The 144,179-nt window shown below is 39.3% G+C and overlaps 3 protein-coding genes and 1 long non-coding RNA gene across 15 annotated transcripts in view; 3 read left to right on the plus strand and 1 right to left on the minus strand.

The window, feature by feature from the left end:
• Window positions 1-15,939: 15,939 nt before the first annotated feature.
• Window positions 15,940-77,354, minus strand: IDE (insulin degrading enzyme). Of its 5 annotated transcripts, none has more exons than XM_017803824.1 (25): window positions 77,309-77,354; window positions 67,208-67,392; window positions 65,633-65,840; window positions 64,727-64,896; window positions 62,523-62,645; window positions 60,980-61,092; window positions 60,425-60,587; window positions 59,722-59,814; window positions 59,067-59,158; window positions 57,367-57,447; window positions 55,190-55,293; window positions 44,966-45,068; window positions 43,971-44,093; window positions 41,450-41,532; window positions 37,204-37,348; window positions 34,422-34,532; window positions 33,004-33,124; window positions 31,417-31,508; window positions 29,088-29,199; window positions 27,861-28,028; window positions 24,906-25,178; window positions 22,967-23,028; window positions 21,318-21,390; window positions 19,736-19,803; window positions 15,940-18,601 (listed from the first exon to the last, which is right to left on the minus strand). In XM_017803824.1, the coding sequence occupies exons 2-25, from the start codon at window positions 67,365-67,367 to the stop codon at window positions 18,506-18,508; spliced, it is 2,937 nt and encodes a 978-aa protein (XP_017659313.1). In that variant the 5' UTR covers window positions 67,368-67,392; window positions 77,309-77,354; the 3' UTR covers window positions 15,940-18,505. The 5 variants fall into 5 exon arrangements, with proteins under 5 accessions (XP_017659313.1, XP_017659312.1, XP_017659311.1 ...); XM_017803823.1 differs by having other exon boundaries at window positions 77,299-77,343; XM_017803822.1 differs by lacking the exon at window positions 77,309-77,354 and adding an exon at window positions 77,001-77,097.
• Window positions 77,355-77,819: 465 nt separating this feature from the next.
• KIF11 (kinesin family member 11) lies at window positions 77,820-103,373 on the plus strand. 8 transcript variants are annotated; one of them, XM_017803830.1, is made up of 25 exons: window positions 77,820-78,773; window positions 79,674-80,773; window positions 81,063-81,135; window positions 82,193-82,288; window positions 88,178-88,310; window positions 88,447-88,544; window positions 88,626-88,704; window positions 89,037-89,222; window positions 89,305-89,429; window positions 92,042-92,132; window positions 92,389-92,631; window positions 92,745-92,840; window positions 93,519-93,607; window positions 94,113-94,200; window positions 94,975-95,163; window positions 96,318-96,525; window positions 96,840-97,012; window positions 97,325-97,447; window positions 98,381-98,539; window positions 98,938-99,077; window positions 99,712-99,991; window positions 101,081-101,303; window positions 101,558-101,712; window positions 102,031-102,147; window positions 102,794-103,372. In XM_017803830.1, the coding sequence occupies exons 5-25, from the start codon at window positions 88,308-88,310 to the stop codon at window positions 102,914-102,916; spliced, it is 2,988 nt and encodes a 995-aa protein (XP_017659319.1). In that variant the 5' UTR covers window positions 77,820-78,773; window positions 79,674-80,773; window positions 81,063-81,135; window positions 82,193-82,288; window positions 88,178-88,307; the 3' UTR covers window positions 102,917-103,372. The 8 variants fall into 8 exon arrangements, with proteins under 8 accessions (XP_017659319.1, XP_017659320.1, XP_017659321.1 ...); XM_017803831.1 differs by having other exon boundaries at window positions 80,739-80,773; XM_017803832.1 differs by lacking the exon at window positions 79,674-80,773.
• A 20,888-nt stretch (window positions 103,374-124,261) lies between these two features.
• Window positions 124,262-129,747, plus strand: HHEX (hematopoietically expressed homeobox). Its single transcript, XM_017803946.1, has 4 exons — window positions 124,262-124,800; window positions 126,419-126,597; window positions 126,852-126,902; window positions 128,506-129,747. The coding sequence occupies exons 1-4, from the start codon at window positions 124,422-124,424 to the stop codon at window positions 128,737-128,739; spliced, it is 843 nt and encodes a 280-aa protein (XP_017659435.1). The 5' UTR covers window positions 124,262-124,421; the 3' UTR covers window positions 128,740-129,747.
• A 12,306-nt stretch (window positions 129,748-142,053) lies between these two features.
• The window catches only part of LOC108492070, a 3,025-nt gene continuing 899 nt past the window's right edge, over window positions 142,054-144,179 (plus strand). The window contains exons 1-2 of the long non-coding RNA XR_001873001.1: window positions 142,054-142,323; window positions 142,702-142,885. This is a non-coding gene — a long non-coding RNA (uncharacterized LOC108492070). The remainder of the gene's footprint in view (window positions 142,324-142,701; window positions 142,886-144,179) is intronic.

Raw genomic sequence — 144,179 nt, forward strand, 5'->3', positions numbered from 1 at the left:
CAGACATGACTTGAAACTGCCTCAACTAAACAGCTCAGCAGCACCTGTCAAAACATATCGTGCAGGCACCTCATTTAATGCTGGGTGACTAAGCCATGGAAAAGCAATTGCCTAAGCAGTGGTCCTCCATAGGAAGTACTATGCTTATTAAAAAAGTTAAAAAGAAAAAAAAGGCAACTTCTAGCTTTAGACCACTCTGTGATTGAGCACACACAGCTTGATGGTTTGGGTGGTTTGTGTTTTTCAGTTGCTCCTCTGCTCTTACTACAGCTCAGTAACACTGGGCTGCAGATAATGGGAGCTGACAAAGGATCACACTGCTCTGAGTATTCACTATATGTCTAAGGACTGTTTTGTCAGTAATTGTCATTTCTCTGCCATGAATCATTACAAGAAGCTAATACCCTTACTTGCTACCCCTAAAAGTGCTTCCCCCTACCAATTTTCTAGATACTTCTCATGCACAGAATATAGAATATGTAAGACAACATAGAATTAGAAAAACTTTTACTGTGATGAAAATGAAGAGTGGGTTTTTTTTCTGCAGCAAAATGGTGGCTGGTTCAGAACTGTCTGACTGACTTGATGGAATAAAGTACCACATGACCTCTTTGGCATAGTTATAGGTTAAGATCCCATGGGTAATTCAGAGTTTATTACTAGTCATAGTTTGCTGCATGTCTCTTGTGTTACTCTGTTTCGGTAGAAAAAAATGCCATTTTGACATACAGAATCTGAGATTTGGACCCAATTCCCTCAGTACCAAGCTATGAAGGGCTAGTGGGATTTCTCATAACCAAGACAATAGCAATTCTTTTGAATGCTGAGAGGAGCATAGAAAATTGTTACTAACCTATAAGAATATTTCACTGAATAAAGGTTTCAGTTTTTATAATGTTTTTTGTACCTTTTAAATGCAAAACAATTTTTCTGTGTTCTGTCTGTGGTTTCTTTTGAAAAAGCAAATGGCATCTTTTAACAGCAGGGTTCTCAACCCCAGCATGTTTTTAAATTTCAAGGTACTACAAAAATGAAAGTGCTTTCCGCTTAGCATAAATTATACACTGTGGAATGCAACTGACCTTCCTCCATTAACAAGCCCCATCTCCTGCTGCAGACACAGAATTGTGCTATGGATTTATGTTGCAAACCACCTTACTGGTAATTAGGCTTCTTTTCTCATCTCATTTCAAAGATAAATGAAAATGCAAACTAACATAAGGAGTAAAGTCACAAGTGATTTCAAAAGTATAGGTGCTTCCATTTCCTTATTCAGCTCTAGATCCTTTAGGAACAATTTTTCTATTTTACTTTCTAAAGGGGCTCAAAAATTGTGAGCCTTATTGCATCCATTGATTTTATTTTTTAAAATACACAGTTACAACATTTACATGTACCTAGTTATATGTCAAATGACAGAAAATATATGTGTATTTCCTGAGCCTTCAGGCCATAAGCTTTTTTGGATAGAGTTGGAGTAGGTGATCACAGACAGTCTGTAACATTCCTCAGCATTTCAGTTCTTGCTGAGCTAAATCACATACACTATGTGTTGAAATCCCTTTATATAACACTTAAGAGTAGAGTCATTAGCAGCCCACAGAAATATTTTGTCCTAATCTACAGATTAGGACCAAGAAGAACATAAACCAGCTTTGCTAGTGGCATCTGTGGAGACATTTCAGAGATGATTCCAGCAAAAGATGATAGAAGTTGCCCCAGATGTCGGATCATCTTGTTTCTTTCTCAGCAGCACAGAGCCTTTCTTGGCCAAGCATGAATCTTGAGTACATCCTCTGCAAAGGTCAAGGCCATGTGGCTTGTAGCACTGAGCTCTCTGTGCCTCATTCTTTTTAACCAGCTACCAAGATGGGGATAAAGCTCAGCATGGAAAACTGCAGTCGCAGATAATGTAATTACAGAGTGTTGTTACAATGGGAAACAATACTGCTGATGCCTCCCAAAACTGTGTGTGATGCATTTATTGACTAATATTACTGTCTTCTCACTGTCAAAATGGTGGCCAAAGTCCTTATTTATTGCAGCTGGCATTCATATGTTACATAAGTAACTATTTGCAAACCTGCAGTTGACCAGCAGAAGGTGTCTTTCATAGTTACCCTATTTTTCCTTGTTTACCACATGAATTAAATCACATAAACCTCCCATGCAGTGTCTCATTGAGGAATACAACAATTTATGGCATCCACATATGAAGAGCTTAAAGAAAGCAATAAAAAAAAAAATTGGTCTGTATAATAAGCTAGACACCTTCAAAAGCCTGTTAGACTGTCAAGGAGCCTCTTTACAGGGTAATTAGTTGCATCTTGATATTCCAAAGCGTTTTAAAAAAGCAGTGCGTAAGAGTGAATTTCTCCCTTTTGGCAGCTGCATAATCATCATCTGGGAAGCCACGCGATCCTTTACTTGCACCTAAACGGAACATGGAGGTGGCCGAGAGAAACTGAGTATCTCTGCATCGGCCATGATGTGCAGCCTGGATGGTGGTTTTTTTGTTTTGGATTGGTTCTAGTCTGGTTTTAAAAGAACAAGGCTTGTCATTGCACACCCCAGGAAAGGCACAAAAGGCACAAGCGAGCTGAACCGATCAGCATGTGGCAGTTCTGCGCCAGTCAGAAAGCAAATAAATACACTGAAGTGTAATTAGGATAAATCAAATATGCACCACAATTATATGGTACATGGTAAGCAGACTCCAAAAGTGAGTGGTGTACTTTTGTATTGTAACATTTCTTGTGTTCCCAAAGCAAATTTTTTCCTTATTTCATTTTTGAGATTTAATTAGATGGCTTCAAAAGATGTTTTTTTTTTTCCTCTAACAAACCTTTTTTGAAAGTTGTGTCTTTTTTTACTAATTTACTTATGGGGGAACTGAACAGGATTACCATCAAAATACAGTAAAAAAAGCTTCCCTGTCCAATAGATAAGGATGCAGAAGGATGGGGAGACTGTACAATGAAGTTAAATTCTAGTACTATTAACAGGTGAGCTTGGTGCTGTCTGGAGTAGTGCATATAGTGAATTTTGTCTTTTAAAATCTGCTGGCGTGAAAAAAAAGAAACATCTAATCAGTACTGGATAAACCAGCACATGCATGCACACACACAAAATCTGCCTTTATGTTCAACACTGATACCAAAACAAAAGTGAGATACCAGTGACAGCCAAGTGCATCGGCCACCCTGCCCCTCAAACACTGCTCTCGTCACCTTGTCGGGGTCTCACCTGGCTGGAGAAAGCAGCACATGCTGAAAAGCAAGAGCATGTGAAGAACCACTTGTGAGATCAAATCTTCAAGTGACTCAGTTGTAATGGGGTGCTTCAGGCAGTGACTGCAGGGTCACTGATCTGCACAGCCTGATTTTTCAGTCCCAGAAGTCCTACAGATTTCCATCTATGGAAACAAAGCAACCACTTGTCAACATAAGCTGTCAGCACAGTGGAGGATTGGGGTTCCTGGGGCACCTTTGACAAATCTGTCACAGCTGGATGCTGTTGCAGATTAAATTTCAGCTGGTTTAAGCTGCAGTTACACAGCTCAGGAATGGTCTCTGCTTGATGAGCAGATGCACCCAGAGTAATTTTGTGACTGAATGAGCCATGGATATGCCACCTGATACTGCAAATTGTACTGCCCCTTGCCCATTGCTACTTTCCACATGATTGCTGGATGCTACTGGGAGTCTTTAGGGTGAGCTGCCTCCCCAGGAGGAACTGCAGTCCACAGCAGTGCCCTGTCCTGGGGCCTGACAGACACCCGTTGCCAGTGGCTCCAGAGGCAGCAGGGGTAACCTGCTCCCAGCTCAAGCAGTAGGATAGGTATAAAGACTGCTGGGGGAAAGGTCAGGGCTGGGCTGAGATACTCTTATTTAATGATAGATACTAAAAAGGGATCTGCAGACCTGAGATGGTGCCAGTGCATTGCAAACCTGCACCAGGGGCCTGTTCTTGGGGTGCAGGGCAACTACAGAGCTTTGGGCTGACCCGAAAGTCATTATTTTTGTACTGGAGCCAGGCTGGCAGAATTGTACCTCTCTCTTCCTCTGGGAGGGAAGCCAAGTCCAGTTCTCCTAGGACACAGGGAAGGCACATGAGTCAAAGGCATAAAGGACACAGGGTGCCCTCTGCTATCACTACAGTGAGAGCACAGACTAAATGGAAACAGCTGAGTTGGCTCTTGCTTAAATAGGGATGGGGTTGAGACTAATCTGCTCTACTGAACAAGCTTCACGACCTTTTTTTTTTCCCAGCAGGTACAAAATTTAAAAAATCCTCTGGTTGGTGCATTGTAAGGCTCTGACACCAAAACGCAAAGAGACCACAGTACAAGTTTACAGAAGGCAGGTTGGCCTCAGAGTCTGCAGAATAACAAAAGATAGAAATGAGTGTTGTGGCAGGATTCTGGAACCATACCAACTGCTTGGCAGAGAAGAGATTCAGATTTCATATTATGTCTAGAACAAGATTATCCCTCCTTATCACAGCTGTGGATGCAATGTAAGCCTAGAGCAGATGCTGGAATTCTAAAATTCTGCACTATCTGAAAGCAGATCCAGGTCCCCAGCAGGTAAAATGCTGAACTTGCCAACACTTTGTTTTGTTTTTTCTGCTTCTGCTGCTCCTGCCAGTAGTTGCAGTTGTGCTGAAAAGTTACTTTTAAAGGTCAGAGATAAAGATAGTTGGTTATGGATTTGCAATCCTGAACACATGCCGTATCTGAGAAGATGATCTGATCTCATATTCTGGTTCAGTCCTTTTATAGTTAATCTCCCCATTTTCCAACTGTGTAGGAATTGTACATTTTGGCTAATCCTCGTATGCCTCTGGTGGTTGGAGCTTTTTCCATTGACAGCAGTTCATCAGTACAGCTAAACAAAATCACTGTAAGCTGTCAAACAGAAGACAAATGAGAGCTTACAAAATAGAATACTCGCTGAACTGAGACAAAACTTCCAGCGCCGACAATGATGATGGCAGGGGAGCAGAGACTATCTAGTTATAATTGCCAATTTAACAACAGCTGAGCCTGTACTTATCTGAATTAGTACTTCTGCTAAATTCATGATGTTTTTTCCTGTGCTAAGCCTTGACATTAGCAGACACAATGCAAATGCAGTGTTCCAGGGATAACTCCTCTCTCAAAAAGCAGCAGGTGGTGGTTAGTCTGAGGAATGAGTCCTAGGGCAAGATTTCTTTTTTCCCTTATGTGGGCACCTGCTGTTGAGCTGAGATTTTCTGAATCTGCCTGCAAGCCTCAAGGTGATGAGCATGAGCTGGCTTTTAATTTATTATTTATTTATTGTATATTATGTGTGTTGATGATGTTAGTACACAGCATGGCATACCTAAAGCAGAAAGAGAATACAGAATCCTGAAATTAAACTTAGGCTATTCGTTACAAAAATAGGGGATGGCAAGAAACTGGAGTAAGAAACAAGGTCTTTTCATCTTTCATGTATAGGCATACTACATCAATTTTGGGACAGGAACCTTCTAACAGCCTTCTAACCCATATTATGTACAAGAGGAACTGTGTCCCTTCTCCAATCTGACAGTTATTTTAGTCCTATAAACAGTTTTTAGTCACATAAATTATGCCAGAGAAAAATAAAATTGGAGGGATGACACAGAAATAGGCTATATGATACAGATAAGGAAGAAATTTGTCTTCTGCTGAAATTTCAAATGTTACAGACCAACATGCCACATCCTAAAAGGGTTTAACAGGCCTCTCATCAGCAAGAGTATAATTTCCTACCATATATTCTGTAAGTCACAGCTGCAGACTTTTCTTCTAGTAGCACATTTGGTTTGCAGTTTGGAGATGAGGCAGATCGTATACAATGGTCAGTGTGCTCTAACAATGCCTGTGGTCTGAAGCATCAATATTTGATCCAGCTTTGACCAAAAATGCTGCACTGGAGCTGAGATGGTGGGTTGTGCTGCAGGGGGCAGGGGCTGGCAGCACTTACTGTGCTTGGAGCACGTGTGTGTCATGGAGCAGGAGTGCAGCTCTGACTGACAAAGGCTTTACTCGAGCAGCCTTGTGGTCCAGCTTCAGAACTAGCTGTGTGTGTTTCTGTCTCACCTTTCTAAGTGATAGAAAGATGTGTCATAATCGTGTTCAGGACTGCAAATAGGGGTGCACATTCATAGCTAATACTTTTACTTATGTAGTTCTATTATTAAAATCTAAGGAGACTTTAGCTTCACAAGGTTGAATTTGAAAGTGAATGAAGAAAGATGCTGGAACAACACATTCATCTATTCTTTTCATACTGTGTGTAACATCATGTTAGACTTTCTCTAAATCTATGTAGGCAGGAGCATGGCTTTAACTGAGCCAGTGTAATGGCTCCTTCCTAGCAGGATTTGTTTCAGTTACCCATTCCCAACTCGTGACTCTGGCCCAACAGCATGTGAGGTGGGTGGCTGTGAAGGAGGATGGAGATACCCACCTGATCCTTTCGACACAGCCATGAGACTGGCTGCAGTCACCTCGTGAAACCAACCTTCACTCACCCCCATTTGCCTGTGTGAATTCACCTTTTTCTTTGCTGCCAGATTTAGATTACTTATTACAGCTGTGTGTGTGTGAATCTGACCTGTTCTCCATGACAGGCTGTAGCAGAGAACATCAGAAGAACAGAGCTGAACAAGGAACTTTAGCTTTCCCAGTCTTGCACTTTAATATGCAAGTAACATCGCTTCAGACTTGCATCACAGTGGTCAGTAGGGGTAAGTGTTGGTCTGAGGCCATTCAAGCTGACAAATCTCTGACTCATCTCTCCTCTCTGTTGGGGTGATACACTTTTCACATTAGTGAGACCTTTGAAATAAACTGACAAAGGAAAGACAAAAGGGAATTTAAAAAATGTCATAATTAATTCAACATTTTAAATCACCAACTGCAATGTTATTCAATTTTGGTGAATGGGAAATTAAATAATTCGATTTTTTTCAAATCTCAGAGAGCAATTATTCAATTGAAAGCTCAAAAGTTCAGATCAATCTTCAGAAAAGTATATTTCTAATGGACAGGATTTCTCTCAAGCCAAGAACATGCATTATGTCTGCAGCTTTCTTTTCAAGCTTACAGCTCTGGAGAGTGCAATTTATTAATCTGTCAGATTTTATGCACTTCTTGCCAGGGTATCATTTATATATTATTTCTCCAAACCAGAAAAAAATATTTTTAGACAGAGAGAGCAAGTGGAATAAAGCCTTTAAATACAAATCAGCTGATTCAGAGTTCCTTCTCCATTTTCTATCTCCTTCAGCCACATTGCCTTGTATTTACCCTTAAGTTAAACCAGTCAGATGAGCTTTTGCTCTCTTATGACAGAATTAGAGAAAACAGGATAAGCAGTTTATCCTTTCAGTGTACAAACCAGGCATCTCTTCCAAGCGGATGTATTAACGAGTCACCACAGCCAGGTGCAGCCCAGGGATGCTCACACCCAGCAGAAAGCCTGACTTGGGGGGGAAAGGTCCTGCTGCATGGAAAGCACAGAGAAAGGGGCCTGTACGGCTCCGTAATTCCGTTCTTCGTTCACTGTGCAAAGTATGCAGTTAATGAGATACCTACTGCTGCCAGTTTCTCTTCTGCGCTCTCTACTGAAGGCTCATACTGCTCCTCTTTGCTCAGCACTCACATGCCTGCACATACCTACACATACACACAGTTCCCCCACACTTTTTAAGTCTAGAGCCAAGAGGAGGCTGTTAGTACAAGCTTTTGGAAGGCTAATGTGCAGGATCCCTCCCATTCAAGGATACGTCAGCTTTAAGTTACAGAGCTCTACAAGGAAATGTTCCCTCCTCCTCCACTTCCACCTGACACACCAAGGCTGCTGCCACCACCAGGTCCCCTGGTACTTCCTTTAATAAGACCATATTTCCAGTTGCTAAGAATCTTACCAAACTTTAAACACAGTGCTACATGGCCCCAGTGGTAACTGTGGAAGGTTTCTTCTTCTGAAGGTTTGGACACTTAATGGGAAATGGTGGCAGGTCTCTGACAGTCTCAAAGTTTGAAGCAGGGAATTGAAAACTAGGTGGTAGAAGGAGTTCACATTGGTGGTTGAGGTGGTGGTTTTTGTGACTTGTATGAAGAAGCTTCCAAAACACCCTGAAAATCTGAACATTGAACCTGCTTGTGTGGGATTTGATGAAACTCAACTATAATTTTCCATAGGGGTTTTTTTGCATGTGTAAGGGCCACATAAAGAGAAGAACTGGATTTTAGCATCTTATCACTACCTGCAGGCTGGGCCTACCTGTATAGCTGGGCCTGAAAGCAGAAAGGGTGTCCTCTAGAGCTCCTGGTGACTTCCCTGCTTAGCCTGTCCTACTCCAAGGCAAAAGATAAAAATGTGGCCTCAGCAACAGGTGTAGTGAATGAAGGACAAAGAGGTCGGGGACTGAGAGTCACTGAGAAAAATGCATAGGAGATGGTTGGCATTAATCTGTGACAGAGCCCGGGAGCTGCAGGAGGGCTCAGGGTGTAGGGGGCTATTGATGACAGATTGGGTGAAGGAGGCAGTGACAAATGGGTGAGGAGATGAGGACTGAGTCTGAGCAGAGAAGGACATGGATCCAGAGACGATCAGGTAGGGGACAGTCAGGAAGACACATAGGTCTGTCACCACCAGAGGCTGGAAGAGAGGGTGCCTCAGCCCTTTGCTGCTCTCCAGCACCTGGGAATGCCAGTGCTGGAGCTTATCGCACAGACACACATGTCCCCGCTGCCGGCACATCCCGCACGTGATGGATCCCGTGACTGTCCCTCAGGAGATAACGCGTGTCCGTGTCACTGAGGTAACACGGAATGAAAACTGTGCCGCCCCCACCCCTTCAGGTTCCCTTTTCTCTCGCTTGAACACTTGGCTATTACAGCCCCAGGTCCGTGCTACGAGCACTGTACCATCAAGCACCCACGAACACTGGGACACACCAGAGCCCTTTCCTCTCTTCCACAGCCCCCGGGCGCCGCTCTCCCCCAAAACCCGCTCAGAAGGCAAAATCGCTGCTGTTTCCACGCGTGTCCCGGCTGTGCCTGCTGTCACAGTGCCAAGCAGCGCCCCAGCACAGCCTTCCCCGGGGCTGGGCGGGAAGCGGGCGAGTTTAGATCGTCGCCTTCCCGATGCCCAGCGCCCGACAGGGATCATTTCCCCCTCAGAGAACGGCGCGTTCCCCCGGCCCCGCGTCCAGCGCGGGCACCGCCGCGGCTCCGCTGCTGCCGCTCGGGAACCCTGTCCGTTCCCAAGAACCCCCTGCATTCCCAGGAACCCGTCCATTCCCAGGAATCCCGTCCATTCCCAGGAATCCCGTCCATCCCCGGACACGCCGCGCCCCTGAGGAGCTGCGGCCCCGCAGCGCCCCGAGCCGGCCCGGCCGCGCTCCCGCCCGGAGGGACCCGCGTCCGGGGAAGGAAAAGCGCTGGAGAGGAGAAGCGAGCCTGGAAATAAATCCCTTGGAAAGAAAGCACTGGGGTGTAGGGCACCGGCAGCGAACGAGATGCCGCACTGGTGAAGATAAGGACATCACGCAGTCTTGCTCCTCATAAAATACACATCTGGACTAGTTCTGCCATTTGAAAGTGATTTATTTCCTCTGATTAAGCATTTAAAGTTCTGTTTATATTTTTGCCTGTAGAATCGTACAAACACGTTTTTCCTCAGCGGAAATACTTTTCATGCATAAAGGTGAGATGCACAACTCTTCACATTGTTACAGGGAAGAACAGCAAACCTTGCATTATATAGCACCAAGAAGAATTTTAATTACAGTGTGAAGGAAAGATACCATGAAAGCTTCTTGTTTCATGGTGAATCGTTTAAGCTGACGTTTTTACTCTGAAGTATATGCTGTTTTCCAAGAAATGAAAATTAAACTTTGCATTAAAAAAAATATACCTGTTTAAAAAGTTAACAGTTTCCAAAAATTAAGATATTAAATGTTACTTATTTTCTTGCATAGCAAATTTTCTTTAAACTTTGAAACAGATAAGAAAACCTAACAAAAAAACCCAACACCCCCCCCCCAAAAACAACAAAACAACAAAAACAACAAAAACCAAAACACAACAAAACAAAACAGCTTCATTCAACCCTAATTAAAAGCAATTAAAATGACACCAAACTTCCCTCTCCCCTCCCCCCCCCCACCCCCCCCCCCAAACCACAAAACAAAAATCCAAAACAAATGAACAAAAAAAAACCACACCAAAAATTAACTCTTCCTTTCCTGATCTTCCTTTATTATAATCTGGTCAAATAGCAGGAAGTAATTATTGAATATGCATGACTACATCATGAAGTTGACCATTCCTCTGAAAATTAAGCATGCAATCCTGCTCTTTATCACTGTAAAAATGGCACTAGAGAGTTCAAAATTTATTGTCAAATAAGCCACTTCTATTTGACTTTCAAAAAGTTTTTGGTAAGTGCCAGCTCTAAAGACTCAACAAGTGACCCAAAAATTCATACTTCAAGTCTTTCATTCTCTTGCATCGCCATAAATAAAACACCCAGTCCTGTTGTTCATTTCAAAGATGAAGAACTAGATGTGACAGGCAATTTCAAACACTTATGCACAGCTGTTACCTGGAGACACAGGTTGGAAATAGCACTAATTAGTGCACTATAAATACTGCAAAAGAGGAGATATAATTAAACTTCCTTTTTGACAAGGAAAAGGTAGTAACATTTAATATTAAATCAAACCAAAGGAAAGACCTGTTGAGTAAGAAGATTTGATTTGATATAGTTGCTGCTCAAGAACAGAACTTTACGGTTTGCCCAAGGCATCCAAGAGTGCAAGGGATCAATAAAGACAGGATTGCTCTTCTCTCCCAACACCTTTAAGCCACTCATACTTCCAGGACCAGGAAGGAACATTACAAATATAAACAAATTGCTGTCAGTCTGTGGATACTGCAGTGCTGTCCATTCTCATTACATCTCTCCACCTTGTGCACTCTCTGTCCTGCAATAGCAGTCCACCAGTACATTTCTGATGCTACTTATGAGGGCACCTCAGCATGTTCAATGAAATTACCACCAGTATAAGTAAAATAGTTTAGGCTTACTGACTGTCAGTCTTACTTATCCTACACATAAATCTACAATCAGTTTTGATTTTGAGTTGCAGTCCATTTTCTGAACAATTACTTCTTTTGAGCTGCTCACAATCCTTCCATAATTTTGAGAAAGTGTATTATTTACTTCAGCTTAAGAAAAAGTGACATATTAATTACACTGCAAATGCATACTTCACAAACGTAGACATACATTATCTTTTTTCTTGCACGATGTATGGTGGCTCCTGGGGATTAGCAAGGCAGCTCCTGTGGCATCTTTGTGACCAATCTCAGTCACAGAAGGTGTCACAGATGGAGTCACAGTCTCTGTGACACCATCACCAAATTAAAGCTCAATCCAACAAACTATGAAACTATGGGACTCTGGTTATTTCTATCCAAGATTGAGACCCTGTCTGTGGATCTCAAATAAGCAAAAACATGGATGTTACAAGACTTCCAGGACTTATAGCTACTCCAACAATATTTACTTTAAATGACTAGCCAGAGTTAATGCCAAAACCATTGTTAAGACACACGTATTTTATAATCTAGGGCTATCAATATACTACAAGGCAACACATTTACTCCAGTTGTCGGGCCAACTTAAGTATTTAGTTATCAATTATCTCAACTGCCTTTTATTTTGGTATCTGTTTGGTAGAGAATGTAGATCTAATAAAGTCAATGAGAAATTCTGTTAATTTAATTCTGTTGCTTTCAAAGCTCAAAGAAACTTAGACTGTTCAGACACTACAAGCTGCCCTGGAATGAAGGTCTTGTCTTCACTCTAAATTACTCAATTCAACATCTGAAAAACCCTAACACATATTACTAGCTATACAGTGAGTTGGGCATTGGTAGTTGACACACATAACACAACCCCTTTTCACAGGAATTTATAATTTATACACAATGACGCGACAGACAGACATGATTATCAGACAAGAAGTGCAAAATGGCATGCAACTGGTTGCTTTCAATTTATATGCATTATCTTTCATTTCAACACTATTTTTATGAGGTGGCTCACAGTGTGGGCAGGCACCCCAGCTCACACTTACACTTTGTATACATTGAGCTTAATACAATCTTTTGCATTTTCACATTCATAACATCTTTAACGATTACTGACACTTAAATTCAAGTGGACAATCCAAACTATAAGCATTCTTTATATATGCATTCTTCAAATTACACAGAGCTTACAAGCTATTCCACTCAAGTATTCCACTCTTCCTGCTTCCAGGAAAAGGCTGCATAAGGTACATTTTTATTAGATTATTCACAGCAATAGAATCATGTTGTGCATACATCAGCAGATCAGTGTCCTGCTGCAGTTGAGTAGCACCTGTTTTCAAATTATTTCTGCAATAGTTTTACTTGCTTAAATCTCCCATTTTGCTGAACTCCAGCAGCAGCCCAGTGTGGGTCTCCAGGCTTGGACGTACTGCAGGTGCCATCTTTTATAATTTTATGGATTTACAATTAGAAGATAAGCTCTAAACATAGAGAAAAATATCCTAGAGCACACACATGTAGCCCACACAGGGTGTGTGGCAGAGCTAAAGGGACACCAATGACACTTTTGGCTGGTGTGGCAATGGGAGTATCTGGTCACTTCACCTTGGTCAGAGAGACACAACACAACGTGAGGTGAACAGTGGCATCTCTGAGGATGACACAAAAGAGTATCAGAACTAAACAATCAGCTTGTGGAGATGACAGATCCAGTTATACATACAGATTCCTGTGTTACTAAAAGACATTCAATGCTGCAGAATTGTCACAATTCTCTTCCTATGATTTTATCTGGAAATCAGTATTAATCAAATCTGTGAACTGAATTATTTGCATAGATTTTTTTTTCAGACTCCTGAAGCTTCACACATAACAGGTATGTGCCAGTGAATGATATTGATATCTCACAGTCAAAACAAGTCACTTCACTTGCAGTAAGTGGTTATAAGAAACTGGTCATAAGAAACACTTTTTCCCCTGGCACTGCAGAAGGCTTGGAATACACAAGTATCAGTAGGCTCAAAGTTACTGTAATGACAACAGGATAAAGTGAGATGTTGAACTGTTTTGACAGCTGATGGGCACTAATCTTGTGAACTTCCCTGGCTTTAACACACATGCACAAATAATCATTCGGGTAGAAACCTGTCCTGCTAAACTTACTTCATGCCAAAGCCAGTCAGAAAGTTTCAGAAAGACCATGTAAACCATTTTTTGAGCACTATGACTGAAATGTTTCCATATTTCGGGTGTTTTAAACTAGTTCCAACATTGCCTTATCAGGTGCATCACTTTAATGCTATTTAGGAAATTTTTAAGACTTCTGTCCACTAAAAGGCATCACATCCAAAATTTGCATCTTCCAAGTGCAGGCTCAGTTTTCACTGACATTTGTACACACCCACATTTCCTATGTTCAATATCACAGAACACAATTTTTGCACATGCTCTGAAATGACTCAGCCTTAACAATATAAAACGCATTAGTTATTGGTCTCCTACATCTCCCTGGAATTCACACGCAGCTCTTCTTCTATCCCTCCCATCACAGGATTCCATCCTTTACAGCAGACTTCATATAAAAACATGCTCTTCTAAGCCACAACACAGTGCTTAGTCAAGTTACCAGAACATCAACCTCATTTCCATCTTCTGTTAGAATTTTCCCTAGCCTACTTTTCCTGCTTCCCAGAAGGTTACTAACGTAGGCTGAGGACCTTCTCGTTCCCTTCTGTGGAATGTGTTCTAATTTTGTAAGCATTCACCACCAGGGTATATGTGTGTCTGAGCCCACACCTACCACGGGACACTCAGTTCTGTGTATGGGTGGAGGGAAGGGGGGGAAGGGGCTCCTGAGTTCCAGCTGCTGCTCCAGTAAAATTTTACATGTCTTTGGCAGTCACTAGGTAAATACCACAACTCCTTGCTTCCCTTCTTGAAAGGGAAGCTGAGCAGACAGTGTAAATCTGTAACAGAAATCTGAAGCAGAAGGAAGCACATCTAACACACAGTAAAGTGGTGGCAAAACCTCAGGAAGATGTAGGATTTAAACTTGGATGCCTCTCACTGGAGTTTCCCACTGGCTATGCCTAGTCACTTCCTTGCACTCGGAGCTGTGTTATCTTCCCTCATCCAATGCACAGTCAAGGAATTTAATTCAGGATTTTGCACTGTACCACTAAAGAGAGAGTCTTAGCAATGGCAAATGCTCAGCACTGTTGTGCCTACATCCTTTAATGCTGTGCTTTCAGTTAACAGCCTTGGGGGGGGCTTAGAAATATTAATTTAAGAAACCATAAATATTTTCAGTCTTAAATTCTGTTTAGATTCAAGTTCAAAGCTCAAGTTCAAAGAAGTTGATTCAATTGTGACATTCTGCTGTGCCTTTGGCCTTACACACTTTGTTCCTTTCAACTGCAATTCAGATTTCAACCCACAGCACATACTGTAACTTTATGAGTATATTCTTTGAACGGTAAATAGAAATGTTTCAAATAAAAGCCTTTTAGCAGAATCTACATAGGCCAGGCTTCCTCTGAAATTTCAAGAAAGGTATCAAAGGTGCCTCACTTTTCGATCTCTACTTTAAAATAGCCCAGAGGTGCCTTGCATTAGCAACAATATAAAAAAACAACTTGAAAACAAAGTATTTCAGAGCTGGATTTGAATATCACATTAGGTATCAGCTCAAGTGAACGTCCCAGGAGTCACTGTGGATGACCATATCAGTTCAGTGGTCACATACTAAAAAAATAGGGAAAAACCATACGAAGGTGTAGAAAATAATGATTTTTCACTTTACAGCAGACCTATAGCAAAAGCATACTAACCAGTTAAGTGGGAGAGAAAAGGTAAAATTCTGCTGATCTTATTTTAAAACAAGAGCTAGATAATAATAAACGAAGTTTAAGAGGTGTGTAATGCTTTCTCCAGCTGTTATGATGACACTGTGGAACACATTATCAATACGGGCTGCTCACATCCAAACGCTTAAATAATCTGAAAAAGCTCAAGCATTTTTTATGGTCAACAATAATAGTTAACATAGACTTGGAGAGTATGATTTTTTGTAAAAAACAGTAAAGTCAACGAGTCAAGATTTACACCAACCCCTGATGACTAGGAGCAGAGAGAGCCCTGATGTTGGGGACAAATAATTTTCCAGGTGGGCTGCTGGCATTTTATTTCTCCACTGAGAGTGACAACCACTCTTCCCAATGCCAAGGACAAAACCTGTCTCTTTTAATGTTGCTACCTGTCATATATTATTTCAAGGAGCCCCCTCAGAACACCAGAAGGGCCTGCTGACTTGTATCTTTGTGCTGTCAGAATTGACACTATTTACTACTCTAACAATCACACACTCCTAACCTTTTGAAACATAATCTTTTGGTGTGCATAGAACAAAGAAAATGACCAGGGAAAGCAGTTCCTCAAAAGCAACACTGTAAAGCTGCACTAGGCACGATTCAGTCTGGCCGCAGTAATTCCCTATATTTACAACTTCAGATTTGATAATTAAAATTCTGTCTTGTGCAAATATTTCTACCTTTATATTATTAAGTTTTCATACACTCAGAGAGCAACAGAGGTGGATCTACCTAAAAGGTGTGTGATGTCACATGGGGAAGTCCTCTGAAACTTCCCTAGAAGTGCCTGGAAGCACTTCTGCAGCAATGCTACTCAGCCTGACTAGTCCAACTGGATAGCGGAAAATCACAATTAACGTGTAAGAGAAAACATGCACAGACTGACAGATGTAACATTACCAGTATGCAAAAAATTAAAATAAAACAAATTAAGAACTCCAAACATTAAATTCAGATTGTTTATTGTAAACAGAATAACTCTAGCACTCTGTCATACTGGCTGTGTCACATGCACCCAATTCCACATCAACTGCTTAAAATAGCACTTGCAAAAATTACAGTTATGTAATAATAATTTATGGTTTCTTACATAAACTAATTAACAAGCACTAAAATTGAATTACAGTGTATTCTAGGTAGTTCTTTATTGCTTGTAGACACTGCAGCTCTGGATCCATTAAAATGAACCCATTAGTATGCCTGAGTTTATCAAAATTTACTGCTATATCAAACTCAGAAACTGTAAAATGCTGGAGAACACTTAAAAGCAATTAAGAGGTGTTGGAAAATTACATGGGTTTCCACATCCAGTCACAGAACTTTGAAGTTCTAAATTTTTTCTGCTGGAAAACATGATTTGTGTTAAATACACTACTATTCCAATTTATTTATATAATTTGTTAAAATTAAGAGTTGATAGTACTTCCATGAATATATATATCTATTTATTTTTACACACAATAGAAGCCATTTCATTTTATTCACTGTACGAGTGGTATGTTTAAATACTAAATCCCAAAATATATATTTTTATAATATGTTGTCAAAACTTTTAATATATATAATACAAATACTTTTACTAAAGGAAAACTATAAACAAAAGTGAAATGCAAGAAGGTAAAAAGCCCATTTTATGTGAAAGATCCATGAAAAATGGGGTGAACAGAGACATCTTCACTGGTTTTGCTTGGATTACGTTTAACTTTTTTTCTTCTCAGGTTAAAAAAATACTAGTGCCTTTCCTTGGCAACAGGTTACATCACAAATTACCATCAAATTTATTAAAAAGATGCTGAAACATGTGCTGTTAACCTTTAAAACAAATTTTAAGAGCACCATATTTGTTCAGCTAGAAGAGACTCTCAGATAAATGCAACTTAAGGCCCTTACCCTGTCATTTAATTTGGCTTCAGAGCCAGTGTAAGAATGAACATTGACTCAATTACAGGAACAGCCCTGTTGACTATACCAGGATTCTGATGTGTCACAGACGTGTGTCACATCAGGGCTTTAATTTCAGGTTCTTTTAATAAGAAGCAAATTCTCACTAAACCTCCTGCTGAGCAGATTTATATCTTCAGTGCTTTGCATACTCTCTCTGTCTCAATAATTACCATCTATTTTATGTATTACAGAGATAGAAGAACTTTATGTTCCTTATATTTTTCTATCTGGGGGCTGTCCCAAGCACAAGACCACTCTGCAGAAGTCAGGAGTCAGTAAAGATGGTGAAGACTAGACACCATATATTGTTTTACCATTTTACTAAATTATGTAATATATATATACACACACAAACAGTGTTTCAGCATAATTCTTGATCCTTCTGAGTTTTGTGCAGCCTTCTTACAAGAAGTAGGAACAAGTCTTTTGTGATGTAACCTGGAGCACATGCAGTACTGCTAACCCAGCACTGCACTGTCCCAAGTGCCTTCCTGAAGGACAGGAAGGACCCACACATGTATCAGGATAATGATGTATCTGATTCATTACAGGGCCCGTATTTGACATTCACCTGTTCTTGAAAGAAGAACCAGTGTGTGTTTGAAGTTATTTGCACCAGTGAGTGCTTTGCTGGGCTGAGACCTAACATAACAAATGAGGAAAACCAGACTGAGTTCTCCATCAGTACATGTGCAACTGAAAACAAAAAATGACAGCAAATAAAGGATTTGATATAGTAAATGGAAAAAATCCACAGTAACACTGAAAAACTGTACAAGATGTTGATAGTATGAAGAGACTGGGACAACATTTCTGATAACAAAAATAAGACGCACTATTAAAAGTGTTTCCAGCATTTTACTAGTTTTAATATAAAATCTCCCCAAATTTGTATAGAAAGATTAAAATCATGCCCTTATCTTCAGTTATTCTCATTAAGACAATTCTCTCACTTACTACTGTGTTGTCAAATTTCCTTTTTTCCCACCCCACTGGTCTTCATAAAACTTAAAATAGAAAATATGTTGGTTGCATTAAGGATCAATTAAAAAAGTATCATTCAACACGTCACTTAAAAAAAATGTGGAAGTCTCTATTTTTAAGAAAAATTGTTGACTCCATCCCAAAAAGGACTTACTTTTCTCACCCCCTCCAGCCCCCAATAAGATAATTATTGGGATACTAAACAGTATTCTTCAGAAGTAACAAGCACATTTCAAGCAATTTAGTTTGCTCTGGAGGGTTATTTCATCAAAATGAAAATTTGAAGGGATATGCTATTTTAAAAAATATACTGCATCTACAAGTTTTTTATTATTATTGTTTCAGTTGATTTTGTTTTTCAACAGGTTGTCTGTAATATAAATGACACATGACCACAACTGATTTTTATATACTCTCTACCCCTAACACGCAGCTAATGTCAAACGAACCAAGAAGGAATTTGGGACTTTCATAATGAACAGAACCATTTATCCTAACGATCTTTAATAATTTTGTTCATCACGAAGTCCCCTGAAACCATGTCAGTACTGATCATCGGCATTTCTTCATCCATTGGGGTTCTTCACAGTTTTGCAGCCATGAAATTGATATGTGGTTTCACCAGTGGAAAGAGCGGCAGACTGCGCTTGAATTCTGTCATATTTTCAATCACACTTGGCTGCAAAAAAGCGTATGGAAGAAAAAGTCTGCTCAATATCTTCAGTCAGACAACTGAGGAATTCCTTGCTTTTCATTTTCACTGTTGCTAAAACACCTTTCTTGCTCTTTTCTGTAGTATTAGTGATTCATACTTTGTTATTACAGGATCCCCCCCAAATATAGTGTTATTTCTTATGAAATAAATGGTTTCATATTTACATAATTTAAAACAATAGCTATGATGCAGTAACTGCATTACTAATAATGGCAGGATCTCCAATATATGCAGAGCTTGTCTCTTCATTTACAAGTTCTACTTCAGAACACCCCACTTGTCCCTTCAGTATCAGAGGTAAGATCACACCCACAAATAGCTACTCAATGCATTACTATTTTTCAGATGCAGTAACAAAATAACTTTTAAATATTTCAGTCATACCGGCTAATATATCCACATACAAATCATACAGAAATTTCCACTCACGGCAATTATTTCACCTGAAAAGTCTGATGAAAAACACAGATGTACTGCACTGCAAAAAGTTAATCATCTACTGGGACTAACACTGCCATCCTTCAGGAAAATTTACTGAAGGTCTGGGAAGGGTCCAGTCCTGTCATATCTAACCACAAAATGAAATCTGTAATACTTGTATGAATACAATTTATCAAACTGTTTCCTCCACAGGTTATATGTTGACAGGAATGTGCATTAATATTTTAGGCTTTAAGAAAATTACCAAATAGTTGGTTTTGTTGTTGCTTTGGGGTTGGGGGCTGGTTGTTTGGGTTTTTTAAACAAAGATGATAAAAATTTTTGATGCATATGCATCTTTCTCTTGACACTTGATACACCTGATCATATACAATCAGTATTTTCAGACAATAATCACCTGTAGTTACTCCACTGTGCAGACACTCAGTAGAGTTTACTACTGCTATTAGCTTTCACTTCAGTGGACTAAAAGGTAACTGGAGAGATTGCTAAAAAGAAAAATCAGGAAAAATTCCTGTTGATAGTGAGGATGAAACAGCCCCATGACAGCATGAATTTCAAGAAGTTTGTTTCTCCCTACAGACTTGTATTTAATGATACTAAACCTCTAGATTAGGAATGCAGCCTGGGATTGTATTGTGTGTTGTTTCTTTTTACCTGTGGTAGTGGTGGTGCTGGTGCCAGGTTCACATCATTTTGGCATGGAAATTCTCCAACAACAGGGCCTATTTAACATCATCAAAATTAATTCAAGACCATAATGTAATCAGTATCTTTTACATAATAACTGTTTTCTCTTAAAAGACAGGTATCTATATAAAGCATAGGGGTTTAATTTTTAAGTATTGCTAAATAACATTTTCTAAACATTTTGCTTTTGTACTCCATGACTGTCTTTAGAAATACAGAAATTAATCCATGATTTGACTTGAGAACATGATCTTTTATTCATTTTACTTACACATAAAAAGAATGTAGAAATAAAAATTGCTAATCTACTGATCAACGAATACTTAAAACTGTTTCTCAGTACAAATTATGAGAAAAGTAGCAAATGTCAGTGGTACATACAAGAGCAATGCAACAACAGCACATCTTTTTGATAAGGACATGGCTATGGAGGCATAGAGGTTACTCCAGGCACCGAAATTCTGGACAGCAACCAAAATCTTCCCTGCCTGTCTCCTTGCATGCCCTACTCCAATTCCCCCCCAAACTACTTACATTTCAATCTCAATTTCTTTCATGGCAGAAAAGAGGCCAAATGCCAGACTAAATGGGGAGTATGTAGAGAGAATAACTTACTACAATCCCTGTAGAAGTAACCACCACCAGTCCAAGCAAATAATAAACCATTCTGGCAATACAGTTACTACATTCTGAAAAGTTTGCTCTAGACAGGAAAAGCTCTAGACTGTTTCTATTCAGCAACTACTAGCCATGAAAACTGGAAAGACGCTTTGAAGCAAGTCTTCCTCACTCCGCTGCAGAGTTTCATGACATGCACACAGCTATCTGCTTCTCCATGTACTACAGACAAGCTTTAATATCCTTGATTTTGCAACCAGATGCATGTTGGAATTTAAGTCCAGTATAAACTGGTGAAAAATCTGCACAAAACAACTCAGAAGTTTTTCCTCTCAGTTTATTCATATCAACCAGAAACACTTTAACCTTTTCCTTCCTGAATTCTAAAATGGAACGATACAGTTTACAATGCACAGTTAATCTATATTATTTCAAAATAAAACCTAAATAAATATTGACCTTCTAAAGTTTAAATAAAATGTTTGATACTCCCAGAGGTTTTGGCTTTTGTTTCTGGGTTTACTTTCCCCTTTGAGGGTGTTAGAATAACATTGTGGACATTCATTGCTTGTCAGAAAAAAAACCCCACACTGGACTGATACTGCAAATTCTAATTTTGGGCTGGTTTTTTTGCCCCGTAGGAGTATTACAGAATTTCATGTCTGTTTTAAAATATCCTGTTGAAAACAGAAGCACTATTTTAGGATATATTGTTTTAATATCAATATACTTTAGAATGGCTGAAGAACTTGGTCACAAACATTAACCAGAAAATTTGAAGCACCCACATGAAGGAAATGTGTAAAAAGAAATACTTTTGCCTCTGAAAGGTATATAATCTCTAAAGCTGAGTTTTTCTTATAGTGCATTTGTATCATATAACGTGGCTATGTCCAACCATGACTTGCTGGATATTCAGCACAATACTTACAGGAATCCATTTCCCTTGCAAGGACATGCACTGATACCTTGTGTCTTCTGGGAGCATCTATTGCCAACAGCACCTACAGTAAAAAACATCAAGTTCTTCAGGTGTGGGAAGTATCCCTTAGACATTATAAAACAGTAAAAATAATGAGACTGTTTAAATTTTAATTTTAAGCTTTAAAATGAGGGATGAATTTTGGGATGTCCCTTCAAATATGAATAAAAATCATCCACACAGTATACGCTGAATCATTTTACAGTCAAGTTAATAAATTCATGTACCCTTTGGAACTCAGAAAAACTCTAAGTAATAGAAATTCACCCATTAACTATCATAGTATCAGGAATGCAACCTAAAATCTCTGCAGAATTATCAATTCCTAGCAGTCTTCTGGAAGCACATCACCCTGAACACAATTATTAAACTCAGCTGGACTAGCTCACCAATCCAGCCGGTTATTTCTGCTCTGGAATGCTGCATAATCATTTCTCCAGCATTGGTGTAAGCAAAATAATATAGATTCCTACAAAACCAGAAGGTGCATGCTCATTCAAGTTATTATTTATTAAACAACAGGTGCTGAAATTCCATTTACTAAGTTTGTATTTGCTGCATATCTTCACCCATGCTATCATACTATTAAAAAAAATAAAACCCAACAACCCACCCAAAGATGTCAGTGTTCACTGTGCCATGTAAATAACCAGTTTCAAGCATGAAGGACTAACTCTTATAAAAACAGACAGCAATGTAAAAATACCTTGGACAGTGAAAAGGATAATGCAGAGTACAAAAGACAAACCACTTTGAAAGACATTACCCCCCCTCTGCCCAAGAGAGGAAAAAAAGAATGCAGACACAGACATATCCATGCTTCTTCAGGGGCAGAAATTTTTCCACCCAATAATAAATCCTGAAGACATTAAGTTGAACTTATCTTCAGTAGTACTCCCTGAGCTCCATAAGTAATAAAACACTATGAACACTTGGCAATATAGTGAAATATCACTGACTATGACATATTACAGAACAGGAAGAATGACGCCCAATTTTTTTATATTTGGGGGGTGAATGACATGCACACGACAGGGACAGATGCCCTCCTAGTATTTCAAGTGCCTGTATTAAGTACCTATCTAGCAACTCCATGCTGAGTCGCAATGCACAATTACTGCAACATTATGCTGTTCCTTCACGATGCCCAACTATGAGAGGAAGAAAAACCCCACCCATTTACACTGAACAAAGCTTTCCAAATATCTGTTTCATTCACAATTCATGCCACAAAATAGGCTGAATCATTTATCGGTTGAAGAAAAAAATAAAAGAACAAATGTGCAATTTTGGCCAGGCTTGGCCATAGAGCAGCACATTTTATATCCGTGAAGGAAGGATAAATGAAACAAGAGAAAAAAGGAGTGGCAAGAAAAAAAATAAAAACCGCACCAAACCTCAATCCTTCTCCACAATTTTTACCATTGCCATTAAACTAAGTAATATTCAGGAAATAAAATTATTATTATGGAATCTGCATCAATTATATCATCTACCTAAAACAGGTGTCAGTATATCCTTTTGTAGCTTGCACAAATAAGATTCAGCTGTACCTACATCTCTTTCCAAGTAACATTTTAACTACATGACTACCTTACCTTGTAGAACTGTATAATATCATCCTTGGTCAGGGTCTTTAGATAAGCCACTTCAATGTTATCTGCACAACAACAGTAAAAATTAGAGTAAGTCTGCAGATCACAGCTGGTTATTAGCAAACTACTTATTCTAAGTGCATTTCTTTCAAATTCAGATGCTGTAATTGACTGTAAATAATATGCTTTTCATTGTTATCTTTCAAGTTAATACTTGCTTCACTAAAAGTGTCATTGGAACCTTGGTAGAAAGTTATACTTCAGTAAATCTGATTGGACTTATTAAAAAATGCATGTTTAAAGAATACTGACTGCACTGTAGGATATTCAGTAGCTAAAAGAGATATGCTTACTTTTGTATATTGTCTTCAAATCAATGTTACACATTTCTAATGCAGATGGTTTTTATTCACAGTTAGGAAACAGGATGGTAGGACATACTTTGGAAGGATGTACTTTTTAAAGGAATATAAGGAATGGTGCCTACATCATACCTGTTAAGGAGTAATCACCTTTAAGAGATCTGGGGACAATGTGTGTCAGTTGCTGCATTACTACATATAAATTAAATTATCATGAACTAATCATCTAATATCACTGCTGCATAAGCAGAAATGTTTTCTGTTGTAGGCATGCTTGCTTTTCTTAGGGTGAGCAGAAAGATCAAGGAATAAATGTGTGCAAGAGAACAAACAGGCAGCTAACAAGTCTGCAAGGCAGGCTGTAATTAATATGAAGTTCTATATACAGGAAATAAAAAAACCCAACAACACAGTTTAGAAAATTAGATAACATTTGGGTAACAACATTAAAAGTAGTAATAATTGTAAAAGTATGAAGAAAAAAAATCCACTTTATAAGGCTGGAATATGAATTTCTGATTTTGACAACTCTAGTCATATTATAATCATTAATGATATAAAATTACTAGTGGGCAGAGGGGAATTAAAGATATAAAAGTCAAGGGAAAGAGTGAGGTCGGTGGGATTTAGATATGAAATACATGGCTACAGTTAGAGGTAAGAATTCCAGAGAGATAAAATTGATCCAAAACCAGAAACACTTAAGGCCAAGGAAAATCAAACTATTTCATCATACACAAAAAAAAGTACTTGAGGGGATAAGTTTCCACACCACTCCTTATGCTCAGGCATGAAACCGTGTCAGTAGCTCTCATTTCCTCTAGACAAGCCAGATGACAAGTCAAAAACTCATCATTATTGTAACAGTTTAGTGAGTCATTATCAAGTAAAAAGACTTGTGGAAAGCCCATACAGTGCATGTAAAGCAGAAGAGAAGTCACAGAATACAGAGTGAGTTTTATGGAGGAAGCATATTATGCATGAAGACAGAAAATTACAGTTGTGAATAAGAGACGAGACACAAAAATGTGAGGAAACGCTGACTGTACCTAAACTGATTTTTTCTTTAATGTTAGAAACTGTATTACTAATGTATATCAGTATTTTGGTTTAAAATCTTCAAACAATGATGAAAAAGGAAAAACACAAATATTACATAGGATCACATTATAAATAACTGCCAGTCCATTTTCAGTAATAACACTGGAAGTTGCATCTCATTTGGTCTTCCACAAGCTTATAATCTTCAAAGTATCATGGATTAAAAAAAACAAACAAAAAAAAAATCAATGTTTTTTCAAATCTACACCAAGATGAGAGAGGTTGCATGTTAGTTAAAATACCTGCTGCTGCCCCTGCCATCACTCCCTCAAAAGAACTGCACAATGGGAAGAGGAACAGGGTTCATATGTACTATCAGGAATGTCAGAATGTATGTGAATGCATCTGTCAAGTATATATTAAATTATGTATAAGCTATATAAAAGTTTAAGTTGTTCCCAAGTGAACATGACACTCAATAGTCACAAGAGTGGCCAAAATAAAGCATTCAGTTTCAAAGGAATTATCATTTTTCTTACCTCTGTCAAAGTTATACTGCTGGGAAATGATTTCTCCCCAGTATTTAGCACATTCTGCAGACAGCTTCTTTGGTTTGTCTAGACGACGAATTGCTAAAGCTTGGATATGTTTTTGGAAGGCCTCTTCTGTCATATCTTCTATGCATTTCTCCATAGTCTTTAAGAATGCTTCAACTCTGCTTTCTAAATAGTGGGGGGGCTTTTCAGATTGGATAATAAATCGCAGTCCTTGTATGCCGTTTGCCCGACGTGGACCACTAAACACAATGTAACCTTGGCAAAACAAGAACAGCCAATTATCAAAAGAAATCCCTTCTTGCAGCATTAAGTTTGCCAAACGTGGCATATTTGACAGGAATGTAATGTTATGTTAACTTAATTCTGTATTATAAACAATGCAGGTTTTTTTCAAAATATGCCACTGTTTGTTTTTTTTAAAACATCTTTATTTCACTGATGTAAATATCAGTTCAGGGGAGGGGCAAGGAGGAGATGAGGCAGACGAAGACAAAACAAAACCAAAATCCTGTCATCAGGATTAGGTTTCCTACAATTAAGCTGTACTCTAGTGTTTCATTAGACTCAACATTAGAAACATTGTTTTTTCATAACATCTAATCTGAATTCTCTTCGCTATAATGTAAGACCACTACTTCCCATCTTATCAACTAGAGAAAAAGAAAGTATAATTCCCTTTCTTACTGTTGCAGCATTTGCTAATCTGAACAACTAATCCTTTCTTCAGTCTTCTTCCCCTCTTTTAATAATAAATCTGTCACGTTTCCTTTAAATGTTGTTTTATAGCTTTCTCATAGTTCCCTGATGCTCAGGTCAAAACTGGATACAGTATTTCAAAGTTCCTACCTGAACAATTTAGGAGTATTATTGTGAGTGCATCTTGAAAGCTTCCATTTATATATCCCAGCATTTTACACAGCAGGACAACACTGCTGATTTATGTCCTACCTCTGACCCACTGTACCCTGTAGAGTTTGCTACAGAACTGCTACCTAGCCAGTTGCTTCCCAGCTTGTATCTGGAACAACAGATACAAGCTTGTATCTGGAACAACAGTTTGGTTGTTCCTGCCAAACTGTTCCTAACAAACTGCATCTTATCTTCATTGAAGTCATGTTTCCAAAATGTCAAACTAATTTTAAATTCTAATTCTATCTTCCCACACACTTGCAGCCTCTCCCAACTTAGTATTATCTGAAGATTTACTAAATATACTCACTCTTCTATCATCTAGTTTGGATGAAAATACCAAATAACACTGGTTCACAGTTGTAGAACAACTGTTTTTCAAATCAACTTCTCTATCCTCCAGTTTTCTGAAGTCCTGCATCCAAATGTGTAGCACTTCCACCTAGGCACTCCAGTAACAGCCTCTCAGTTACCTTCTATGAATTCAGAACTAGTTTGATAACTTATTCTGTATTTTCCAGGAATTAGAATTAAACTGACTAATCTATATATATATTCCCTGCTTTTCTCTTTCCTTTTATTAAGGCAACATGTAGCATTTACCCATGTTTATTTTTTCCAATACTTCATCTATCATCATTATAAGACCTCTAATTCCAGGATTTCGTAATTTTGTTCCTTATAATAGAATGTATAGTTCATCACACCTGAACTCTTTTAATCTGTTATTTTCCTGTTCAGTGGTAAGCCTTGGACTTGGATCACCAGTATTTATTTTAGAAATCATCTGATCACAATTTACATTTTAAGTGAAAATTAACAAAGCCATCATAAAACATTTTGATTTTTCCACCACTGCCAATTTTTCTCTTTCACTTTCTCATACTGCTAAAGCATTTACTGAAATAATTCTTGTTATTGCTTCTACTGTTTAGCAAACTGCTAACTCCTTTTCCCCTAAGCTTTCTCAGAGATCTTACTAACAACTCCATGAAGTTTATTGAATTTTGCTGGTATTTCTACTGTCTTTCCTCTGCAGTTATGTAATGCTGAACACACACAGTTTTTGTTCACTGTTTCCCCCCCACTCTTTACCTGCTACTTTCAACTTTTATACAAAACCTGCCACCAGCACATTTCAAAAATCTGTTAAATAACCTGGATTCTATCCTATTTTCAGCAGATATATAGATTGTTAAAATTCCTATGATGAATATTTTATAGCTGATTCTGCTAGTTGCTCACAAGAAGTCTAATCTTGCCTGACATCCCTGGTAGTTCACAGTCATCACACTGAGACATTTGCCTGCTTCTCACCTTTGGAGAACCTGTACTCCTACTCTCCAGTATTTCAATCATGTGAACCATCATGCAAAGTCTCTCTCTCTCCTTGTTACTCTGGAATAATCTTACCAGTTCTGTCTTACTGGTTCAGGTACCAATTACCTTTACTTACTGATGAACATCTGTATTCTTAAAAAGCCAAAAATGTATTTATGTCTTCAACATAGTAGCTCCCCATTACCCACACAGCAGTATCCCTAAAATAGGGCTTAGAGTTTAACAGCTGGACTTGATGATCTTAGAAGTCTTAGAAGCCTTTTCCAACCTAAATGATTCTGTGATTCTATGAATCATCAAGTGCAATTGGAAGTAGGATCACAAGCAAAAAAGATCAAACTAATACTGATTCTTTATGATGATTTAGAAATTTAGGAAACTGATCCATCTCCTTTTGGTAAAAGTTCTGATAGGAAGTTTTCTGCACAGTGATTAAACTTTTAGTCAGAGTTGGTTTCAGATATTTCAGGCTTATCTGAAATATGATGCGTGCTTGTTCTCATTGTAGAGACTGTGTACGGTAACATTTCTTTGAGTCATCAGCAGTTAAGATATTTAAATTTACCAAGTGCCCTTTAAATGGCATTCACCCAGCAGGGAAAGAACACCTCACCACAATCTCATGTCAGTGTGTGAGTGTGCATCCATGTGTATAAACACACACACCATCACCATGGGAGAACTCACCTAATTGTTCCTTGGTGCGCAGGGTGTTGAAGCATGGCTCTGAGATAATTTGACAAAAGAGTTCCAAAAACATATTCTCAGAAGTGCTCTGCATGTCTGTCTGGTAATAGATCTCAATGCCACAATTGTTATGAACTTCATTTCTCTGTTGATATACAAACCAACCTCCTAAAAGACAAAGTTAAAACATATAAGTTCATAAAAACATATGTTCTTATTTTTGACAATTAAAATGAGAATGGTTTGTGGAATGGCATTATAATAAATGGTTTAGAACTATTAAAGCAGAATTTCCACTAACAGCATACTTTTCATGAAACTAGAAAAGAATATATTATTTTAACACATTAAAATGTCACAGCTTGAGCATATCAGCAACTAAACTGAAACTGGCTGCTTCTCCTCAAGCAAATATTTTTGGAGCTGGGGCGAAATTCTGTATTGCCTCTACAATGTAAACAATTTCTAAAGACAATCTGTCAGAAACTATTATGAACATTAAAAATAATTCCACATTTAATACCAATAACTTCTTGGAAAGAATGTTATGATAGTTTCCACAGACAGATGACCAGCTATGGGTAATGTGCTTTGGCTGTATAGTTAGATATATTATCACTCCCTGCAATACCTTGAACCTCCTTTTTTATATATATGAGATTTTTTTTTACCACAGAAGTAAAATCACACAAAAAGTACAAGATCAAAAGAATTTATATTTGTAGGAAAAAAAAGTTGTGTAAGAGCTTTTAGTTTTCTCAAAATAGCAAGAGTTGTTTAGAACAGTTCTTCACTAAATGGTCAATTAATACTCAAAAATGCTCAAAGAATGGTGTTTATTCAAATGTGTATACTATGTACTGCAGAGAATGGGACAGGGCTCTTATTTCCATAAATTATAAGGAGAGAATCAGGACTGAATTACAGAAGGCTTTGGATTGGAAGGGATCTTAAAGATGGTCTAGTTCCAACTCCCAAGAACTCCAATTTACATACAAAAATTAAATCAAACTAATTTTCAAGTATTACAGGAAGATCATGTAATAGTATGTAATTTTATTAACAAAACCACACCCTAATTATATTTTTGAATTTTAAGTTTAAAATAATTGGAAGTAAGTCTGATTTCAAAACACATTCTTAGCAACAGAGTAATATGCATTTCAAAATGTCATTAACAAGGAGAATCTCAATTTAAAAAAATCATAAATAAATCATTTCACTTACTGTCAGGAAGTTGAACTTCTCTGTATCTCACTAGCTGACTGGGAAGGAGTGGTTTTGTATGAGCATGCTCAATAAGTGTGTCCTCAACCATCTGCATAATTCCTAATGCAGCCTGGAAAAGAAAACATAAGAGGCATTTCAGTGATCATTAGTTATTCTGTACCTAGCAGCAGGGTTACACTTTCCAATTATTGATGGTGCTGTGAGAGAAAAGAAAAAAATCAGGAACAGAAAATATTTAATATAAATACAGTAGAAGTTAAGTAGATGAGAGAAAGTGGGAGCTTGGGGGAAAAGCTTTTTTTGTGTTTTCTGTAAGTTTAACTTGTCGTGTTCTACTCCTCCCCAGTGCTTCTGAAAGTAAAGCTCAATGGACTTTTTTTTTTCCCTTTCCCTTCACCACTTTGGTGTGCTCATCTTTCAACGTTTGAAAACGAGATACCTAAAATGTATGTTTGCAAAGCAAATGACATCTCAGTAGATGAAGTTTTAAGAAAACAAATTAATGGTTAAGTTCAAAGATGCATTGCATTGATGTGTCGGTGGTGTTAAGACTCATTGCCCAAATACTTTCTTTTATTTGATGGACTACAATAATAATTGAAAAAACAACAAATAAACTAACAAAAATCGTTAGTTTCATTCAAGTATCTAACTTCACTAGGTTTACCTGTTAAGGGTTATATGTTCTTGTAGCCTGCACACTGGAAATTACAGTAACTTGCTACAAAGTAGTTTTGTCTGAAAGCTAAAATCTCTCAGCCTGCATTGCCACAAACTCACAACAAGTCATCTTATCAAAAACCTGCAAAAGGTCTGAAAATTTAATAAACATATGCCCCCCCAGCACCTCCAAAACCCCACCCAATATCAAAGACAAAGACTCAGGTCTAAAAAACACAGTTTGAAAGATTAGAAAAAAAATACTCTATATTCTTTCAATCAAGTCACCATAAATATTTACAAGACTGTTCTTCAGGATTACTTCAGGATTACTTTACTATTCATCTGTTACAGCAAATAAATAAAGGAAATTGTCACAAAACAAGTATCAGAATGAAATTAATGAAAGAAGAAATGGAGATCTTAAGCAGCTAGACAGGTCTAATTTTTCAAGCCCAGATTCACTGAAAATTTTTTAACTCAAAGGTGTAAATTTTGATTTTAAGTTGAAAAAAATTTTCAGATCCAGGTTAAAATTTATGAGCTTTGTCAGTGATGAGCACATCTTGGGTACTGAAGGACGGAAAAGATTTTCTACCCGCATCTATTAAGGGAGGTTTGCAGACAATTTCTAAACATAGGTATGGGTGTAGCAGGACATCCTTCCCACTTTTCTGGCTTGAAGACTCTTCAGTCACCCTTTATGCCAACTAAAGAATGCTTTTCTCTGATGTAACTGCATCATCATGGAAATCTAAGAAATCTGGTCATTCAGTTCCATTTCAGAAGGAACTGACTTTCATATACAAATGTGTAAGAAATAAGGAAGGAAAAAGACTATGCTTAAATTTCTCTGCATGAAAAATACTCTATATTTTTTTAAGTATTTTAGAGATATATTTGAAAAAGAAAATTTTGTCTATCCATGCTATTAGCTCCTCCATATTTTTTCCCCTTCTTACTAGTTAACTTTCTTCTTTATACATTCAGCAGTCATTAGCAGTGTTTATGACCTCTTCTGCTAGTAAAGTATCCCAGAGCTGTTCTAACATAAAAATACTTAAACAAGCCTTATGAAAAAACAATGCAAAACCATACAAGAAATGTATTACATTTTTATTGGTACCTGTATTCAAATATTTGGTTAGATTTGCTATGCAAGTACAAAGTGTTACTATTTTACTGGAAGACAAACCAAACCTTGTCTGACTTTTACTCCCCAAACTAAGAGCTGACACATGGGTTTTTTTATGGTGCACTATTCCTGTTTAGCTACGTGTGAAGTACTTAGAGGGATACTGGATTCTTGAATCTTTGCTAGTTAGTCTGAAAGTTTTAAATGGAAAAAAGCAGGATCTGCAGCACATTGTTCCTTTTGCAGCTTGATCACAGTAACGACAAGCAATATAGAATTTCAAATACTTAAATCTTAAGTTGTTTTTTATTCAGTTTCCAAGAGCACTATAAGGGCAACACTTAGCCTAATAAATCTAAAGGGGAAAAAACGACACTTCTATTTCCATAAAGATGAAAAAAGTACGAAGTTAAATTATGAAATCACATTTGGCAAAACTTCTTTTAAGATCTGAGAAGATTAAACTAGTCTTCCATTTTTTATGCTGCTTTTAAATAAAGACTGTTTCATTAAAGAAAGTATCACACCAACCTGTTTTGTTATATTGCCATGGAGAAGAGCTTCAATGTGTAACCGTGACAACAGTTGTGCTATAAAGGCCTTGAGACGGGGAAGGGTGACATCTAGAATAGATATTTAGACAGTTAAATCATTCACATGTATTTTAAATTAACAAGGACCTAAGTCATCATTAGATACAGTGCACTTCTTAAAGGAGGAGAAACTCATTATCATGAAAAAGTGAATCTCTCCTTAAAAATGCAACATTGGAATGCTTCCAGGTCCAAATAGCAGCACTCATCATATAGTTTATTTCGCTTAGAATTCACATGCTGTCTGACCCAGATTCCAAAAGAAAGAAAAACAAAAACCTTCTTCCCAATCATGCTGAACAAACATTCATTCTCCAGAGACAACTGTTGCAATCATTCGGATAGTGTTCCAAGGAAAAGCCTTAGTTATTAGTTATTAACAAGCAGCAGGTAGTTTACAACACTCAAGCAATACATCATGCATTTACCATATAGACTAAAAAAAGATCATCAACTTAAATACAGTGTTCTGACAGTATCTTTGCAACAAACAATACACCAGAAAAATATTTTTGCAATATATCCCAGTGCACATATAGGGCACAATATACACTCTCCTTGCAAAGGAGTTTTCATATATAACACAAAATATAATTTAACATATAGAATCAATGTAATAAAAGAGAAAGGATGGTTGAATGGATGGGGTGTACATGGATATGTATTCTGAATCCATATCCTCAAAAAAACACAAAAGCCAGATACTCTTGAAAAGAACATGTCTACGTATTCCAAGAAGATATTATAAGATATTTTTGCAAACTGTTCCAGTGACCACCTTTTCTTACAACACAGCAAAATACAGGCAGGAGAAAAATCTTCAGCTATTACTACAATCATAGGAAGCTTAAAGATCATTTAGTTCCAACCTCTCTGCTGTGGGCAGGCACATCTTCCACTAGACCTAGTTGCTCAGAACCCCACTCCATCTGGCCTTTAAAATCAATTAAATCTCTTAATCCAAAATTCCTTCTTCATTCAGATATATTGGGGTGCCTGCTTTTTGTTAAGATCCATAATTCTCTTTATTATTATTGTTATTATCTACAGAAATTACATCTTTTTATTTTATTAGCTACAGTTCTTTATTATCTACAGAAATATGAGTTAGGTTTCCCTGATAATGGAAAAAACAAAAAATAGTTTGTGCACTGGGAAGCACAATGCAGATACACTCCAATGCATCTACAAGATGTCAACTACAGCCAAATGATTTCATCGGTGTCGATTAAGCACTGGATTCAATGATCCAGGCTCACTCATATCCCCAAAGCTGTTCAAATTTTGCCTGAACTTTTACCAGCAAGTTTTGCCATTTGAGGCCTTTTGGCCTGAACTACTCTACTTTCTTGAAACTGGAGGACAAGTACAGCAAGACCAGCATCAGCTCAGGTCTGGCACTGCAGGGGCTTCACTTGAATAGCGAGCAGAGCTCAAAATAGGTACCCTCATTAGTTTAGTAACAAGACATTTTCCACAAGAAAAAGAATAAAAATAATAAAGTTTAAAAGTAGCAGAACATTACCATCTAGAGCTTCTTTTAATTCATCTTTGGTCCAAGCAACTTCTGTCATCAGGAGTCGGAGATAATACATTGCATGTTGGTGAGGCTGTTCAGCCCTGAAGTTGTTAAGTGATCTCATGTACTAAAAGAAAATCATTAAGCTCAAATTAGAAATTTAGAAATAGAGGTCTGAACAAAAAATATTAACACTGCAGTCTCAACTTCATGTAGCATCAAAAAGACACATTTCAGATATCAGGAACATTACCTTGCTTGTTAAGTGTGCTAAAAAAATTGTGTTAAGTGACCTTGGTAATAATATGGGCTTCTGAGCCTTCGGATTAAGCAGCAATCATTAGAATAGTTGAAATGAGCATGAAATCAAACTTTTCCATAAAATTAATGACTGAAAATTAAATTACTGCAGTTAGACCTAAATAAGTACTTAAATCAAGTTGCTCTACCTACGAAATACACATTCTATGATGACCAATCAGGGGTGGAGGAATAAAGTTATTAGAAAATGCATTTTTCTCCCAGCTGCTTCCTTCAGCTGATTTGGTTAGACAAAACCAGGAGCATCTCGACAATTCTTTACATGGATAAAGGAGGTATCAGAGAACAATTGGTGAGCTTCTCCAAAAAAAAATCCTCCTTTCTAGTCCAGCTGCACCTTTACAAAATAAGAAAAACCTTTTTCCTCTACCAGAGGAACTGGGAAGTGAAAACTAAAATAGGTTGGCAAGTTGGATGCATTTCCAGTACAGGACAAAAGCAATTAACTTCAGGGCACATGAGCGACAAACAGTGAGCCTGAAGTTGCTGAGGAGGTATCCTTCTGTCTGTTCCAAACAGAAGCCAGAAGCTGGTATTTCCTTTATCTGTTTGGTGCAGACATGAGGGAAGAAAACTGGAGTCTCCCCATCTGATTTGAGTTCCAGAAGTCAGCATGTATTAACCAACTGGTTACCTTTGCACCAAAGGATCTTGGCCCAACAGCCAAGACACACCAGGGAAGAAGAAATATTGCAAACCTTTTCATCACCTCCTTTCTCCCTTCATCCATTTCCCCCTTCTTTCATGGCTAGGTCCCACTGAAAACATTCCAATTTGTAAAACAGGGCGTAGAAGTTAAAATTTGCATGCCCCCCCCTTAGATTTCTACTCCTATCAAAGCAAGCTGCAATCCCTCCATACATCATAAGAAAAACTGACTAAAAGAAGATTACAGGGCTGGTTATTTTCAAACAAAGAATGTAACATAAACACTCTGAGTAACTCGTAACCACAAAAAAGACAAGAGAAAAAAAACTTCTGGAGTCCCACTAAGGTAGAATGTCACTCTTTATTTCCATGGATAGCCAGCCCTCAGATTTCATATCAAGCCAATGCACTCGATTTTAAATGAGTCCAAAGGGTAAATTTCTCCTGCAGCTTACCGCTTCCTTGATGATTTCAAATCGTTTTTCATCAATCTCAAAGGTAGCCATTTTCTCAATGATCTTCTTGAGCAAGATATGTTGCTTGTCATTATAACCTTTTACAGAGAGCTATGGAAAAAGTGCATAATTTGCTTTAAATGTGGAAGATAAAAGAATAAAACAATTACCAAGTCTTGTATAATTCAATGAGCAATACACTTTTCAATACTTACTCTAAATTCACCATTTATTGAACATTAACTCATTCTAAAATTAAACCCCTTTACTCATCACAAGAGAACTTATGAATATAATATTGCACATTTGCTCAGGAGTTATAAATGAATTAACGTAATTTCATGTTGATTTAAGCAAACTGTACTCAGAATACAGATTTTTAATGATTACAATATTGAATCTAGTCAGTAAACTGTACCTTTGGAGTACTGAAATGGTTTTACTCTGGGTTTCTCACTTTAGTAATGAAGTCTAGATTCACAACCTTCTAAAATATTCTCCCCAATTTACTTTTAATCTTCTTTCATGTTTATGTTGTTGATCAAAAATATATTTTATGTAAGCTGAAGTAAGCAGTACTACAAGAAAAGGGGTGCTATCAACAGCAGCACAATTTATAACCAGGATGGTGCTGGACTGAAACACTAAGGTAGTTAGTCTGAAATTGTAATGAGATATTGATCTGATCATACTTTTTTTTTAAAGTATACATGAAATAAACTAGGTTATTAAAAAAATAACATAAAAATTATTATATTATTCCATCAAGCTACAGAAAATTTCTCTTGCAAAAAAAAAAAAGACACTAAAAGGCCTTTTTTTTGTGGGAAAAACTTCAAAATCTGGTATCTCAAAGCAGGAATTTGATTGGATTTGTGCAGTTTAATTTTTTAAAAGTAAAACTAAACTTTAGAACACAAACCAACATATAAGGTGAACTCCTGCTTTCCAGTAGAAAGATTTTTTTCTTCTTCTATGGTTGCTGAAACATAGCTGAACCATGAATTTGAACAAAAAGCTATCATAAATGAATTTATGAAAAAGGCTGGTATCCTAAATTGGCAAAGGAACCCAAAGTGTTCAGCAATCACCATGGGTGACTGCTTTCAGTGTAGTATCTGCCCTTGCTTAAAGCATCAACATTGTACCATTACACTTATTAACTATAAAACTTCTCACAATACAAAAAACTACAAGTTTTCAGATAATATTTGAAATAACTCTAAACTCTCAAACTGTGACTAAAAATTAAGAAAATTACACACTTTTTTTTCCCTTTAATTAATTAATCCTGACCACAGAAACATCAGCAAGTTTTAAACTGAGAATAGATAACTGTGTTTGCAGCAAGTCAAGTCAATGCTACAAGGAAATCACATTTGTGTTGGATAAAAAAAGAAATTGCAGCACTCTCTCATACAGAAAACATAAAGACCATTTACAGAATATTTTTTTACTAAGACGCTCTGGAAAACAATACTTCTACAGGAAATTTTGAAACACATTCTGATATATAATGATGGTTAACAGAAGATTTTAATAGAACTTCGAGACAGACTACTAAAATCTCCCATTATAAATCTCATAGGAGAAGATGAGTAAGAAATAATCACTTATCATAATACCAGTATTTATCAAGTATTGTCGGCACTTTAAAACAGATTATAAAACACGTAATAAAAACAAACACTAAAGAAAAGCCATAAATATCCAGCATTGCAATCTAATGAACACATGCACAATCCATTTCCACAGCTCACTACGGCAGAATTAGAGAACTGTAACAAAACCTGTAACGCTGAGACTCATTCCACAGAAAAGTTAATGTTTTTATAAAGAAACCAGCAATAGTACTTTTCAGATTACCATGCAAGCAAGTAAAAATGTGAACTAGAATGCAACAACTGCACTGCACACACGTTCACAAGACACTGCAATCTTAAACAGGTCACTCAGTACAAAATACAGTTTTGCATTGCCTTTAATTCATGAGATATATGCAAGGAAAAAAACATTAACCATCTCATTTAGAAATGCAGAAGTGAAATGTTTTCTCCAAGCTCAACAACTCCCAAGCTGTTTAATTTCCTCCTGCGTTTTCTTACTTACAAGTATTGCATTCATTCCTGATGCAATGCCATAGACCAAACCTGAGAGGCGTGCTGCATATGTATACTCTTTTAAATCATCCTTCAATAACCTGATAAACAGGTATGTCATGTTGCAATGGAGAGGATCAGCATAAATGTAGCGACTAACAAAAAGAAAAACAAAAGAAATGCTTTGATACCTCAAGCAGTGACAAAGTAATGGATGAAGAAATATGACTGAAGAGTATGTATATGCAGCCTCATGATCAGTAGTTCTTGAACAGAAAAGCTGAAGTATACCAGTTATTTAATAGCATGAAAAGGGGGTCTTTTACCCCATCAGTCAGAAAGCTTTTAGTAGACATCTGACAAACTTATACCAATATGTAAGCTTGGATTAGGGTTGCCTTTTTTTTTAAAATGGAGGAAGAAATCTTACAACTAATTAATTTCATGAATGATACAAAAATAAAGAAGAAAATTTGCTTAATGTGAACTGAAAGACTGTTGAAGACTTTGAACAAAATTCAACTTAAAATTCAAATCAAAGAAAGAATGGTTAATAACCAAGATCAAAAGGACTAACAGCCTTTATTTTTTATTTAAAAGTCCTTCCATCAAATCAATATAAAAATGTTGATGAGTGGAAGTAGTTTCAAGGCTCTAAGCTCTTCCTTGATTTGGGTACTTACATACATCCCATAGATGGTATTTTGGAGATCATAGTTCAAGCCAGCTAGTTCTGCTGCATATGCATACTCGTTGAGGGAGTCTTTGAGTAGTTCAAGGTACAAATAGGCCATGTTACAATGCAAGGGATCCACGTAAGCAAATGGGCTGGAAGAAAATGTTGAAAATTATTTCTCTGTTTCTTTTGGCCTTTTAAGTTTGATCTGAAGGAAACAATATTTTCTGTGATTTTATGCTGATGGATCCGATTATGAAGGATACCTGTTTTGAAGCCAAATGTGAACATACCTGAAAATAGTTACTTAGCTTGCTTATGGTTTGGGGAATGCCTAAATATATTGAAGATTCCAGGGTTATTCTATTTGTGCTCATAAATCAAGACACATTATATTTACTTGGCTGCACAGTCAGAATTCACCAGGAGTAAAATAAACTAAATATACCAACATAATTTAACAGACCGTTATGAAAGCCCACACACTGAACATTAATTCAGTTAATATTCATATGCTATCAGAAAACAATGTACTTTCTATTACAAAAATTAAGAGATGAACAATTTGTGGTATGAAAATATGCAGTACACGCCAAGTTCAGCTCTGGAAAGAAGTTTGGCATATCCACTGTCATAACAACACAATTTTTTGTGTTATCTTTTCAATGGCAACAGCAATACAAGACTTACTGTTGCATTAGAAGCATCTGATCACACACAATACTGTTGCAAATTTGTCTAAAAGAGAAATTGAGCCTCTGAAAGACTGAAGCCATGTTTCAACTGTGCTAACGGTTAAATACCTGTGTATTTTAAAGATTTGTGAAGTCAAGTTATTTGTACTATGATTATTTATTTCTAAAGCTTCTGAAGTGCATGTAAATTCATTATCAATTTCACAGGAATAATCAGCAGTATCGGAAACAACACGCTGCCAGGATATAGCTTACAACTCAAACCCACGCTATTTGCATTTATTTTCTCCAAGCAGTCACTAATGGTGATATTGAGAGACATGCCATCACGTATGTTTACACCTATACAGAATGGTATTTCTCAGTGTATACCAACATTACTGTAATAAAACCAAGATCACATGACCACAAAACATAAGCTGATAACTTTAAAATACATTTCAAAGCTATTTTTAAGAAGGTTCCTGGTTGTTTTTAGTAAGGCCTTGACTTCTCCTTCCTTTTAGATTAAGAAAGCAGAGGAAGAGATTTTAAAAAATAAAAAAGTTATTAGAGAAGCAGAGCCTGCTATAGTCCAAAATCTTAGCCCAGATGAAGCAAACATGTCAGTAAAAAAACCAAAAGGGCTGTCATTTGCATTTCTCCCTACAGTTTCCCAAAACTGAGCAATTTCAATATGCCCAATGATGCAAATCCAATTATGATTGAATTTTTTAATTAAGACTAAATTCAAAGCAAGATTTAGGTCAATCCTATGCTACCATAAGCCTTAATCCAAACTCATTATATTTTTTTTTCCATTTTGATACTACAATAGAGACTTAATCAGTTGGAGTGATTACTATGTCTGTATCAGTTATAAATTCTGTATACTCGTTTAGCTGGCAGAGGCCAACAGGGAGTTCTGAAAATAATCATGACTACTAAATCATTTATCCCCAAGTAAAAAGAATAACTGAAAACTATTACAACACTGTTCTTGGAGCTGCCTCCTATTACTGACAGTTTTGTAAATAGTGTTTATTTCTAATCTACCTTTCTTACTAGACTTAAGCAGAACAACTTAATCACTGACAGTGTATTTGAAAACTCATAAAGTCCAGTCTTTTCCTCTTTCAAACAGAGCTGTAAGTGACATAGCTGGAATCAACACTGAACTGTTGAGTTGATAACTACCTTTAGAAAGTTTTCAAAACATCAGCACATTACATGGTTGTTCTGCTTCCTTTTAAAAAAGGATACTTGTTGAGTTCTTAAGTTGCAATTCACACAAAAGCAAAAGCTTATCATCATCTTTTAGGTTGGGTGGTAAGTCCTATGTCAGATGTTTTTACTGTGATGTTTCTTTAAGAAGGATCCCTGTATGGATTTTCAGTTTTGGAATAACGTGATTTCAAGAGATTCATATACTTATTGTTCCTATGGGATTTGTGTATTTGAGGGAGAAATCATCATCATCATCTTCCTCTTAATTCATTTACAGAGCAATTGCTGCTATAACATCTGGGTCAGGAATTCTTTCTATGATTCATGATGACCAGGGCTGCAGGCAGAAGAAATCTTCTTTTTTTCTACCTTACTGAAGCAGCCTGTAGTATGAACAAATTCTTGTAATCTGCTACAAGGCAGCACAGCCTTCATATTCTGATCTAGAATTAAGGCTAAAAGTTTTTACGAAAACCCATGTCATTAAGATGGCTTTATTCAGCAATTCACTTGGTCACAAGAGATAAAGGTGATTTCACTGAGTCTCATGAATAAACACTGTACATTTCACCTTTCCTTCAATGACCATCAGCATCACCAAAAAGAGAGAGAGAGAGATTGAGAAAGATACACCAAGACTCTTTTTTAAGTACCAAAACTTGACAAACCTGCTTACACCTTCTTTTGGAGATGACGTACCCAGTATTGTTATGTCCACGTGCAATCACCATCTTATTTTTAAGGAAAAGGAAAGAACTCTCACTCCCAACCCTAAGAAAAACCCAACTTTCCACCTGTAACCATTCCACTACACTGATCATCAAAGCTCAAATACTCCTGGCTTTTTAAAAGGGCTCACTGAGATCAAAGTATAAATCTAACTGGTAAAGACCATCACCACTGATCCAACTGAAGATGCCCCTGCTCAGTGCAGGAGGGTTGGACTAGATGACCTTTAAAGGTCCCTTCCAGCCCAAATGATTTCGTGATATTGTGTGTATGTGCACACACTTTTATACCTTTGTGTGCTCCACAAAAAATCAGTTATTATCTTTCAATCCTTCACAAACTGGTACAGAGACTGGTTTACTCATAGTTCATTTGAAACTGATGTGAAAAACCACCACAACTGTATAACAAACTCAGTGTCCATCGATAAAATCCTGTTTTGGATTTTAGCCAAACACAGTACAAGGAAAGCCACCAAGTATGAACAAAGAAGGCAAAGAATTGCAATTACTGTTCTCTGAATAAGAGACGGGCAGTTACCATTTTGATCCTCCATTTCCTGACATATCAAAGTTGAAATAGTTGTAACATTTGCACAGTGGTTTCAAAAAATAAAAAGGAGGAGGAAATTTCCAGGAAACCTATTTTCCCCAACTAGTTCACCAACACCAGTACCGAGATATGATACACTGGAAAAAACCTCTATCTAAAATTCTTCAAGAAAAATTTCAAGCAGTGTCTCAAAACAAGGACTCAACAGTGCATCTAAAAGCATCTGTGAGAGCCATCATAATAGCCTTTCCAGCAATATCACTGAATCATTTAATTAGGCAAAAGGAGAGTCCCTGAATTTTTTTACCTTTCAACCTTTCCAACACAGAAACAGTTGCACTCTAAAGACAGCAGTATTATTTTAATTCAAAAGTTAGAAATTTATTACTTGAAAGGACAATTGAGAAGGTCCATCATTGGCATGCTTACTTAAAGAAAGATAATTTTCCTGTGATGAAAATAATGCAAGACCAGGATTAACATTACAGTTTTGTATCATGCATTTTGGGGTGAAAATCGCACATTCATTGATAATACAGATAATGCTCTTGGAGAAAAAAAAAAAATCAGTTGTGGCTGTCAGTTTAGTAAAATACCAAAATTTTAAGCATGTTTTATAATGGCTTGCATTATGCAAATGAAACTAGAATTTGAACCTAAAATCATTATCAGAATAGCATTTCATAAAGAAAACACAGATCTTAAAACAGTTGTGACCTAGTAATTAATGTAAAAATACACACATTTTTAAAGAGTATATTGCAACATGTAGTAGCTCTTATTGGCAGGTATATTTCAGGTATAGCAAATAAAACATAGAAGAAAATTTGTTTTAGGAGTATTTTTAGATAAACTTTTCCTGTTAATCTAGATGGAGAGCCTCAGACTGCTTGCCATTCCATTACTGCATGAGCCTTCCTGATATCTATACCTTATTGTATATTCAAAGTAAGGACAAAACGTTTCCAAGTGTCAATGCATGCAAGGAAGTTTTTGCCACAGAAATGCAGATTCCCAATAAACAAGAGACTTTTGGAGAGCAATTTATGTGATATACTCAATATTGCATACCTGAAAAATTCAAAGTTGAGACAAGCTTTCGGCAAAAAAAATTTGTCATCCTGCTTGAACCATAGTTTGCTCATAGCAGTGTCCTGTGTCAAGAAAAGAAGTTTTGTTAAAGTCACTTGACTTTTAACTGTAGTATATGGCACTATTTAAAAAAATGTCTTTTCACCACTTCAAATCTCAACTTAGCATTATCTCAAATTCAGTTTCTTGCTATATACGTTGTGGATACATCTACCTATCTGTACTGAGACTCCCTTCTTACCACATGTCACCTTACCAAGCAGTTAAATGGCCCCAGTATTGTGAATGAGCTTAGGATCAAAATGGGAACTACTTTTCTAGAGAGGAATGATAAAAGACAAATATAGAGTCAGTTGCACAAAATTCCCTGCTAATGCTGGCAATAAAAGATGTGTCTTTATGCAGCACTAGAGCAGCATATCATTATGTGGTTTAGAACTAAGAATATAACTGTGTATTATTGTTATTGTTAAAGTTATTATCAATGCTTTATATAAAAAAAAATGTATTATATGTGTTTGAACGTAACATCAGAAACAAATAACACATACACATTTAGAAAAAGTAGTAAAATTATTTGGAAATCAGTTAAAAGATCTGTCTCCAAAATTTTTCAGAATAACTTCCTAGTACATGAAAGACTCTAAACAACCTCCTCTATTGCTTTTTCTCCCACAAAAACTAACATATATGCTCCATCTCTTTTCCAACTTTAGTTAACTTTATCTCCCCAACACCTTTTCTTTGCACTGCCATGCATAACAAGAGAGAACTTTTAAATGTAAGATTATTTTTCTTTTTCATATTTTTGAGCAGATCTTCTTTGCTTCTCAGGGATTTAGCATGGTATTTTCCTCTTCTTTTTTGCATAAAGAATTAAGTCCCGTCTCTTACAGCACACCTTCCTCCACAATATCTGACTCACACTAAAAGGCCAAACTACAGCTTCGCTCAAAGACAACAAAGATTTTATTCTGTTACACTGCTATGATGCCATTTAGAATACATCTTATATGAGGGACAGAATGCTAAACAGTACAGCCTGTCTGTGGTACTGCAGACCCGATCCAACAGCTGGACATCACCAGCTGCAGTCCACAGAACAGTCTGGCCCTCAGGCCACAGCCCATATCCCAGCTGCCCTCTATCCTGAGAGTTTTTCAGGGCAAGATGTGCCATTACAACAGAGGTGACATAGTGACATTCTGCCAGTGAAAACGGCCATCCTGTTCCTGCACTTATGTTCCTGTCCCTCCCTTTCTCCACAACACTGGTCCAGTCCTTAGTAAGCTCACTTAGGGACACAAAGCAGCAGAAAAGCTGGGGGTTTTGTACATCATTCTTGCTGATTTAGTTCTTGCAATATTTTGCTGTGGGGTCAGACAAATGTCAGTGCCTACAAAAAGAAAATGGCACAGACATACAGCTGGAGAGAAAAATAAGAAAAGAGATTCAAGCAGAACAGATAAGTGTATTTCATCAACTGCATGAGATTAAAACCATTTTCTCTCAGAAAATATATTTTAAAGAGAAAGAAAAAACCAAAAGCAAATACATTTCCAAAGCAATGACACCTTAAAGCAAAGTTTTTGTGTGGATCAATTACCAAGCTGCTACAGAGACACTGAAGGACCATCAAGTTTCTGCAGCACACCAGTTAGTGTTATTTAATAAAGCTGTAGTATGTGTCCCTGCTAAAGTTTAAGGTTTTTGTTCAGGATGAACATAAACATATGCTCAAAGGCTTTCTCCATTAATAATATTTCTTCAAGTATACATTCAAAATGTCCTGTGCAGAACAAATATGTTTTCCTGAAGGGTATCTTTGCACTAGAGTAGACTTCTATTCATGTAGTGTGAAAGAAGTATTCCTGAATTGAGTATTCAAGATGAAGTACAACACGTAATTGCTGAAGACTTTTCCTATTTATCCTCCAGCTAAGCCTAGAACAGGGATGAGCATTAGCAAAGACAACCATGCTTTACAATAGTAAGAAGTAATTTTTTCTATGTTTTACATACTCAGAAAAACTGAGATTTTCTAAATATTTTGAGATCATGAAATGATGCTTCTAGGAAACTGGAGAGTGATGTCTATTTACGTGTTTACACCTCTCTCTCCCTTTTTCCACACCATCACACGCTTTTTCCACACACAGTTACAAAAGAATAGCCTTGTCTACACCCATGCATTACTCAACATTGCTCAAAAAAATGTAAGAGCGGCAGTCACTCTTCTGCTGAATAAACAGCCTTATTACTATTTCTATCAGTGCCAACACCCTTTCAGAAGGGCAGAAAGAGTTCAAGCTGTTTGCAGATTCATTTACATAGGAATCCAAACTGTCATAATCCACTACTGTCTTTACAGCAATATCTTGAAGTTTTGTACTTTTTTTTATTATATCTTGAAATATGACATGATCTGTATTTTAGAAACACGAAGGAATTAACTTCCCAGGAGGTTAGGTAGCAAATGGGACAAATACAGACAGTTTACCTTGACAAGGGCAGGGTACTGTGTTGCATCTTTTTCCAATGGCAAAATCTCAAAGTTCGTAGGAATGAACTCATTCTTCATTGGAAGCTTGAATTTCCCATTCAAGTCAGCATTTTGCCATTTCTAGATAAATAGGAGAAACAGTGAGGCTAAGCAGAATTTCTGCTTGATTAATAGATATACATTTATTTCATGCTGAAACAAAAGATTTTAAAATGTGTTCCATCATCTTACGAGTAAATACTATTAAGATAACAGGGAAAGAGAGACATAGCTGGGAAAACAAGTCAAATTAGACTATCAGCAGGATGAAGTACTCTGAGAAGGAGGATGATGATAAAAGGTAATTTTGAAAAGTTTACAGTACTGTGTGTTTTATGTCTCATATTTTCTGCTACTATGAACTGTAAATGACAATATTAAACGAAAAACTTCAACAGGAATTCTAATCAAGAACATAGGTGTGGTCAAGCAAAAGGAAGTGTTCCTATGTAATGTCTGTTCAGAGCACACTTGGCAGGTCCAATTCAGCTTGGAGGTATATACTTTGCAGCCATCTCTTCTTAAAAGATTACAACAATAACAAGTTTCAATAAGGATTTTCTCACCTCCTTTACCGGAGTTTTCATTTTTAGAATCTCATTTAACTGGCAATATATATGTTTTCTATGTTGCAAAAAATTTCAAAAATAGTTACATGTGACGGTTGTAAAAAGATTCTTAAGTACAGATGAGTTCATTAACATATAATAGACACTATTACATTTTAAAGAAGTTAATGCTTACATTTTTAAGTAGCCACTGCATATTATGGATCATTTACAGCAAAAACATTTTAACACATAACATTAAACAGACTTATTGTATGATTTTCATGCTATGTAGAGCAGCAGATTTAACCTCTCCCTTGAACTAAATGGAAAATTAGACAGAGGGTTTGCCACTGACTTTCATTTGCAGGTATTAGATAGAATATATTAAAAGTTTTAACATGCCTTAATAACTTCATCAGAAATTGCTTCTTGCTTGTACTGTGTTCCATACCAGTCTTCTGTTCGATCAGTTTTTCCTTCAAAAGACTTGGAAACTATTGCAACTCTGAAAACAAAGAGACAGAGCACTTTGTCATGAATGTGTCTGAGAAGAGAGTGTGAGAAATTATTCTGAGCACTGCTTCTGCTCCATCCCCAGAATGCATTTATTTCTGCAAACAGTCCCTGGACAATTACAGGGTACCTTGGACAGCAAGTATATGTATACCAAACTACACACTAAGGTTAACCTCATCAAGTTAATGTTACCATAAGGATCAGCAAGTTCAATTCCCTGCCTCTTACATGATTACGTAAAACTAAACCATATGACTAACAGCATCATCCAGATGCTCCCTGAACTAAAGAATACACCTAAATGAAAAGAAACACAAAAAAAAGAAAATTACAAATTAATCAGTATTTTTTCAGTAGTCTACATGACAGGAATCAAGAAAGCTCCTTTAATTCTTTTGAACAATCTACAACACAAAAGAGTATTCAATGGAAATAAGTGGGTAACTTCAAGAGTAAACAGGTATTTCTAAGAATTTTGAAATGGTTAAAAAAGGTAGCACAATTACCTCCTACATATATTTAATAATCGCTAGATGCTGAATAGCACAGTAACAAACTTTGTCAAGTCTTGTGCAGATGACTTAAATGCACATTACAACATCAAAATATGTACAATGTAAGTGTTCTTTTTTAATCACAGCATCTTCAGACCAGGAACATTCTGTTATTTATTTCTAATATGCGCAGCAAAGTGGGGTACAAATCAAAGCAGGCACATGTGGATGTGTCTCCAACTATAGTATTGTTACATTACAATACACTTGGGATGAATTTTGCAATATATTGAAAAGTTTAATTATGTAGACTAATACTGTAAATGCCCTTGTTCTTATCCCTCCCAGTTCATCTAATGGGTACACATAAATCACTAAATGATCCAAGAAGGCTGAAGAAAACGGGATTCTACTGTATTTAGTTCTAGATGCCCCTATTATGCAGATTTTCAAATTATTAATGATTTAATCCCTGCATTGCAGCTCGAGTAGCAGGAGAGCAGTGAGGTAAACAGTCAGCATTAGATGCACTTAAGTACATGTCAGAGTTACACGGAACTGTAAAGACACATTCTCTAACAACAGATTAAAAACTGAAGCAGGACTTGCTCCACAGATGGTCTAATTTTGAGACAATATTTTAAATCATATATACTAAAGATTGTTTTAGGGATGCAGATTTCCTCTGGGGTGAGAAAGGGAGAAATTTTACTCCCCAGCTTTTAAGGAACCACATGATTAGCACGAACACACATACAAAACAACCCTTGCTCCTCTGCAGAAGTTATGCAATATCCAAACCAGAATGAGAATACTTATTTTTAGTAGATGCATTATTTCAACTCTCATTGCTAGAAGGCAATAGACATAGTTAACATTTTTAATGTGCCTTCATACAAAACGGTCTCATATCTGTTTGCATGATGTATCTATTTCATTTTTTATACGAAAAAAGCACTATTAAATAAATATTCAGCAAAGAACTAAGCATTTTAATCCTGGGAATACTTGTTCTTGTGAAAAAGCAGATACTAGCTTGGTCAACAAGGTGGAATCTGTTAGAGAGATTGTTGTTTTTATTAAAGCAAACCATAGAAATATTCTGGTTTGCATTTTAACTTGAACAGCTGGTGAGTAAGAGTTCTATCATGTTGTGCTGGTTTTGCCTGGGGTAGTTAATTTTCTTCACTGTGCCTGGTATGGGGCTGTGTTTTGGATTTGTGCTGAACACAGGGTTAATGATATACAGATGCTGTTGTTGCTTGAGCAGGGCTTACACAGAGCCAAGGCCTTTTCATGATCCTGGTTAAGGAGGCTGGGGGAGTGTGGCCCATCAGGAGGAGACATGGCTGAGACAAGTGACCCCAACTGACCAAAGGGATATTCCAGACCATGTGGGATCATGCTCAGTATACAAAGCGGGGAGGAGAAAGAGTCAGTGGGGGACATTTGAGTGATGGTGTTTGTGTTCCCGAGTACCTGCTGTGTGTGACGGGCCCCTGCTCTCCTGGAGATGGCTGAATACCTGCCTGCCCATGGGAAGCAGTGAATTAACTCCTGGTTTTGCTTTGCTTGTGTGCAGCCTTTGCTTTCCCTATTAAACCATCTTAATCTCAACCCATGAGTTTTCCAGCTTTTACCCTTCTGATTCTCTCCTCAATCCCACTGGTGGGGGGATGAGCAAGCAGCTGCGTGGTGCTTAGTTGCTGGCTGGGGTTAAATCACAACACTGGCACAAAGTTTGTAAGAGACTATAAAAACCATAAAGTCTTTCAGAATTTCAGAGTAACCTACCAGGTCTTTTCATGCAGTAAATAAAGAATAAAAATAAAATAAAAAAAAAAGTCTTAAGTGAAAAGATTATCCTGGTAAATTTCCAATAATCATATGGTCTGAGAAGCAAGACAAAGATGTCTTAAGCTATAATATACAGATGTCTGTTATTCAACATTTCCTTCTTCTACCCTTCTCCAGCATACTGATGTTCAAGCAGTAGTAACAATTCAAGCATCCAAACACTTGCTGTAGGAACACACTAAAATTAAAGAGCTAAAAATAATTCTGTCTGCTCAACATATAGAAAATGAAACTTTGGAAATCAGCATTGTAATTCTTCAAGTAGTTTTGCTTCAAGGGATCCTCCTGCTCTCCCTGTATCCCAAATCACTACTGGAATGATTACTGACATTTTGAGCTCTCAGAAACATACCCACAACATAAACAAATCGGAAGGGATTTCACCTGTCCAAGAATTACAACTTAAACCAAGATACAAGCACCAACAGGAATGAAGACCAGGGCATAAAAAGAAGAGGAGAAAAGAACACAGCAGTTAGAAATAAAATGCCATACAGCTATTTAAATGTACTGTAATGCATCTTTACAGTTACCAATTATGTAATGTTATTTTTGCTTTTCAATTCTGTGTTGTGCTGTATAGCACTATGAACATCCCTGTGTTTTAAGACAGTGTTGAAATGCATGGGAAAAGCAAGACAAGCAATCAGGCAACCTTCAATAGGATCTGCTTAAAATGCAATTAGGCTTGGGCCATTCATGAACATGGAACTGTACATGCAATTTACTTCTGTATTTACATTCTTGTACATGCCAACTGTTGTAGTCCTCAGTTATGGTCAATTTTCAAAAATAAGCACAGTTTCTATAATGTGATACATATTTACTAGATACCATCTTGTTTTTCACTCTTCTGAAATCTAAAATGAAGCTAAAAGTGACAGATCCACAGGAGAGTGTTACTTGGGAAGAGAATGTGTGCTTTGAAATGAAGGTACTTCCAGGAAAGATTATCAACTATTATATTCCAGACTTACATAACAAAACTCAAGGTTCTAAGGGTGAAAAAGTAATAGAGTTAGAAAACACAGTATCTGTGATATTAGCAACAAACATGTCAGAGCAGATTTGTTGCAACAGAAGAAAAATCTATACTTATAAAGGATCAATGCCCTTTTTTTAGGATCCAATTTAAACTCTGTCTTCCAAATTATTGCCAAACAATGGAAAAAATGTATCTTATTTATATGCATAACATAATGTGACTGAGGTAAAAACAGTAAAATCCTCCATTTGTTCATAAGTTCCCTCAAAACCATCAGTAAAACTGATGCAAGGCAATACAGGCTATTTGAAGCCACTTGCATACAATTCTCATCAGAAACCAGAGTAAGAGGGGAATCTGCATGCAGAGAGATGCTGCAGGGGTTTAGCACTGTAATCACTCTGCAGAAGCACAAGTTATTCGTCAGGGTTCAGTAAAACTAAGTCGCTACAAACGCCATGGTTTGGGGGGGGAAATAAGTGAGCAAATTGTGATTTTCAAAATTGTTACTCAGATACAATGCAATTAAAAATAAACACATATATTCTGTATTTCTAGCATGTTTGTCATCAGGGGTGAGCAACCCCAACTGCCCTGTGATAACAGTTTGCTCAGTATCTATGAAATTCTAGCAGTTAGAAATTCCTGTATCAACATTTTTGGCATTCATTTTATTTTTCTTCCCTCTAGGATAGGACTAGTGCTGCACTTCTGATATCACGAGAGGGAAAAAAGCCCACTTACTATCCAAGGGAAAATGTTCTTTAGCTGTTTAATCTGGTGAGTCACTATCTTCTTAAATTTTAATAAGAGCATTTATTCTGCAGATGATGAGGAGAAAAATGTATTGGAAATGATAGGAAAATTACATTTTTCAGCTAAGACTGTGACACATGCCAAGTCTATTCCCTTATCTTCACAGATGGCTGGCAAAACCCAATACAGTTTGAAGCAGTAAAAATGATACTTACATTTTAAAATGTTTCTAAGGGAAATTAAGGCACTAAATGCAACAAGTACTGCACGGGGGTGGGAAGAGAATATGAAAACTTCCTGCTATAGTTCAGTTGAATAGAAATGCATATGTATACTTAGTACCATCTGTGTGGATTTTTTCATACCTTTTTTAAAGAAAATAACAGTGGAAAACCTATACTTTTTAAAAAGACATTGATCAGTTGGTTCAAACTCTGAATGCAGTTACTCCAGTAGAGGTATGCCAAGAAAAGTCCTTAGTGTAGGTGAATTCCAATAGGGTTATGAAAAGGAAATTATAAGTAAAACCAAAATACAAAGGAAAAATTCAAATAAATGGAAATTAAACCACCTCAAGACAGAATGAATGCAAGACATAAAAGCTAAAAAAAAATAAAATCAATACAAAACAGGAAAATAACCTCAAACAACAGGCAAATTTAGGATGCGGCACATACTCTTTTATAAAAAGGGAAAATAGAAAGGTAAACATGTGCATACCTATCAGTAAATGGTGGATAACCAAAACACATACAGATATTTAAAGCGCATGTTCACGGGTGTTTTTTATTAGTATATAAAATTTGCTCAAGGAAAGATAAAAGAAGGAAATGGGCTACTGGATTGGTAATTCACTGCATTCATAAAGATATAGATGTAATTAAAAAAAAAGTACAACAGAAGGAGACACTTTTATTAATATCTCTAATCTCAACTCATTCTTTCAGGAGAGCCCTCTAAAACTACAAATCCACAGTGGCTTTCTTGAGTCTTTGTAACGTACCATGACATCACTTTTAGTAAGACTTAAGTAAGTTTCCGCCTCCCAAGATAATTTACCTTACCAGCAATTATAAATATACTATAAAATTATATTCCCTGTTACATTATATTATACTTCGAAAAGGTTAAAAAAATTGCAGTCCATTTTATTTTCATAGAATAAGCCCTTAAAATGTGCCTAAAAGGAATACAGAACTATAAGTTAATTTCTTTAGTCAAATAAAAACAGGAGAGTCTGATTAGCTCAGATCTCAAAACACCTGATGCCTCAAATAAAAAAATTAATTCCCACTAAAACTGACTTACACTTTTAAATTTGAGAAAAATCAGCTTCCTATATTACCACAGAAGCTAAATAGAAGCACAACTGTAACTTTTGTGTCTAATCTGAAAAGTGTATCATTTATGGCAGCAGGACAAAGCAACACGACACTTAGGAATCTTAAATTTGGTTTGATGTTTGGTGTTTCTTTTTATAAGTTACACTTTTGGAGATGACAAATAGTCTGAACATAAAGAGCACTAAGATGTGAATGTATAGTTGTTGTAGCGATTGCAAGCACCAGCAAGACTTTAGTCTACACATAAAAAGCAACACATTATCATTACTTTGACCACATACCATTCAAACTCAAAGCATGCCTGCTGCTACATCATTACAGTCCACCTGCAGGCCTTACTTGTTCCATGTTAGAACAACAACTGATTCTGGCAGTTAGAACTGCATTTAATCAGTCTTTGGTCACTCTCTAGTTTATATATATTTATACTTGAGCCTTAACAGGACAGCTGTCATCATAGCTCTGGGCACTTAAGCTTCAGAGAACTAACCCACTTGTACTTACTGTCTTTAAGCCCTACTAAAATCTCTGCAACAAAGAGAATATGTAATTATTTAACAATTAACTGAAGAGGCCATAAACCCAGATATATTCCAGTTCTGAAAGTCCTTTTTTCTCCCAATATTTAGCTTTCTTTTTTTTATTTTATCCAAATGCTTAAAGTTACACATTTCATCTATTAAATGACCCCTATTTCTTAAGGCAGGTAAAGCGAAGAAAGATTAAATGCAACATATTTTTACCAGAATCCAAAAAGCACAAGTTAGAAGAAAGCAGCGTGACACATATGACATTTAAAGCCCAAGATTACACAGAGACCCACAGAAGTTACTAACGACTCTCTCTGATCACCAGCTTTCTTGATTGTTACCATGCCATCATCGCTCTGCCATTATGAAAACTTTGAGACCTTCCTGTACAGAAAAGCACACCTATTCCTGTCCACTTACGTTTACAAGACACCTCCACCACTGTGCCTCTCCAGTCCAAATGTACTGCACTTTGCTCCTTAAAAAGTCACATAGACACCATTCAAAACAGGCTGAATTTGAAACTGAATTGTGAAACACCCATCTTCATCACCTGAAGGATCAGTGCTTCCCAGCTGCTTAATATGCTAAAGCTGATCATCTTCAGATGGTATTTGTTCTAGATGTGTTCCGTCTTGGAAAAAAAAATCCAGCTTTTAGTTAAAATTAATCCACAATTACCAAGTGTGGAGTAAATTCCCCTCTCCAGCAAGTTACTTAGTCAAATGGGAGAAGACTGATGTAATACTACAAAACTACTATAGAAAGACACATATCATGGTAAACTATTACTTTCTTGGTTACTAATAGTCCAAACATGTTACAACTAAATTCCGTAACTTTTTAGAATTACTTTTTCCTCTCTTTCTAATAAGATTCTTGCTCATCTTGCTCTTCTCTTGCCCCACCCCCCTTTACTTTAATTGTGGACAAAGATGAATGCAGAATTGCAACGGCAAGCGCAGATATGGGCTTATGTTAGTTAAAATAAAAGAACATTGTGAAATGGATGTTCACTACATGTTTGAAAAAAGCACACCACATTCTTCTAAAAACTGTCACCATTATTCTTGTGCTTATAGTAACTTGCTATAGCCTTAAATTTTCTCCCTCTACCAGTGTTCTCTACACTTTCCCTTCTCACATTACTAGCTTTTGAACAAGGTTCATTATGGCTATTTTATGCTTAAGTACTGTCAGCTGCAAGGAGTGTCAAAAGACGGGCATAGCCAGCAACAGGGGTAACACAGAGCACTCACAAGCCGTCTGTAGTGTCCAGCAGCATCTGACAAGCCTAAAGAGTCTATGAATGTATTTACATATATTATTTCCTCCAGCAATTTTTGAATGTTTAAGTAAGAAGATGCTTTGGAAGTTGTCTGGCTAGTAACAAAGATCCGATTTACATTTGTGAGTAAGATAATATTGACTGTTTTCTTGCAGTGTTAGGAGTCACATTTTAAAGCTATGTGAAGGTCTGATAAACATCAGATCTAATTAAGCACCTGTAGCTTCTTTACTAAATCAGTATTAACTCAGGTTTACCTATTGCTTGTAAACAATTCTAAAACCAGTAAAGGTAAAGGTTCACATTCAGGTGGAATTTCATAAAGCTTTCTTCAGAGAACAAGTAATTACACATTCTCGCTTTTAATTACTTTATGTTAAAAGTATCAAAATTTCAAGGTCTTGGGTGGTAGAATAACATGAAAATACATTTAAAATAAAAGTACTAAATACAATAGGAAAGAGAACCTGGAAATTTTCATTAAAGTATTGTTTGTTCAAAGTATGATCTCCTGAAATAGTCAAGCTTCAGTTGACGTATCCCACACACATTACACACAGATCCACACCCACACACAAAGATATAGGCCCTTCTTTAAAGGGCATTAATTACTATGGCAACTACTGTTGCTGATATAGGCAACTCCATTTATTCTATCATTATTTGCATACCCCATAAAACACCAGAACCCCATGACATTTGCAAATACTGTTCATAATCCAAGTTTATCCTACTTTATTCCATAATTATTTGAAAAATACCATCTTTTGACAACAAATTTTCATCTATCTTAGACTAAATGAATATACAAGACAGACTTTGTCACAAAAAGAAACATGGTGAAGATTTGTGCCCAGACTTTTAAATAATTCACAGTAATTTCAGAAAGCTGAAATACATCTCATCCTTCTATATCTAACACTGTCTGAAAATTTCAGTGTGGAACATATTCAGAAACAGCACCCTCCCATCATTATTTTTTTCCAAAACATTGATAAACAGGTGCTCAGATACAGTAAGACTGATAGAATACACAAGCAAAAGCTTGTTTCTGTATTTTTATACAGTTTAATAGTATCTCTACACCACTAACTTAATATTACAATTTATTACAACATAAACAAAAGCTGTATTAAAGGAACCAAACTGAAAAAAGGCTTAAAAAAAAAAAGAAAATTCAGGCTTCAAAGTGCTAGTGTAACTGTTGCCTATGCAACCTTGTAATAATGGAGATTGTACCACATTATACATTTGTATAAATATACACACAACTTTACACACTGTTCTACTGAACCTCCGCCCTGTTCAGTGCACAAAACAATTAAGAAACAGTTATTCAGTATTTTATGTATTTTGCCCAATGCACGATCTGACTTCTCTTTCCAGTATTCTCCAAATAAACAGAATTACTACAATGTCCCTTCCACAGCACTGTGTTACAGGAACTAATTTAATGTTTTAAAATATCCCAAGAGACATTTTTTTCATAGATAGGAAGTCAAGTGAATCAAGAGATTCACAAAGTTATACAGGAGGAAGACTCGGTAAATTTTAGTTTCCCTGCCCTCTGTAGACTAAACTTAGTCTGCAGAGGCTTTGCTCAGATCCTCCAAGTTTAGTCCCATCAGTTCTGCTGCTGTCCTACCTCAGGTTCCTTGTCTCAGACTTTTTCTCTTTTCTGTCTGCCCAACTTCCAGGATTCAGGACAGTCAGTTGAATATCCTTGCTAAGCCTGACATCTTCTAGACTTCTCTTACCTCCACTCTTGTCTACTAGTCCCACTTTCCATGCCCCTCTCATTTATTTGTCCAATCTGCACTTAACCATCCCCAGCAGTTCCACTAGTCAGCCCCTCTATCCATCCTTGAGCGAGATACCAGTTCCCCACAGCTACCAACAGAATACTCCCATGATGTCCTCTGCCAGCTCTCTTGTCCCAGGCTCTTCCTCCCTTTGTTAGATACTTACCCAGCCCTTCCTACTCCTTAAGAAATATGCCTTTTTTTTCATCTGCCCTCTTCCTCTTCTCTATGGTTTCCAGATTCCTTCACTTGTAAATCATCATTTCAGCAAAGAATTATTTCCCTCATTCTGGTCATATTATTGTTCTTTAGGTATTTAAATAGACATAAGGTACATTTGTTCTTTTCTGCCTCCCTCTTCTACCCCAGTTGTGTGACAGCAGAAGATTCTCAAAAGCACAGGAGGAGAAGATTCCCCTTCTCCTTTCAACATCTAGTCTGACCAATTCCTGAGCTCTGAAATGTGTACTGCAGCACACTCACTCTGCACAGAAAGCACACGTGCAGTAAGGTCACGCTCACATTAAAGAGATGCTCCGAAGTCTGAGAGATTTTAGCAACTAAAGACACAATTATTTCTACCCACATAAATTGATATTTTTCAGGGGGTCTGCTAATTTGCATAAAGTTTCATATTTCTCCATAGGGGAAAAGAAATATTTACAGCACATAAAAGCCATCCCCTTAACACATTTCCAGATCTAGCTCAAAATCATTATTTAAAGCATTCTATATAAAATGTCCCAATAATCTAGTGACGCAGAATAATTTTACCAGTCTTTTCCTCAGAATAGTTGAGCTACTTTGAGTAAGAAACTTCTTAAAAACTGTTTCAGGCCAAGGGAAACCACTCCGCACAGAAAGGCCTGAAATGACATTTCTGTCTGAACAGGAAGAGTTGCATGCACTTACGAAATAATTTTCAAAGGGAACCAAAGACATTAACAGAACCACCAGCTCTTTTTCAGTCACATTTACTTCAGAGTTGTAAGAGATACCTAAGAATTTTTGTTTCCATTAGGTCATTTGCTTTTTTATGTTTGTGTTTTACTTACCGAACATTTTCTGGTCTCAATTTATCCAGTACCATCTCTATTAAATCAGGTCTGAATTCTTCAAGCAAATATTCAGCAGCCAATACTTCTTCTATTGGATAGTACTAAAAAACAAAGCCCAGAAACACATAGATGAATAAACAAAACTAAGCATGAAAAAACTACGGTTCAGTAAAGAAAACAAAAGCATATACTTTTGGTCACAAAATCTGTATTACCTCTGTAACTTCAAATTAGAAGTGTGTAGATGTTTTAAAATCTTTCTCTTAAAACTAAACAAGAGGGAGTAACATTCTATCTATGCAATCATATTTCTCATGTATTAGGCAATTTTATATACTGCAGATTTACCATTCTTTTCTCTTGAAATATTTTATGTCTCAATATAAAAAAAGTCATCCACCTTTAAATAGTATTTTGAGTAAAGTAAAAAATAACGTGGTAAATGCTGACCCCTGCAGGATATTTTTAAAGATAAAAGAATACCAAGTACTCTACTAGACTGAATTTGGGGAAAAAAACTCAAGTAAGCAAAAACAAATAAAAGAAAGAAACAAAAAAACCACCCCATAAAAATCTCCAAAATAACCACTAAGTTCTCTTAGGATTCTCAAATAATTCAATTCTTATTTACAGTAATTTAAAGGTTAAGTATATTTCAATATCTAAAAGCATAATACAGATTTAAACACTTTCAATTCTAACATTCTTCATTTAGGATCAAGCTGAAAATCTCTTAAGATACACAACAACTTAAGAAAAAAAGTTTAAACTTGTCTGAAAATGATTAGTGTGGTCGACAGGAAAACTTTCTTGATAAACACCTGGGAGGGAAAATTACCAGATGACACTGAGTACTTGCAGTCTGCCAGGCAGCTGTAATTTTTTTGACCAAAATTATTACAAAATTACTTTTTGAATTACATACATTATACAAGAAAACTACTGTGGAATGACTTCCAGAACACTGAGTAACTCATAAAAAGTATTCTGGAAAAGAGAAAGAGCTGCAGGGCTGGAAACCAAGGACAATGAATCAAACCTGTGTTAAAAAAAATTCAAATGTAAATGCTAAATATCCAGAATTTGATGCTCATTGAACTACTAACAGCAGAATGAGAATTACCATTCATACTGCAAAGCACAGCAAAAGAAAGGCAGTGAAAAAAAAAGTCCTGAATCACTACCATACTCTTTGGAACATTTCTGGCAACTACCTGGCCTGATTTTTGAAGCAATTGTGATCAGAAATGATCCAACAAATACAAACCACTGAAAGACTGTTTCAGAAGTTAGAAGCCCATTTGTTACATAGATTTTATGCATTTGACTGAACAAAAGCAAGAGACAGCAGCCCAAACACGAGTTCTTTAAACAACCATTTAAATTACTTCAGTTCAGTCTAATGTTTTTTAGTAAACAAAGAAAATTCTAAAATTAAAGATCACTATTTTAGACTTTACAAATTAAAGGTCTAGGACCATTAACAGGAATTCCTGCAAAGAAACCGAAAGTTTCTCTGAATAAATGCAGACATTAGCTATGCAATGAAGAACGGCTGCAATCTATAAAAGTTACATAATTTCACCAGACAAAAAGAACCCAACAAACCCACCTAAATGTTCCATTAGTGCAAAATGAGGGAACTGAATTCTGCAAGAAGTATAAAGACCAAGTAAAAGCTACATGATGGTTTTTTCAGTACCAACACATAATCACATCAGTAAAGTCAAATATTTGTAATTTGCAATCTTAATACAAATATTTCTGCTTACTGCAGTATTTCAACATTGTTAACTATGGAACATAGTGCTCATGTTAATGATAAAACACTACTTCTCTAATATTTTCCCTAATATTTCCTACTTAGCTACAGGTAGACACAGAATAACAAGCTACCTAAGTCTTAAGAAACACTGAAACAGATCAAATAGCAACTCCAGTTACTGTATAATCAGTTCTACCAAGTATAGAAGTATAAAACAGTAGAGCAAACAGAATGTGACCTATTGACTGCTAAAACTAAGATGTATGCAGCATGGTATTAGCTTCCTAAGCACAAGAAGTGCAGAGGACCTTTGCAGATGCCTGTATTTATTAAGATTATAGTCAAACACACAGTTAAATGATTATTAAAAAAACCAACAACCAAACAAAAATGACCCCCCTCCACTTACATGCAACATTCCTCCAAGCTTTGATGTATAACCTCGTGGTCGCTCTTTATCTTTAAATCTGAATGCCACAGCATTTAGATCCTAGAAAACAATGTATGAATGACTGAAGAGCATAAATTAAAGCCTATTTTAAGAATAATTATTTGCTACTTAATTCCTTTTTATAATGAAAGAAAACAAAGTACTTTTGTTGTATCCATGTTATAGCAGTTAGACAGGTACCTAACACAAGTTTTCAGTAACACTCAAGTTGCATAAAACTCACAAGCAATTTGGGATAGTATCACAACATGAAGTGTTATACAAGTCTTGTAAGTCCTGTTCATAGTAAGAGATCTATCCCATATTTCATATATTTTAATTTCCTGATAACTTGAAAACACACCAACTCTGATACAACCATACTGTTGCAGTGCAATGTTTGTCATATGTTAACGAACTGAAGTCTTTCCCTCTTCCTTTTTTCTTCCTTTTGTTCAGCCAGCCAATAGGTAAGTTTAGAGATAGAAAGAGTGTGTTTCTTATTGCTGTCTTGGCCACAGAAATAGAACACATCATTCTTAGGATACAATGCCAAGGGTGAATTAAAGAAATCTAAGACTATACAGTCAGTGAAAAGTACAGTCCATCCTTCCAAGAAACCATGCAGAGAGTCTGATTAATTCAACAGTTCAGCTGAAAATAAACTCTAAAGATTCTTTTCATACTAGTTTGCCAGCTCTCTGACTCACCCCACAGTCTCAGGAGTGCTGGGGCTGATACAAGAGGAGCAAGGGAAAGACACAGGGATGAGATAGAAGGATGGAACTACCTCTTTCAAATCTTCTATTTGCTTACTCTGTAAAGTGAAAAAAATCCATTGGGATTTTTAGCAGAGTATAAAGAGACTTGAGACTATTTTTATAGGTGTACAGTGTCAAAGTGTAAGAAACAAAGCTAACCCAGCTGCAGAATTTCTGCTCCTAGAAGAGACTCAACAGTTTTCATAAAAAAAAGCTAAGGTGGAACAAGAAACTTTCACCCAAGCACATATAGTGAACCAATGAGACTATACACATAAATAAAACTGGGTTTATTTCACACTGACACTGAGCAGTACAGTGCTATCTAATTCTAACAGGATACTTTACATTTTTGCCCTGTGCACACAGAACCATTCAGACTTGTAAGAAGCATGAACAGTTCAGCAAAGACCGAAGTGTACAGCCAAAGTACTCCATGAACAGCCTTGAGTTCACTTTTCAAAAACATGAGGGAACAAACAGCAAATGTCCCATTGCCTTTACAATCTCATCTACAGAATTTGACACATGAAAGAAGAGAGGGGTAGAATAACAGCCATTTCAATTTCCCATTCAATGTTACACCTCAGAGAAAATGTTTCCTCCCCCTCCTCCTTCAGTGAAGACTAAGGAAGGTTATGCAAAATCCTTGTGGAGAGAGCAAGATCCTTCTTCCTTCACCTCCATTATGCTATCATAACCCACAGCTCTGTAAGAGCTTTTCATACCTATGTTAAGACAACATATTCTGAATGTACTTGTCATTTGTGTCATGTTATATCTTCAAAATCAATAAACTTAACTACCATGTGATTATTAAAGGCTACTTACACAGTCAAGTAATCTGTTTCTACTTATAGTAAAAAAAAAATTTTGTAAAAATACAAGCCTTGCACATATCAAGTCCCAATTACTTACCTTGCACTCTTGGAAAACCCATTCTTGAGGTCCTTCTGTACGTAGTTTTTGAATATATTGAAACATGTGCAAAATAATATCTTCAACATGCACTGGAAAGAAAAAAAAAATCCTTAAAAATCCACTTAGTTCTTCACAAAGAAGGAATTCTGATGAACACAAATATGGTTTCTATGATTTTATTTTTCATTACACTCCGATACATCAAGAAATTTAAGGACACATCAAGATATTTAAGGACATCTGCAATCCCACAGCAAAGTTAAACCAGCTTTTCTCAGACATGAATTTAAGTGTTTATGTCCCCAACTAATTCCAAGAACTGCACTGAACATGTCTTCACATGGAGATATTGATTTATAATATAATTTAACTTGGGTCTGAATAGTATGAATAAGTAGCACACAACAGGTATTAACAGCTTTTACAGAAATTTATTTGAAGTATCTAATTAATATAATCTCAAATAAATTGATTTCCTAGGTGACCTGTGTTAGCATAGTATGTTAGCATAGTGGGAGGATCTAAACAAAGACGAGTAACCAGTTAAAATAAATTGGCTTTCAAGCTATAATTACAATTAGTCTCTTCGGATACAAACACAAACCCATCAGATCAGGAATAACATGGAATGAAGGCACATTGCTTCACTTACAAAGTCCTTCCTCTGTCAAGTCCACATTAATGATGAAAAACATGAAACCTCTAGCACCTTCCTTCTGGCCTCCAACAAGAGTATTTACCCATCCTATGACATCAGAAAGAAACTTTATTACATAAACAAATGTGTAACAATTTATGCGACTTTTTGTATGCTTCAGCAACATAACTTTTTTTAAACATATTTTGATTAATTTACATGTGCTCCTTCTCTTCCTTAACACTTACAGCAACAGTGCAAGTTAAATATAAACACAAGTCAGAACTATCTGATTTTGTACTCAGAGTGATATGACAAACTCAAGATCATTTGATTACTAGGTAATTTATTTCTGCTTGGAACAGTGATATAAAGAAAAATAGCAAAAGATACCTTGCAGTCTTCCAGACATTAAGGGACCTGACAAAGTCAGTGACAGAATAGAAACACAATCATGTCAAAGTTCATATAACTATCCAAACAGGGCAGATAAAGGGGACTGCAAGAAATCATAGCTTCAGGAGTCTGACTGCTTATTAGCTATTTATGTTTACCTGCCACAGAAATAAAAATAAAGTGCCAAATCACTTACAATTCAAATTACTCAAGCAGTTGAAGGCTTTAACATACAGAGGTCAATTTTAAGTGAAACTCAGCTAAACTTGAAAGAAATGTGTGATCAAATATTTTTTTAATTGTTTAACTTCAAAGGACTTACCTTTGGCTTTAAGCTCTGATAGAAGACTCCCTGGGCCTTCATGCCCAATCAGATGACCAAGGTAATGGCCAGGGTTTGATTTATAGTATTTCTGCAGGTCTGGTATAGGAAATGTGACATAAAGATTTCTAATATCCTTAATGGGTACCACCTTGTAAAGTTGCTGAGGGGGAAAAACAAACAAAGAGACCCATAAACAAAGGGAAACTCATTTATTTTATTCCTCTCAGGAGTACATATTGTGTTCTTCACACACACACGTTATTTACAATGTACCTCCAAAATCTCAAGAGTAAAGATATCTAAAACTTAGGGCAATGTGCAGCCATTCATAAGGCAAACAAAAAGAAAACTATCTCTCAGTTGCTTACAGCTGTAACCAAATGTACAACCTTTACTATAAACTATTCAAAAGTGGGTAGAAAATCAATAAACGAACATGGAACTTGACAGGGACACGGGTAAAAGAGTAGTGAAGTGTATAATGTTTATTGAAACATAAAAAATATCATTTAAGGTATACACTCCTGATGGACAATGTATCTCTATACGTACCCGGAGATGCTCTTCTTGGAAAGGATGTTCAGGAAACTCTGGTATAGGGACATTTTTATTCTCTACTTCTGAAAATAACTTTACCACTAAGCAAGTCAGCTCATCCAGAGATTCTAGAATAAAGAAACATTAGAAAAAACCACAGTCATTATCTGAAGACTCTGGCAAACTTGGGGTTTGAATATTTTTCGGGAGAGACATGAATTACACAGAAAAGTAGTTTCAATGGTGTTATGATAGTTAATTTCAGAAAGCAAATCTATATTCATACTTAAATTTTGAACTATAACATGCTAGAAACACCATGTTTATTAAAGGAAGGCTTCAATCATTATTAAAATAAATCCTGCAACCTAAAATAAATTTTACTTTTTACTGACAAATCTAAGCTAGAACCAAAGAAAAGATACATCAGCTATTAAACATTTACAAAAACAAATATTCCACAAAAAGCTTAAGGGACATGGAATTACAGCTGCAAATCTTCTAGACTGAAAACATCTTTGCCAAACTCGAATTTTCTTAAGCCTCAGCTCACATCCAGTATTTCAGATACATGGGGAGTCAGGTCATCTGTCCTCAAGCCCCCAAAACAGACACATCTGTGACCTGTTTAAGCACTTCTACTTTTACATCCATTCTAGTTTCAGGCTGTGATTGTAGTACTCTGCAAAAATGAGCAGCAGACCTTCTGCAGAAAGAATTTCATGTTGTGCATTAATTCACCTAAACCAACCTGTACCATTTCTGTTAAAATGCTGCCTTCAAAATTGCTATGTGCCTCAGGAAATGCATTTTGGAGCACTTCTCAAACTGTGAATAAGATAAAAAAGACTCATCTGTCAATTTTTTAGCACACGCCTTTCAAGGGTGGGCGTTGGAAGAAAAAAACGTGCACTTCTTGGACGTCTCAAAGCAATGGATCTCAAAGGATGTCTCAACCTTAATCCTTGACAGATTTCAAAAGTAGTTATCAACTGGTTATCAAAACAATCCCAGTTAGACTGAGAAAGCAGAATCTTTCCTAAACAAAATACATGTGCTCCTACACTAAGAGAACTGTTCAGGGCAAAAAAACAACAAAACAATGCAAACCAAGATGGTTCACTGTATACCAAAATTTTGTGAACTGCATGTAATTCTATTACAAACCTCTATTTTTTATTCACATCACCAAAATACACATTCATTTAAGCTTTACAACTACAGTGATGGTTTCCTTTAGTATAGATTCTCAGTTGCCAGAGTGATTCTTACTGAAAGCTTCCATTTAAAATTACTCAGTGAATTCTGCTTTTGATTAGATAAAGAATTAATTTTATTCCACTCATATCTACCATCTGAACATTACTGTAAAACACCACATAAATACCAGTCTGTCAGCATATTTTCAAAAAGCAAACCATTCTCAACGCACTGTTACTAAGCTTTTAACAAATACATGCAAAATATCATCTTGTGTAGAATGTTTTAAGCAGTTGGAACCTTCATTTTCTTCAAATATATATGTAAAGACTTACTTAACCAACAGAACAAAACTCACCTCTTCCTAAGACACAAATAGCCATTAAATTTGACGAATAATACGTAGAATGGAACTTCAATAGCTCTTGCCTGACATCTATTCCTTCTTTGGTTGGTCTAGTTTCCAGAGTGAGTTTGTTCCCTGTAGCATAAAAACAGTTAACAGTATTTGACATCTATGAACTCAAAGATTGAAAATAAATATATTAATTAATTCATCTGCTTTCCTTGGGATGGATATCAATTTTTTAAATAATTTCTATGCATAATAAGTAAACTGGATCAGTATGGTGTTATATTTTAAATATTTTGTCTATATTCCTCATCATCTGCAGACAAATTAAATTGTGAAGTTCTAGATACCCTACTGTGTTTATTCCCACAGCATCAACATATAGGTTAAAATAAAATAACACAAAGCTGAAGCTTTAATTCAGTAACTGTGCTGTTACAGTATCTGGAGTACATTATGAAGCAACAGTCAGAAGACACCCTGTAGATGTAGGAAAACAGACACTAGACAGTGCAGAAGTGCCTGGGAAACCACTTGACGCTGTTGAGGGCACTGATGGAGAAGAATTGCCATCACAGGCATTAATTCAGGGAGATCAGTGATGGGTATTTGGGGCACACTTTAACAAGAAAACTGGAAGACTAAGGTGTATTTGTTTCTATGGGCAGACAAAGAGCAATAGAAAGTTTGCTGACAAAACAAGCTGCACAGCAACCAGGAGTGACCTGAAGCATCAAATGGAGGCATTCCTATACTGTGCTGCATTAACAACATCTTAGCTGATCAAAAGGAAACAATAAGGATACCAAATGCAACTGTCATGAAAAACATGTCACAGATGTCATCTCTTTGGGTAAATAAAAACCATCACAGCTGGGCTCTACTTCTGCCAGGTCATATCTACAGGAAGGCTATGTGCTATCACTTAATCTCAGAATCAGAGCCTAATCTAAGGAGAGTTGAAGATGACTACTGCTGTTGAATTTGAGCACTCTTTGGATACTCTCCCCATGAAAACGTTTTTCTTATGTCAGCTAAACAACCTTCTTAAAATGGGGAAAACTATTTAATATCTTCAGTAGCAGAAATTAACAAATGTACATTGAACACTTGCCTATTAATTAGTATTTCCCAAGACTCTTTTTTTCAAATTTATCTGTTTGGAGAATGCAGTTATAATTTCACTTTCACAGACAGCTTCCCTTTACAACAGTCAACAGAGCAATATGTGCTCCCATAGCAGGTGGCTACCAGACCCATAACTAGGCCCTCCATCAGCAGGTGCAAAAATATTCTTGTCTTTCTGGAGACAGAGAAGGAAACTAGTCCCTTAAAGCCCATTATCTGCTCGCCCTGTCATCCTAACTGTCCCCAATATTTGAGTCAACTATCCACAGTACAAACTGACCCAGCCACAAAACACATTGATGCTCAATGATTAAACAGTGCAGCCGTATTACTTTGACAGTTTCAAAAATAAATTCATGTCAAAAGTAACTTCTACGGAAAAAAAACAAAAACACTCAACATTTAAACTTCTACCAAAGCATCAAACATTTGTGGTTTTGACCATAACTATGGTATCTCACTTCAATGTTCTTTAAATTCAGGTTTTGGGGTGTTTATTTTAAATTGTTACTAAGCATTCTCTGAATAATTAAGCCTGAACAAAAAAATACAGCCATAAGATTGGAATATGTGCAAGATCATTTTATCTATCCATCTCCTACTGTTGTGCTCTATGGTAAGATGCTGTTTCTATATTCCTACTCCGTAATTTTCACTTCACTTTGCTGATCTTTCTGATTTGACCTAGTCACTGTCACCTAGTCTAAATGTTAGTTAACAAAAAGAGCATGTGGCTTACAACAATTTAAACAAAATTGATTCACTTTGTTATGTTCGAAGACTTAACAGTACCAAATTATGACAAATCCAGTAATTGGAAAACAGCATTCACTGCAGTAATTATCAGAATCATAAAGGTTGCTTCATCACTACACTCCAAGTCTTGGATCTCTCTGTTTCCTATGCTTTTGTCTAGCTCTGTTTGGTTTATGATGTGGAAAATGTGATAAAGCACCACGATAAATATGTATGGAGAGGAAAAAAGGGAATTGTTTCAGTCTGTCTTTAGCAATTTTATATAAACAATACTATTGTGTATGTTACACAGAACTCCAATGAACGATAATTATATTCTGACAAACCTGTTCCAAATTTACTGAAGGGATGATTGGGGTTTCCAGTAGCCTTCTCCAGTTGAAACAACCTCCAGGCATCATTCATCAGATTCTTCTCATGCTCAGAATCAACAGCATTCACTTCCCTGTCTTTGCAGCTTTCATCAAACAGAGGGCACAAGAAAAATTGGGCAAATCTAAAGAGAAAAACTTTAATTCAATCAAGAGTACTGTACATAAATGGTAACAGAAAAGTAATAAGCTTGGTACCTCCTGGAAACAACTGAATACATTCTTTTTTAATGCAGAACTTATAAATTCTGTAACAGTTTTGACACTGATTCAATATCTTTATTTCTCAGTCTCTCAATTATGTATAAATGCAGACAACACATTCATCATATAAGGTACTAAAAGAATAAGGACCCTGCATCACAATTCTCACTGAAACTTTCTAGTGTTTTGAGGTTTAACTGCAGGAGGCTCTTAATCTCACAAATCAAGTAAATCTTGTCAGACATCCAGGGAGAAGCCAAAGTAAACTCATTCTTCACCTCACTGACTACACACTTTTCAATTTCTGTCCTGTTCCCTTTACTAAAAGCATCCTAATATATTTCTAGACTTCACCCTGCTTTTGCTATCAATCCCTAAATTCATGATCATATTCTGTGACCCACATTTCCAAAAATACTCACTGTAAACATGACATTTAAATTTAAAAAATTCTGCCTCAGTGAAGAACTCTGCTAGCCAAAAAATAAATCTTAGCAAGACTTTTAAACTGAAAAATAGCTGGTTGTCAGTTTTAACAAAAGATAGTGCTCTCAACCCTTTTTTAAATATCATAACAATAGAACTAGCAAAAAACTTTTATACTAATTCAAGTAAAACCTACAGAACAAAAATGTAAATCTTAAAAAATGTGTTTACCTGTCTAGTGCACCTTCTAGATGTTCATGTGACACATCGAAGTAATAGTTGGTATGTTCACCACTCGTGAATGCATTTGAGCTCCCAGCATGCTCACTTAGAAATTGGCTATACTCGTTCTCTTTTGGGTATTTCTTGGTTCCCAGGAACAACATATGCTCACAAAAATGACTAAGCCCAGCAATGTTGGGGGGATCAGACAAGGATCCTACAGAAAGAAAAATTTCATGTAACCATTCATAAAAATTAATGCTAAAACGTTAAGCCTTTTAAGATGTTCTACATTACAGTTCACTGCTTCAGGTAATTATGTATCAATTCTGTAGCTGTAAGCAGGCACTTGAGCAACTATAGTCAACTAAACTTAAAAAAAAAAATTAAAAAATTAGAATTAGTAATAATCAATTAGTGTATCAACCTGCCTCTTCAAATCAGCTTGCACTTCCTTATACAGGCAACTTTTCAATTGAAGTCTGTGACTCATAATCTGTAAAGACCTGGCAGATCACACTGTTCTAAATTCTATACCTTGACTGTACTGTGTTAAAAGGCAGCGACTGCCAACCATAATTAAGGAGGTATTTATCCAGGACAAGCAATAACCTGTAATTGCCTGAACACAAGCACCTATGGATGACCAGCTAGTAGGTGTGAAGGCAAACAAATTATAAGACAATAACGATTTGGAAGAATGGAAGACACAACCACGGAAGTTTGAGTCTGGCAGTCATGCTTTGGAGTGTGCAGCGATGTGCAATGGGAGATTAGAGATGAAGGCAACAGATACATCTCCTCCAGTACACACACACGAACTGGACGCAGCAGCTGGCTGTTACTGCCATATACCTAAACAAAACCACATTCAGGATCCTCTGAACTAGATAATGATTTGGGACTGCTATCTCCATAACAAAAAAGGTCAAAAGAAGTTACACTATTACTTCTCCCCTAACACCAACAGCAGCAAGAGCTCCCAACTACAAACTTGATAAGAGTTTGTATTTATGTGTGGGTGCATCACACTTTCCAAGCAAGTGAAAAACTACACAAGCTTGAGAAATACCTCAAATATAAGGAAAGGTTTGCTTTATTCCAAACAGTCAAAGTAACTGCCTTCCCCTTCTATTTCCAGTATTTGTTTGCACACAAGCATCACTGGAGTTAGGGAGAGCCTCTCCAACTTCTCCAGCATTATAGCATTTTCTCACCTCTACACATCAACAACTAAACATGAAAAAAAGCAAGTCTGACATGACAGATGGAGCTGTCTAAAATAATTGCACCTACACTCGTCCCTTTCCTGCTTACAAAAGATCTTTCATAACACGAAACTTCATGGTTAAAAGCAGTCTCTCTACTGACTGAGCTACACTTGAGTAAACACAGAGTACAGTAAGAGCATTTAGTTAGCTCTAATAATTTTCAACTTGATGTGTCAAAGAATTAAACTCCAAATTACAATAAAAGGCTAAGCTGCCAACTGCATACCACTCCTGTCAGTTTATTTGCAATCAAGATACCAAAACCTTACGCATTTTTATTAATGACATAATGAACACAGCATGAATTAAATACCTATGTGGACATCAAGTGCTGCTGAAGACTTATCTGTGGTGGGGTCACTAATGAGAAGAGCTTTAATGCCATTTGCCAGTTCCAGTCCACGATATTCTCGTTTATCCTCAGGTGATTTGATAATTTCATTTGTTATTCTCTTAATAGCTGGATTGTTCATTTTGTTGTTTGTCTCCTTCTGAAACCTTGAAGAAAACAGAAGAAATTTCACTTATTATTTTTACTTAAGCCTTGCAACTATTTTAATATTACGTTAGACAATACAGGGCATTACTGACAGCAAGAAGTTCTCTTCTGCTAAAAACTGACCTAGTTTGCCTAGAAGTATAGTTCAGATCCTGAAAGATATTGCTGTTAAAACAAAAAAAATCCTGAAGACCAAGACACATAATAAAAATGTAGATCACATAACTGAATGCTTCAAGTATCATACTACTGGTAATTTAAAAAACCCCAAACTTAATACATGTCATTCTCTTATTCGATTATGATAAAATTAAATCAAATGAAGCATACGCCGCTACCTCAAGTATACTTTCAAAACTTCAAGAAAGTATCTCATGTGTCTGAATTGGTGGTTATATTATCAATGTTGTAACTTTGTGATTGTTAGATAAACAAAATTTTACTAACAGATTACTGGATTTGTACACTCAAGCAAGAAATGGTAACACTGTTTGCAATGTTGCCACTAAAACACAAACACACTGCAGAACTGTCATGATAAACAGGAATAGACCGTCTCACACCTTTAAACTTGTACTATTAGTTTAACAGATGCTATGAGACGCTTCTTTAATGGCACAGTTTTGAAATGCTAAGAAACTAAGTGTGATTCTGAAATCATAAACTGTGGTTATACATTTTTTTAAATGCCAAGTGAAGAGGTAAGACATTCAGAATAGGATATTTGTGGAGGTAGAGTAGAACCCCTTGACTGTGTGTTAAAAATAAAACAAAAACAACACACAAATAACAAACAGAAACACAAAACCGAAATAAAAACGTCCAAACAAACCACAAATACACACAAAAAGAGCACAAACCCCACACGTGGGAAATCAGAAAGCTACGGTCTGAGATCATTTACATGGTGGATTCCTGTATGGAACAGCCACTGAATTCTAACTGTTTTACAGGAAGGGTTTTAGAACAGGGCCTGTTCTATAAATATATAGTACCACCAAAACTTAATCTTTTCCTGTGGTGAAACACTGCTTGGTGTATTGCTGCACAATTTACTACATGGGCTTCGTTAGTCCTCACTGAATTCATTTCACTTAAAAAACCAGCTCCAAGTCCCACTCCCCACCACAATACATACATACAGGCATGAGAAATTTGTTTGTATCACATAGATAAGACAGAGTTTCACAGCATTTCTTTTCCATTTTCAGGTTGTACGATTCAAGGAACTTCCTCCAAGTTTTAAAACTATGTACAAGCTTAAGGCCCTAGGGGATGTACAACGTGAAGGACTGCAAGTTCTCAACATACAGATTGTTTCAAGGTACTCACTTATGACATTTTAATCAACTCTCTAGCTAGCAAACCAACTGCATACTCAGTGTTACAGATACGTGACAAAAAAGAAAATCTGATTATATATTTTACTTACAGTTTAAAATTACATATGAATACATACGTATCCTACCTAAAATACTGTTCTCATTCTCAAAAAGAGAAGCAATTCTGAAAGCTACTGTCCCTCCGGATCATCTCCTTTGAATTTATTCATGTGACTCCATGGTATAAAAACAACAGCCAACTTGAAGCCAGCAGAAGCAGTGCCATCACTGTTGCTGTTAGATATCATAATGAGGCTAATAAAGAGCTTATTATTAACAGCATTTTAAGGATAGAAAGTTTGTGAACATAATTTCTATGGCAGAATCAATGAAAACAAGTGTTTCACAAACACTAAATCAAGCTTTTACTTGTAGCAGAGTGAAAGTTTGTTTAAGACTCGATTTATGTTTGCAGCAGGAGACATATACATATATAAAAATATATATATGTAAATTGGAGAAGACATTATTGTAAAAAAACCCGAAGTAGTAAAGTAAGCATTACATCTCTGAAAGAAGTAAAAATATTACTTTGGAACTTTTAAATATGCTTAAATTATAACACGTCCTAATATGAAAAAAAGCAAAACACAAACAGGAATTATAATCCAAAAAGAAAATAGAAGCACTCATCTTAGAAAGCATCAATGAATAATAAGAATCTGAATGTCTCTAATCAAAATCCATAAAGATTATGAAGTAACTTTTTACAGTTCAATATAAGTGCAGTTCAATTCATTTTAGAAAGAAATAGTTCCACTAGTAAAACATGGTTCTCGCACTGTGAATTACTTTAAAAAAAAAAGTGCAGCCAAATGTAATCACTAAATAATAACTGAAATGCTGAATTTAAATTTACATGTCTACACTCTCATTTAAACCTTCATTTATCCACTAGTTTCACCCTGAACTCAGGATAATCCTGCTTGGAACATCTATAGGCTTCCTTCCTCCAAAAAAATGCAGATACCAATGAAATCCAAAGACTACTCCAAGTACTGCACATCTCTGTTTCTCTGCATCAACAGCACTGATACAAACAATGCTAACAAAAAATGCCTCCATGCTCAAAGTTTAGAGTATTAAGTAGAAATACTCTACTCAACTTTAGATACTATGTAAAATTTATGAAGTGAGAATAGATACTGCTTTTCATATATGAAAATCAGTAACTAAACTGTTCCTAATTGTTTTTCACTTGCACACAAGAGATTTGCACACAAGTTGGACTGACAAATATAAGTATGTAGGAGAACAAGGAGGTCTCTGAATCTCCTGATTTCACGTCTGCTAAGGAAGACATCTTGGTTTTCAGCTAGAATATTCTGTCTCATTAAGATACTAATTGCTTATTGTAAGACACATACACACTATAAGCTGCTCAAGTTGTGGGGTTTTTTTAAATGTTATACAATTTCCTTGTCATCTGATATCTCCTTGTTATTTCTACACCATATCATTAAGTCACAGAACTTTACTGTTTGTTCAGATGACTCATCTTTCCAATGTGATTCATCAAATTACGCAGCTTCTATGAAACCTTACGAGATTGCAATTGATGTCTTGTGAAGCTGTACACCTCCACTTCATTTTATTATCGTTCCCTACTTCTGTCTCCTTCATAGGCTACCTCCAGCTTGGTAGTCAAATTTCAGTGAAGGAAAAAGCTACAATCTTCAAAAGGACAAAACCAGTAATTAAGCCTTCAAACCAAGGACTTAAACTTGCATGTCAATCTTCATTGTTATGTCAAGGGGCATTGTGAACACAACATTCTCTAACTTCAAAAGAGTTTGCATGATTAACCTACAATTATTTTGTTGCAAACTGAATTAATAGTACCAGACAATTTGTATGAAAGCAAGAGCAGATCAACTATGCCATACTCCTGGAAGGCAATACGTCAGAAGAACAAGACCAACACCTTCCTGCTCAAGTACTGTTCTTCCTGGTGCGATGTTACTACAATATAAAAGTGAGGAAACTTCACTTCAGAGAGAGAGAGTTTTTGTACCATTGCTTTTTCTTACGGAGTAAACTGTAAGACCTAATATTAAACATTCCCTCATATGACTGTTTTCCTGTGCAGCTTTTAAGTTCTCTAAGTGCAATTGCTTTAGAGGAATACCACATTCCATTCTTTCAGACCAGAATCCTAAAACTCTACAAACCACTTTTTGACAACAGAACTGCTTTTAACCACAGGCAAAAAAAAGTGATAAAACCAGAAAGAATTCTGTATTTCTCATTATTTTTTTAGAAACAGGTTAATTTCTAAGGTCATGTTCAGACACTGCCCTGAAGTACATGTGCTGTATCTACTTGCTCTGCTTGTCATTACAGTGAGCACCAGCTGCTGCAAAGCAATTCATCCATAAAGGAGATGCCATGTTTATTGCAAAGCTAATATCCTAACATAGACATTTAAACGTTTAAATAAAAATATTTAAAAGATACATTGTCATACTACTTTCACAAAACAGAAGCAACAGTGAAAGATCCAAATAAGCAAGGACAGCAGGAACAAATACAAAGCATTACTGTGACACTGAAAATTCTTCCACTGGCTCAAAAATTACACTTGGCAAGATAACCAACGTAGAAAGAAAAAAAAAGAATGGGAATGCCTGAACTCAGAGCAGTGTCTCTATTCAATTAATAGGAAATATTCTTCCTCCTCCTCAAAATTACTTCACTTGTACAAGAAAAGTATCAGTTAAAACCAATGCTGAATTTTCAATTATAGCACTTTGAAGTGAAATTATATACTGTTCTTTGAGGTTCCATTTTTGTAATGATTTCCAGGCAGGCAATCCCTTGGAACCAGTAAGGCTCTCTGGGGATGCCAGGTTTCACCTGCAAACACAGCATTACAGAGTGGGATTAAGTGATATATGATTCTACCTCACTATTTTAATCTCTCAAAGTTATTTTCGTAAACTTACTTTAATTAAAAATTAGCCAATGTAATCAAATCTAAGTTCAATGTTTGAACAATTAAAGGACCATATTTGAAAACCAATTAACAGAAACTCCTGAGGGTTGCTTCAATGCAAGAATGTGACTAGCTAATAAAAACATGACCCCCAAAGCAAAATCTCTGAAGCCTTTTTCAAGACTTTTTTGACATGACAGTCTGCATTTCTTTCCATTTATATCAGCTGCCTTAAAATTTGGGTTTACCTGAAGATTTTATGCAACTCGATGCTTACCATTTACCAGAGTGAAGAGAAACCTTTGTTGAGTCAGAGCCTCTCTCTCTGTTCTGTCCTGCAGAGTTACCATTGGTAACGTTCTCTGTCTTATTTACTAATCCATCTTGGTTACATGAAGATTTCTCCAGCTGCCAATGCATGGAGTGAAAGAAGTGCTGTGTGCTTTGGCAGGAGGCCTGGTGCTGCAGAACCACCAGCCAGAGTTTTCTCACCTCTCTTACAAGGATGGCAGCACTGAACTGAGCACTCTGGAGGAGTCCAGGAACTTCTTCAGCTGCTCATGGCTTTGCAACAAATCTGCACTCTTGCACAGGTCTTCACTCCTCCTCCTCTTTGTCTCTTGCACCTACTTCTGCTCATGATAGCAGTAGAATTTGATGGCACTGTGATATCCTTGTGTGTGTAACAATCATGTTACCAGTAAGATAATCAATAATCTACCTACTCTCTTAACTTCTCCATTCACTTGTATGTTATAATTAAAAAAAATATTTTTAAACTAAACCATATGCAGTAAAGTTTTTTTCCCAAAATCGGGTAAATGTTTTGAGTAGTTACCAAGAATGCAATACAAAAATGGAGCAGAAAAAGGGTAATCTCAAGAAATTTCAAAAAAAGAAAACCCAACCAAAACCAACTAACCAACCAAAACAAAACAAAAAAAACTGAAAAAAAACACCACCAAAAAACCAAACCCCAAATGAACAAATTAGATCATTCAGGCGAACATTACCAAAAAGGACTCTTCAGGAGACTCTCCATAACTCTTTCAGGTCACAGGTTCACCAGCAGACAAACCTAGCAATCCTTCTTTTACACATTTAGAGATTAAAATACTTCACATTATTCAACATCCATGAAGCATCAATCTTCTGTGAATTTACTTGTCATGAAGCTAGAGAATGCATGAGATCCCAACACGTTCCTGATACTGATCTAAATAATTCTAACTGCATACACAGGCAGACAGACTGCATAAGTAGATAAACTGCTTAAAATGTTAACATATTTTATCATTTTTAAACTCATCAGGAATTCAGCATACTACTTCATACACAAAGGTTCCAACTACAAAGACCCACAATGACTTAATCAGTGCTACCAAGTTATTAAGAGCAACTAATCATGCCAAATCAGGCAAGTTTGAAGATGATGAATATTTATAAGGTTTTGTTATGTAGTTTATTTTGAAGAAATTCTAAACTCAAGTTACAATTAAAGCATTTTCAGAACCTCAGTCTGCAGCATTTTGCCAAGTCTATAATGGATTCAGAAAATTCCCTCCTAATGATGGTGGCCAGGGCAGACACTTGCCTTGCTCTGGTTCTCAAAAGAATCCAGCTTCTACAACTTCTAGATCACAGCAGTAAAACTTGGTCTGCCACAGGCTTCACTGCCAACGTGACAGCAGAAACACTGGTGTGTAACACTGGTGTACAGGAATTACCAGTAGCATTAATGAGACAATACCACGTGTGAACTTGGCAAAAACAAGGGCCTGGTGGCTTCGCATGTAAGATCAAGCAATTGGCCTGAGAAGTAAAATGATGTGTGCTTTCAACAGTCTTGTGTTAGTCAAACAAGATGGGATATACAATAAAGACACCATAAAGCTGATTTATTGCCCTAAATCTATGTTCCTTAAGTTGACCACTCCAGTTTCCAAAGCACTGGGTAAAAAAAATCAAACAAAAAGGGAGGATTTTATACAACCTGATTTTACACACAGCAATAAAGATAAGAAGTTTTTTTTAAAATCTCTACAACACTTGAACTTACTTTTCCTATCTCCTTGAAAATTGCCCCAAACAATTCATCCAAACACAACCTCCAAGGTAAACAAGCTTTAACCATGTTCACCACAAATAAAACAATTAAAATTAGTCTTTTCCTAGCAATTCTTCACTTCAATTTTTTACAAGATTGCTGAAAACTAGGGAAATTCCAAAAGGGTTTTGAAGCCTTTGATTATTTGAAAGATTTAAGAATTTTTAAAAACTTAAGTAAAACTATCTGGTTTCAATTTTTAGACGTCATCATAATATAGGATCTTCAGAATTTTCACAAATGTGGATTTTACAATTATTTTCATCAGTCTCAAACTGAGTGTTAAGAACAAGACTGATCAGACTAGTTTCTGTGCTACATGACCAGCTGCTTGAAAATGTATTTTACACATTTGCTTCAGAAATGTACTCATTAATTCAGTTAATTGTTTTATGCCTTGTATACTTGCAAACCAGCGGGTTCTGAGTCTCTTCCTCCTTCCCTGACATTTTTCCTTCATCACTCTACAGTTGCAGGGTTTAGTCCACAACCCCAGTACAGTGGTGGTGTCTGGTGCATGACCCTGCACACACAGTGGGGAACATCAAACTGGATGCTATAGGAAAGACCTCTGTGCTTTATTCTAACAGTATCTTAATGTGTATTTCATAGATTTTATCTACAAGTAGCACATCAGATTGCCCAAAACTCTTTGTAAAGCCAACTCATTTAATACTTTATGCTACCATCTGTCTTATACCCTCAAAAAGAAAAACTTGTGAGGTCTGAATTAAAAAAAAACCAAGATGAGACTAAAACTTGTGCATAACACCAAGTAATACATAGAAAGATGAGAGAACTGGCAAGAAAATCTGATCTATCAACAAAAACAGAGAGCACTTCAGAATTCTGTATCATTAAAAGCACTGTAATCCCACATTAAAAGCAATTGCTTATCTGACACTAGAGCTCTGACATAACCAACAAACCCATAACAAGGAGCAGTTTACAGGAGTCAGGGGTGTGTTTCAACAAAGGAAGTCCTGGCTGTTCACCTATTTGCTAGTTTAGTTTTTACAATTTTGGACAATTCAATTCTAGTTCTACTGCTAACCCTGTAAGTAAACTCTCAACTTTACAGCATTTTTTTCCATCTCAGTTGTTCAGGCAATATGTAACTCATTCTAAAAACAAGTTGCAGAAGGTCAGACCTTAACAGAAAGCAACTTTCAAACAAGCTCCATCAAAAATCACCTTATTACATATACACAGTGCTATCTCATAAGCATATTTTATCAACTTAGGGACATCACAAAAACTGAAAACAAAGATGTGCATTGACAGACCGTGCACATGCAAATGCAAAACCAGATGCAAAACCAACTAAAGCAATTTCTCTAGATTTTTATTACAAACTTTATGATTTCTATCTTGTTAAAAGATCAATATACCAAAATTATTATAAAAGCATCTAATACAATACAATAGAAGTAATATATAAAAAATATCAACTTAATATGTGATCTCTCAAATGGTCTGACAGTATTTTCAGTAAATCATTTCTACAGTAACCTGCAGTGAACCCTAGCTAGGGGCCTAATACCTTCCAGTTCAATGAAACACTGGAGGTACTAAACAACTTGTCCCTTCCCTCTTTCTTCTGGACCTAACAGGGTAGGGGAATCCTTCTGTATTCATGTGCAAAGTAAGTTATGTGCTTGACAGTTTGATCAATTCCCGAAGGTACCATTTCATCCATGGGATTAACACACAGCTTTACACCGACCGAAGACAGAAAGAAAAAAGGGAGCAAAAAAGCATGCAAACACGGACATGAATCCTTCACCTCTTTCCAACTAGAACAGATCACTTCAATGCCACACACGAGACAAAAAGCAGATAAGAAGTTCTAACTGTGAAATTATCTTGCTGCTTGACATGCAGATGAAGGTTAAAAATTTTATGAAAAGTTAAAGCTGAAAAAAGGTGAAAACATGAACAAAATACAGAAATGGAAACAGAACATGTAATTGAAAAAAAAATTCTTAATTTCCACATCTTAAAAAAATCATCACATGAAAGCACTATGCCTGCTCTCTTTTCATTATCATTTATGTAAATCCTAATTCACAATTAAAATTAAACAGATGATTAAATCATGCTTGTAGGCAGCATGAAAACATAACAGGCCTACTCACATACATAAAGTTAAGTCCAAATACTGCATATATTCACACGCTTCAAGAGGAGTAATCTAGAAGGAGAAACTACAGCCTGAGAAAAATCATTGGCTCCGAATATGCACTGTGGATTACCTTTACAATTCTGAAGCATAAATAGCAATAATGAACAATAACGGTGCATCCGAATTTTGACACGCAAGCACTGACAGTATGAGTCATCATAACTCACTTTTTTCCCCGGAAAGATTCTACTTTTGACGTAGCATCTTACTTGTGCAGTGTTAAAAATAGATTTGGCTACTAAGGTACAGTATTAATGAAAGAAAGAAAACAACTTGGCCTTCCTGGAAAAACTTTGCCGAGTTGTTACGCAGATTAATTTGCCCCTTAAAAGCGAGCCATGCCAAGCCTCCCGCCCGCTCCTCCCTCGATCGAGGTTACTTCTCTGTCCCCACCGGAGCTGGTAACACTGGTAACACACACACACAAAAACAAGCCCCGCACAATGCCAGCGCCAGACGCCTCGTCACAAACTGAAGAGGCCGCTCCCAGCAACTTTGGGTGACTGATAACAGTTTCTTCTTAAAGAATTTAAACTTACTTTTTTTTTCCTCTTCCACAATTAAGGCTTAGGAAGTCATGGCAAGTAACATGAAAATTCATGGGGTTTTTTTTCCAAGAAGGAAGGGAACAATAAAGCAAGCCCCCGGGCAAGGAAAGCCGCACGGCTGATGACCAAGCTTGCTTTGTCAAGGGAGGTGCAGCTGCAGACACCGGAGCACGCCAGCCCGAGCGGCAGGGCAGGACACGGCAGGACACAGGGCAGGACTCCGGCCTCCCCGCACACCCGGCCCCGCCGCCCCCAGCTCAGCTTCCCGCGAAGGCTCCGCCGCCAGTCCCCCTCCGCGGCCCGAGCCCCCTCAGCTCCCCGCCCGCCGCACAAGGTGCCCCCGCCCCACTGCCGCCTCTTACACAACCCTGCGGGGGCTCTGCGGCCTCCCGGCCCCGGGTCACACGGCGCCGGGTCCCGCGGCCCGGCCCCGCCGCACTCGCACCGTACCCGAAAGAGCTGCGCCGCCGGCCCGGAGGGAAGAAGCGCGGGGCCGGGGCGGCCAAGGGGCGCGCCCAGCCCGGCAGAGCCCGGCTCAGCACAGGGCACAGCCGCTGCCGCATAGCCCTGGCGGCCCCGCCGCCAGCACCGGCCTTGCCCCGCCGCCCGGCCCGGCTCCGGTCGCTCAGCACGCGCCGCTCCCCGGCGCCATGTTCTCCGCCCGCCTCCCCCCGCCGCCCGGCCAATCCCTCCCGGCGCCCGCGGGGTCCCGTCCGCCCTCCGCGCCCGGGCCTGGCGGGACCCGTACCTGGGGGTACCTGGGAGTGCTGGAGCTGCCTCTGCCGCCGGGAAGGCCGGGGCTGCGGCTGGGGAGGGGGCCGGGGGCCTCTGGGAGGAGGCGGAGGCGGCGGAGGGGGTGGGTGGCTGGGCGGGGAGCCGGGGCGACACTCGGCGCGGCGGGGGGGCCGCGCCCGGCGGAGGCGGACGGGGCTGCGGCGGGAAGGGCAGCGGGGCGGCCTCGGGCTGCGCCCGCCGAGGGAGCGGCCCGCCCGCGTCCCGGTGTCCGCGCTCCGCGTCCCTGCCGGCGAAAGCCAAGACAAAAGGTAATTAGACGCCTCGTAATTTGAGCACAGTGGGTGCAGCGCCGTCCTGAGCGGCAGAGATTTCGGGTGTCAAAATCCTCCCTCCCCCGGGGACCGTGCACCCTGCGGCAGCGCTCTCTCCTCGGGAGCTCCGCTGGAGCCCGCTGGCCGCCGCTCACCTGCAGCCGAGCTCTGCGGCCCCGCCGCGCCGGGCACTGCATTCGCTTCGCAGGCTGGGTGTAGAGGTGTAAACGCTGTTTAAGATCGGTTGCCATATATTTGATTTTCTGGGGAGATTTCTGGGGGAAAGTCGTGGATGGGGCTGGTTGCTTTAATTCCTTTCTAGGAAAAAAACCCCACAAAACCAACACAAAAAAAGAAAACAAAAAAATCCCCACAAAAACCAAACCAAAAAAACCTCACCGCCCCCCAAACCCCACTGTTTGAAGTTCTGGTAATGTGTTTTCTTCAAGTGTATCTATTTTACTATGTCTTATTTTTCAAAGCTAAGGGAAAAAAAAAAAAAAGGTGGTATCTTATAGAAAGAAATTCACAGAACCCTCCAGTCACAAAAAGGTAGAAAGATGGGCCAGATGAGTTACCTAAGGTTATTTCTGCACCCAAAGATGGAATTGAAGATGTAGCAGAAGAAGCTTTAAATTAGTCAGCTTTCGTGAAATTTCCTGTTAAGAAGTGGCAGCATACTGCTTCCTATGGTCAAAAGGGAATCAACATAATCTGTCAGGGAATGCTGGTTTCCAGTGAGGTCTGTGCTGCTATAGAGACTCTTATATGCTCTTACCCATACCTGAGCTACCCAGTTAAAACATTTGTGTCTACATCAAGTACACCCACGCTTTTGGCTTTCGTTTAGGCACAGAACTGTCTCTCAAGTTAACTCATCCTGGTTGGAGCAAGGCATTTGTTAGTTTTCATCTAAATCAACTGGTTGGATTTAGAACTGTGTGGGTGCCTAATTTTAACACAGTATGTTAACTACTGCAAAAATGTCCTCATGGGATTCTAGTTGGAGGCAGTCTGGTTTTTTTCCAGTTCCTAGTGTATATAAAAGTGAAGACCAAGCCGGACAAAAAGAGGACAGGATAAATGGTGAGCTCTTAGTTTGATTTCCGCCCTATTGCCTTTGCCAGTGCATCAGAAAGGCTCATCCCCTGGTGTCTGACAGAAGGCACACTGCTGGGTGAGTACCTCTTCATGATCTGTCTCCTCCCTTTCTGAAGCAACTGGGGGATTAAGAGGTTGTGAATTGCAGTCATTCTGTTAAATTGGATGTATGGTAGAAATGCTTATGCCTTTATTGTTAACACATGCTATAGTCATGCTATATCATTTACCATGTAGGAGTGAAAACTATAGAAGTATACAGTTTCAGGCAATTTATTCTTTTTTCAGGTTCTGACAGAGAGTTCGCTAACCTCATGTAGCCAAATGTATATGTTTAGCTAATGCTGACCAGGTTTATATTTAGCTGCTCTGATAAATCCTGCATTTTCCTATAAGTCTTGCCTAGTATACACAGGGGCAATCCTGGGAAAGCAACATAGACTGCACCTGCAAAACTGTGGTGGTCTGCTAATAGCCGGATCTAAAACAAGCGTTTCTGTAGTTGTGGTGATGAAAGATTGCACCTCCTCATGCACCTAACATAAATATTGCAGCAGAGGTCTGCAATGGAGGTCACGCCTATTTTATCCACTGTAAGCTTCTTTAGTGACTGTTCCATGGCACTGTTGTGTCAAGGTTTAACCCAGCTGGCAGCTAAGCACCATGCAGCTGCTTGCTCACCTCCCTCCCCTCCAAACCCAGTGGAATGGGGAGGAGAATCAAAAGTAAGACTTGTAGGTTAAGAACAGTCTAATATTTGAAACTAAATTATAATAATAATAATGATAATAAAAAGACAAGTGACACACAATACAATTACTCACCACCTGCTGACCAATGCCAGAACCTACCCACAAACCCCAATTGGCCCCTTCTGGGTAGCTCCCTCAATTTATATACTGGGCATGATGTTCTATGGTGTGGAATATCCCTTTGGCCAGTTCAGATCACCTGTCCTGCCTATGCTCCTTCACAGCTTTTTGTGCACCTCCTCACTGGCAGAACATGAAACACACAGAAGTCCTTGGTTTAGAATAAACATGACTTAGCAACAATGAAGACGTGAGTGTGTTATCCACATTATTCTGATACTGAATCCTAAAGACAGCACTGCGCCAGCTACTGAGAAGAAATTAACTCTATTCCAGCCAAAACAGGACACACTGATGTTTATTCAGAGCAGGTTGGGTTCTTATAATCTGACCTCTCTCTATTTCAATTTATACTAGCCAAAATTACAATCATTCACTATTTTGGATATCCTTTCCATGCTTTAAAGATATTTTTAATAGGACACCATCAGCAAAAGTTAAAAGGACTTGCAGTAAAATTGGCTTCTCAGTCTAGTCCAGCAACTAAGATTTATTCCCATGAAATTTGAATTGCTCATAGACAGTTGGTGCTTTCTGCCTTCTTCATCTGCCCTAGTGGAAAAACAGGTGTTATCTAAAAGACCAAATGAGCCTAAATATAATTTAGAGTAAGTGTGGAAATTATTCAAATATTCCCATGAAGAAGCCTTACAAAGTAGCAGTGTGGAGATCCCTCTTCAGGATATGTGACATAAATGTACAGAGAAATTGATCTTCAAAGTAGGCAGGTTACAAATAATTTAAAATAAAACTAGTATTTTATACTTGTCTTGAAAGCTAAGAGACAGCAAGTGTAGAACTCTTAAGTACAGTCTTGATAGGCTTCTAACGGAAGCATGTTTTTGCTACCTAGATAAAATTCTGGACTAAATTCAAATTGTAATTGTATATAATAAGGCTTTGTAGCAAACTGGCCTTAGGCTCAAAAAAAGCATAGCTTATGATTGTTATTTCCACTCCAAAATAAATAGCAGCAATTTCATGATGTGGCATATATAAAAAAACCTGTCTATTGACTGCTCTCAGTAGAAGAATACTGAATTAATAAAATTTTAAGATATTAAAGGTAATGAGGCCAAGGAGACATTTCCTGTTGACTTCAGTCAGTCCTGTCAAGTCTGTATGTTTCCAATTTTCCCATTCATTGTTTCTTTTCTTGTTATGTAAAGGATGTCTTCCAGCTGCACACCTTAACAGAAAATAGGTAAGCCTATGGAAAATGACTAGCTTTACTCTGAGTTAATTACACAAGTGCATGCATCCCCCTACGTGTGGTGTTAATTTTTTATTATGGCAACTATAAAAAGATGTAAAGGTGCTACCGTCTGTGTCAGACAGTGATCTGGCACACATGCCTAAAAAAAAATCTTTCATTCTGTGTATTTTCCCTAATTAGTTGAAACAAGTTCTGGTTTTAATCATGTTGTATATGCATTGAGTCCTTAATTTTAACAATAGTTACTTTATTGCATTGTATTTTTTGTTTTTAACAGTGACATAATTATCCTGTTACTTTGACTGAAGGAAAACCCTGTCCTCAGCTGAAAACATACCAGTACAGTGTGTGTAAGTCCTTATTGTTTAACTTTCTGTATGTGAACAATACAAAGTTTAGAATATTACTGGTCAACTGGACAGGCTATTCAAAGACTAGAAATTGCTTTATGCTTATCTAAGGTGCAGGTCGATTCCCCTTTAACGTGACTATGCAATTAATCAGCAAATTTTTGCTATGTCACTTATAGTATTGAACAATATTACACTCCCCACATGTTCAATACAGTTGATACACTGTGTAGCATGTTGGTAATCAAAACAAGTGTTACTAAGCCTTAAAGAAGTCTCACCCAGCCTTATAATTTGTATTAATTATATCTCTCCATTATTATACCTTATATAACCTTTCTTCATTCTTAGCTAATCATGTTTTGTGTTAACAGTTTTACTATTTGTCAGGCCTCTGTACCTATAATTACCCAGATGTTCTGATACAAATCCTAGGAAAACAATGTTTGTTTTGTCTATAAATATCACCATAATTCAATGCCTTTTTCTTGGCAAACTATACTTAAAAATTGTCCTTTCTGACCCATATGTGGAGATTAGTAATTTCTACTGAAGTTGTTACACTGGCTGTTGTGTGTATTATTATATAATTTAATTTTCTGTAATGTTTTTGTCTCTCTTAAAAAAAAAATTATCACAGATGATGTACATGCCTTGTTAAAGGTCATTCTCCCAACCACTATTGAGACTAGCCTAAGTATTCTTGCATTTTTTCTTATTGCTTGTGAAATGCTAGCTCCCTGTTACTCAGTTTATGTTTATAGTATACTAGTATCTTTAGGTTCAACCTAGTCTAAGAAAATGTACAACCTATACTATAAATTGACTTTGTAAAACAGACCTACAGCTATTAAACTGTATGCTTTTTTTAAGCTAACTTGATTACCAGAAATACATGTTTTTCACTTACCACAACTATAGCAAAGGTAGCTATGGACCAAATTTAACTCCCAATAATTGAATAGATTCTTCTTGTTTAAATACATGTTTAAATGATGTCTTCTGTGTTTGTGAGAGACATGTTGTATTTTGAGGAAAAATCTGACTTTTGTACCAGAAAAGAACAAAAAAGCAGAAGTTGGAAGAAAATATTTCCTGAGTTCCAGTGCTACATTCTTTTGTATGATCCATTTGAAGGAGTATAGAGCAAAAGGTAAAGATTCAGATTATTTGCATACCTGCATTTGAATTTTCAGTCTAGCAGTATCTACTACACAATTGTCTGTATGAATAATTTTTGCTCTTAGCATAGATGGAATACAAAAAGACAAGTAAGAGTAAAGGTGGTCTCACTATGTTTGCCCTGGACATTGTTCTTATATTTATTTTCCCACTTGATTAAATCCGTACTTAGCTGAAGCAAAATGTATTATTGTGATTTTTAGTGTTTCATTAGGGGGGAAAAAAGTAGCAAGTCTTAGTAACATGAACCCACCAAACTCGTTTTGGTTTGAAAGTTAAGCTCCAAGGCTGTTAGAAAATACGAGTTCCTTAGTTGCCTGTTGTGGTTTAACCCCAGCCAGCAGCCAAGCCCCACACAGCCACTCGCTCACTCCCCCGCCTGTGGGATAGGGAGGAGAATCAGAAGGGCAAAAGCTGGAAAACTCAGGAGTTGAGATAAAGACAGTTTAATAGGGAAAACAAAAGCTGCACACACAAGCAAAGCAAGGAATTAATTTACCACTTCCAATGGGGAGACAGGTGTTCAACCATCTTCAGAAAAGCAGGGCCACATCACATGTCATGGTTACTTGGGAACACAAAACAGCATCACTCCAAAGGTCCTCCCCTTCCTTCTTCTTTCCCCCCCCCACTTTATATACTGAGCATGATCCCATAGGATCTGGAATATCCCTTTGGTCAATTGGGGTCACCTGTCCTGGCCATGTCTCCTTTCAATCTCCCATGCACTCCCAGGCTCCTCATGAACGTGGCAGCACAAAAAGGCCTTGGCTCTGTGCAAGGCCTGCTTAGCAATAACAACATCTCTATATTATCAACCCTGTGTTCAGCACAAATCCAAAACACGGCCCCATACCAGTCATTGTGAAGAAAATTAACTCTACCCCAACCAAAACCAGCACATCCATGCATATAAATTTTGTTTTGTTACAAGCTGTTCCTACAGAATCATTGCCTTATTTCTAGGTTTGAGGTCAAAAGGCTAAAAATTGATGTTGAAGGGCAGTAATTCATCTGGCAGTTACTAAGTTCGAAATGTCTGTCCTTGCAAAGTAGTTGTCTTGTAATATATTTATATACTATACATACTTTCAAATTGTATTGCTTTCAGTGGCATGCAAGCAGTAAAATCTTATATGGGGCAAACAAAATACTTGCCCAGAAAGGCTTGAAATGAAAATTTTTATTAATACTTATAAAGTTTTCATAGCTCTTGTCCTGTTGCATCATCAGCCTACATTCAGAAAGGCAGACAAAATTTCTTGAATGTTAATGCTTTCTGATCAATTTCTGCTCGAAGCAGAATAGGAATCCAATGCTTCATGTCCTTTTCTGTGAAAGTAATGTATTTCTCAGATCCTGTTCTTTGTGCCTAGTATAAGATTGATTGGCTCTGACATTGTTCTAACTCTTCAGATTAATGGTAGAGGAGCATAATGTAATGCTGCTTCATGTCACTGTCAGAAAAATTACTGCAAGCCTTAAGGGTTAGGATTTGTTTGTTATTAATTTTAACGATTCATGGAGGAGGGAGATGTAAATTTCAAAGCAGACAACTTAGGGAAAAAAAAAGAGTGTGGACACTTGCAAAATTATAGATGGGTAATCTGAATTTCAGGAACTGGGAAGGCCCTAGAAGAACAGCAAAACACTGTAGCACCATAGGCCATAACAGGTCGATGACAGTGTGACAGTCTGTAGGAGCCAGTACAGATTTGTTGGAAAAAAAAGTGTGTCAGACCAGTTGAATCTTCTATAACATCTGCTTCTTCCTCTCTACCTGGAAGACCTGTTATCCTGTCATAGATCTCCACCTAGCAAAGCTTTTAATAGTGCCTCTCAGAGGAAGCTGTCACGGGGAAGCCAGGGTGATATAAATCAAACTGCTAACGAGAGGGTGTAATTTTGTACTTGGCAAGTGGCTCAGATGATCTAGTTTCAAAGCAAAAGGATGGATGTGATGCACCCGTGATGCTTTGTCCTGAGCCCTTACTTACTTTCATTGTGATATAAGACTTTCACAGGAATCGATCAGGCAACACCCACCTGTAAATATATAGAAAGTTAGGTGTAGAATTCAGTGATGTTGATGAGTTGTGCTGGAGACCAGCCTGAGTTGAAGTGTGCACAAGGAACAGAGGGTCCAGAGAGGAGCTCAGCAGGCATGGCCCAGCTGGGGATGGGGTCTGCCCAGCTGTGGTTCTGCTGCAGACACGTGGCAACCTGAACTGGGGCACCACCGACCGAGGACACAGCAGTCCACAGGTGCCCTGCTGGGAACAGTGAACGCTCTGCTCCACCATGTAAATTAGAAATATGATTAATTTTTTTAAACTGGTAAAGTAATGCTTCCACTCCACAGGGCATTTTTTAGGTATGCTTCTCCAATTTTGTCGTGATGTTTGAAGAAATTGTGGACTAACAGGAGAGCTAGTGGGGACAGAAGAATGACTGGAGGGCTTGACCTGCGAGGGAGGGTTACGTCGATGATGTGACTGTTGAAGACTGATGTGCGCGGCGAGGAGTTGGGCTGCCCTCAGAGCCGGGGCTGTCAGCGGCAGCTGCAGAGGAGGCCGGACGCGGCCGGGTTGGCCGCCGGCGGTAGCTCGGAGGAGGAGGTGGGAGCTGGGCGGGGCGGAGCGCGGTGTCGCTGCCCTGGCGGGCGGGGCCGCCATTTGAAATGCCGTCCCGTGGTGCCCCGCGGCCGCCGCTGATTGGCCGGGCCGGGCGCCGCGCGGTTCGAAGTGGCGGTCGCGCGCGCGACACGTCCCGCTCCGGCAGCGCCTCGGCTCCCGCTCCCGGCATGGCTTCCTTCGGCTCCCAGGGCGGCGGCGGCACCACCAAGAAGGAGGAGAAGGGCAAGAACATCCAGGTGGTGGTGCGGTGCAGGTAAGTGCGGCGGGTCCCTTGGGCGAGCGTTGGGGGCCGCCCCGGGGAGGACCCTGGTCGGTCCCTGCGGGACTCGGGCTCGGGGCGTTCGCGGCGCTGCGCCGGGTCCGCCGCGGGACAGAGGCGGCTGTGGCTGTGCCGAGCCGGTGTGCCCGACTGTGGGTCTCTGTCTGCCCGGCGGTACCGCCGAGCCCCCCCGGGCGTTGGTGAGCGCGGGAGGCGGCCCCGTGTGCCCGCGAGCGATCGGCACTGCCGCGCGGTAACGCTGCTGCGAGCGAGCTCGTACGGCTTGAAAAGGCGAAAAGGTGCAGTTTCCGAATTTGATTCGTTGCACACCCGGTGTAAAGCTGCGTGGGAAGCTTAAGGAGAGCTAGATGGGAGTTAGTTAGTAGGACTGCTGTTCAAGGCGCACAAAAACCCAAGCTGAATTTTCACCTTCCGTAGGAAGCCACTACGCTTTAACAGCTAATGGAATTGTTGCTACTCCACTTCCTTATATCTCTAATATAATTTCATTGGTGCGGACTCTCCAGTCGAAAAAGCTATGGGATGGGGGTCAACTGTTTAAGTAATAATGGCCAACTATCTTTTTGATTATATAAATTTGTTTCTTGTATGAAGTGATACATTTCACATACCATAAAATTAAGTTCTTTCTGTAATTTCGAGGTGACTTTAAGGAATTGCTCACTGATAGTAGATCTTAAATAATCTTAAAGCATTGCTTGTTAAAGCTGTAATACTGGTAATGTGTTAAGAATAGGGTTTGAAATACTATTAGAAGTTGGGGGTTTTTTTGAGCCAGAACTGCAAATGTTAGCTTGCATATTATGTTTTAATGCCTTTTACAATCACGTTCTCAAGCTTGTGAGTTCTACTTTTACAGATGCACAATGAAAATAGAAATTTAAAGCAGTTTTGCCTTATTTTTGCAATACGACTAAAACAGTTCTGTAACAAATATTAGATTGGTGAAAGTGTTGATGTGAGTCAAGGCTATTGCCAAAGAATAAATTTATTGAAACAATTGGATTTGAAACAGTCAAGAGCAATAATTTTCTTTTTCATCTGGTTAGTCTCTGTTGTTCTGGAATAGCCTCACTAAGTATCAATGTATTTTTATTTTATATAACAGTAGCATCAGGGCTGTCCATGATGTAGTGTTCTGCTTTTGTTGCAACTCATAGTCTTAACTCCTATGTCAAGATTTAGTCTCTAACCCCTAAAACTTTCTTGCCCACCCTTGCTCTTGCCCCTTGTAGAGCTTTTCTTTTTATAATAGCTTCAGTGCCCTTGAGCTAGTAAGTGTTTTTTCCCTTTTCCTTTTTCTTCTTCAAGTCAGGTTCTTCTTATCTTATAGATATGTAGGTAGATGCATTTGTGTTTGTTTGTATCCTAATTTGCTCCCAAAAACTGATCTTTCTGAGCATATCAAAAACCTTTTCAAGCAACACGTTTACTGTGCTTTGGTAAAACATGAATTTGGAAACTTAAAATGCATGCATTAGCATTGTTAATACGTGTGATAGTCCTTTGTACTGAAAGGAATGAATGTGTGATCAAATGTCACCCTGGCATACCAGGCTGCTGCTTGTCTAGTGGGATGGTGGCAATGTGGATGTGTGCTTCAACTTCACTAAATTGTTCCTCATATCACAGTTGTGGGCTATCCTACGTCCTGCATTGTACTGGTTCATTCTTATATTGTTAGATAGCAGAATATATTCATTATTCAGCCTTCTATTATTTTAAAAGTCACAAAACTGAAGCTGTAACTTGTTCCTGCTAACAAGATTTTAGTGATCGTCTGTTGTCGCCAGTCAATCTTGCACCAAAGTGTCCGGTGGTCTGTTTAGAATCTGACACTTCAACCTCAGTTCTATGTTGAGGAAGAAATATTAGCCACAAGACTCAGGAAACTCAAGATGCCATATACTTGTGGCTTTTTGGGTTGGTTTTTTTTTTTTTTCTTTAATGTAACTTAGCACCTGAAGTGTCTCTGTTAAAATATTTTAAAGGCTATTTTAAAGGTTGTAGATGTTATATTTTTAAGTTAACTGTTCAGGTCATCTCTACAGGTAGCATAGACATTCAGTGCAGTAGTGCTAATAAATGAGTAATAAAATGGGATTTCATGCCATTAGTTTTCAGCCCACAGTCATCTCCATGCTTTTTAGGAGAAATTGTTGCAAAGGTCCCTTCAAGGAAAATGGTGTGTGCATTGGTTTCGAATTAACTTAGTGGTGAAACAAAATGCACACCATAAAGTTCCAAAAATTTTATTGCACCTCTATTGAACCTTTTTACTATGATTGAGTTTTAATTAATGGAGACTTTTCCCCTCAAAATCTGTTTTATCTGTTTTTAATTAAATTCTGTTCAAATGCATCAGCATTATAAATGTTCTGGTATTGCTGTTTTCTGTTCCGCAATTAGTAGGGTCTGTTGGTATTTCTGGTGCTTCAGAGTCTCATGTCATTGGCATGGGATGTAGGCATCATTGCTTGTGTAAATGAAAAATAAAAAAGGAAATTTTTAAAGTTAGTTTGATTCACTATTGTACTAACTTGCGTATATAAGTGTTTTCCTTTTTTGGATGCTCTTACTTATACAACTATTTGGGATGTTAAATCTTCTACCCCCCTTGCAGTTGAACAACATGTTCTAATGCATCTTAGCTAGATGTGCATCTAAATGACCTTAAAAATGGTTATGGGCCTGTTAAAAATACATACATAACAAAGTGCTATAGACACTTGATTTGTTCCACAGCAATAGAAGGCAGGGTCTTTAAACTGCCAAAATGTGGCTTTTTTCCCTTAAACAATTATTAAACAAACTAAGTTAACTATGTTCTTTTTACCCAGTTATTCTATTCTAGATCAACGACTGAGTGATGTTTCTGCTTCTTCAGTTTGTGTTCTTGTTAGCAATGATATCCATCTGATTTTCTTAACTCCTGTCTTTTTAGGCCTTTTAATGCCTCAGAACTTAAAGCAAGCTCCCATCCTGTTGTAGACTGTGATCAAGCAAGAAAGGAAGTTAGTGTCCGCACTGGAGGAGTGACAGATAAGACATCAAAGAAGACTTACACGTTTGATATGGTTGGTAACTGCTTGTCAAGTTGGGAACTTCTAGAAATGAGCTAGTGCATTTCTCTGATATGGTCTCATTGCTGTACAGTGTGATGCTATACATTATTGTATGGATAAATGGGATGTGTTGTCTTTGTGTCAATAGGTTTTTGGACCTCAGGCTAAGCAGATTGATGTATACCGGAGTGTTGTGTGTCCCATTTTGGATGAAGTTATTATGGGCTACAACTGTACAGTGTTTGCGTAAGTAAGCCAGTAATGATTATTAGGGAATTTTATTTGAATTTTAGTTTCTTGTTTACATTTTTATTTTTACTCTCACAGTTATGGCCAAACTGGTACGGGTAAGACCTTCACAATGGAAGGGGAGCGGTCACCCAATGAGGAATATACTTGGGAAGAGGTATATTTTCACTCCAGAGATTTCTCTTGTCTGCACTATAGTTCAAATTTAGAAATTGCAGAAAGCTAAAGAAAACTGAGAGCTGGTGTCCTTCAAATCCTGAAGCTGACTTTCCTTAACTGTTTGTAGATTAACAAGTGGTCTCATTCATTCAAGTGAAAAGCAAAACTTTACATCTTTAATGTATTGCATACAACTCTTGGCAGTTTTTATGTGGAAGATCATCTTTGTCCAAAGTATTCTTGCTTATATCCAATCAGGCTGTTTAGCTGAAACTCCACCCCATAACCCCAAGGGCATTTATAAATTAAATACGTCTTTTTAATTTGTAGGATCCACTAGCAGGTATAATACCCCGTACATTGCATCAAATATTTGAAAAACTCACAGAGAATGGTACTGAATTTTCAGTGAAAGTCTCTCTTTTGGAGATCTATAATGAGGAGCTTTTTGATCTTCTGAATCCTACTCCTGATGCTGGAGAAAGACTGCAGATGTTTGATGACCCTCGAAACAGGGTTAGTGCTTGCAAAATTTGTGATCTTAAGGCTTTCAGGATTGTTGAGAGATGTATAATAAGCATGTATTACTTTCTGACAGCGGGGTGTAATTATTAAAGGCTTGGAAGAAGTAACTGTACACAACAAAAATCAGGTCTACCAAATCCTGGAAAGGGGTGCAGCAAAGAGAACAACTGCAGCTACTTACATGAACCAATATTCCAGGTACAGATTTTCATCATTTCAGACTTTGTATTTTGTTCTTTATTAAAGAGGATCTTATTGAAGAAGCAAAAGATGATTGAAACTAGTCCAAACCTGGCATGATCTTGAGATTGTGTATCACAGTGCAGAGTGTCAAATGTGGGTTAGAAAGCCAGAGTTAAAACTTCCTCCTTATGGCATCCAGTGGGATGATTGTAATTGGTGTATGAAGGGATATCGTGGTTTAACCCCAGCCAGTAGCCAAGCACCACACAGCTGCTTGCACCTGCAGGATGAGGGAGGGAATGGGAAGGGTCTGGAAAACTCATGGGTTGAAATAAAGACAGTTTAATAGGGAAGGCAAAAGCTGCACACACAAGCAAAGCAAGGTATTAATTCAGTGCTTCCCATGGGCAGGCAGGTGTTCAGCCATCTCCAGGAGAGCAGGGCCCCATCACGTGTGATGGTTACTTGGGAACAGAAATGCCACCACTCCAGACCTCCACCCCCCCTTTCTCCTTCTTACCCTCACTTTATACACTGAGCATGATGCCATATGGTCTGGAATATCCCTTTGGTTAGCTGAGGTCACCTGTCCTAGCTGCATCTCCTTCCGATCTCCCGTGCACCCCCAGCCGCCTCACCAGTGTGGCAGCAGGAAAAGGCCTTGGCTCTGTGTAAGCCCTGTTTAACAATAACAAACCCTCCATATGTTCAGCACAAATCAAAAGCACAGCCCCATACCAGCCACTGTAAAGAAAATTGCCTCTACCCCAACCAAAACCAGTTCAAAGAGCATTATAAAATCTGAATACTTCTTGTCTTAAAAACGGGCAAGACATTTCTCCCTGCGTGATTTTTAACATAAGCTTCTTCTCTTGTTTAGAGTTTGCATGCTTTGTTATTAATATATCCCTTGAAAATACACAGTGGCTATTTCGAACAGTAGACCTGGTATTCCACCTAAATCTAGCTCTGATGAAAGTATCACAACATTCTTAACTGGTCATCTAGAGTATTGAAATTTATTTCTCAAAGTTGCACAGTTAACTTTTTCAAAACCTTCTGTGACTATGAAAACAAAAGACACAAATCTGACAGATAAATCACTGAAATACATTGCATGTACTAGCGTGAGATAAATATTCTCTGCAGTATATACTGTACATTTCAAGAAGGCTGTAGTCCTTTCATGTTTGGAAGATGTTTAGTTGATATACCTGTATTGGAGAGGTGGGTTACCTTTGTTCTAGCTCTTACATGTGATTGGGTGTTTTGGCCAATCCCATTTACTAGATAAAAGCCTGGTGTAAGCGTATCGAGTATCCTTTCCTTTCCTCATCAGCAGTAGAAAATGGTACATTAGAATTTGTTACAGAAGTTGAAATGTCAAAACACTGATAAGATCTGCTTTTTACAGGTCAACACAAGATGCTCATTTCAAACCCTGGCTTCTGAAAACTTGCACAACTAGATTGTGGAAGTTGGGGATAAGGTTGAGGAGAGGGTTTTGTATGGTAATACAGGCTATTTCATATGATTGCAGGTCATAGTCAGAATCTAGTAGAGACATCTGGGTCGAAAATAGCATTTTTTTTTAATACTGCTTTCTCATTCTTCAACTGCAGATAGGGTATGTATATCACTGTAATGATCCTGTATTGCAAAAGTAAGCAATGCACCCTGCCCATATTTTATTTTAAATTAAAGGTATACTGAGCATATCTGTCTACTGGTGGAAGGGAACAGGTATTTTCTAAAACAGATTAGAATACAGAACTAATTTTGTCTGAAATTACAGGCAGTTTAGATAATTCATTCTGCCTGAACTGTTGTTTTATGTATAGTCTAACTGGTGTAAGTTGACATCTGTGGCTTTCGATGTATGTCAGCTTCCTATTGTAAAAACTTCTTAAAGGAATAAAATCAGCCTAAAATCATCTTTACTGTGACAGTGGTGAAACACTGGAACATGTTGCCCAGAGAAATTGTGGATGCCCCATCCCCAGAAGTGTTCAAGGCTGGGTTGGATGAGACTTTGAGCAACCTGCTCTAGTGGAAGGTGCCCTTGCCCACAATAGGGGTGTTGGAGCTGGATGAAACCATTCAATGATTCTGTGATCCTAAACTGTATTACTATTTTGAATGAAAAATTAATTTAACTTCTAAAATTTTAATATTGGTTTCAGCTACTTGATTATTTTCTTAGCCTGAATAAAGAAAACTATGTTCCTGAAGATCGCATTCTATGAAACTTCTTAGCATATTGACTAAACTGACTTGTAGATTATTTTTTTTTTCATGAGATGCATGTGAGTTGAGAACACACACATGTAAACAAAACCAAAGCATTTCTCTTGGTTTTGCTCGAAATAAGATAAAATGTATCTAGATTGAGTGAGTCAAATGTCATGCGCTTGGTTCATCACTGGTTTTAAATACCATATTTCTAACTACATATACACACAAAAATATACTTGGTAAAATAACTATGTATTGAAAATGTGTAGTTTGCAATTGATGGGCTAAATGTATTCCCTAAAAAGAGCACAGATACATAACTTGCAGCAATGTCACATAGCAGGTAGATAATTTGACTTTAATGGAATGTCTGAAACTGGTTTCTTTTGCAGCCGTTCCCACTCAGTGTTTTCAATTACCATCCATATGAAAGAAACAACAATAGATGGAGAAGAACTTGTTAAAATTGGAAAGCTAAACTTGGTAAGTATTTGAACTAAGTGGTGTTGATAGCATTCTGAAAGTCATGAACTAGAGTTTGAGTTTTTTTCTGACAAGGGGAAAAATGATTGTTTTCATAATGTGGTATGAGCTATATTTGTCACTCTGAAGAATGTCGGTCCCATTTGTCATCCCAGTGTCTCTTGAACAGCTCTTCTGCTATTTTAGGTGTTCTGCAACACCTTGGGCCAAGCATTCTTCAGGGTGGTTTGAGATAGAAGCATAACCTTATTTTCAGGTTGATCTCGCAGGAAGTGAAAACATCGGTCGTTCAGGGGCAGTTGACAAAAGAGCTCGTGAAGCTGGAAATATCAACCAGTCTCTCCTGACACTAGGAAGAGTTATTACTGCTCTGGTAGAAAGAACCCCACATATTCCATACAGGGAATCTAAACTCACAAGAATCCTTCAAGATTCTCTTGGAGGACGGACAAAAACATCAATAATTGCCACAGTTTCTCCTGCATCTATAAATCTTGAGGTAAATTTTAAGTCTGAAAATCTATTCCTAAAATAATTAATACATTTTGCTAATGATAAAAAATATGAGTTAAATTCCTCAGCTTGACCTAGTCTCACATCTCTTTTTCCCAGGAAACATTGAGTACACTGGAATATGCCCATAGAGCAAAGAACATAATGAACAAGCCTGAAGTCAATCAGAAGCTAACAAGAAAAGCTCTTATTAAGGTACTAGACATACAACTCAACAAATGAAGTTACAGGTTATGTTTGATTTTGTAGTCTTTGCTGTGCAGGAATTATGAGGGTGTGGAGAAGCTGTAACTAGTAGCAGTGCTTTTCTGAAGTGATTTGAAATCATTGAACTGGTGCTTTTAAACTGGAGCTGCTCTACTGGTACAGGATTAGTGACTTTGCAGATACTGAAACTGTGGCCAAGACTGAAGTTGAAAAGAGAGGATTATTGCTACTGCCTGTGGCTCTGTTTGTGGATTACATGTCTACAAGTTACTGGAAAGCCACTAAACGACACTGTTTCTCTTTCTGGAGGAGTTGTATTAGCAAGGTCATTCCCCAGAAAGTCCATAAATTAAAGAGAACTTGTCACTAAGTATGAGTGAAGAGCCAATGTAAAGTAGGTCTCTGCTACAAAGAAAGTTGTGATTCCAATTGTGAGCTGCTAGATGCAACCAAGTATTATTCAAATGGAAGGTTTCAATGCTTTACATATATCCAATAGTATGATTTTAAAGGGTACTGTACTGTCCTTAGAACAGAATGAAGTGCTTTGCTCCCATGCTTATGCAAAACTTCTGTAGAGCACTACCTTTGTGAAGTATCTCTTAAGCTAAATATCAAAACCAAATAGAAATTTTCAGGTTTACATGGGATTGTTTCTTTATGCAGGAATACACTGAAGAGATTGAGCGTCTGAAGAGAGACCTTGTTGCTGCACGAGAGAAAAGTGGAGTCTATATTTCTCTTGAAAATTATGAGTATGTCTTCAAAATTTCTATAAAATGACTAGCAACAAATCTCAGATACTGGTACAGAAATACTTTCAGATCTATTTTCACACCAGAAAGTTGAAGGAAAGTCAGGAAAATTTAACTGACTGGTCAACTTGTTCTTTAGAAATTAATTTTTACACAGGTAAAGCCTAATAGGCTTGCACTGAGGAATTGATTTATATGTGGAATAATTACCATAAGCATAGCCAGGATGCAGATTTACACCATGCAGTCTCTCTTTCAGTGGAAGTTCATACAGGAAAGCAAACTTAATATAGTTAACTTCACTTTTAAGAGGGATAGTTTACACGGAAGGCTTACAATGGAAAATTGTTTTAAATCTTTTCTGTATTAAGTGAAAATTACCTGCTTTTCATCTAGAAGTTAGCAATATTTATTTTTTTAAATTACTGAAGTCATAGTGTAAAAACCTGTAGATAGTCTTGAAATTGCCTCTTACTTGACTAATTTGTTTTAATCTTTGCTTTAGAGCCCTTAATGGAAAGCTGACTGTTCAGGAAGAACAAATTGCAGAATATATTGACAAAATTGGTGTTATGGAGGAAGAAGTGAAAAAAGTAAGTGATGTTTTTGAACTGTTGCTTAAATCTGCCAAAAAATGGAAGAAATTAATTCCTCCTCTCAAAAGGAGGAAAAAAGTTTGAGCAAAGAACAGTCAAAAGATTTTTTGACTCTTTTTTTTATCGTTGTTCTTGAAGTTCCCGTATTAGTCCAGAGTGGAAGCTTCCTAATCCTTGAGTTAGGAAGTTGAAATAACATGTATAAGAGTGCAATATTTATTTTTTACAGCTGTTTTCATGTCTGGTACTTTAATTTGCGTTGCTGGATTTTCAGCAAAAAATTTGCTTGTAAAATGGTATCATCTCAGTTGACAGATACCTGCTTAGGAGCAAAGAATGAGCAGAGAGGGTCATGAGCTCCCGTTAACAAATCATATAGAAAATTGAAGCTCCTAGTATAGGAGAAGTGTAGGTATTAATTTTCTGGAGTATGTAACTGCTCTATGTCATCAGCTTTACTGAGTCTCTTCAGTCTATCTGCTTATATTTGTTCCGTGGGATTTTCTTCCTTGTCCTGTGACAGTGGTTTGCTCTTGTGTTTTGAGTACGGAAGCAAGGGATTATTTTGATGAGAATGGTATTGGGTTGATATTTTCAGTGAATACAAAGACTATGCAAACCTCTAGTTTAGGTTTAAGACCTCTAAGTCTTACAGCTGAAATTACATTTTACATCCTGATATTTATTGTTGCATAAGTTGAGAGATGCGAAGTGAGACTGTTGAATTTTTATAAAGTGGTGTTGCCCTATTGTGTTTGTCTTCCTCTTTAGATCACTGAACTATTCACAGTTAGTAAAAATGAACTTCAACAGTGTAAAACAGATTTGCAAATCAAGGAGAAAGAGCTAGAAGAAACACAGAAAGATCTGCAAGAAACCAAAGTTCATCTGGCTGAAGAAGAATATGTGGTTTCAGTTTTGGAAAACAATGAACAAAAACTTCATGGCACAGCTAGCAAGGTTGTCACAGTTCTTGCACCTACTGTAAAACAGCTTCCTATGTTTAGGTGTTTTCTGGGCTGTTCAAGGAAGTCAATTGTTGCTAGAGCATGATGCAAGTGAGACAAGCTGAATTTAAGACAGAAAACTAGAATTAGAATGCAAGACTTTCTCTGTGGTAATATTGACAGTTGACTGCTAAACATGCTGGTTAGTCTGGAACTAACTTGCTTTCAGGCCAGTTTGTCATGGGAGTTCCAGTGCTTTGCAGTATCTATTACCATAAGTTGTTTTGCAGAATAAGTAGTTTTCTTTTAGAAAATTATGACTGGTCCTACAAAACAGTAAATAATATTATAACTGAAGAACCTGGTCTAGTGGCAGATGTTCCTGCTCGTGGAGGAGGCTTGGAACTTAGATGAACTTAAGGGTCCTTTCCAAGCCATTCTGTGAACTGGAGCAGAAAAATAGCAAAAAGTTTGAATAACGTTGCCCTGTCACCTCTATATTTTAGGATATGGCTTTGATCGATCATAATTATCAAAACAGACTTGATGCAGGGAGACAGACTGTCCTGCTACTTAAACTGCAAAGTGATGAAATTTGTATCTTTAGGCAACATGACAATTTTTTCTGTTTGGATTCCTGTAAGATTGAAAGGGAATGCCTGGTTTTTGCATATGGGTTGTGGAATGTTTGTGTGAGACAAATGGGTGGGGAAATAATATATGCTGACTACAAAACCAAGACTCTACTATTTTTCTGAATTCCAGATTATTTCAGAACTAGTACTGGAAACTGCTTGCTTGATTACTATATTAAAGAATATAGTTATTGTCAAATTGTTCAGAAAAAAGTTGAAATGGTTGGGAATTTTTCAGTTACTGTTCTGTGATAAATGGTACCTTAATTCTTTAAATACTGAGGATGTAATTTATTAATGCTTTGGCTTCAAAGCCAGAACAAGTGATCTCTCTAGTAAGTAACTTTTTGCCATGTTCTAAGACCATAAATGACATAACACTAAGATTCAGAACAGTTGTAATTTGATAATGTAAGGGGAAATATCTTTCTAGAGAGAGAACTTCTCTAGCTCAGAACTATTATTGATTTTCCTTATATAATATGTGCTTGACTTGTTTAAACACTGACTAAAATAACTTTAAAATTTATAGTTACTTAGTACAGTTGAAGAAACTACAAAAGATGTATCTGAGCTTCATGCGAAACTGGACCGTAAGAAAGCTGTTGAACAGCACAATGCTGTTGTCCAAAATACATTTGCAGTACAAATGAATGCTTTGTTCAACAAAATACAGGATTCACTTAGTGAAAACAGTGTGAAGCAGCAACAGATGTTGACATCTTACACAAATTTTGTAGGTAAGTATAATACCTTTATCAGTAAGATAGGTAAATTTTATAGGTAAGCCTAATACCTGTATCAGTAGTCATCCTGAATTTTTGCAATAGTAGTCTAAAAGACTGCTTCCTAAAATGGACCTATTTTAGGAAAGTGGAAGAGGCTTTATTTTAAGCAATGGAATGATTACAGTTGCACCATTAATAATGTGTCTGGAATCATCAACAGCCTTCCTGTGCTGTAAGAGACAATAAGGTGATGAGCAATAAAAAAAGTTCCTATCTTACAGAGGAACTCTTAAAAAATTAGTAACTTTTCTTGATCTCTTTCGTAGGTGACCTCTTGTCTACCAGTTCTTCAACAGCTGATATTCTTGCATCAGTTATGTCAGCAGCTTGTGCCTCTGTTAAAGAATTGGTGTCTACGGAAATTTCTCACGTGTCTGAAAAAATAACACAGCGTGAGAATCTATCACTGGATTGTAAAGCTGAGCTGCTGAGATTAATTGTTAGTACACTTACATATTCTTATGCTACTTAAATATATGAAACTATTCTTGATCAAAAGGGAGTTCTGTAAATATTATATAGTTTTTCTGATGCTCCTTACTTGTATCTGCTTCAGCACTTGACCATGATTATATCCCTCTCTACGTCCTCTCCCATGTTACAACTGCAAGTTGTAATGTACTGTGTAGCAAATACTGTCATAACAGAGTACGTGGATATGTATATAGATAGCTTCTTACAAATGTAGATGAAGGAACTGCCATCTTATGTTTTACTTTTTGTTTGTTTGGTTTTTTACCGCTGTTCCTAGGAGGAACATGAAACTGGTTTAGGAAGAGCGTTAAATAGCTTGACACCGGTGGTAGAATTTGTCTTGGGCTTGAACTGTCAGTTTCAGAGTAACATGAAGAAATACTCTGCTGTGGCTGAGCAGGTAATGCACATAACTTCTCACTTGTGTTCTTCTGTTTTATTTAATTTACAGATAATATGTTCTTTGTTTTTCTGCAATGTGTCAGAGTGTTTCCACTTCTGGTCTGTCCTTTTTGCCTTTATCCTATCCTATGAGTTCTGCCTTTTAACTCTTCCTTTCAGACTTGTTTTTCCGCTTCTGAGTGTGGTAAATTTTCTTGTTACCTATATTGGCGTAACTGCTCCCCTAAATGCCTCAGTCGAATGGTAAAACACGGATGCTTAAATCTGTATGTAACAAATATTTGATAATACACGTAATATACTCTCCACTGTATTTTAGAAATCTGAAAAAGAAAAATCAACTTAGACAAGTCTTATCACTCCTATTTTTTTTCTGCTGTCGTACCCAACTTTTTCTGTAGTCACTTTGATTCCTGGAGAATGTGATGCTTTATCTTGTTAACAACCATAAGTGCAAACAACACTGCACTTATTGAAGTCCTTTGCAGCCCTACTCTTTCATTTCTTTTTTTCCATTTTGTTAAAAACAAGTCTTTGTTTCTGGTGACCCCTTGTTCTGACTGAAAAACTTTCCCCTTCTGTCAATTACAGCTCATGTAAAATCAACTCCCCTTGTCTAAAGGCTTTCTATTGGTTTTCAGGCTTAGGCAGCAAGTAGTCCATGGCTTACCAGCTCTTTCTGTACTTTGTCTGCTTTTCTGTTTTGTCTACCTTGCATGCCAGATTTTGTGTTTGGAATAGCCCATACCAAGTTCCAGTCTCAAACTTCAGATTGCTCCAAGTGTTATTTTCTTCCTTTTATGCACAATACCTTATTAATGCCTTTTGACAATTTGCTTGGAGTAGAGTTTGTTTCTATATCAATTATGCTAGGGAAAAGTATCCATTTCTTAAGTAAGTTAATATCTAACTGTAATTTTTTTTTTTCAAGATGGAGGCCCATAAATGGGAAATGGATACCTTCTTTGGAGATCTTTCTCTCACTCTGAAAAAAATACGTGAAGAAGTGGACAGTGGTTTTGCTGAGCTTCAGCATAATTGTGATGATTTAAAAGAAGAAGTGGAAATGACGAGATTGGCACATGCAAAGGTATCCTTAGAGAAAGAAGAAATCCTAACACCAAGTGTGATTGCTTGCTTTGATTTAAACTCTTTGTAGTAGTAAATCATTATACTTATATAAGGACAATAACTTGATCTTTTCTGACAGAAACTTATTCTTTTCAGGTTTTGTTAGGCTGCTTTAAGTCGTTTATGTAGGAAGGTAACAAAAAAGACTTCCCCTTCCTGTGGGCCTGTTTAGTATATGTGTTTACATGTATCTCCAAAAGCAAAATGTCTTTATCTTGGCTGCACAAAAATTGTACCTTCTGCTTTAGAACTGCAAAACTTTTATCTGCTGCACTTTTAATACAGATATTCAGGTACCCTTTAAGAATGTTAAAAAGTGCAGAATAACAGTAAAACTTGTGGTATTTTTCTTAACAGAGAACAGCTGAATTCATGTCCTCACTGCAAAGCCAGCTTGACGTGTTTGCTCAGGAGACTCAGAAGAACTTAACTAATGTACTCACGAGAAATGGAAGCTTGAAGACCACCATCACTGCTATGCAAGAAAATGTTCACTTGTAAGGAGCAGATTATTGTTGCTGTACACTGATGCAAGATAAAACTATACATGAAGAGAACTTGAAAATTAGATGCTCTTCATATTTATGTTCTTATAAAGTCTTTTGAACGAGGTCTGTATGTTACAGCTGAGTTCTGCCGCAGAGTGTAGATCGTAGTTTTCTCTGGGATCATCTTTCCCCAGAGTAAACTAGCTCTACAATGCTTTTCCTCAAACTTCTCTCCTGAGCATGTTGCAGATAAGAGACTGTCATTTTAGGAGCAATATTCTGATGAATGTCCCTCAGTGTCTGGACTTCAGAACGTCATATCATAAGGTCTTGAAGTATAATGTATCTATTGCAGCATCCTTCATTCAATTGTAGACTGAACAACAAAGGTGTTGCCAGTTGCTGTTTTTAGCTTGTGATTGGGGTTTTTTGGTTCTAGTTTGGGGGTTTTGTTTGGTTTTTAACAAATCTACTTATCCTACTGCAATTTATATATTTACTAAAAGAGCAACAAGGTTATAATTAACTACTTTGCTAGAATTGTACTGTTTTGCTGGTTCCAGTCTCAAATATTTCTAAATGTAGATTGTGATTAAAATCTACCTTTCAAAATTTCTGAACTCTTACAAATATGTTGTTGCAGGAAAACTACAGACCTTGTTAGCAGTGCAAATTCCAATCACAGCAAATGTACTACATCTCTGGATAATTTCTCTCAAGAGCTCAGGGGCATAAATGCTGAAAGTAAGGTGATACTGGAAGAATCCAGTGACCACTGTCAACATCTTCTCAGCAATCTCAAGGATGTGTCTCAGGACACCAAAACCTGGTGTGAATTTACAACTGCTCAGGTGGTCAACTTTACTGATCAGCACCTATCATCCTTCAGTGATGAGAAACAGCAGTTTCACTGTTTACAAAAGGTACTTATAGTAATTTGTAATCTAATGCAACATTATGAGACAAACTTTTACTGTAGAATTTGCAGGGAAGAAAGACATTCTCAGTTACAGTCAGAAGAAAATTGTGGCTTTATTACAGCAGACTCGTGTTACTGAGCTTAGATGCAGTGAGAGGAAATAAAAAGCTTAAGTTAATAGGAGTGCAAATAACCTCAAAAATGGTGTTATGATTAATGCCATGCAGTTAACTTGCATTTTCATCATCTTGATAGTATATATCTCTAATTCTAGAGCTTTATCTACGAGTAACATCTCTGGGAGATCTGCACAGGCTATATTCTGGAGGATGCAAATGACTCTTAGTCAGATTGAATTAACATGGGAGAAAGTATTCCTTTTTGGTATCTACAAGTTCTGGCTTCTTATCTGAGAATTTCTCTCAGGTTTTTCGTTTTATTCATTTCCATCACAAACTTTACTTCCTACTCTTCTTGTTTTATTGTTGTAATAGGGAATGAAATAGGCAAATCCAGCATTTTGCTTTCTTTCAGAAAGAAAAGCTTAACTGGAAACTGTGCACAGAATCACACAGAATATTCTGAGTTGGAAGGGACCCACAAGGATCACTGAGTCCTTAACTCTTAACTGTTAAAAACATTTGCAGTCTCAAGACATCTCTCTATCTGTTGTACCTGCTGAACACTTCAGAAGTTTTATTTCAATGAGTGGCTAAAAATGCATATTTTCCCCTTCCTCCTACAAATGCATAAAGCTTCTAGTGCTTGTAGGATGTTCACTTCCAATTGAATATCGTAATCCTTCAGGGTTGTGCATAGAAGCATGAGGAGTCTGATCAGAATTAGATGGCATCATCTTTATGAGTAGCTTTTTAAAATGATCATACTTTCTAAGAAACTGACTCTCTTGTGAAGATAGTTCTCAAAATGAGAGTGTAAAACTGGCACTGAAACTTCTCAATTTGACATCTCAGTTGTTTCGTTTCAGATCATGCCACTAATCATGCACTGCATCTTAGAAAAGAGGCCATAATCTTACCTTTCCTGTTAACTTGATGTTTTTAGCTGGATTGTTTGTTTGTTTCATTTTCAGAAAAGTGAAGAACACTGTGATAAAACAACAGCTGAAATTGCTGACTGTAGTAGTAGACAAGTGGCTGCTGAGGGGAAGGTACTCAGTGGCTTTCTTGATCAGATAAAGGTGGATAAAGAGATACTTCTGGAGCAGAAGCTGGCACTTAGCAACGAAGTACAGCATGGACTAACTCAGGTTAATGGTTTCCTGCAAGAGGATCTGAAAGTGGATATTCCAACAGGTATTTAAAGTAGGTCAGGGACAGAAGGTCTTACCGAAAGCAATTTGAGTTCCAGAATTCGTAAGTGAATCTCAATGGGGACATAATATAGCTGGCAGCCTTACACCTTTTCTTAAAATGTGTGCAAAGAATGGTGACTGAACAAAGCATGATTTCTGTATTTAGTTAATGTAAAAATGAGGATCTGAAATTAAAGCACTGAATGCTGAAAGCATTTAATAGTGTACACTGATGAAAGGCAATCTTCATTAAAGGGACAACTCCACAGAGAAGAGACTACTTCTATCCAGTCACACTCATGAGAACAGAGCCACGGGAACTTCTACTGGAGCAATTAAGGCAAAAGCAATCTAAGCTTGATGCTATGCTAAGCAGCATGACAGAGGAGATGGAGGATAGTGCAGGCCAGGTATGTATATGAACAGCAAATGAGGCTCTTGCATGAAGATTTCACATCTTTGAGGTTTTTAATGCCATTGTGGAGAGTTGATTAGAATCCCAGAGCTGTTGCAGATTTTGTTTTACAGTGTACTTGGAGTCAAGTATGCTGAGCTTTTGATAAAAACATTCTCTTACTGAAAAATAAGCAATAATATTAATAATTTACTTTTATTTCTGTTTTTCAAAAATGGAAGTTCTATGTGTTTTATAGATCTGATCATGGTTAGTTTATTCACTGAAGAAATTCAGACATTAAATATACTTTTCTGAAAAATTTCTGTTTTAGGACCTGTTGGAAGAGGAGGGAGGGTTGCAAGAATCCAATGAAAGCCTTGCTAATGACAAATGCTTAGTGGATACAAACGTATACTGCCACACAAATGGTGGCGTTCCTTTTTTCCAGGTAAATTCCACAGATATTCAAAACAGCTGTGTATTTAAGAGTGAAGAAAATTAATTTTCCATAATAATGCTGTAGTTTTAAGTCACTTCTTGTAATTTAGTGTAGTCTCATAGCTTCTTTAAATCCTGTAGAATACACTTTGCTAAACTTGAGCTAAAGTCACAGCAGATTCTGATGACAGTTTAATACTGGATAAAATAATGCAGATTTCTGACAAGCTGGACAGAGAGTTGAAAATTCAGCAAATACTCCTGCATGAAAAAAATTGTCATAACTTGCTAGACAAACACATGTGTATTAATGGAAAAGTTGAAAGTGTGTGGAGGGTTTTTTGATTTTTTTTTTTTTTACTTGCTTCTGACCCTTTTGCTCTACTAATGTATCAGCGTAAACTCGTTGGTATATTTGTCTAGGGGTTGGCTTGCTGGGGTAGTATGTTTTCTTCTTGTGGATCCTTTAAAAGCAGCTGCTGAGCTTCTGTGTGTCTGCAGTAAATCTCTTCAGTAAATGCAATGCATTTGGAACCTTTTTCAGGAGTTCTACCAACTTTTTTTTTTTCTCAGAACACTATGTACTGCACTGTACATGAGCAAGAAGTCTTTTCTTTGTATTTCTCTTAACATTGGGTATTCTCTTTAAATCCCAGCAGAGAAGTCGTCGCAAAAAGGGTAAAGAGAACAAATCTGCAGCTACAGTGGAGAACAAAATGGAGGACATGACAGAAGAGTTTCTTCATGAATCCAAGCATCCCTTAAGATTGCTGAACTAAGATATATCTATTGCAAATTCCTGTTTTTAAAAATTTCTATCTCATTGTCTTACTGAGCCATAATGTTTTTGGTTATTCTTGGTCTCTATTGTGATGCAAAGTTGAATCAAAAGAGTGGCCTGCTAGATGTCATGCCTTTGTCCCATTTTTATATGCTATGCTCATAGCTTGCAATGTATTAAGGAAAAAACCCCTGCACATTGTGGTGCTGTTATGTTAAATATATTTCTGTGTGTTTAAGTAAGATATCATTTTCTGTTTCTCAGTAGATTTAAAACACCCGAAAGGGATGTTGAAATATGCTTTATCAGCATTATCAGCTACCATTTTATATATGAATCAACTGTAAAAAAGTGTTCTCGTTTTGTACCCGGTTTTTAATCCGGTCGCTCTCTTTGATACTTCAAATAAATTTTGATATATGGAAAATAAACATATAAACACTGCAGTGAAACAAACTTACCTGACTTTTTTATATTACCATAATATAAGAATAAGATAATACACTTAATTTAGCTAAAACATTAGCAACTCTCTCTTAAATCTTGTGCTGTCAGAAAAGGATGGTTCTCCCTTGTTTCATAATAGACAATAGCTTTATTTCAGTGTCTCTTCACTCTGTGAAAGCTAGTCTCACTGCTGAGTCGTGGGGGTTTTGTTTGTTTGTTTGAACCCTACTGTTCTTATCTTTCTTTTAACCTGCAGCTGTGAGGTGTTGGCTGGGGTACAATGTCAACCAGAGCTTGTGTATCATAGACTGGCAGCATTTCTTTTGAGATCTAGATACTGAATGTTAAAACATGAAAACTTGGTTACAAATGCAGCTTCTATGTTGTATAATAACAGGGTATTTCCACTAACTGACAGTAGCAGTTGGACCAGCTGCTCTTTTCATGCTCCTTACATGGAAATTTGAAGAAAACTTCAAGCTAGAAAGAAGTAGATGAATAGGATTATGATAGGAATAGGGAGATGCTGGATGGCAACTGTTATTTACATTGAAGCACTATTCTTAGGTAACGGTCCAAACATGATTTAAGAGATTGTTCACTTTTCTATCTCCACCTTGCAGGCTTAAGTTTCTTCAAATAGGTGGTCCATGTTTATTTGTCTGTAAGCAGGTATACCCTGGACACCATTTGGACAGCACACTGCAGTCCTAGTGCTAGAGAGAGAGAGAGATGATTTCAAGTATATCCTTCTACTGATTCTCTGAACTCTAGCATGAGAGAGGCCATTAATCACTTTTGTTTGCCTGAAACACCTATCTTGCCTCTTATTTATCCTCTCTCTTTTGCTGCTGTGACCAAAGCTAATTGCTTTCTGACAGCCCAATAGGAGGAAAATCATTAATTCCCTTTCAAATGTATAAGAAACACAAATACGGTTTTGTTTTGGGTTTTTGGGTTCAATTGGGGTGGGAGTGTTATATTATCTTAGTACTCAGAGAACAAATTCTCTTACTCTTGAAACACTGGAGGCTGGGGGATTTTCTCTTTCAGAGCACGCTTGGTGTATTGTCAAATTCTAGCACCAAAAATTTCATGGGCTTAATTCTCTGGGGCCTAGGATACATTTTCTTACACCATAGGCCTGTTAACACTGACTAGATACTAGCACAATCTTCCACGATGGTTCAAGAAATCATTTATTAACTAAAATTCTGCCTGAAGGGTTGATCCTATGGCTGTATGGAATGGTCTAAACCAGAGGGGAGAGGCTTGTGCAAGCCTTTCACCCTACTACATTTTCCCTGGAGAGTTCACAGGATTGGTATGAACAAACTGGAATAGCCAGTACCTGAGGAGGCTTGCTTCCCCAAAATCATGAAGGATTTTGTGCTTCCTGTCTTTATCCTCTTTGAAACTGTCTCCTCTACCTTGGCTGTTTGGTTCGCTCTGGTACAGGCACAGGCTCCTCTCCTTAACAGCTGTATGAATTTTGGAGGCTGCTTGCCTACTTTCTCTTTTCCTAAAGCAGCCCTTAGAGTCATGTTGTCTTTTGTTTGCAATACTGGCAACGATCTGTCGATCACTGTTTCGTTGGCCCAGGTATCCAGAGGTCACACCGGAAAGCCGAGTCGGATGAAAAATCCATATGCTGAACGTGTCCCGGTCTCTCTGCCCATGCCTCCTCTCCCACTAGATGGCCCTAACACTAAAGGTTGGTCCGAGCTCAGGTACTGCCTGCTAACCAGGACTTGGAAATAAGGATTTTTCCAGGCTTTCTGTCAAGCATCCGTTGAAGAACGTGTTTCAGAAGCTAATATCGAATTTATGCTTCCACATGGAGAATTCCATATTCAAGCTTCGGAAAGGGGTTGTTTTATGAAGTGCCATGCTTGTGAAAAAGATGATCCAGTGTATGTCTTGAGCTTTGCTGCAGGGCCAATAGATACTCTTGGTGAGTAAATTCTTGTCCTGGCCTGGTTTCTGGGTTCCCCACCACGTGGGCATTGCTCAAAGCAGAAAGCAACGCTTACAATGTACGAGAGAAAGAAAAGGAACATAGGAAAAACCAAGCAAAAATTGTTTCTTGTATGCAGTCAGCGGAATTGTGGATTTAATCCAGAGGGAAAAAGTGGCACGGTCCAGGCTAGTTTACATGGGGGGTTGATTTTATTCTGGTATAAGGCATCCTTTACAAGAACGGTATGAAGCCATTTCCACTGAATAATTAAAATGTTCTAATCCCTGACTGACCTAATCCAGCTGAGCATGAGGGATAGTTGTAGTGACTGGGGCTGTAGCATATGGCTATGTTCTAATTAACCTGATGAGTATTTTTGGGATTCTAAATTAATGGCTAAGTGAGACAGCTTTTGGTTTAACAAAAAACTTACATAGAATGAATGCAATGTGGGGAAATGAAATAAGGAAAATATGTTTAAATGAATGTAAAGGGGAAAATGCAGAGAGAGCAATAAGAGGGCCACAAGAAGCACAGATAATTAGTCACCAGCTTGCTTTTCAAGTGAAAAAATGAGCAGTCTGGAGGAAATGGAGGAAAGGAAACTTCCTGCTTCCTCCTGGAAATTGGGGAGCTGGGGCACTTTCTGCATCAGAGTTGTTGGGGGTTGCAATGTTTATTTGAAGAGAAAGAGGAAGACTAAGCTGACTGGCTGCTATTGATGGCTGCCTTTATTTTGGGTATCAAACAATTGCATGAGGCTACAGAGGAGTGAGGAGAAGGTGCATAGTTGCTAGACTGCTTTTCTTTTTCCTGTTAGGTGTCAGTCACCATTGCAATTAGCTGTTAAATGGGCAGAGGAAACGGGAGGAAGCCTTTAACTCTTTGGAGTGATAGAAGAAAAATAAAGCTAGAAAGAGGTGGAAAAATAAAGTTTAATGTTCCTTTTCCATGAAAAGTAGATTGAAGGGGAAAAAAGAAAGAGTTCTAATGTTGAAAGCATTAAAACCAGGAAAATAAATATACTTAATAACTACATATTTTAACATTTATACATTTTAAACAAGTGTTTACAGCTATTTGACTACTATTTTTTTTTCTTTCCCTGTTGCTAACTACTTTTTATGACAGAGGGCAACATTCTTTAAACTGTACGCCCAACAATGCCACTACTTTATAAAGTAAAATAACAATAAATCATACTAGGCTTTGCATTAGTAAGCTTTAAGTGACATGGTACTGTAGGTGAGATGTAGACCCGGTAGCAAAGTAGGCTGTTCTTGTAGGCTGGACACAAACTCCATCTACAGCAGCATTGCTATATAGCTCAGTCTTGAAAATGTTAAAAGTACGAGCACAGTGAGTGCAGCAAAGGAATATTTAAATCCCTACATTCAGAATACTTCTCAAATCATCTTTGGCTCCCTAGGAAAGGATCTACCTACCAAAAGGAGGGCACATGTTACAGCTACACAAGTGCTCTTCAGACAGCTAAAAAGGAGCAAATACTTGGTCTAGCAGTCCCTTGTCATGGAAGAAGTTAGAAACAGGCTGTCATTTTTATATGAGATCTGAAAGTTGTTCCATATTTCCAGCTTTCTAAAACTTTGAGACAATTCAGTTTTCAGGTAGCACAAAGTTAAATTTTGTAAAATAATGGAGATTAACTGGATTGCTTTCTTTTTCTCCAAAATAATAAACATATATAAATGTTCCCTTGACTTCCTTAGTTATACTGAAATGCTTTTGTGACTCTTACTCTATTCCTAACTTAAGCATTGTAATTCAAAGAATGAGACACGACTAAAACTTTGAACTTGACTAGTGCATTTCCTTTATTAAAAATTATCAAGTAAAGGGATGAAATAAGCAAAAATATTGCATAAAAGTACATTAGATTCCTTCAGAGCTTTCCAGTTCTTGTTGACATATATATAGTTTTTATTATAATTTTATTCTGATGATATCCAGAGCACTAAAGCTAGTATGTGAAGATTTTTTTCTTATGATAAAAAGTTGTATTTTCATTGGCAGAAGTTAATTTAAATTTTTTTTTTTTCTTAATTAATGAAGTTGTTTAAAGTGAAAAATAACAATTAGCAGAAAAGACTATATGGTCTTTTACCATTTTTAAAAGAAATTATATACATATAATTAATGTATTTAATTAATAATTACATGTCTTACATGGTAAGACAGTTCCATTCCTCCTCATCCATTAAAGTAATAATATTGAATGCTGCTTCTCTGAAAACTGATTTCCACACTGTGCAAGTCCAGTCTTCCTAATTTTGCTACAGTCACTTGATTTATAGTAAAGTAGTAAGATGAAGGACCAGAATCTCCATTTTCCAAAGTATACACTGAGTTGACAATGATTCTTTAAAAAACCAAAGAACAATTTAAGGCCCTGTTTGGTCTCTATGGCCAAAAGATTTCATGGTATTTGGAAGGGTTTGCCTAGGCAAGCCTGGAAGTTGTTTTCATCCCTTGTTCTGCATGTTCTTTCTCAGGTACTTCAAGCATACCTGCTTCCCCTACTTTGTTAAAATGACTTTGGGATCTTTCAGAATAGGTAGGATGTTATTCTGCTGTTAAAAAACCCAATGTCAGTTGAAGCTGGCACTGACTGCAGTGGCCACTGTATCATACCAGTGTCCTTAGGCATAGTGTGTATCACAGGAGGAGGAACTTTTTAAATCTCCAGTGGCACAGGTGGCACAGATATCACCTCTCTTCTGGTACATCGTGCTTATCTGAGCACCACTGCTCCCAATTTGAAAGTAAAAACTTATATATATGTTTCTAAGAGAATAAATTACAATTTGGGGGGGTTGGGGGGTTAGGTTTTTTTTGTTGTGGGAGTTCTTTTTGTTTGGGTTTTTTTATGTTTTGTTTTGTTTTTTGACACAGAAGAGCTTAAGTAACGCCTGCTATATATAGATTGTTTGGGGAAACTGGTTTTTCACATTTCAGTTAGTTTCCTCTAACACTCAAACTAAAACCTAAGCAGCATTGTCATTATGTTCAAAAGGTAAAGGAAACAAAGATGCAAATCACTTATCATTTGTTATAGCTACCATTTTCTATTACTTAATTAAAATATGACATTAATTTCAAAACCATTCAGCTATAGATACACATTTAAGTGGTTATAATATAATAATGATAGGCGCCAAAATTTTGTTCATTTGCTCTAACAGTTTATTTTAGGAAACTCAGTCCAGCAGAATGAACCTTGAATATACAGATTAATGCAAGGAAGGAAATTTTATGATGTCTGTTAGTTAATATAGAAGCCAATCTTATTAATCATGGATTTACAGAGGGCTGTTTTATTAGATGTTAACCATAGCTTATGTTGACAATTGATTTTCATTGTAGGACAACTAAATTTATTATTTGTAAAAAGATAAAGATAATTAAATTGACTTTATAAAGGTTGCTATCATAAATGTTAGTACCTGTGAACAGCAAACATAAAACTGCCTTAGCAGCAAAAATTCATTTAAGTGATAGGTGCGTTCTTTCCATTACATTTAATAGTCCTTGAACATTTTTAGCCTCCATTTTATTTTCCACAGTTTACATCTACTGCTGTGAAAAATTGTTTGTGTTGAAGCCTCACTTTCAGCTTATTTTCTTTAAAATAAACCAGAATCAAAACATTTTTAAAGCTATAGAAGTAAAACAAAATAAAATAAAGCTCTAAATACAAATGTATTATGCAATGGAGTTTTGTCCTGTCATTTCTCATATTTGTCATTAAATTATTCAGACTGTGTTGAAAAGTATGTTGAATCTACAATAAAATCTGACACCGAGGGAGTTTTACTAATTAAAAAGAGTAATTATTAAGGAAGTTAATTTGGACTTTGCAAAAACAAGAATACATGTAACATATTAATCTTTTTTAATTGTATTGTTTTTATGATATGTGTCTCTCCATCCCTGAATACCATCTGTCCATCAGGGTACAATCCTTTGAAAATGCGGAGGAATACAGCAAATGTTACAGACTTGGAAAAGCACCTAAAGTAATATCTTCAAACCTAGTGACAGAACATTCCTGAGCTTTGACAATGTGAGAACTGTACAGTACAAACGTGACTATCGGAATGCTTACAATATATATAATATTAATCTTTGGTTTCTAGTTCTAATTTGCTACATTACAGGCTTGTGATTTGTTATTGCTCCTTTGGTGTTTTGGACCTGTAATGAAAGGAAAGAGGAAGTACTTCAGGATGATGTTCTAAACTATGGAGACTGAATATTTGAGAAGTTGAGATTTTTTAATGAAATAGAGCTGGCTGGAGTATCTTTGTATTATTAAAGCTAATTGTGATTAGTTCTTTGATGGTTTTGTGGCTTGTGGAAAGAAGGGTTAGCCAGATGTCGGAATACGGAGGACGTGAGCAGCACATCACAAGAAGTACAGTTTAGCAGAGATGTCAGGCTGCTGGGCTGCAACACAGGTGCTGACCCAGCGTATCTGTTATATTCAGTTCATAACACGGCAAATGGGTTTAGTGCCTAGAGCAAAAACCACTGAAATTCTTTGCAACTTGAATCGATGGCCGATATCCCTGTGGCACTGTTACTGGCGCAGCTTTCTCTGACAGAAGAGCTAGAAAACATTTTGTGTCCACTGTATTTTGGATGCTTTGTAGTTCTTGGGTGGACACTCCTGATGATTTGACCTCAGAGGTCTTTGCTTCTTGCTCTAAGGGAAAGTACAAATCTTGCACTGCCAGGACCTAGGTATTACAGAGAAATTCCTCATCTCTATGGCATTCCTGCTGTGCGAACAGCCACAGAAATCCAGCCGAAAGTGAGCACCCACTCCGAGTGACAGTGAGAAGGATGCAAAAGCACGGGTGCTGGCAATTCATGCTGCCCTCCTTTGAGGGCTGCCTACCTGGCCTGTCAACAAAAGCTGCTGTCAAGGCACAGGTTATGTTTCTCTTCCTATGCCACCACAGTTTGGATCTTGTATTCATGGAGCTGGAATTATTTCTACTTGTGTTGTGTGCTGAGGGGCCCAATCTTAAACCCATATGTAGTTCTGTGCAAGAGAAGATGGTGTTTAATCCTCACCACCTCTTCAACAGCCATGGTTGACTTTGATGGAGCTCAGAAGTCCAGGTGAAGCTTTGTGGACATTGTCATCTTGTGGTCAAGCCACTTCTCAGTCCCGTTTTCCTCCCAAAGGGCCTCTGGTGGTCTAGTGGTTAGGGTACAGGACTCTCACCGCTGCGACCCAGGTTCGATTCCCAGCCCCCCGGGCAGATGGAGCTCGTTAGCCCTGTGAGGCAATCCATCTAAGAGAAGGTCACTCTAAACAAACCTACGTCCTGAGACCCTCACTGCCACTGTCCAAGCTTGCTCGGCCCCAGCAGATGAACCTCAGGATTAAAGGGTGGGCTCAGTTCAGCGCACGCTGTGTCTCACCTAAAAAATCCACTGCGCAGGCTCGAAGGGTTAATGACCTTTCCCAAATCTTCGCTCGCAAAGACTGGCCATTATTTCCTCCCAAAGCAATGCATGACCCAAATGCAGCCTTCCTGTGTTTGTTCAGGCACCTACATGGAGGTACCTAAATCAGAACCTTGTCTTATCCTGCTCTCTCCAGTGTGAGGGAGACAGACAGGAACCTCACAGGATGATTTGTTGCTAGGTGCTCTGTGTGTTTCTCTTCATCCACCACATGGGAACCTAAGGACGTAGTGATTTTAACTTGGATGCTACAAGCACATAGCTGAATCTGGGATAAGCATCACTCCCTTTAAATTTTCCTACTGTGATTTTTTTTTTTTAATGTTAAAGACATTTATCGAAACATAAAATACAGAGGCCTTGGCTGAATTTTGACTCTTCACAGCCACCTCACACTGTCCTGTTAGCCACCTTCAGGTTGTCATAAATAGCACTTTCTGATTCTCTGTATGTACACTTGTGGTGAAGCTGCTGAAGCCATTGCAAGAACCTGATATTGTCTAGTTTTAATACAGTACTTAATCTGTTTAGGACTAAGCCAAGGCAGAATCATTCTTCAGGCAGTTTCCATTTTGATGTAGTATTTACCTTAAATGAAAGGCCATGATCCTGTTCAAAGACATGATTTCCCCTCTCTCCTCTGCTGTCATTAAAATCAGATAACAGGAAGAGACAGTAAGATAACTGCCACTTATTTGGATTTCACTGAAGCTTTCAGGCAGAAATGGGGATGCCAGCCAGAGCCAAATTAATTAATTTGAATGATTTGCTGATTATCTACGTTAGTTATTCCCTGAGTATCTTATCTGTTGTCCAGAACTAGCTCTTTGCTTTTGGTCTTAGGTTGGCTGTTTATTTTAACGTATTATTTCTAGGGAATATTCTGCTTCATGAGAAGTGCACCCCAGTCTGTAGACACAAGAATAATTGGCACTGGAAAAACTGAGGTTTGGTATTTTAATAACTGATTGACAGAAAAAAAGCTTGATCATAGATTTTCTTGGGTGCATCTTAACTTGTTAGTGAAACAGGGTTAATAAAGTTGCCTTTAATAGCTCAAGACCCTGGCTTGAACATTTGGATCACTGCTTTTGCATTATAATTAATGCTTAAATTATGGAACATTCCAAGAGTCCCCCCATCAGTGTACACTGAACAGGGCACTAAGCAGATCATACCTGTAGAAGAACTTAGTCTTGAAGACCAGTCAGGGAGCAGGTGAACAGACACAAAGAGGCATGGATGTGGTGACATGAACTCCAGTAGGAGCACACTGTGTCACAGGTAGGTGTCCGGGGCCCCAATTTCCAGTCCAGAGCTGCTGAACCACAGCCTTCTCCTTCCCATCTGGCAGCACAGTGCTACTGCAGTCACTGCTGCATCCCTCACTGGGAGTTTGTTCTCTCCACCCCAGTAGCAACCAGACAAAAAAAGAAAACGAGTGCTGCTCCTAACATTTTGCTTGAATGTAAGCTTTCCTTTCATAGAGTCTACTGTCATACAAGATGATGAACTATAGCAAAGGTTAGAAAATTTGAGTTAATAACATTGAGATGCTTAAGTTAAAGTACCGCGTGATGGTTAGATTGTGCAGTCTGACCTTCTCCTTCCTGCAAACAAAGTATCTTAAGCATTCTTCAAAGTCCAAGAAAATGTTCTGTGCTTTGGGGCTTCTGGTGACAAAGAGAAAATAAAGCCTCTGAGTTTGATCCTCTTGCATTATCATTACTTTTCAAATGAGGCAGGCCCTCAGCCAACTGACTGTTTTCTTGCTTTTAACTGCATGCATTTTAACAATATAATGTAGATAAACTTATACAGCTTTCTCAACAATAGAAATAAATCACTTCAGTCTGTTCATTACCATGCCTGAGTGAATTTTTCTGCAGTAACTAAGGCAATTACACACAGTCTAAGCTAATGCAGGAGAAGTTTGGAAGCAAAGCTATAACCAAAGTGAGATATTGTCAATCTAAATGATGAAAGAAAGAAACCTCAGTGACAAAGCCATACAGATGAAATCAGATGACACATTTTACAGCCAAACACACAGAACAAGAAATGAAAGCAACTCATGATGCTATCAGAATTATGGGCCAGTTTTCCCTCCCTCATGGACTGGAGCAACTGGTGCAGCCTGTGGGGAGAGGCTCTCTGCCCAGACAAGAGTGGCAGCCACAGGGCCAGGGCTCGCTCCCTGTCTCACCAGCCTACCCTCCTTTCCTTCCTCACCAGCTGCCATTCTCTCCTTTCTGTGTGTGCCTGTACAGCTCTGCTCATTTTGCTTGTCAGTCAGGACAAATTGAGAAGTCTGAGGAGAGACTGATAAACCAGCAATTACAGAGCAAAGTCAACAAGAAGAGATGGCACCATGCTGGCCAGTGGAGCATTTGTTCAGTGAGGGGGGAGAGCTCCAGGAGCAGATACAACTTTCACAGCACAGATAACAGGTTTCCTCTTGACATTAGTCCCCAAAAAAGTTGATCCAACCTGTAATATCTGCAAAATCAAACTTTTGGCTGGGCCAATAAACCTAGCCATGCTGAAGCCTTAAAATATCCCGTTTCAGTCTTACACTTACACTTTGCTGTAAACATCATGTTATAATATCAGCTGGATTAGATCTGATAAAAGTTTCCAAAGAGGAATTCAAAAGTGTTGGAGCCAATTTTTGGTTTAAGATTACATTTTTTAAACTTATAGGCATCTGTTGACATCTGTGCATCTCGTTAGGAAAGGAGCATTAGAGCTGCTTTACTAAGACAGGACATTAACTCCAATGTCTTCTTCCTGTCAGTGACCAGAAGAGGCTACTGAGGGGAACTGTGTGAGAAACAGTCACCAGTGGAGAAATCCTTTCCTGCCTTCATCAAACAGCAGTGTAAGGGCTTCCTGAGCCAAATGCCGTGGAGTAAGCTACTGTGTTTAATACTCATCAATGTACCTATCGTCCATTAATTTATCTTCTCTTTTTCTGAAACCCTTTGTACTTTTGGCATCCAGCGCTTCCCATGGCAACAAGTTCCACAATTTAATTATACACTGTGTGAAAAAGTACTTCCTTTTGTTTGTTTTAAACCTACTAGAACAGAATTACAGGATGCACAACAGAATTGCATGGGCAGCCTTAAATGGGAAGATAATGTGGAACGACAATGGAAAATCAGCCTCAGCACAGAGAACTGGAAATCGGCTTTGTTTTTGCTTTACTCTGACCACCAGTACAAGGTTAGTTAGTACTTCCTATCGCTCTTCTCCCTGTCATAAATAAGCTAATTTACCTGATTAGTGTGAGGAGTTAGAAAACAATCTGAGCTCCCTACAGAAATGGCAATGTTTGTTAGAAAGACCAGGTCCAAGGTCTTCCTTTTCACTTAGGGCGGAAAATGTGTGCGGACTGCTGTGCTGAGCAAGGAGGGCCTCTGAATTTGCATTTGAATTTTCCAGGTGATGTGACAGTTAAAAATGTCAATATGATTTGGGGTTCTTATGGAGACACACCGCAGGGAAAGAGCAAGTGAGTCTCTCTTCTTGGAACTGACGTGTGGTAGCATCTGGAAAAGGTGAGTGCAGTTCTCTGCACCTCATTACCAGGAAGCCAAGTGGAGGAAATTCAGAGAAGAAGAGTCAACTGTAGGTATATGCTTGGAAGAACTGCCTGATGAGAAAAAGTACAAAGAGCTGACAGCGTAGAGTTTGCTAACCAAGGCTTAGAGAGTAAAGTGACATAATAACTGTCAACTAATGTTTTAAGTGTAAACCTTCAGGAATGAGAGGAACTAGGTTAATGTGCGACAAGAGAGTAGCTTAAGTAATGACAGGCTTAACAGAAAGAAAATGTAACAATAATACTTAGTCACTCCCAGCTTTGCCCCATGTCTCAGCACTTAATGCTTGCCAGGAGCACACAGGTTATGATGTTCTCACCCAGTAGAGAGAAATGTGGGCACAAAGTCATCAGTGCCATTGCCCTCACTATGAAGAGGCACCTGAGCCACCTACTCATGGCAAAGGAAGCAGGCACAGTTAATGCCATTGAAGTTGTTGCTTATGTGTCAGAAGACATATAAGCAACAGTTCTGTTGCTTGTATTCAGAAGAACTGTTCGTGTCCCATTCACACTACTGTCTGTGGCAAAGCTGGCAGGACCTTGATTTAGGTGTTATCTGGAGTCTAAGTTGAGGTGTAGGCAGATATGCAAAGGCTGATCCTGTTTGAGCTTTATTCAGTCTCTGTGTATTTCTAAGGAACTATTATTCATGTCATGAAAGCCACGGTGCAACTGACATGTTCAAAGCCCGTATGGGAACTAAATATGAAGAAAATGCAACAGGCAAAAAATGAAAGTGCATTGGATTGCAACAGTTTCAACTGCAGCAGAGTTTGAGGAGTGTGCATTGTGTGGCAGACCTGGCCAACAGGACTTCCTTCTGCTCTTTTCTGTGATTTTATGGTTATCTACAGCATCCTGACTCTTTAGGAATTTACACTTAAGTGATACAGACAGAGGCTTAGGCAGGCTGTGGTGCTCTCTCCCAAACAAACCCATTTATCTATAGAACACACTTATCCTGGCTGACTGACTTTTACACACATTCTTACAGTTTAATATTTTACAGGTGTCAAATGGGTGCTATGGAGGCTACATAAAGAGCAATGTCATGTCTACCAATAGATTCAGTCCTGAGGGAAATGTAACATAATGTGAAAGAGGCAAAAACAATAGAAAAGCAGTTTAGGAAGCCACAGAAATTAAATGATGCAGTGACAGCTCAGTTTAGGCACAACTTAAAATTAAATTGTTTATTTGTCTTCAAAAGTAGAGTGCTCTGACTACATTCTGTAATCACAGTCCAATTAAACCTGCCTTTACTTATGGTCAGATTTTCAGTTCATCCGAGACTGTAAAAGACCTCCTTTCTTCAAGAACAAATCTCCTAGAAGGTCATGTAATGGCAAAAGTCAAGAAGGGTTCACAGTTCCTCTCAGATTGTCAGATATTCTTCAAAGGTTAAATGTGAGTTACCTCTACCTTCAGTTTTAATTGATCATATAATGTTAATTAATCCTAAAATGTTAATTTGTATTACCTTTTTAAGAAAACTACTGGAAATGTATGTATTTCACAAAGACAGATTACACAAATTTAAAACACACAACTATGCAGAGGGCAGCATAGAATCCATTCTTCTAATAGGAAGGTATTTCTCCAGTGAATTTCTAGTACATGTTGGTAATATTATACAAGGAATAATTTTGGTAGATTATGATTCTGTAATTAATGGGTCTCTCCCACTGTCTACAGTATCTCTGAAGCCTGTCCTGGTTAGCAGTCTGCTGTCTGCATCTTCTTTCCAAATATTCTATGCATCCAGTGAGTCTGAACAGATTTTAAAAAGCCCATTTTTGTTCCCATGCTGATTATATCTTTGGCTGTACCTCGACATGTGAAGAACCATGTGGATTGGCATGTGACTCATATGCCTAACTTTGTATGAATGACCCCCACAAACTGCATTGCCTGTTGCTGCCTTGGAGTCCCTGGAAGCCGACATGCTTTGGAATGGTGGGGATTCACTGACAGTGCTGGGGAAGAGGAGCCCCAGTGTGGGGCAGGATCCCTCTTCAGGCATTTCCTGCATGTGTCTGCTCCAGCAGATATAGGTGCAGGAGTGTGGACTGTAGATCTGCCTCTGAATTACTGTTCTAATTCAGCAGCTGAGCTGCACAGCTACAAGCTGTCCATCGATGAGGATGCAGCACTAAGCTCTGGGTTGAAGTCCAGCTGCCTCTTCTCAGCAGCTGTGTATCACCTGTCCGTTGGCTGAGGATACTATTCAGGCACCTATTTACATCTTTTTATATTAATTTTGAGGTAATGTTTTAAAGTATGCATTTTAAAATAAACAAAGTAAGGTCAGAGGTCAAGATTTGGATTAGCATCTGTATCAGGTTGGGCTCTGATGTCATGGTTTGACTTCAAGGAGACATCTGGGCTATGGTTTAGATTCTGCAACACTAAAACTTCTATGTCTACACCTACAATTTCAGACCCCATTACTAGGATGGGGTAAGTTTATGGTCAAACTAAGGAAGGACTGAGAAAGAGCAGCTGTTCTGAAGGTTAGTCAAACCCAGTCCTTAAAGTCTTAGGAAAGAACTGCAGTGTTTTGAATACAGATTTTAGATATATACAGATTTTGTACTGGCATATTTATTTTCATGTCAAGAGAGGATTTTTTTTGTTGTTTTGCTTTTACCAGAAGTATAATGAGTCCAAGTTGGGTTGTGGTTATTCCCATCCCAGCATATATTGTCCCAGTTTCTATTCAGGAGTGATTGTGTTAGCTATTGGCCTGACTTCATACCCATCAGGAGAACTGTACTCTCAGCTACACAAGCATTTCCACAGGTTTCCACAACCATCACTGCTGACACAGAGAAGCAAAGCATATAGCTTTGCTGTGTACATAATAGCTCAAGCAAGACAAATTTCCTGACCAGACTCCAGGGAAGAAAAATAAAAAACTCCAAAAGCCTATGGAATAATCTCATGGAGCATGAGAAAGCCTGCAGCTTTGCAAAAGCATTCCCCTTTTTTCCACACTCTGAAAGGACTTGAACAGTGACTTGCCTGACAGGTGATTATTGCTGGAGAGGGTGAATGAAACCAGACACAGCAAAGATTAATGCAGCATGCTCACCTATACCTTCCTCTGAGCCAGCTCGAGCTCACATCATTTTAGAGAACCAACAGTGTCGAGTCCCTGTCACAAAGCAGAAGTCCTCAGCAGCATGTGACAAATAATCTCTGTGCAGCTGAAAGTGCCACTAGTGCTCTGGGACACAGATTTTGCCACAGAAAAGAAACTCCACAGTGTCGTCAGACCCAGCAGTAACTCTCCCAACACCTCTGGCATAAACTAACAGAGAATAATTGGAACAGTGAGCTCCCCTGGACTCAGAGACTCGAGGCTGGGTACTATCTGTGTCTAATGCTGCTCTTTTATCAGTTGATTCTGGGTTACGCAGTTTCCACTATTGGGAGACCTCAGCTCAGGGGCAAGAGAGAGAAGGGGAGATATCTGCCATAGGGAGAAGCTATTATTCCTTCCATTTCTGCCATTTAATAGTACTTTATGAGATATTTTCATGTGCAACCATCAAGGCATATTCTGTCATTCTGTTATGAAAAATACATGATTTGCCTATGGAAATCATCAACTTCAATGGACTCCAAACCCATTACACGAGTTCTGAATTTGTCTCTAAGGCAATTCCTCCTCTAACCTTCTAGAGCCAATTCTACCCAAGTATTTTGGCTTCTACCCATGAAAATTAAGCCTTTGAAGAGTTTCTGCACCTGAGAGTCTAGCAATTTATTTTTCAGATGAGGACAGATTTCAGATCCATCCTTCTAACCCCACTGTTAAACAACCATTAATAGTTAGCTAGATGGTTATTGTAAGCTTCTATATTTGGCTATTAACAGCAACTGCATGTGTATCTGCTCCGGATAAAACAAACCTATCTAGGCATTGATTTTATGATGCCAAAATGATAAAGTTTGCTAAAAAATGTAGAGTGAATGTGTAAGCTCTGGAAAACATTAACAAAAATAACTAAGTAACACTCCCTATTCATACCTAATTCCTACTGACATCAAATTTAGCTGTGTGTACTTTGGACCCATTGGAACTGTTACCGTGAAAAATCTTGCTGCATGAGTCCTCTTTGAAATACACAATATTTTGTATTCTGATTACTCTGTAAAAAAAAAAAAGAGAGGATGTTTTGTCATCACTGCAGTTTAGGCAGATTCTCCATTGTCTGGTATCTTGTTATAGTCATTTATATCAACACAGAGTGGGTGTACAGTAGCCAGCAGTCTGTGTTAGCAGCATTTTATATTCAGCTTGCACTTACGTAAATGATTGTGCAAGATGTGAGAGACAGCTCAGCCCCTGGGAATTATATATGGTTTTGGGTGTAATCTTTATGTGTGTAGCCAACACATAAGAATATAGAGAAGTTTTAACATGTTACAGTTACCATCATCCCAAATAAATATAATTAACCAAGCAGCTTTCAGTCACACTTACAGGAAGGATTCAAAATAGCTCACTTTGGTGGCAGATATATAGGAAATATGAGCCTGTAAGGAACAATATATTGGTTTGTTTTTCATAGCATTGTTCACCACATTCTCATAATGGTCAGCTAAGAAAGTCTTTAGACCAAGGAAGGACTAGAAAAGTGCATTCCATAAAACATTACAGTCTATGTAGTTTAACAGGATGCCTCTTCACAACTCAGGAGAAAACTCTGGTGAATTATGTCACACTTCAGCTGAATTAAACTGGTTTAGAGATACTGGCATCACTATAATCACTGAGACAGCCAAGTCCAGAAAGAAAGTGGTATTGCACTGTGTTTATAGTACAGGGCCATGTGTTCTTTCCTTTTACCACAGAGCCATAAATGCTGCATATCCCGCTTTGCAAGTCAAGGTATCCCAGAAGAGATATTAATGATATTGGGGGCTACAGGAAATGGAAGCACCTTAACAATACGTTCCCCTGAGGGTCTGTCATGTGGTGGCTTGGAATTCCTTGACAAGACTCAAAAGCACCATTACTTTTCTGTAGCTTTTTTTTTCCCCTCAGAGCTGGTGACAGCATATAGGAAAAGCACTTGCTGGTGGCAGCACGTCTCACGCACACACATGTCCGATGTCAGGAAAGAAGAACTCTTCAAATCATCAGAAAGGTAAACCAAGCCTATGGGTGGCTTAAACATTCATGAGGTGTCTGTGACTCTCTGCAGAGGTTTGGGACCTTTATTTTGCCTGACTGTAAGCCACAACCCCGAGTAAAAGACCAAAGGTAGAACTGAAGAGGCAGCCCCAGCCAACTTTTTGCTGGTTGCTTTCATCTCCTGAAGTTTTCCTTGTGGTGGGGCACTGCAGGTTTTCAGTGCAAAGCAAGGATGTCTAAAGGCCAGTAAAAAAAAATCTGCTTTCCTCTAACCCAATGCTCAGAAACAGCTGAACCAGTTTTCCTGAAACCTCAAACATACTCAGCATGATGCATATTCCCTTAGGATACAATTTTTTTTCACCTGTATGACTTAAATTTGGCAAAATTGTAGAGATGTAGCTCTGTTGAGAATAATAGTTCACATGTTGTCCACCCCTTTTTAGACCAAGATTTGTCTTGTTCTGCTACATCTAATGAATGCCTTTACGACTGACTTGCCTTAATATTTATTATGGTTGTAACTCATTTATTAAATCAAATCATGATGGTGAGGAGGAGGAAGATGTAAGAAGCAAATATCTAACAGATGAGTTATCTGGAAGAAGGCAGCACCAACTGACATCACCCGGCAACGTGCAGTGCCTCTGTCTGCAGCAGTCTGGCTTCCACGGCACTAGGAAAATCAGAGAGGTAAACTGCCTCCTATTTCCTCCTTGGAAGGTGTTCAAGTCTGTGGCCTCACCTCTCTTGGAAGAGTCTTGAAATATTTTCAATAACGGGAAGGGATGGAATGGCTGCAGGCTGGATCCTCTCGGAAAGTGCCCTGTAGCATTAGGGAACGACGCTGCCGGTAGCTCACTCCAGCTGTTAGAAGATGGACTTTGCTGGATTGCTCACTAATTCTGTACTGCCAAACACAGTTTTTGTGGCTGGGAATGATCCATCTCTGTTGTAACTCTTCTGAAGTCTGCAGTGTCACAGAGGGTGCCGTTATGGGTGAGACTCAGTTTAAAGAGCAGAAACAAGGCAGGTACACGTAGTGATGACAGAATTCACAAGGCAAAGAAAAGTGTTCTGTGCTTCACTTATAAATCATGGATTGGTCTATGTATTGCCTGAAATAACCATCCCAGCAATCAGGAATCTTCTGTTTATCAGGGTGTCTGTCGCAGGTAACGAGGGGTGCGGTGGAAATATCACTTGGCATGTGTCACTGGTTTTGGAAGCACTCATTTGCTCATTTTCCGACACTGGGGCGTTGTGGTTTTTATTTCTTTTTCTTATTATTATTATTTTACTTTAACGCACGGGCCTGAGGACAAGCCAGCGCAGCCCAGCGCCCTCTGCCCCCAGCCGCCTGCGCCCCCCGCGCAGTGCGCGCCCGCGGTGCCGCCGTCCAGGTGTTTCGCGTTACCGCCGCCCCGTAAAACCCGGTCACGAACACGGTGACACATAAACGCTAAATTAAAGTGCGCTGCGCCCCCGCCCCGGGGCTGGGGGAGGTGGAGAGCCGACCACCCGCAGCCGGGCCGCGGAGCGGGACCGGACCCCGACGCGGCCCCGCAGCCCCGGCCGGCGGGAGGCTCCAGAGCCACATCGGAGTCAGTGCCGTGTCCGCTGCCTCCGGTAAGCTCCCCATCGCCCTTCGAGACACCTGTGGAGCACCTCGCGGAAAACTGCACCGGACTCCACGCAGGACAAGGGCTGGGAGCGGGAGGAATTAGGCTCAAAGCAGCCGATGAACGTGGCTGGGCCAAGCTTATGGCACAGCCCGGGGGCACCATCCTGCGAGGCCGCCGTGGCAGCATCACTCATGGGGCGGCCAAGCAGCGGCCGGTGGCAGCCAGGCCCCCGCTGCCTCCCCCCGGGGAGCCCGTCGGACCCCGTCCCCGCCAGCCCCGGCTTGGGGGTCGCACGAAGCAGCACATTCGCACTGGCTTCCCCCGGCCCAAGCTGCTCTGTCTGTCCGCCCCGCGGGGAGCCCGGCGTTTCCCCCGGCACTGCCGTCGGGGCTGGCAGCCGGGCCGCCTGGAGCAAGTGGGGGCCCTGATTTTTATTATTATTTTTTCCTTAAGCTCAGAACTCCTCGAAGGCGGGGGATTTCACGGAAAGTGAAGGGGAAGACAGGGCCCCGAAGTTATTGCACAAAATAATGAGTTCTCCAGCCGATTCCTTCGGGCTGAGTCTGTGCCAGTGCGGGGATGCACACATCCCGCCCCGCCGCCCTTCAGAAATCCCCAGATTAGCAGGAAAACTTGGGGTATTTCAAGTGCGTACTAAGAAAATTAATGTCAAAGAATTTTTAATTATTTTTTTACATTTTTTTTTTTTTAATTCGGGAAAGGAGTGTATTTTCTCTCTCTCCCGAGGTTTTTCAAACAAATTGGAGAGCTTTCCAGAGAGAACCCGGAGAAGAAATAATAGAAATATTAAAGCACTGTCTTGGTTGCCCTGATCTACAGCACCTTACTTTAAATGACCATTAGACTGTAAAATCCGGTCAAAACCTCATTCATCACAACAATATTGGTAAGAATGTATTTTGCCGAAGCTGCATTATCTCCCTCACGACAGAAACTACAAACAAAATGTATGTTCCAAGCGAAAGGGAAAAGGTTTTATTTAATCCAGAAAATAATTAAAATCTCATGTATTTTTATTGGTTTTAGTATCCAGCAGAGTGAAAATATTGAAACTCCGAGACCCCTTGCATTAAAAAGTCACAACTGTTCTATTTTATTAGTTCTGACTGTGTGAAAAAAATTATAAGGACAACATTGAAAAAATCCGGGTTTTAGAGCCCCGAATGGCCGTAAAAACAATAAAATCAACTATAAAACCTGCACTAGTGATATTAAAAAATTATGTAGTTCAATAAATGTGACATTTCATGAATGCGGATTTAATAGTCTCCAACCCGTGGAAGGAGGAAGGCTGGGGTCTAACAATTGAATTTGAAAGGGGCGGTGCTCTAGAACTGCAAAATTAAGTGCTTCATTTTTCTTGTTAGGGATTATGCAGTGGTAGTGGAATGTAATAACTGTGCCATTAAAACTTCCTTTTAACAAGGCCTATTGCTTGTATAAAAGTCAGAAAAGAATAATCTCTTCCTCTATTTATTTGTTTTCCAATAATACAGCAAAACTTTTTTTTCTTTTTGCATAAACTTGTTCTCAAGATTTTGAATCGACAGCTTGTAAAATATTGTGGAGGCCCTCCATTCTGCTGCCTCGTATCATGCACGTCGTTATTACAGAGGGCAACGGGTCAGCGGTTTACTGTACATTTATTAAGTAAATCAAGCTGCAAATCCAACACTTCCAGATGAAAACATTAACTAAACCCCTTGGAAAGAGCAATACCTGGGAGACTGAGCACAGAGAGAAAAAATAATCAAAACTGTCAGCTCGCTTTACGTGTACCTGATATTTACAAGACACAAGACCACGCTTTAAAGGTGAGTTTTGGCATTTGCTAACAATGTAAAGAAAAAGAAAACTCAACCTCCCTATATTATTAAATATATATATATATTTCCATTTCACCAACACCCTTTCGTCTTGCTCTGAGCCTCCTAGTTATTAAGATCTTCGTGGGTTTGAACCGGAGACCTTTTTTTCTTCTTAAGAAAGAAAGAAAGAAAGTTAAACCAGCACCTGCTATTCCCTAACAACTTTCCGTGCTCGCTGTCAGCCCGGGGGCGTGTGAGGGAGACAGGGGACGGGCGGCCCGGCGGGGTCCGCGGACACACAGGGTGCACCTGCCGCCTCCGCTCCCACGGAGGGGGAGAAGGCGGTGCCGCCCACTGCCGTAGGGGCGAGTCCCCGGGTGGTTGACGGGGCGCAGGTAGACCGGGAGTCGCTGCCCCTCCCGCACCTCTCCCACCGCCCCTCCGCCCAAGTCCGGCCGACACTGCGCTGTTGGGCGAGGGGCGGCCTCGGAGCGGGAGCTCGCGGCGCCCGGACGGAGCGCACGTCCCTCCCTGGGGGCGCCGGGGGGGACAGGAGGAATCACACGATGGGATTTTAAAAATTAAATCGATGGTGCCCAGGTGGCGCTGCTCGGGCCACCGCGCCGCCTTCCCCTCCCAGGGCTGTCGGGGAGCGGGTCTCCATCCCCGTCCGGGGGCGGCCGCCCCCACCGCCTCCCAGTTTACCGCCCGGTGCCCGCCGGGGCGCGGAGCAGCGCGGCGCGACTTCCTGATTCTCGGTCTCGGCCCTGTCCTAGGGGACGGGGCAGGAGCCGGTCCAGCCCCGCCGCCCACACGCTCCCGCCGCCCCCGCTTTCCCGGTCCACGCAGTCAGGCGGAGCGCCCTCGGGGACCTTTGCAAAGGAGAGGTGCGAGCCGGGTGGGGGGTGCCCGTCCCCTTCTCCGCCTCCTCCCTCAGTCTGTGTCCGGGCCACGCTGCCGGGGTCAAGCAATCTCCCATAGAGAAGCCCGAAAACTGGGTAACGCTGTGCCCTGCGCGGGCCGAGGAACGGGAGGCGGTGCGGGCAGCGCCGCGCCCCCTGTGCCGTCGGGGCTCGCCCCGGCTCCCCCGGGCTGCGGCGGTGGTTGATTGGCGCCGCAGGGAGTTCGCTAGGGGAGGCGGGGGGAGTGTTTGCCGGCGGGGGGTGGTTTCCCCCTTCCCTGGCCGGGCTCATTGGCCAGACGGCGCCGTGGCAGGAAGGGGACAGAGACCACGCGGGCTCCGCCCCGCGCCAATAGAAACCTATCGAAGGGTAACCCGAGCCCAGAGAAACCCGCGGCGGCGGTGCCAGCACCCAGAGCCGCGGTCGGGGCCGGCTTTCCGCAGGGGCGGCCGGGGGCGCGGGGGTGCGCGGGCGGTGACCGCGCCATGCAGTACCAGCCGCCGGGCGCGGCGCCGGCGGCCCTGGGCGTCGGCGTCCCGCTGTACGCGCCCACGCCGCTGCTCCAGCCCGCGCACCCCACGCCCTTCTACATCGAGGACATCCTGGGCCGCGGCCCCGCCGCCGCCCCGGCCCCCCACTCCCTGCCCGCCCCGCCGCCGCCGACTCTGCCGTCGCCCAATTCCTCCTTCACCAGCCTGGTGTCCCCGTACCGGACCCCTGTCTACGAGCCGACCCCCGTCCACCCGGCCTTCTCCCACCACCTCGCCGCCACCTACGGCACCGGCGCCTACGCCGGGCCCCTCTACTCCTTCCCCCGCGCCGTCGGCGACTACGCGCACGCCCTGATCCGGCAGGACCCTCTGGGTAAGCCATGTGCCTCCCCTCCGCCCTCCCTGCGTGCCGCCGCCCCGCTCCCGCCGTCGGGGCTTGGGGTGAGTGAGAAGTGCGTGAAAGCTGCCCCCTTCCCCGCCCGCCCCACTGCTTCTCTGCGCTCCTCCGGCTCCCTCCGGCCCCCGTCAGATTTACAGTAAATTAAAGACGTGCCGCGCTCCGAGCCTGGCAGCGAGACCACAGTGCGCGGCCGCGGTGACTCAGATTTGTTTTCCTTCAACCAAGTGACTCTGAGAGTATCCTTAGTAATGTCGCGTGTGGTTTTAGTGGGGAGTTTTAATTGTACTGGGAGATCGCATGGCAGATCTCACCCTTTTCCTGCGGATGACTTGAAAAACAGCCGGGAGGCCGGCTCCGCTCATTGGGGCCCCCGCGGTTCCTCCGCGGGCTGGGCCGAGCCGGGTCGGGGCCCCGGCCTCCCCTTCTCGCCCGTGGCCGGGGGAAGCGTCCCCGCTGCGGGAGCCGAGCCCCGCGCCAGGGCTGCAGCACTTGTTCTTAGTGATTGCAAAACTGGACCTGACTCACCACATTTGTGCAGTGAAAGAGACTGACCCTTTCCGTTCATACAGGAAACCTTGAGCTCTCGATAGGAGTAAATCTGGTTTCAGAAGCTGTTAAGTGTTTTCCTGGCCGCCTGAAGCAGGCTCTTCCTCGGGAGTCGTGCACATTGCTGATTACTTTATCGACATCCTCAATACAGACAAATTCAGGAAACACTCGACTTCTGATAGCCGGGATCCGTTTTTCTGATATTGTTCATTTCCTCTGTGTGGGATGTGACTTTATGACAGCTAAAATAACCAGTTGCTTCCTATTTTTTGAGTCTGTTTTGCACCAGAATTACTAAAGCCTGACGCAAGCAAAATCTCGAAAAACAATGCAGCGAATTTCAAAGGGTGCAGGCAGCAAGACAGAAAGACAAACAGTGTGACTCAGTGGCACTAGCCAGAGCCTCCTGCCCCGGGACGCGGCGGCCGCTCCGCAGCGGGGCTGGATCTCCGGCGTGTCGCCGCCTGCACCGGCTCGCCCCTCACCACTACCCCGGGCCCGAGGCTGAGCCTGGCTGGCACCCTGCGGCCTCTGGCGGGCAAGCCCCCAGCCAGGGGTGGGGGAATTGGGGGCACTTCTTCCCAGAAGCCCGCTGCCGTCGTGTTGGCGCATCCCCCCCCGCCCATCCCCGCGAAGTCCCCTCTCCACGGGGATCTGGGCACTGACTTAGAGAAAAGCAGACGGTTTCTTTGGGGCATCGCAGTAAAAGAGCAGAAGGAAGCAAAGGTCTTTTTTTTCTTTTTTTTTTTTTTTTTTTTTTTTTTTTCTCTTTTCTTTGCGAGATAGACCAACAGGAAACACATTGACGGAAATGTTGCCAAAGCCCGTAGACTTTAACTGGTCTCACTGCTCGGCGGAGGGGAAAAATCAGAGAGGGGAAAGACCAGAGTAGGAATTCGGGGAAGTAAAATCAGGCGAGGGAAATTAGCGAGCCCTGGACCCGGCGCGCCTCCACGTCTGGGCTCGGGCAGCAGCTGGAACTCCGTGGTCACGCGTGTCCGCGGCCAGCCAGTGACCCTCGGCATTGTGCCTCTCTTTGTAGGGAAGCCGCTGCTATGGAGCCCCTTCATCCAGCGGCCGCTGCACAAGAGGAAAGGGGGACAGGTCCGCTTCTCCAACGACCAGACCATCGAGCTGGAGAAGAAGTTCGAGACGCAGAAATACCTGTCCCCACCGGAGAGGAAGCGCTTGGCCAAGATGCTGCAGCTCAGCGAGAGGCAGGTGAGGCCATGCCCGTGCCCTGGGGAACCGCACCCCATCCCCGGGCAGCCACTGGGGCTGGCGGCACCGACCCCGTTCCGGTCCCCGCCGTGCAGTTGCTGTCGGCGCTCCGCTCCCGGGGCCCCGGCCAGCTCGGGGGCGGCAGGGAGGAGGGAGGTGGCAGGCTCTTGCTTTCTGCTCATGGCTCGGGTAGGGCTCCCAGCACTTACTCGCTCCAAGACTACCCCGTGCCTCCTCTTGTTGTCGTTGCTCAGGTCAAAACGTGGTTTCAAAATCGCAGAGCCAAATGGAGGCGCTTAAAGCAGGTACGTGGATGTTTCGGTTTCTATAGAAATAAGTATTTTAATTGTCTTATCTTATGCCGTGCTCGCCTATTCCAGGTTGTATGCAGAAGTCATCTGAAAAGCTGTTTAACCTCTTCACCTTGATTAAAAAGACAAATAGTCATGCTGGAATCCATGAGGACTCGTTCAGGCAGCACTAACGTTAAAAGCTCCTAATGTAGTTCCTATATCAATTATGCCCGTCTTTCACACACCACCTATTAAAACTCCACGCTAATTGTTTTGTAAACCCATATGTTGTTTAGCCAATTAACGTGGGGAAGATAAGTAATTGTCAGTAAATTACTTAGGGTTTTTTGAGAACAGTATTTACTGGTGTTTTAAATCACCCTCTCTTAATAAACACAAGTCGATTTATTTTGCAAACGTTGGGAGAGGGAGGTACAAACACCTTGTTTGTTTTGAGGAGCTGCATGGAAAATTGAGTAGCTTTTACTTTTCGTTCACAAATAGTTACAGTGTGTGAGGCTGAGAGATTAAAGCAGTTTCCCTTCCCTTAGATATTGTGCTCAAGCAGATAATTATTTTTTTTCTTACGGCCCATAGGGCCCGATCCTGCCTGGCTTGGCAAGATCAAGGTCCCTTGGCTCAAATATTTTTGAAAAATCCCAATATCGTGGCCTGAGTCTGGCTTCAGTAAGTGTGACATGGATGGCCGAGTTTTACTGGCAAATCAGCCTTTAATATAAAAGTAATAAGAAAAGAAAAATAATCATAGTACCACGGTCTAGATGAATTTGTTCTGTGACCTTCATCTGAGTTAATCTGATCTTCAGTTGATTTTTTAATAAAGTCACATTACTCTGGCAAGAGGCAGGCTGGGTCCCCGGTGGGGCCCAACTCATGCCGCAGTGTCCGGAGAGCTGCTTGGGATCTCAGCCATTTTAAGTCATTTCCTCCTTTTCATTCAGTCACATCCATTTCTCCAAGCCTGCACGGTTATATCATGGGTACGTGTCTCTGCCTGCTTTCTCTTAAGAGTATCATTTCATGCCCCCTTAGGGGACTGGGCTCTCTAGACAGCTGCCGACACAGGGCTACTCTTACCTTCAGAGGCTAGGTTTTGGTTAGGTTTGGTTTTAGTGGTGAGTGTTTTAATGTTGAGTTTTAGCTTAATTAGTAATTTTTTCCCGTTTGCTTTTGGGCCACTGATGGATTCAACCTTCCTCCTGTTGCTGTTGGGTATAATTAAAGAAAGATCAGGGCAGGAGGAAGCTGTGTGTCGGTGTTTGTAGACTCATAATAAACATTTGCTTTGCTAAAGACAAAAGTTCAGAGGTTCCTGGGCTCCAGCAGCTCCTGACTCTTTTGAAGTGGCTGCGATAACCATCGCCAAGGAGCCTATTCACGGCAGCAGGCCCTGTGGCTGTGAGGGACTGCGATCAGAGTCCTTGCCCGGCCCTGTCCCACTCAGGCGGGTTTATAGGCAGGAGGCCCAGGGAGGTAGCGGGACACCTGCCTTTTCCTGCAAGAAAAGGTTTTCCCACACAGCACAGCTGGAATTCCCAGGCCTCCTGTCTTTGGGCCTCGTATTTCTGTATCAAGCAGGCTTCTTTCATTGCAGGAGAATCCCCAGGCCACCAAAAAAGAAGAAGTGGAAGGTGCTGACAGTCACGGTGACCAAAGGCCAGAGAGCTGCCAGACTCCTGAGCAGAAGGGTAAGGAGGTCTCTCTGGATGGCTCGCAGTACACCCCCTCGCCAGCCTCCCAGGAGGATCTGGAGTCAGATGTCTCTGATGACTCTGATCAAGAAGTGGACATTGAAGGCGATAAAGGCTATTACAATCCTACCCATTAACAGCCCCATGCAGAGAGTGGACCCTAACTTGGCTTGCACTTTACCAGGGGCTGGTTTGAAAGAATATTATGCTACAGGAGAAGACTTTCACCGTTAAACTGAAAGCAAAGCATCACCAAATAGACTCATTTTATAATAAGCAGAGAAAGAAAGATGTATTTTCCGCAAACAATCCAGTTTTGGAAGATCTCTAGTTTGGTTAAAGGAACATGGTTTGTATTTAATTATTTGTAAGATATATTTGTACAATAATCAATGTTCTAACTGGAATATAATCCTGAACCCTGTCCTTAAGGTGGCGGGTGTCAGGGTGTGTCTGAATCAGCTGCTGGTAGTGATCAGGCAAAACTCTCTAACTAGTGTGGAAGTGAGTATGGATTGCAGGACGAAGCCCTTTGTATGTGTAAACAAATGTCATTTAAATAGATTAATTTAAACACCCTTCGCAAGCAGAGAAACATGTTCTGTGAAATAGGGAGGGATTTGGCCATCCCAAGAAGTGCCTTATGCTCACACCCTTTTATATGCCGTGGTGCTCTCTACTGAGACATGCCTCCATTTGTCAGGTAGAGTCTTTGGACAGATTCATTTTTCCTCTCGTGTGAGATGAAATGTGCCTTCTCAGATTTTTGAGAACTTTGCCTCACAGACTGAATGGTTCCAATTGCAGAAAAAAGCCCCACCCAAACAAACATCTTTTTCTCCTTTAAAATCTCTAGCACTAGTTTTTTATGGATTTCGTATTTGAGAAGAAAGTGCAGGGAGTGATGGGGCCCTGCTGCAGGAGAGAGAAACTGGCATCAGGTGTGGCGGTTAAGTGGGAAGATAATGCCTATCATATACATATCTTCTTCTGTACATACTTGTTTTCTTTAAAAGTCTTGCGGTTTTGTACCTCACGTTGTTCATATTTTGTACATATTTGTTCATTGTTAAAAAAAAGGCAAAACCTGATATTTAATTTTTGATGGACATGTCTGTGAAATAAACCTGAACTCTGCACCACCTGCCACACTGGCCATTCAGTTACTGGTAGGAGAAAACCCAAACCACTTCTCTGCCAGCAATTGTGTTGTAATTGGGCTTTTCCCTCAGTGCAGTGCTGGTGGCCGGCCACACCACAGCCTTCTGGGTGCCCTCGGTTGCGGGGATTTCACTTGGGCTCGCTGCTATTTTGTTTTTGCTGTTTTTTAGCCTGCCACCCCGCGTTATGGTTTTGCCTCTACCCGTGCCCGCGCGGGAACGGGCTCTGTGGCGGGAGGAGGAAAACCTGGCCGGCGAGCCCAGGCTGGAAGCTTAGGTGTTTACCCACGAGTCGCCCCGATCCTGGGGGGGCTGGGGAGGGGGAGCGGACTGGAGGAGGAGCAGGGCCGGCAGTGCCTGCTTGGAGCTGGGCATCGACCCCAGCCGGGGCAGCCGCTGACCCACCTGAGTCAACAGTGATTATTCATCGGCCTTTCTCCGAAATCATGCCGGCTCGGGGAAGGAGCACGGAACCTGGGGTACGGGAAATGCTCCCAGGAGCGGGTATCCCGGGTGTGCTCCCGCGCGGGTATTCCGTTCCCCCAGGCGCCGCACCGAGCACCCGGGGAACAGGGACCTAGACCCGGCCAAGTGCCACAGAGGCTTTTAGTGCCAAGGAAGGTTTTTAGAGAGCAGCAAGTGATTATTGCCACTGATGAGGGGGATACCCCTTAGAGCAGCCAGGATGTTGCGTCTAAGCGGGTTAGTACTTCTAGAATCAGGTGAGTTTTCTGAATGAGTGGCTTTAGCTTAGGCTTATTCTAAATCCGCGAATCATGAACGGGGCCCTAAAAGATGAAGTGATCGGGGGGTTCCGTGCACACTGGGCACAGGGAGCAGGCTCCGGCCGCCCCCCGAGCTGCTCCCACCGGGGCCGCGCCAGGGCCGAGTGCCTGCCGTTCGCTCGGCGGCCCTGGGGCCTGGGCACCGGCCCCTGGTTTAACACCACCCGTGACAAAGGGAGCCCCCAGGGCTCCTCTGGGGCACTTCTCCGCCGGGATCGAGCGCCAGCGCGGTGCGCGCCACGCGGGGAAATCGCCGTCGGGAGCAGACAGCTCACAGCGGGGCTCCGCCGAGAAGGGGATCGCTTCTCCGTCCTTCGGCTTTTCCCTCGCTCAGGGTTTCCGTCGCGGCTGTAAACCCAGGTCCCGAGGCAGACGGGAACAGCCCGCCGTGAGTCCCGGGAGCTGCGGCAATGAGGGTGACGGAGGTGGGAGGGCCAGAAGCAGGGCAGGGAGCGCTCGAGAAGGTGCGTCCCTGCCCTCCCCGTCCGTTTTTCCTTCTCTTGTCTATCAGTCCCGGCCGAAATCAGGGAGAACGAAGCTGGCGTTGCCTCTTCAAGGCGGCTTCGTGTTACGGTTGTGCTTTCGTATGGGGATGGGAACACGCGTAGGACAGAGAGTGGGCCGTGGGGTGAACTCCGGCACACCCCATTTCCACGCGTGGCAATGCCGGCGCGGGCCAGTCGCTGTCCAGGGCTCGCCCGATGCGATGGCCGGGACGGGTGCTCTGCCCGAGGCACTGCGCGGGGTCGCGGCCCCGGCGGTGTAGCGGCGTCCAGGGAAGCCGCACCCGACAAACCAGGCGCTTTCCCCGCGGTGGCGGGGGTTTGGCAGCTCCCTGCAGGTGAGGAGCGCAGATGCGCCGTCTGCAGCTGCCTGACCAGGGATGTGGATTTCCAGAGTGTCGAGACAGGTGACAAACAGCGCTGTAACCCAGGCTGCGCTGTCGATATGTCCTTGCTCACCCGCCCACCCGGGGAGGGGGGCTCAGGGAGGCAAAACACATCGGCGGGGCCCGCTGAGCTGCCGATCAGAACTAACCATCCAAGTAGCTGTCCCTAATTCCCCCAGCCCGTTTCCACAGCGGGAGAGACCGATACGGAGATGCCCACGGCGAGGCGGACGAGCAGCTCTCTGCGGGCAGTCTCTGCTCCTCGGCATGAGAAAAACAGCCAGAGCACTTTACACCGTTCGGAAAACCTTCGAGCCCCTTCCGTGCCACCCTGCTCTGTCCTGTTTGTTTGCCCGTTGGCTATTCCATGCCGAACTGGCACGTATGACCTTTCCAGCACAACTCCCGTCTTGTTTTCGACGTTTTTTATCAGCCGATTCAACTTGAAAATGGTTATCATTTAGCAGAAAAACAAACACAAAAGCACATTTTTGTAAGCAAAACGTTAATGATTGGAAGAATTGCACCAATTTCAGCTTGACAGTGTGTGATTAATCCTCCGGGTCAGGTACTTATATTTTTAGTCATTAAGTTCATCGGCCTTTGATATGCAGAACTGTTTCTAGCCTAATAGGCTATCGACCCAGCCGCTCTGTACTTTGACTCCTTGCGCAGCGCGGACCCCGGCCCGCAGCGGGCACAGCCGGCGGCCCCGCGGGATGCCCGGCCGGGTGGGGCCCGTCCTCAAGGAGGCGGTCAGGGTTACCCGTGGAAGCGGCGGGAGCCACCTCTGTCCTCGCAGAATGCCCACGCGCGGGGACAGGACGAGTCACGCGTGGGGACACGCGTGGGGCTGCGTGTCTCGCTCCCCTCCAGTGCTGCCGCGGGGTGCGGGGGAGGGGGCAGGAGGAAATTGGATACACGATATTTGCGTTGCGGGTCACTTTAATCCTTCCCATTGAAACATCCTCTTTTATTGCACAATAATAGGAAATAATAACTCAGGGCTCCTAATTGTTTGCTTTCGCTGAAAAGGACCTTCCTCTGGTCATGTCGGATAAATGAAAGATTTGCCGCTCAGTTTAGTGGACAACGTGAAATGGTATTAGGCCTCGAGGAAATCTGCTATTAGATGTTTTCTCAGAGGACAAAAAAAAAAAATCAGACACAAAAAATCTCTACATGGGTATTATTGTGTTTTAACTACATATATAAATAACAGGTTAGTTTTTAAAGACTTAGCACATAAGAAAGTTTCAAGACAGAAAGAGCTGAAAGCCTGAAAGCGTGAACAGCATGTCAGAGCATGCTGATCTGATTGAGATCAACTTCCTATTAATGTTTGGTGGTGGTTTGGGCTCAGAAAGGACAGAAAGATTGTGTCCAGGTCTGTGGATGACAACAACTGCTTACCAAAAAAAGTTTGCTGACTGTGGAGTCTCTGTCTTATTCTGAATCATGGCTGCAGGCCTCCTGAGCATAGGAGGTTTGCTTTCTTCCTATTTATTCACAACAGGAAATCAATGTGTATTTCTAAAATATTTCAGGTGGTGCATCCCAAGGCCAAAAAAAACTTGACACAATTGTGAAAAAGCCTCATCATGTTAACTTAAGTGTCTCCATTTCACAACTCCATTGTTTGAGAGCTATTGACAAGTGACTACTAAACCCGGGGAGTCTCAAGCACATCCAGACTGTGTTACTTTGGTCACTTGGAGTTATACCAGCAAATTATTATTTGGTGGAGTCTTTCAATTGAGTTGGTGACTTGTGAATTTTCCCCTGAATGTTAGATACCCACCCATATCATAAAGACATAATCTCTAACGGGACTAATTGAGATGTAGATTTTTTTCCTACTAGATAACCCATCTATGTCATTAAGCCTTAATAATAAATAGAACTAAAAGTTTTGTTTGAATTTGGGTTTTTTGGTTGTAGTTTTTTTGCTTCTGTTTAGTTTGTTGTTGTTGTATTATGATTTTTTTCATGTAGAAAAAAAGGGCCTGACAATTAACAGTCAGAGTGGCTGGGCTTGTGCTTGTTCTACAATTGTGGTAGTGACTTTTTCGGGTTTTTTATTAATTCTTTTTCCTTTCCTGAAGGTATTGTTTAAGATGTCAAAGATGCTAGTACAATTCTGAGAAACAGATACTCCAGTTTGTTCACTCTCCAGTCAGCTTGGTGGAAGCAAACCAGTGTAAGGACTAACAATGACTAACAATGTATGTGCTGACTTTGTAGAAGACAATTGTTGCAATGGGTATGTGTGCATGCATGTGGGCTAGACATTTTCAAGTAGCTGTTTAAAGGAACAGATTAGATCAAGGGTTTTGTCTGGGTACATTTCAGTGAAAACGAAATCAAAGTCAAAACTAATTGCTCTGGTGGCCTGTAGGAGTGAATTGGTGCTCACAGTCAGCTAGAAAGACTAATGCTAAAGACAAATTGAACTTTGCATTTGTTGGTACAGTTCAGGCAAATGATTTGGGATAAACGATTGAATGGGCATGGAAAATGAGCTGCCATCTCATCAGCCTCAGGGAAGGGGCCATTTCCAGGAGACCTAATTCAATCAAGCTTATTTAAGGACTAAAAATCCCATCTGACAGACACATAGACCTCAACACTTTTAACATGATTTTAGCAGGCTGAGTTGTAGTCAGCCAGGAGCCCAGACTATGACCTGCTACAATTTATCAGATTATCTCAGTAGACTTTTAGTAGGTCTTGCTTTTGAATAAAGAGTGCCTGACTGAACTAAATCTACTGAAAAAAAGGGATCTTTTTCTCTTGTTGTCTAGACAAGGCCTTCATGGTTTTCCTGCATGTCAGTCCGTGCCATTGCTTTGAAGACGTGTGTGAAGAAACTTCTTATTGATCCTTTCCTATGCTGTTCTCTTTGGCAGTGGGACTTCCCGTGAGCATGGCGTGCCATTTTAAGAAGTATTCTGTCATTGTCTAGACAGGTATAAAAGTTATATTTTTAGAATTACTTAGCAAACACTTTTAAACACCTTTTAGCATTTGACTTATCCTATTTATGCAAGGTTTCAAAACATGTTAGTCAAACCACATTAGCTAGTATCTTTAAAAGCCCAACTTTTTTCCTAGTCTAGATGTACTGAAAGAGAGTCCTTGTCCTGGGATATACCCATATGAGGGTACAGCCTTTTTAAAATGAGTCAGGACTGTCTGCTACCCTGCAATTGTATCGCAATGACTTACTACAGCCATCAGGATAAAAGTCACAGGTTAAAAGGGGAAGAAGTAACTTTGTNAGTCAGGACTGTCTGCTACCCTGCAATTGTATCGCAATGACTTACTACAGCCATCAGGATAAAAGTCACAGGTTAAAAGGGGAAGAAGTAACTTTTTATACACATCAGTTCTTCCACTTCCTTCTCTAAGTAATAAGGAACACTCCTAGCCAGCCAAAACCCTAATCTAGCACACAGAGTCGATCAGAGAGTAGCTCAGACCTGTGGTAGTCCCAGGGTATAGAAGAGCCCGCTTCTGAAAAAGGATGGACTAGTGGCTGAGATTACTTTCCAGGGACTTGTCCTCCCAGTTGTCACCTTTGGTTCTTCCAGGGGAGCTCTTTCCAAACCTACCTTGAATGAAAATAGCCCAAGTTACTGTAAGCAGTTTAGAGATGGTAACCCTTTGAAGAAAAGGTCTGCACTAATTTGGTTCATTTTGGCTGGTGGGTGTTGAATCACTGCCAGCACATCAGAGAAAGTTTTGCTCATTGAGGGAGTTTATTTGGTTGGTTCTGGGCTCTATGGCTAGTAAGACACCAGATTAAATTTGGCTCCGAGCGTGTCAGTGCCAGTTAGATGTGGGCAGGAACTGCGAATGAGTTGCTCTGTTCGCTGAAAACAAACACAGAGCTGTATAACTCGGGGTGAGAACAGCCAAGGGAGCTGTGCTGTAGTAGACGAGGCTTCAGGGTCTCAGAGGCAAAAAGAGCAGGATGGGACAGTGGCTCTGCAGCTCCATGGCATCCTGATGCAGGAGCAAACCAGGAATTTTTTCTGAAGTTTGTCAAATGACAGAGACAGATTTGGCAAATGATTGGTTTGGGTAAAGGGCAGAAATGGCTCTGGCTGTTTGGCAGGGACCAGATTGAAGTTTTCCACCCAAGTAAGATTTTGGGATAACGTAGTGCCCAGCACAACCCGTAGGAGATGGATGAGGTCTGCCCTGCAGAGCTAAGCCTAATTTTCTAGCTTTGGCCCTGGAGACTCACACAGACAGCATTGACTCAATCACCAGTAACGTGTTTGGTACAATGTTGTCCCTTGGTGCAATACCCCCTGCAATTTTATGAGCATTTTACCCCAAGTGAAGCATCCTGATTTGATTCAGTGGAATAGCAGTGATATTGGCAGCAGCAGAGATGACAGGCCTTGGCAGGCTCTGCTACCTGATCTCACCTCAGTGAGCAGGCAGGTGATGTACAGCACTTCCCCAAAATCACACCTCTTTATTGTAACTCTTTGGGGAGGATTGAACCCCATCAGTTCACTAGTTGCTCTTGAAGATCTCAGTCAGCACTGCATGCAGGTAGTGTTCATGTTGTTCACAGTTTCCCATACTGTGATACAGGAAGAGAATGCTGACACTGCAATAGCTGAATAAAAGACACCCATTTTCTGCCAGTGCTACTCTCATAATGAATATTGTTCATGCTTGGTGCTCGTTTGCTCCACCAGCTACCCCTACCCCCCAACCTTTGGGAGTGTCTGGGCAGTTAGGGTATACGCACAGAAAGTGCAGGTGGTGAATATCAGCACGTATTAGAATATATTTATGCCTTAATTAAAAAAATGTACACTGTAAAGTCACTGATTTACCTATTAACATACTAGAGTTTTTCCTCCCTTTTTAACCATTGCCTGATATTTTTGCTGTAACAAAATATATGCTGTCTGCAGATAGAAACAAATTGTTTTTCTAGAAAAGACAATTTTAGTATAGATGCCTGTGGGTGACACAACACCAAAACACCTCTGAATGTAGTGGGCAATGGGATGCAACAAGCTGGCTTCAGAATTTTTTTCAGACAGCAGAAGTTCCCTGTGCTTCAGGTAATAAATATCTTACACTCACGGTTGTGGTGATCGGTTTATATTGATTCATTATCAACTATTCAAAAATGAAATTGCCATGTCGTAGTATAGCCCTTGGAAGAGTTTTCTTGACAAGATTATTTTCTGTTATTTTGTGTTTTTTTTCAAAGATGATACTTCTGCCTCATTACTGTCTCCTGAACTATCAATTGCATGATTTGTTAACACGACCTGTACAATCTTATTTCCTATATATATAAGGATCTAGCATCTAGCAATGCCAACTGCAGCACACACAATGATACTTTAAAATGTATATGGAGTATTAAGTTATTTGTTGGTTGCACCAGAACAAATGTAGGATAAATAATGCCATTAAATAACAAATGTATTAAGGCCTTATTTTCCTTAGTTGCTTACGGAATCTGCATTACTACATACTTTCCATTATTTGCAAATTACACCAGACAGATTGAATAAATGCTTTAAAATGGGTTCTGAACACTGGTTTAGTAGCACAGAGGAAGTGGTTTCTTAGACAACTGCTACCCACATATTGATTTAATAATAGAGAGGTGGAGGGGCGAAGATGAATATGTTGATGTACTGAGCTGTTGATTGTTTAATTGAGAGTAAAATTTTTAGCTTCACTAGTCAATTACCTGATCTCATTAAGTTCTTAAAAATCGCTAAAATACCATTCTGGCTGAAGCAGCTGCACTTTGCTACTATATTGTCTAAAGCATTAGGAGAATCATTTGCTAATGGTGATTTACAAGTGTAAACATATGATATTTTTAGCATCCGAATAAGCTTTCTCCATGTGAGAGATCTTGAATGACTATCATGCACCAGGTATGCAAAGGCAAAGATGGATATGAAATGTGTTTTTATGTTTGCTTAAATGAACCTTAAACTTTCTGAGTATTATATTCAAACCTTATCAACAGAGTGGAAAATGGAAGCAGAAAATCACAACTTTTAGACATTAGAAATGTTTCAAATATAAACGCAAGAAGTTATTCAGTGCCTGGCACAGAACAGAGGTTGTTTTAAGGATAAATGTAAACTAAGACAGCATTTGACATCCCTGTGGAGGTAGAAGCTCCATGCTGTGAAGATGCTGAAGATACCAATATAGCTGCACAAGGTAATGATGCTCTGAAGGCTCCAGAGCACTAAGGACAACTTGTCCTGTGCCTCGCCTTGTTACTCTGGAAATTGCTGATAAAGGGCTTTGCACGGCACCTCCCAGGTTCTATATGCCATAGTGTGTGCAGTACTGACATAAGCACTGATAGTAATCAGTGGCATTTTGTGTATTTCCAAACAGGAACACATTCTTTCAGGTTAACACATTTTCGTTTTGCAGGATGACTGTCCCAGAAAAGGTAGATGATCGATCAGCGTTTATACAGTAATATAAAAAGCCCTTTCGAAAACCTATGTGGCAAGGGCTCTGGTTCCCTATGTACCTTGTTTGTTTTTTAGATCAGTTCATAGAAAGACAGCTGGTTTTTATGCAGAAGAAGGAGTCTGGCGTGAATTTCTTCACTCTTGCAATGTGCAAGCAGTGTGACTTTAGTCACAAGAACTTGATGAACTCTCAGAAAGGAGCTAGTCATGTTTTTCTCTCAGTGTAAAGATGCAAAAAGAGGTTGTGAACAAGTTCCACAATGAGAGATGAAGAACTGGGTTTTTTTCCCTTCACAAAGGGTTAATTATAGATATTAGTAGCTCAGAAATAATTTAGAAGAAATTCAGTAACACCAGGTCTTCCCAGTTTTTGGGGTCATTCCCACTGATGTCTGTTTCTGATTTTGTGCCAATCCATGTACCACTTACAATCTCTTTGCAGTCAAAAATCACTGTCAAAATATGAAGAAGGGACAAAAGCACGTAGCACTGATAAAGAAATGTGCCAGTTCCCCAACCTTACAGCACATGCATTCAAACTTCTCGGGAAATATAATTACTATCTTCCAGTAGTTATCTATTATTACTTGAAGTCCCAATACATCAGTGGCTCCCAAACTACCTGGAAGCTTGTTACTTAGGTGTTTAGGTACCTGAATTGAAGCGCAAAGTGAAAAGCAAATGGAACTGCTGGTGTTGCATTTTGATGTTATGTAAATTAGCAGCTGGATTCTGCACAAGGCATTGATATTAATAGATCAACCCAAACTTGAGGGCATTCACAGGGATTCTTTCTTAATGTTATGGTAAGTGTCAGAAGATATTTTATGTTGTAACACAAACAGTGGCATGAAAAAAACAATAAGATAACATTGATTTAGGTCTTTCAGACTGCAAAACTACTCAGGGTCTGGGGTTTGGGTTTGTTTTCTGTTTTTTTGACTGGCTATTGTAATTTAAGGGTGTGGGCAGGGGGATATTTTGGCTCTGCACTCTCCTGAATTGACTGTGGAATTGGGCAGAACGAGTAGGAGCTGAGTAGAGCTACTCCACGACTCACTCATACTGTCAAGGCAGACAAGTTTGTTGTGCCAGTGTTATTGTGATCAACCTGTTGGTCCAAAATGGTGCTGCAGCCATTAAACATTTCTCAGGTTTAGATAGCACAAAGCCGATTTTGGAAGAGGTAAAGCCTACGTAACTTGGTTTGCCATTGCAGTCTCTGGAATGATAGCAAATTCAGCTGTGATTTGTTTACAGGAACAATGAAACCATTTTAAACACTGATTCAAAGGCATTTCTTGGTGATAGCTGCTGTCAACAGTGGGTTGACTTCCTACTTGGTCAGTAGGCCAGGAGAGCCATCCTGATGGAAATGAGAGCCTGGGAGGCTTTTCCCTGAGCAGAGCCCTGTATGACAGGAGGTCCTGCAGAGAGAAGCTCTGGGAATAGCCGGCTCAGGAAAGTGCCCAGAGCCAAATATTTGCAGAACTGTTCTGAAGTATTGTTTTGCTTACGATATTTGTGGGTTTGAGATAAGAAAATGAGGAAACTGAATAAAAGTAACGATCCACCAAAAGAGTGAGTTGTATAAGCATATCACTTCTGTGGGCCAGACCTTGCTGCTGTTGGTAAACAATTTTGAGGTGTCTGACTGGCATTCAAGTTCATGCAGCTTCTTAGATGCCAAATCTTGTAACCTGCACCCTGAAGACTGCATGCTGATACATGATGATCCATTTCATAGAATCCTTTTCAAAAAAGAATAGGAGGAGAATCAGGGTGTAATTTTCTTGAATATAATAAGTGTTTAATTCTGAAGTCCATCTTGTTAAGGTCTCCTTAGTTTGGATTTTTGTTGGTTGTTTGTTGTGGAGTTTTGTTTGTGTTTATTTGGATTTTTTTCTTCTGTGTTGGTTTTCAGTGATTTTTCATGTTCTTCAGAGTATGAAGAACTATTTTTCTGGTAGCGTGAGCTATACCAAATCCTGAAGGTTGCAATTAATGTTGATTTATGTGTCAGATTCAGCTAGGTTTGTCAGCCTAGGGAGATCTTTTTCCTAACAAATAAATCAACACATTTCCTGAAATGAAAGTGGCAGGCGATTACTTGTTTTGTGTCTTCCACTCCTTTTTTGGTTGAGTTGAGCACATACCATCTTATACAGCACTGGATTGCATTTAAGTTTCCTAAAACATGTTCTCTAGAAAAGAAGCAATTACAGTGCAGTGCATTTTAAAACTGCAAGAGTCCACATAGTATTTGACAATAAAACACATTTCTCAAACTTCTGAATTCCAAGAATCAGCTAAAGCATAGTGCTGGGAATATAATGTATAATGCATGAAGATATTTCAGTGATTCATGAGAATTTGTCTCATTCTATTTCTAGATATGAGTGGCTCATTAACTAGCTTTTAAATATGTATACCTTTAAAAGCAGAATTTCCTCTTGCCCACTAAGATCAGTAATATATGATACAAAAACACTGAAATGTTTTACTTTATCTCAGCGGTAATTTCTTGTCCAGTTAGGTACATCTTATTCCCAAGATAATAAATTTTCTGAAAAACCTTTTTGTACGATCATTCACAAATATTAAGGCTTTTAATAGTTATATCATCCAATGCTTATATTGCCTAGCCAACATTTACTGTGAATCTATTAATGCCCTGCTTTTAATTCCTAATGATACTAAAATTAAATTAGCTATGTACTCTCTTACAACTTCTGTCTCCTGATCTGGAAGATTGTTTATACAAGCAATCAGGGAAGTTAGCTGCTCACTGGCAGGGCAAGTGTCTGCAAATAGCCTCTGCAATAACATATTAGCCACTGCAAATGGAGAAATATGAATTAAGCATATAGATATTGCACTTGTTTCCCTTGTGCCTCCCCCCTTTCCTTGACATGTTTACACATTTGTAATGTCAGAAAGAGCTCTGAATGTTGAGCATTAATTAGATGTGGGAACTGGAGCATAAAATAACATCTACATTTTATCCTTTTTAATCAAGAGGAAATGCTCTAATGTTGGATTTAGATTTAATGCAAAACTAAATATTTGACTCACAATATATTATGTCAGCAGATTAGCTGGTATTTATCACAGTTTTCAAAACTAGGGCTTTAATGCCTCATTTGGCATGATTTTGTCAGCCCCTGGCAGAAAGCTGATAAACTGTCCATTTATGCCATTACAGCTGCCTCTTGTAGCATTTGTGCTGCTATGGAGAGGGGTCAGCTTTTCCTTAAAACCTTTGGTTTTGATCATTTTATAACAGATTGATCTTTAAAGTTAATTTGGCTGTATTACAGTAGATAAATTTAAGACTATAAATTGGGTTTTGATAGTACAAAAATAGCTTAAATTGACTGAGTGGCCAAAAATTATCTAAATGCCACATTCTTTTTGCCAAGGTAGCTGAAACTGGAGCTAAAACTACCACTGGACTTCTATTTCTTCTCTAATTCTGAGTTTCTCCTTCGTAGGGATATTTTTTTTTCTTTGCTTGGGCATTTTTAAAGATTTCCTTTTGTGCACAGGTAGAAAAGAAAAAATCTTTTCCACAATAAAGGTCAAAGCTGAAATGGACCAAATTATACTGTTTCTGTTGACCAGATAAGATGATTCTAGAGGATACTCTAGCTCTAAAACTCTCTCCAGGCATGTGCTTTTACCCACTTGGGGTTGTCAGAGTGGACAACATGTTACCCTGCACCCCAGCTCTTACATAGAACGTGGATATGCCAACATCAAGTACCCTGTGCTCAAAAGATCAGCATTGGGGATGTCATTATTCCTACTGACTTCTATTGTATTATTTGCCATTTCCACTGGGAAGAGCTGATATACTCACAGGCCCAACTAGAGATGTGCTTGAGGTGGTTAAAGCCACCTACATTGCCTGAGATGGTGGAAGCCCGGGTATGAAATGGTTCCAACTATTTCTCCAGAACAGGACAAGTCCTCAAGTTATACAAATGCTATGCTACACTTTTCTTGTAAAGTCCAAATTATGTCATGTCTTGTTATAAATGCAACAGAATTATTTACCATTAATTTCTAATCCACCTCTGTCTTTCTTCTTGGTTTCAGAAATAGATACTGTGTCACTGTTCTGCTGACTGGGCCACAACGCTGCTGGGACAGCTGTGACAGCCTGAGGAATTAAAAACGAGACGGGGAGTCCTGTTTCTCCCACAGAACCTTCCATTTCATCAGAGTCTGCTTACAGAATGAGCGCTTTACTAGTTTTATCAAAGTCGGAAAAATAGTAATGGAAAGACACATGCAACACCAGCAGGAAGGGCTACTCAAACGTGCAGTGCTTGGTCCCTCACCCGCACTGGCAGGGAATGGCTTCCTGCAGGACTGGCTGAAGCTCTCTTGGGTAATTAGTGAATTAGTTGCAAAACAGCCTCTGTGTTCAGTGTAGTAACATCATTAGAAATATGAATTATGTGTCTGTTTAGGAAGACTGACACATTTTTACAATTATCTAAACAAAATGAATTGCAGAATTTCAGGTCAAACCTGAACTTTGCCCTGTCTCCAGAAGTGCAAGGACAATTAAGTCACTGACTTGTAAAGAGCACAACTCATCCTGCCCATTTGCTTTCCTTTTTTTTCCTGTTGATACCATTGAAGCCGTTGTCAGCATATGCATGAATTAAGCGAGCATTTACCTTTGGTGACTGGCTTTTGGTAGGGAAAGTATGTGGAAAGCCAGCTGCTCAGGATGTTTAAAGCAATGCTTTTCAATTTACAGGCATAAATTAATTTTTCCCCTACCAAAACGTAAGGAAAAATAGTTCCAGCACTGAAATCTTACACTCTGCGGAGATGTCAAAACCTGAGGACACAACCTGTTTCAAGAAATTCAGGTGCCTCTTATCTCTGTTCCTGGATAGTTCTGTCCTAGCTGATAATGTTCAGCCACCACCAGACCAAGGGTAAGATAATCCTTCCCTGTGACCAGTGGCGATTTCAGCAAACAGGGCTTTAGTTTCTGTCTGCTTTGGGAAGAGCAGAAGATGGGGTATTAAAACAATTTCCCCAGTAAGACCCACTAGAAGGTGGGAGGAGAGTCATGCATATTTGTGCATACTTGCAGTCCACCCACTCCTTCCTTCCCTGGGCCCACCCTTCCGCCCGCCACGCTGTCCCCAGGGGCACAAAGGCTCTGCCCTGGCTGGATGCTGTGGCAACATTGGGGGGGTTTTCACAGTCTATCCTCCCTGCAGGGCCTAGAAGGAGGGGCAGAGATGCTCTGGGGGCTGGGAGCAGCCCTGCACTCCTCCTCCAGCTAGGAAATGGAGTTATCTGTTTAGCTAAAAGCAATAAAAAGATCTTCCCTCCTACCAACGCCAACTCATGTGGTATGCGTCTGACAAGTCTAGGTAGCTGCCTTGCTCCTGTGCTCAGGCCCAGCAATTGCAGCTACAAATTCTTTAAAACAGCTCATGTTTCTCTGTCATTATCAAGGCAAAACTACCTTTTGGTGGTGGGTTGAAGTCAGCACTTGTGCTAGTGTAGAGATTAAAATTCTCATGGGAACCTGCAGAGGTGGCATCAGCCTCTGGGTCCACTGGAACAGCACCTTTTGTTTGCTGACCTGGTGCAAAGGCAGCTCTTCTGTGCTCAGCAGTGCCAGTCAGCAGAGGCCTCAGAGCTTGTGAGATCAGCACTTTATTCACATGAAAGACCTGATGCCTTTGATTCAGTACTTCTGTCTTTCCAGGATGATGACACCAAAGCAAAGGTCTCTGTGATCTCACTGTCTCAGCAGCTTTCATGTGTGAGATTGGTACACAGAGAGTTGCTCGTCTGGCATCTATTTACTCAGTGGAAAGGGAGCAAAAAGGCACAGACTCGCCCAGGGTCGCACAACAGAGGTGTCGCCAACTCTTTGCAGCGCATTGGCTATTACACCAAGTTTTCTCAGCCTCAGCTTTTGCTGTTGTGTGATAATGTGATCTTTCATTAAAAAACCAACCAACCAACCAAAAAGTCCAAAGACCCTGTAGCATTGTCAAAGAGAAATTAGAAAATGTGCAGCTACAGGACCAAAAGAATCAGAATGCAAATAAGAACCTATATGATGTGTAAAACAAACATGCTTTTCTCAATTTTCTGACTTTTCTGGGGCAGGGGAACTCACAGTTTTAACACTGCTAATGGAAATGGTGAATGTTGTGCTTTGAAGTCCTCTAATATGCTGAAGATGCTCCTGTTCACATAAATAGT

Source organism: Lepidothrix coronata, unplaced genomic scaffold (assembly GCF_001604755.1).
Source record: "Lepidothrix coronata isolate B3197 unplaced genomic scaffold, Lepidothrix_coronata-1.0 Scaffold8, whole genome shotgun sequence".
Classification (NCBI taxonomy): domain Eukaryota; kingdom Metazoa; phylum Chordata; class Aves; order Passeriformes; family Pipridae; genus Lepidothrix; species Lepidothrix coronata.

Coding starts and splice junctions, on each gene's coding strand:
- IDE (XM_017803824.1), bottom strand. CDS start 67,367: ATGAACAATCCAGCTATTAAGAGAATAACAAATGAAATTATCAAATCA. Junction 31,509..33,003: donor ATTAAAAGAAGCTCTAGATG/GTAATGTTCTGC, acceptor TATCTATTCTAG/ATGTCACCCTTCCCCGTCTC. Junction 28,029..29,087: donor AGAAGTTCAACTTCCTGACA/GTAAGTGAAATG, acceptor TTTGTCTTTTAG/GAGGTTGGTTTGTATATCAA.
- KIF11 (XM_017803827.1), top strand. CDS start 85,121: ATGGCTTCCTTCGGCTCCCAGGGCGGCGGCGGCACCACCAAGAAGGAG. Junction 89,223..89,304: donor TTGATGACCCTCGAAACAGG/GTTAGTGCTTGC, acceptor ACTTTCTGACAG/CGGGGTGTAATTATTAAAGG. Junction 93,608..94,112: donor ATTTCTCTTGAAAATTATGA/GTATGTCTTCAA, acceptor TCTTTGCTTTAG/AGCCCTTAATGGAAAGCTGA.
- HHEX (XM_017803946.1), top strand. CDS start 124,422: ATGCAGTACCAGCCGCCGGGCGCGGCGCCGGCGGCCCTGGGCGTCGGC. Junction 126,598..126,851: donor TGCAGCTCAGCGAGAGGCAG/GTGAGGCCATGC, acceptor GTCGTTGCTCAG/GTCAAAACGTGGTTTCAAAA. Junction 126,903..128,505: donor AATGGAGGCGCTTAAAGCAG/GTACGTGGATGT, acceptor CTTTCATTGCAG/GAGAATCCCCAGGCCACCAA.